This window comes from Mus musculus, chromosome 12, assembly GCF_000001635.26.
Source record: "Mus musculus strain C57BL/6J chromosome 12, GRCm38.p6 C57BL/6J".
NCBI classification, from domain to species: domain Eukaryota; kingdom Metazoa; phylum Chordata; class Mammalia; order Rodentia; family Muridae; genus Mus; species Mus musculus.
The window spans coordinates 9,311,027-9,442,500 of record NC_000078.6 but is presented as its reverse complement, the minus strand read 5'-3'; the positions used below and the strand labels follow the sequence as shown (position 1 = coordinate 9,442,500).

At 40.9% G+C, this 131,474-nt stretch overlaps 1 long non-coding RNA gene and 1 pseudogene across 2 annotated transcripts; both read right to left on the bottom strand.

Moving 5' to 3' along the window:
* Nucleotides 1–12,229: 12,229 nt before the first annotated feature.
* Gm7099 lies at nt 12,230–12,981 on the bottom strand (annotated as a pseudogene). The gene has a single exon (XR_381242.3). The product of XR_381242.3 is annotated as a predicted gene 7099 (transcript).
* A 14,406-nt stretch (nt 12,982–27,387) lies between these two features.
* Nucleotides 27,388–71,075, bottom strand: Gm46323. Its single transcript, XR_001780521.1, has 3 exons — nt 70,916–71,075; nt 63,554–63,624; nt 27,388–27,544 (listed from the first exon to the last, which is right to left on the bottom strand). It is a non-coding gene; the product is annotated as a predicted gene, 46323 (long non-coding RNA).
* Nucleotides 71,076–131,474: the final 60,399 nt, after the last annotated feature.

Below are 131,474 nucleotides of genomic sequence, written 5' to 3'. Positions count from 1 at the left end.
GCCTACTAATTAGATTTCCAACAACCTTTTCCCCTTCACTCTTTACAGGACCTAATTCATGTGGGCTAAATGATGGCTGTGTTTGTTTCTTCCAATTGCATTGGCACAAGAAAGACAGTGATAGTGTGTCCTGTTCGAGGTCTTCCCTCTAACCTCCCCAGCTCCTGAAAAGCACACCTCCAGACTTTACAGCTTTGAAAACATGCAAATACTTTAGTGAGTCAGTTAGCATTAACTTAATATTTATTATGGAAGACAGCAAGAATGATCACTTCTTCTCCATTAACTCAACAACCACAAAATACTTCCTATGTACTGATAACTGTCATGCAAGGACAGAGTTTACACAGACCTGCAAGACACACATGCTTATTTCCTACCTAGGCCATTACATTTGGGAATGATTCATGACTTCTATGAGTTTTTAATCCATTGATAATACATAGATAGTATGGTGACAACCACTGTCTGGGAACCAGTAGCAATCTGTATTTTCTCTATAAAATCACTTTACCGACAACATTGAAGTTGTAGACACCTTCCTGTCTTATAATGACTTACTATACTGTGTTCTCTCTCTCTCTCTCTCTCTCTCTCTCTCTCTCTCTCTCTCTCTCTCTCTCTCTCTCCTCCCTCCCTCCTTCCCTCCCTTCTCTCCTCTCCCTTTCATTGATCTGACACACATTCAGTACTATACCAAGATAAGTTTTTGTATGGGAACGTGCCATCTAGGAGAACAGATAAAACTATTAACTATAGTCGGGGGTGGTGGCTCATGCCTTTAATTCCAGCACTTGGGAGGCAGAGGCTGGTGAATTTCTGAGTTCAAGACCAGCCTGATCTACAGAGTGAGTTCCAGGACAGCCAGGGCTGCACAGAGAAACCCTGTCTCAGAAAAACAAAAAAAACAAAACAACAAAAAAAGACTATTAATTATAAAATAGAGCTGATATTAGTATCAGTTCCTGGATGCAATACAGAATCAGGAGATACAGATTTGCCTGAATGGCTAAGCAAGCTATTGGGAAGAAGTGAAATTCAACTGCACTTGGAAGGTGCTCACACAATGTGCCTCACCTCTTGTAAATTGGCCATTGCAATGATAACCAATCGTTAAGGACTGTGTAGATAAAGAACAATTCTTTAACAAGATTTAAAAATATATATATACTCCTCATCAATCAAAGACAATTATCACATAAATTCCCTAAATGGTAATCACATTGAGGAATGATGCAAGCCTCTATGTTGTGTTTCATATCCATGGTCTTTTTATTCAGTAAATAAATACATATGTTCTATAAATATGTCCAAGGGAAATTTTCTCCACTTGTACCTCACATTCCTCATGATAGAACCTAAAACCAAATTCACTTAAAAGTTTTATGGAGTTATATTCTTCTTTTAAAAATCATAATTCCCATTAAAACCAATAAAAATTGGAATAAAAATTAATAGCAGGATATAAGCTTATAGAATCTTATCAATATATCTTTACAATCTGCTGGTCTCTTTGAGATGTGCCAAACACAACCACAATTTATTGATGGATATGACATTTTGGGGTATAAATTTTTATATGTGTTTTTCTTTACTCAATTAGTAAATCTTATTTAAGTTAATATTGTCATGAGATTTTACTTAGCAGTGGCCCTATATCCTAGCCAAAGTAGATACTTTCATTTAAATTGTTTGCCTAAATAGTCTAATTCTCCATTTTACTTCAAAATAGAAAATAGAAAAACTGAGAGGAAGTGAAAAACTTCGGCTTGAAAAAAAAAGCTTTACTGCGTAATAGTTGTGTAAAATATTCCATATACGGTATGTGAGAATGGAGGAAAGACTGTGAATGACAAAAAACAAATCTCTGATGATATCCCATACAAATTCAAGTAAGAGACCTTACCTCCAAAAATAAAGTGGTGGGTGATGGAAGAAAACACCCAGCATCAAGCTCAGGTCCCCCCATGTTCACAAAGTCCAGCTTGTGCTAGGCATCCCCTGCCTCCTCCTGAGCACTGAGGTTCGAGGTAGAAAGCTGCACCTGCTAAGTGTCTCCCTGGGTGCTGGGAATACAGATTAAAGTCCTCGTATAGTATGTGCTTTATCCTCTACAGCCCTGATGTACCCAAAGCCTCGTGGTGTCACATATCACACAGAACATATTGGATTTCATTTGGTAAAGCCCTGGACCACCACTGACAGTCTTTTGGTCTTTGTTTCCATGTTTAGCAGGTCAGTGGCCCATCATTAATATGCTTTTTTTTCATCAGTCACTATATCACAACTACTTGCTCCCCACTCCTGCTCAATTCTATCTGACACTCTTGCTGAGCATGTTCTTCCTAGGATCTTATGCCAGGGTCTCCCTTTGGAGACCACCAGGCTCCTTGTTCTCCTGCCTTTCCACAAGTCCTTACACATTGTGGAGACCTGCTTGTACTATCTCCTAGTTAAAACTCTATCATCAGGCCCCTCTCTCCTGTAGAACAAGAAATGCTACATATATATCTTCCCACTAACTCCCTCAAGCATACATCCCCTGGAGCCTCTATACTTTGACTAAGAATTCCTCACTGTTTTGTTAAATGCCCCATTTTCTCACACTGCATACTTTAATGTCCATCTTTGGCAAGTTCAGCTCCAATTGCACTCTTCCTCTAAAAAACCTTTGCAGATAAGCTCCAGCCTTGTTTCTCTAATTTTATCCATAACAACAGAGCCTTGAACCCCCACTTACCTCGTTTCTCTGTGTCTGCTTGTACTACTGCCTCCCTCTTGTAGCAGACAGCACCATTTCCTAGTGCTCTCTGTATCCCTAATACAACTCTCAATAGAAATGGGATGGTTGGGGTAGCTACTTTGTTTATTTTCCTAACAACAAGCTTTGGAAGATGCCTAAAAATATCAAGAGTAAGGAAGCTTAGAGAGAGAGAGAGAGAGAGAGAGAGAGGAAATGTACATGGTAATGGATTAGATGAGTGTCTATAGGTTGGGAAGGAGGAGGGAAAGGTGATGGACTCTGCTTTGAACACAGAAAATGTGCCCTTGGCATCCACTGCAATCAGGATGTGATTTTAAAGCTGCAAGAGCTCTTGATTAGAATGGAATAAAAAATGAAATTGTCCTTCCTTTGCAGATCCCAGGCCTAACACACCCACCCATCTCTTGAAAACTTCCTCCGAGATGACGCTGACTTTCTTTAGACCTGTCTCTTATCCAAATAATTCCTAGGACAATAATTCACATTGGTCACATCTTCAGCTCCTTTATCTCTCTGCATGTGTGTGAGCTAGGAGAGAAGGAAACAGAAAGTGATTTGCAACCTGGCACAGGAAGGAGAGGACTGTCAAGGAGACCAGATATTGTTTTTGTTATTACTGCCTCGCTTTTAAGCGGGATCTGTTTATTGTTATTGTCCTGCCCTCTTCACTGATGCTCCATCCATTTCCTCATTGCAAGTGTGAAAGGAAACCTGGCAAAAGTCACCCTCCCTAGAGCTCCGAATCAGTCATGGAATCATCCCGAGGTTCAGCAAGACATCTGTTAGGCATTTGGAGCTCCTGTCCGCCCTGCCTTCAGGGATGTCAAAGCAAGCAGGCTCCTTTCTCCTGGAAGGCTGTAAAACACACAGAGATAAGAAACTGGAGCAAAGTGCTAGTGACGCCCTGCTTAAAAGAGCAAGTGCTAGACCCTGGAGGATGCAAGTCTCAGAAGGGGAAACTGGCAGACAGGCAGCTTACATAGACAGACCTTACACTTACACTGAACTCAGACAAAAGACAGCCAACGAGTAAATAACATGTCAGCTGCGGAAACTAGTTACGTGATACAACTGACTACTTCTCTACACAGGAAACTGGTAGATGCTCCTGTGAAGAGTTTTGGATTGTGTGTGTGAGTTTTTAAAAAGCCATGCTACACTGAAGAGCCTTCTTGGACACACTGACTATTTCTAGTGATAGGTGTCGAGTAGGGATTCCAACAGATTGGCAGAAATGTTTTGTTTTCTCCCTACAATTCAAAAGTTTACCAAGGAGAAAAATCGACACCAGAGAGGAAGGAGAAATGAAAAGAAAGAAGAGACAGAAGCTACTAAATAAAGGTTGTGGTATGAAATATCTATAGACACAAGTTTCAAAGAGAAACAAGAAAACTGGGCCAAAGAAAGAGAAAATTTTAAATAATAAGTTTTAACTGACTCCATGATAAAAGAAATCCTTGAAGCAAAGCCACAACTGTTGCATCAAAATGGTTGCAACTCCCAGTTCTCACTGGGAAGTTCAAAAGCAAAGTAAATGAGCAAACCTTGACTGGGAACAAGATTTGAATCATCAGAACAAAATGCAAAGCTGTGGGGTCTGAGAAAAGACGGCATAAGTAGAGGACAGGAGAGAGAGAGAGAGAGGGAGAGAGAGAGAGAGAGAGAGAGAGAGAGAGAGAGAGAGAGAGAGAGAGAACAGGAGGGGGAGCAAAGGAAAGCCAGACCAAGAGTTGGATGCCTGCTTCATAAAGTATTAATAACTTGCAAAGGGTTATTTGTCATTGCTGACTTTAAAAATTTATTACTCTATATTAACAAGAGACCAGAATGTCCAAAGTCATTGGCTTGGAGTGTTTTTAAAATGTGTCTTCATGTAGGGGACAGTGACCCAAGTTGACAGGCAGTCTCGTTGTGAAATGGGAGAGCAGGGACTCTAAATCTGCCTGTTCCCACACTGGCTGTTGTGATAATGGCCAGAGAGCACCTCTGGGGCTCAGGGAGACTTTGAAGTCCAGGAAAGTTTTGGATAGCAAAGTAGGAGTGGCTGTGGACGAGAGGATGAGAATTTATTGTGGGGACCTTTGGGGAGGTTTGTATAGAAGCCTTAAATTAACTTTTAATGCATAGGAAATTCTGAGCTGTCACCCACTGTCTTAACTTGATTGCTTTCGTGTTTGCTGAGTGCTTTTCATATCACCACAGACCAACTTCTGATTTGCAATTTTATTAAAACAACACGGGGGGAATTGAATGCCTCCAGCTTTAGTATAAGGGGTCAGGAGGCAGGAACATGGGTACCATTAGATCACTACTCCATATATGGCTAAGGGAAAGATGCATGGGGAGTCTCGGGAATGTTATAGATCTCCTAGAATGTGTGCCCTTAAGGAGGGGATGTTTTCAGAGTTGCCACCTTCCCATCGGCCCTCTTCTCTTCCACTCTGAGGCTACTATAAACTTATGGTCCTATGATTTCTACCTGTATTTACACTATGCTACCAGCTACATTCCATATGCCCCATCCACTGGCCTTCCCTTCCACTGAACTGAACCTCTCTCCACTTGGCATCATTCTAGTTCTTCAGAACCCTGGATCTTTCCTGACCCCTCTCCCAGATGCTATCAGGTGCCTCCTACCTGGATCCCCGTCATCCCCTCCAAGGTCCTTCTCTTAGCTCAGTCATCTTCTCAAATCATCTGCTCTCTCTTCCAGCAGAGTACCAATTTCTTGAAGTTGACTTTCCAGCTTCACAACACCTGGCACTCATAATCCTTGTTGAATTAACAAATCCATTCACACCGGACACACAAATTACTACATTTGACACAGGGACACAATCATAAGAATAAGAAGAAAGAAGGCTCTAGCCGTCTGGAAGCATCTCTTGCAGCATCTGACAATCATTAAACTAATAATTACACAGATATGATGACAAATGTCACTGCCCCTCTGAATAAGGCAGGCTTGAGTTGAACTTTGGAAATTTTTCTAGAATGTCTAGAAATTAGTGATGCATACTGAGAGGAGGAAACATGCACAGTAGTCCTGAGACAGGAGTAGGGTGTGTGTAAAAAACAACTAAATCCCAAGACTGGAGTAAAGTGGCAGAAGATAGTATATGAGTCTAGGGAGATGGGAGGAGAAATATATGCTTTCATATCCCTCCTCATTACCTTCTAATCCCCACAGTTAAAATTCCTTCTTGTATATTTTTAAGAAATCCGACAATGCACAAAATTTCCACATTATTTTCAACAGGAGCATAGTGGGCTACATCATGAGAATTTATTCATTCATTCATTCATTCATTCATTCATTCATGGCAGGCTGAATGTTACTTTTATTGGCTTGGTTTTAGTTTTGCTACCACACAAAGTACAATAATGGTTTTCCTGAACCACAATGTTATGGTCTTGCAAAGATGTCAGCAATTAACTAGAGAACAGCAAATTCACTTGGGTAGAAACAGCATTAGACATGCATGAGGAATAAGCTGATGTGCATTTTTAAATGATTTATTTATTTTATGTGTCTAAGTATCTGGTCTGCATGTATGTAAATGCACCACATGTACATGCCTGGTGTCTGCAAAAGTCAAAAGAGAACATCAGATCCTTGGTACTGGAGTCATGAGCTATGTAGCACCTATGTAGGTGCTGTGATTTGAACCTGTACCATCTATGAAAGCATCAAATCCCATTAAGCACTGAGCTATGCTTTTATCCCTTAGTTAATGTGATGCTTTTTGGAGGGACAAATTAGTAACATTTAAGGTTTAAGAATAAGGAGAGATTCAATTCAATCCCCATCAAAATTCCAACTCAATTCTTCAACGAATTAGAAAGGACAATCGGCAAATTCATCTGGAATAACAAAAAACCTAGGATAGCAAAAACTCTTCTCAAGGATAAAAGAACCTCTGGTGGAATCACCATGCTTGACCTAAATTGTACCAGAGCAATTGTGATAAAAACTGCATGGTACTGCATGCGACAGACAAGTAGACCAATGGAACAGAATTGAAGACCTAGAAATGAACCCACACACCTATGGTCACTTGATCTTTGACGAGGGAGCAAAAACCATCCACTGGAAAAAAAGACAGCATTTTCAACAAATGGTACTGGCACAACTGGTGGTTAGCATGTAGAAGAATGCAAATTGATCCATTCCTATCTCCTTGTACTAAGGTCAAATCTAAGTGGATTAAGGAACTCCACATAAAACCAGAGACACTGAAACTTATAGAGGAGAAAGTGTGGAAAAGACTCGAAGATACGGGTACAGGAGAAAAGTTCCTGAATAGAACAACAATGGCTTGGGCAGTAAGATCGAGAATCGATAAATGGGACCTCATAAAGTTGCAAAGCTTCTGCAAGGCAAAAAACACCGTCAACAAGACAAAAAGACCACCAACAGATTGGAAAAGGACCTTTACCAATCCTAAATCAGATAGGGGACTAATATCCAATATATATAAAGAACTCAAGAAGGTGGGCTCCAGAAAATCAAATAACCCTATTAAAAATGGGGCTCAGAGCTGAACAAAGAATTCTCACCTGAGGAATACCGAATGGCAGAGAAGCACCTGAAAAAATGTTCAACATCCTTAATTATCAGGGAAATGCAAATCAAGACAACCCTGAGATTCCACCTCACACCAGTCAGAATGGCTAAGATCAAAAACTCAGGTGACAGCAGATGCTGGTGAGGATGTGGGGAAAGAGGAACACTCCTCCATTGTTGGTGGGATTGCAAGCTTGTACAACCACTCTGGAAATCAGTCTGGCGGTTCCTTAGAAAATTGGATATAGTAATACCAGAGGATCCCGCAATACCTCTCCTGGGCATATATACAGAAGATGTCCCAACCGGTAAGAAGGACACATGCTCCACTATGTTCATAGCAGCCTTATTTATAATAGCCAGAAGCTGGAAAGAACCCAGATGCCCCTCAACAGAGGAATGGATACAGAAAATGTGGTACATTTACACAATGGCGTACTACTCAGCTATTAAAACGAATGAATTTATGAAATTCCTAGGCAAATGGATGGACCTGGAGGGCATCATCCTGAGTGAGGTAACCCAATCACAAAGGAACTCACACAATATGTGCTCACTTATAAGTGGATATTAGCCCAGAAACTTAGGATACCCAAGATATAAGATACAATTTGCTAAATGCATGAAACTCAAGAAGAACGAAGACCAAAGTGTGGACACTTTGCCCCTTAGAATTGGGAAGGAAACACCCATGGAAGGAGTTACAGAGACAAAGTTTGGAGCTGTGATGAAAGGATGGACCATCTAGAGACTGCCATATCTGGGGATCCATCCCATAATCAGCTTCCAAACGCTGACACCATTGCACACACTAGCAAGATTTTGCTGAAAGGACCCAGATAGAGATGTCTCTTGTGAGACTATGCCGGAACCTAGCAAACACAGAAGTGGATGCTCACAGTCAGCTATTGGATGGATCACAAGGCCCCCAATGGAGGAGCTAGAGAAAGTACCCAAGGAGCTAAAGGGATCTGCAACCCTATAGGTGGAACAACATTATGAGTTAACCAGTACCCCTGAGCTCTCGACTCTAGCTGCATATGTATCAAAAGATGGCCTAGTCGGCCATCACTGGAAAGAGAGGCCCATTGGACTTGCAAACTTTATATGCCCCAATACAGGGGAATGCCAGGGCCAAAAAGTGGGAGTGGGTGGGTAGGGGAGTGGGGGGGAAGGGTATGGGGGACTTTTGGGATAGCATTGGAAATGTAAATGAGGAAAATACCTAATAAAAATATAAAAAATAAAAAAAAAGAATAAAGTGAATCTATACTACACATGGGTGTTTATTTGTTACTTATTGAATCATATTTCCTGGCTCAACTGGAGAGGTCCTGGGCATCTGTGGCCCTGCATATCATCCTCAGCCAGGACAGAGGAGCATTTGCTCATTGTCTAAGATTCAAGATTGGTCAACACTGGAGATATCTGATTTCTGGCTTGTCACTTACTACTTGTGTGCTAGAGAATCTTTAGCCACCACATCTACCAGAAAGAAGAGATAAAATTATCTACCATACATAACTGTCATACTGAGATGATATAAGCAAATTTGTAATGCCTCCTGACATGGGAAGGTTGCCATAAATATTAGCTGTTAGCTGTGGTAAACATAAATAGAAAGCCAGTGTGGACCTGGGGAAATGGCTCAATGGCAACTTAGTTACTTTTTTTGTTGCTGTAATAAAATATCCTATTTTTTAAAAAATAAACTTTAGGAAGGAAGGCTGTATTTTGGGTCATAGTTTGATGGTACCATCCATCTTGATGGATAAGTTATGGCAGCAGGAACTTGACATAGATGATCACATTGAATCTAGTCAGGAGGTAGAGTTAGATGAATGCTTAGTCTCAGCATGCTTTCTCCTTTTTATTCAATCTAGTATCCCAGCCTAGGGAATGGTGACGCCCACAGTAGGCAATTCCCTAATTCAGTTAACTTAAACAAGATAATATTCTACAGGTGATTCCAATTCTCTTTAAAGTTGATTATCAGTATTAACCATTATTTCACACAGGCAAGAAGACCTGATTCAGTTCCTAGAATTAAAAAGTGAGTATTTGGGAGTAAAAGAAACATCTTAAGGACATTAAGGAGAGTAAAACAAAAGTTTTATGAGGGTAAAAGGAGAATATTGATGATGGAGGATGATAAGGTAGGGCAGAGGAGGAGATAATGAGGGGATAAGCAACACTAATGGTGCTTGCTGAAAAGATCTTATGCAAACCTGTATTTCATAGGCCATCTTTTTGCAGTAGACAGTGTGTAATTCAGAGACTCAAAACTAGTCAAAGTGCAGAAAATTAGTGACTGTGGAGTCCTAAATGGGACATCTATATCTCAACTCCCATATCCCAAGGCTCAAGGAACATCATAGAAGAGAGAACATAAAGAATGTGAGAAGCAGAGCTTGGTGGGGGGGAGATGAAAATCAGTGTCTTGTGTATGTAACAGGATCACTGATCACATGAAGTCATAACAGCCGTGGATGCCTGCACAAGACCACCCTGTCAACATTCCAGCATGGCTGTGGGAGGAGACCATGGGGCTCCATCCTCAACTTAGGCACCATTGGCAGTTAATGGCAACTAGGAGAGGGTTTGTCAGTTTTCATCAGGAGGTTATGCATGCCCGAGAAGATAGATGCATGTCAATGTGCTTATGGGCAGCACTAATTGGATTCTGTTTTATTTTCAAAAAAGCCAAAAAGAATTTGGGAGAACGATATGGGGGATTTCAGGAGGAGTTGGGGATGAATATAGTCAAAATACATTATATATACACTCTGAAAAGAAATTAAAAATAGTATATTAAAAATGAATATCCACTTAGAATATCAAAGCTGGCTCTTGGACAGGAAGTATGTCTCATATCATGCTGTCCTATAAGTTAAATAAATGTTATCCCAAAGCATGTGGATTTGATTTTTCTTTAAATTTAGAAAAGGCTGGAATAAAGAAAAAGTCATTCATATATATATATATATATATGTATATATATATATATATAACAACCCACTGAGTTTTCTTTTTCCAAATCTCTCCACAAAAGCTTTAAAAATTTAGCAACAATTGGCAGAATCAATTCTGTTCCCCTGACCCCACTGTGCTTGTTCATGTCACAGAGATGGGGGAGGGGGATCTTTCATCTTTACTACTCTTGGGGTCTGCACTGTAAGCAATGGATTCCATTTGTTTGTCAATGAAGTAGCAGCTACAGAATAAATCTCTCCATTTCAAACTCTGATAAGGAGTGCATTTTCTCCTTTCATTTTATATTACTGCAAGTTCCTTCAAACACACCCAATGTATAAGGACTCCTTGTGTCTGAGGCTCACCCAGTGGGGCTGCACTGGAGGCAGTGGAAGGTGCTGATAGAAAAGTGAGGAGTGCTTACTGTCATAAAGGACAAAGAAGTAGAGTTGCAAGCATTGGCTGTCTACCCTCCTTTCCACCTGCTGCATGGCTTCAGTCACATCCATTATACCCGGTATGGGTTTGCATAATGACTCTGACTATGGCAGTAAAGATCACCCCCTCATGGCTGAGGATGGAGCCCAGTGGTAAAGCACTTGACTCCTGTGTACAAAGCCTCAAATTCAATGTTCAACAATGCCAATAATCCAGAACACAAAATTAAGCATTTTGAAGTATTGGAACTTATAGAAACTGTGATCTTACTGGAAATTTCTATTCTATCATTTCCTCTACCATTCCCTTGGTGTCACCCTCTCCATCTTCTGAACTATAATGCACATATTGTTGTCCTTCAGTCAGAAGTCCTCTCTGGTTTGCATTCTCCTGTGAAGTACGTTGCTCAGACATAGCTAGCCAATAGCCACCATCTACTAGTTGGACACGAGAAATGCAAGGCTCCAGAATCTGGACCTGTGTCTAAGGAATTGCCTTTGTTAGATATTTTTCTTTTATTTCTTTGTCCCAGTTCACCAACGGCTTTTTGAACACACACTCTTTCATGCACAGGCCTCAGGGACTACAAAATTAAGAGATAATAAAAACTCAGCTTCTACCCTGAAGGAATTCACAGCCAATTATAGCAGGCAAGAAAAAAAAAACTGTCATGACATGGTATAGCCATCAGATGCATAAGGCATGCCATCAGGAATGCGAGCAGGTTTACAAGGATGGGTTGGTCTCATCCCAGGACCTAGGAAGAAAAACTTAAGCTAACTTCTCTTCCTTTGCATTCAACAGGGTCTCTAACATGTATTAACATTAGACCTACGCCCCTCTTGCTTCCAGAGGAAGTTTATTATCACCACCCACAGAGCACCAGCCATGTCCTCCAGGCATTTCCCACAAATCCTGGTGACCAAATCACTATGCACCTTTGACCACACACCCAGGTGCTATGTATATATGCCTTGTAATCGAAGCTAATGAATTACTCCCTTTGGCTGCATAAAGAGCAAAGCCAAAGTTGCCTCTGGCATCCACCTTCAGTTACAGCAGCTACAAGTTAAAATTCTAGCTGCTTCAGCCCAGGTTACTTTGTATATTAGTAACAATAACCCCTTACATCTACAGGACACCTTACTTATACAAAGCACCTCTCCATCAACATTTCTATTTGACTCAAGCAACCATTCATTGTAATGGGAAGTATACAGATAATTTTCTGTATTTTTTTTCACAGTTTATAGCGGGTTTCTTATTGCCAATCTGCCAGTCACATGGGACATGTCATTACACCACTTGTGCAGGACACCGATTGTTGGGGGAAAGGAAGCAAGCGCTATCTCCTCAGTGGTGAGTTCATTACAACTTCGGAGGGATTCCACCAGACAGCCTAGACAGTAGTTTCAGTAAACATGTTAAGGGAAGCAGACAACTCTCTCGAGGCCCAGACACACTTTCTTGCTGTATTATGTTCTTCACCACCTATAGTGGGCAGTCAGGAGCGTCTTCTTCAGGACAGCATGGTCGCAGAACTGGGACAATCCCAAGGGGCTGACAGGGAGTATGAGGATGGGGAGGAGGACTACCTCGAGCTGTTTCACATTAGAGACAACTGTGACAAAGTCCTCAGACCTGTGATCTCTCCTCTTATCATCTGGCATAGCGTTTGATGTATTCATCCACTTTGTCCCGAAAATCCTCCTTGTCCCGCAAATGATGTTCTGCAGTTTCAATATTCAGTGGATCATCAAAATTCAAGAGATCGGTAAATAAAGAGTTTAATCCCCAAACAACATCCTTTAATGTTCTAGTGGGAGCCCAGCCAGTGCCATCAATCGAATGTTCTCTTAGTAAACTTAGAGATATTTCCCTCGTTTCCGTGATGTTGGGGTGCCAGATTTTAGTCAAGCATTTCACCTTGGGAGGCACCATGTTGTAGGCATCGGGAACTTCAGTTTCAAACTGAAATTTTCCACCCTGGTAGTAACCTTCATCTGGGCTTACAGTCAGCTGAAAGCAATGAAGCTTGTTTGGATCAGGAAAATATACTTTACATGTACAAGGTAAATTAGCTTCAAGTTCTGCAACCTCTTTAACAAGCAACTTGTCTCTCACAGAAACCCTCAGGAGTCAGATGTGGAGGCTGATGTCCGGGATCCTTTGAGACCATCATCCTGCTTCAACTTGCTTGCCAGCGTTAGCATTCCTGCCACCTTTCTTCTGAGCACCGCGAATCAGGCGAGGTGAGCCGGCACCCAAAACCATGCCCGGCCAATTTTCCGTATTTTATAAGTAAAAAAATATCTGAGACTTGATAGTTCACACTAAACCCCACATTTCTAGTGCTCTGAAATGGCACCACACAGTAGGTCAATCAAAGTGCAAAAGAAGGGACAGCACACAGCCCTCACATGACCTCATACTTTCCTAAGTCAGTGTATATCAGCCAGGGTCAGCTTCAACTGGCTTACCATCCAAGCATAGACCTGAGAGCTGGAAGAGGGAAAACATGCAATCAACGCAGTGGAGGCTTCCAAAACACCTGGCTGGGGTAAGAGGGGAAGCAAAGGAGCCATCGGCTGCATGACAGGCCAAAATGACACACATGTCACACAAGTACCTGGTTTGGGAGCTGTGGTAGTTGGAATAAGAAGTGTTCCCTGTAGGCTCGTGCCTTTGAACACTTGATCTTCAGTTGGTGATGCTATTAGGGGGAGTTAGGGAACCTTTAAGAAATGGAAACTTTCTGAAGGAAATATTTCAGTGGGAGAGGTTTTAAGAGTTTATAACTGCTCTCTGTCTCTGTCTCTGTCTCTCTGTCTGTCTGTCTGTCTCTGTCTCTCTCTCTGTCTCTGTCTGCCTGTCTCTCTCTCTCTCTCTCTCTCTCTCTCTCTCTCTTTCTGTTTTTTCTGTGTGTGGATGAAATGTACTCTCTCAGCTTTCTGTTCCTTCTGCCACGTCATGCTTTCCCCACCATTGTGGACTGCATCATTATGGAACACTAAAGCCAGAATAAACTCTTTTTCCTCAAGTTAACTGTTTGTCGTGGTGTTTTATCACAACAGGAAAAAAAAAATAAATAACTGATATAGGAGCCCAGCCCTCCTGTGATTTGGTGCTATGCCTAATGTCTAAGACCTGACCCAACATGAATGACTTTCAACCCTCTACTTGAAAAATACTGAATAAACAAAGCCAACAAGGAAAAGTACTTTCTCCGTTGCCACACAACTAGATAATGGCAAAATTGAGAGCTAACCTATTCACTGTTCAAAAGAGCATTGCCAAAGATACATGCCTAGGTATCCGGTCAAATTTCTCATCTAGAGTGGACAAAACTATCAAAACAAAAACTTTTTATTAAATAAATGTATTCTTGAAAAAGAGCTCTGTTTGGGGCTGGTTTTATGTCTCATTGGCTAAGAGCACTTGTTGCTCTTACAGAGGACCCAGATTTGGTTCCCAGCACCCACATGACAGCTCACAACTATCTGTAATCCTAATTGCACAGAACCTGATGCCCTCTTCTGACCTCCACAGGCCCCAGGCAAGCACATGGTACACACACAAACATGCAGGGAAAGATATTCAAACACATAAATCAACCTAATAAAACGTCTCAAACACTATGGTATAGAGTCTTTTATGTATACACCCAGGGAAGGTACTGCTGGACCATATGACAGTTCTATTTCTAGAGTGCTCTTTTTTTTTTTTTTTTTTTTTTTTGATTTGTTGGTTTCATTTTGTTTCTTACTCTACTTGCAAGAGCTGGGAAATAAAATCAACCTGGGTATGTACCAACAGATGAATGATGAATAATAAAAACATTTTTATATATATACATACATATATACATATGTATACACATACATAGATATGTATGTATGTATATACATATATACATATATGTGTGTATATATAAATAACATATGTATACATTTTATTCAGCTCTTTAAAAAAGTGAAATTATAAATTTTTTTTCCAGAAAAGAGATAGAACTGGAAAACACTAAGTGAGATAACCCAGGCTCAGCAAGGTAAGGAATGCCTGTTCTCTCTTATTTCCAGCTCCTAGCCTCTAAATTTTATATATCTATCTTTATGTGTGTGTGTGTGGGTAGAAGCCAGGAAAGTAGAAAGTGGCCCATGAAACATGAACAGAGGTTTAGTAGAGGGGTGTGAAAAGGTAATGGGATACATGTGATATGAACCCAGAATGCAGAATACTGAGGGTGGAGGGGTACAAGTGGGTATGGAGGTGAAGGAGCTGGAGCAGGCATAGATAGAGCTTTGTCAACTTAAGCTAAATATATGTGAAAATTCCTTAGTTAAGCCAATTGTTTTTTATCCTGATTTAAAATTAAATTAAAAATAAGAGTACTATGGAAGGCTAGGAATGTAACTCAGTTCAGCACTCTGCTAGCTCAGTTCAGCACTCTGCTAGCTCAGTTCAGCACTCTGCTAGCTCAGTTCAGCACTCTCCTAGTCTGTTCAGCACTCTGCTAGTCTGTTCAGCACTCTGCTAGTCTGTTCAGCACTCTGCTAGTGTGTTCAGCACTCTCCTAGTCTGTTCAGCACTCTCCTAGTCTGTTCAGCACTCTCCTAGTCTGTTCAGCACTCTCCTAGTGTGTTCAGCACTCTCCTAGTGTGTTCAGCACTCTCCTAGTCTGTTCAGCACTCTCCTAGTCTGTTCAGCACTCTCCTAGTCTGTTCAGCACTCTCCTAGTCTGTTCAGCACTCTGTTAGCTCAGTTCAGCACTCTGCTAGTCTGTTCAGCACTCTGCTAGTCTGTTCAGCACTCTGCTAGTCTGTTCAGCACTCTGCTAGTCTGTTCAGCACTCTGCTAGTCTGTTCAGCACTCTGCTAGTCTGTTCAGCACTCTGCTAGTGTGTTCAGCACTCTCCTAGTCTGTTCAGCACTCTCCTAGTCTGTTCAGCACTCTCCTAGTCTGTTCAGCACTCTGCTAGCTCAGTTCAGCACTCTCCTAGTCTGTTCAGCACTCTGCTAGCTCAGTTCAGCACTCTGCTAGCTCAGTTCAGCACTCTGCTAGTCTGTTCAGCACTCTCCTAGTCTGTTCAGCACTCTCCTAGTGTGTTCAGCACTCTCCTAGTGTGTTCAGCACTCTCCTAGTGTGTTCAGCACTCTCCTAGTCTGTTCAGCACTCTCCTAGTCTGTTCAGCACTCTCCTAGTCTGTTCAGCACTCTCCTAGTCTGTTCAGCACTCTCCTAGTGTGTTCAGCACTCTGCTAGTCTGTTCAGCACTCTGCTAGTCTGTTCAGCACTCTCCTAGTCTGTTCAGCACTCTCCTAGTGTGTTCAGCACTCTCCTAGTGTGTTCAGCACTCTCCTAGTGTGTTCAGCACTCTGCTAGTCTGATCAGCACTCTCCTAGTCTGTTCAGCACTCTCCTAGTCTGTTCAGCACTCTGCTAGCTCAGTTCAGCACTCTGCTAGTCTGTTCAGCACTCTCCTAGTCTGTTCAGCACTCTGCTAGCTCAGTTCAGCACTCTCCTAGTCTGTTCAGCACTCTCCTAGTGTGTTCAGCACTCTCCTAGTGTGTTCAGCACTCTCCTAGTGTGTTCAGCACTCTCCTAGTGTGTTCAGCACTCTGCTAGTCTGTTCAGCACTCTCCTAGTCTGTTCAGCACTCTGCTAGTCTGTTCAGCACTCTCCTAGTGTGTTCAGCACTCTCCTAGTGTGTTCAGCACTCTCCTAGTGTGTTCAGCACTCGCCTAGTCTGTTCAGCACTCTCCTAGTCTGTTCAGCACTCTCCTAGTGTGTTCAGCACTCTCCTAGTGTGTTCAGCACTCTCCTAGTCTGTTCAGCACTCTCCTAGTCTGTTCAGCACTCTGCTAGTCTGTTCAGCACTCTGCTAGTGTGTTCAGCACTCTGCTAGCTCAGTTCAGCGCTCTGCTAGTCTGTTCAGCACTCTCCTAGTGTGTTCAGCACTCTCCTAGTCTGTTCAGCACTCTCCTAGTCTGTTCAGCACTCTCCTAGTCTGTTCAGCACTCTCCTAGTGTGTTCAGCACTCTGCTAGCTCAGTTCAGCACTCTGCTAGTCTGTTCAGCACTCTCCTAGTGTGTTCAGCACTCTCCTAGTCTGTTCAGCACTCTCCTAGTCTGTTCAGCACTCTCCTAGTGTGTTCAGCACTCTCCTAGTCTGTTCAGCACTCTCCTAGTCTGTTCAGCACTCTCCTAGTCTGTTCAGCACTCTCCTAGTGTGTTCAGCACTCTCCTAGTCTGTTCAGCACTCTCCTAGTGTGTTCAGCACTCTCCTAGTCTGTTCAGCACTCTCCTAGTGTGTTCAGCACTCTCCTAGTCTGTTCAGCACTCTCCTAGTGTGTTCAGCACTCTGCTAGTCTGTTCAGCACTCTGCTAGTCTGTTCAGCACTCTGCTAGCTCAGTTCAGCACTCTGCTAGTCTGTTCAGCACTCTGCTAGTCTGTTCAGCACTCTCCTAGTCTGTTCAGCACTCTCCTAGTCTGTTCAGCACTCTCCTAGTGTGTTCAGCACTCTCCTAGTCTGTTCAGCACTCTCCTAGTCTGTTCAGCACTCTGCTAGCTCAGTTCAGCACTCTGCTAGCTTAGTTCAGCACTCTGCTGGCTCAGTTCAGCACTCTGCTAGCTCAGTTCAGCACTCTCCTAGTTTGTTCAAGGATCTTGAGGATCTGTAAAAGATTCTACATGTGTATTAAAATATCCCTATTCTAATTAGCATAATCGCCTTTTGATTCATCTCTGCCCTTGTATGTATCAGTGGATTATTTCTTCTTATTAATAGAATATATATTAATAACATATCAATTATATATATATACATATATATATATATAAATCAGCTGTGTATCCAAGTTATCTGTTGACTTGCTTTGTTTCTAGTTTGAATATTTGTAAGTATTCAACTCTATTTTCATTGTTAATCTATTAGCTATAAATTTTCATTATAGTGATTGCTTTGTTTATGTTTAAAGCATACTTATTAACTCATCAGGGAGATCACAACACATCATGCCCAGCATTAGAGATTTGTAATAGTGCATTTTCATGTCTGTCTTCTCCTTCCTGACCTTTGTATGGTTGCCACACATCATAGATTCACGCTTGCTATAAACACTACACCATATTGTTATTGTAGAGGTAAAGTGCCATCTCAGGAGAGTTAAGCACTACGAGAAAGTATGCATACATTCTGAGCAGTTTCTCATTTCCACTCACTACCATTTTCCTTAGGTCTGAGGGACTGTACCAAGAACTTCATATTTCAGGTCTTCTAGTGACTACATGCTTAGTTTTATTGTTTAAAGATGTCTTTCCTAATTCTGGACTTATTGGTTAGCAGGCACTCCCTGTCCTCTGGTGCTTACAATACCATGGTACCACTGTTTACCCATTTGGATATTTCTGAGACAAAATCAGCTATCTCTTAACACCAGTTTCTGTGTGTCTTCTTCACACTCCATTATTTTAAACTTACAAAAAAATTAATAATGTAAGTGCTTGTAGAGAACAGAAGAGGGTGTTAAATCCCCTAGAGCTAGAGGTATAAGCCTTTGTGAGTTATCTGATATGGTGCTGAAAGCCAAACTCGGGTCCTCTGCAAGAACAGTGGACACTCAACGCCTGAGCCACACCTCTAGCCCCTCTCAGTGTTTTGAAAAGTTTTAGCATTGCTTCTGACTAATAGCACAATGATAGGTCTTTTGCAGAGTTAGCCCCCCCCCCAATATTTTATATGTGTAGGGTTTATTAAACTTCTTAGATCTGTTTCAGTGTTTCGATCAAGCTTGGGAAATACTTGCTCATCACTTCTTCAACTGTGTTTGCACTTTCGTTTTACTTTGGAGCTATAATTGCATATTTATTGACTTGTATGATGTCATACTGATGCTCCACACTTTTTTCATAGTCTTTTAAAATATCTGTTTGATTCAGTTTCAATCACTTCTGTTTCAATCTCATGTAATTTATTCTTCTGTAACATTCAATCTTATATTCATTCAATACAATCTATCTTCTATCATAGACTCTATCATTTAACCTCTAACTGGTCAACATGTTTGACTTAGCTTTAGTTAGCTAAGTCTAGATTTTTGAGCATAAGAAATACTATTTGAGGGAGGAGGAAATGGTTCAATTGATAAAATGCCTACTATATAAATATAAGAACCTGAATTCTGATCACCAACACTCATGTAAAAAGCTTGCTAGAACCAGGCAGTACTAGCGCACGCCTTGGGAGAGGCAGGAGGATCTCTGTGTTCGAGGCCAGCCTGGTCTGTGTGTTTATGTGTGTGTGTATGTATGTGTGTGTGTGTCTGTGCGTGTGTGTGTCTGTGTGTCTGTGTTTTATACACATGTGTAGGGTTACATGTCTTTACACATCCTAAAGAAGAACACTGGGTGTCCTGCTCTATCATACCCTGCCTTGTCCCCTTGAGATAGGGTCTTCCACTCAACTAGGATCTAGAAATTTGTTTAGCAAGACCTAGAAATCCCTTCATATTTGACACCTACATCGCTGGAGTTATGGGGGTACACTGCTAAGAAAAGATTCTTTTTCTGGGTTTTGAGGTCTAAAGTCAGATCTTCATGCTTGTAAATCAAGCATTCTTAACTATTGAGCTATCTACCCAACCCTGTTAGACATCTGAATCTATGTCTTTTCATTGTTTTGGACAATTCACTATTGAAATTTGTAGTTTATACATAAAAATGTCATTGTGAGTTTTCATCATGAATATACCTTTTATATCTAGCAACAGAACTTCTTTTGTTCTCCTAATCCAATATGATGATAAACACCATCATAAAAACTATATTTGGTATATGTGACAAGCTCAAACAGAGTGATTTATTATTTTAGTAGGTTACATTTCAAACAATTATTAGGGTTTACTTAGAAAACTTTCTCATTTAATGCTTCAATTTCTCTTCTTGAAAGTAATTATGAGAAATTTGAGACATTGAAATGATATGTAAAAATATCTCTAAATTTATTTTACTCAAACTGGCTTCATTGGTAGTATTCTTTTCAAAATAAAACAGCCATGTTTGGAAAACACAGACGTGGTAGTAGCTATTTTTGAATCTTACTGCTATAAAAACACCTTCTGAAACCTTGTGGAAGCACTTAATTTATTGAACTATAGCATTAGTCTTGCCTGTAGTTTTTTATTATAGTTGCTAAGAATGCTGAACACATCAGTCACATATGTCACATATCCAGTTGTTATTACCCATACACCACATCCAGAAATATATTTCCAAGTCAAATTGCTTTCTATGACTTTCTCATTACTCCCTTTTCCAAAAAAAAAAAAACCTAAAAACAAAAAAACCTAGGGATTCTAGAATGATTCCTTAAACACAAATGGATAGCTAAACTTTCTGATCAAAATACTTCACAAGTAAAGTTATCTAATTGCATTCTTTTAATGGGTTAAAGTTATTGAACATATTAAAAATATGCTCATGATAACCAGCAGAATTTTGACAATATCATTTTAAAATTATGTTTAACATTTTGAAATAGTATTATTGATAATTTTAGTTGGTCCTATGCACTCTGAACATTTACACTATGATCTGTAACTATTTTTTTTTTTAGGTATTTTCCTCATTTACATTTTCAATGCTATCCCAAAGGTCCCCCATACCCACCCACCCCCCAATCCCCTACCCACCAACTCCCCCTTTTTGGCCCTGGCGTTCCCCTGTACTGGGGCATATAAAGTTTGCAAGTCCAATGGGCCTCTCTTTGCAGTGATGGCCGACTAGGCCATCTTTTGATACATATGCAGCTAAAGACAAGAGCTCCCAGGTACTGGTTAGTTCATATAGCTCCTTGGGTAATTTCTCTAGCTCCTCCATTAGGGGCCGTGTGACCCATCCAATAGCTGACTGTGATCATCCACTTATGTGTTTGCTAGGCCCCGGCATAGTCTCACAAGAGAGAGCTATAACTGGGTTCTTTCAGTGAAATCTTGCTAGTGTATGCAATGGTGTCAGCATTTGGAAGCTGATTATGGGATGGATCCCTGCATATGGCAGTCACTAGATGGTCCATCCTTTCGTCACAGCTCCAAATTTTGTCTCTGTAACTCCTTCTATGGGTGTTTTGTTCCCATTTCTAAGAAAGGGTAAAGTGTCCACACTTTGGTCTTCATTCTTCTTGAATTTCATGCGTTTGGCAAGTTGTATCTTATATCTTGGGTATCCTAAGTTTCTGGGCTATTATCCACTTATCAGTGAGTACATATTGTGCAAGTTCCTTTGTGATTGGGTTACTTCACTCAGGATGATACCCTCCAGGTCCATCCATTTGAATTTCATAAATTCATTTTTTTAATAGCTGAGTAGTATTCCATTGTGTAAATGTACCACATTTTCTGTATCCATTCCTCTGTTGAGGGGCATCTGGGTTCTTTCCAGCTTCTGGCTATTATAAACAAGGCTGCTATGAACATAGTGGAGCATGTGTTCTTCTTACCGGTTGGGACATCTTCTGGATATATGCCCAGGAGAGGTATTGCGGGATCCTCTGGTAGTACTATGTCCAATTTTCTGAGGAACCGCCAGACTGATTTCCAGAGTGGTTGTACAAGTTTGCAATCCCACCAACAATGGAGAAGTGTTCCCCTTTCTCCACATCCTCGCCAACATCTGCTGTCACCTGAGTTTTTGATCTTAGCCATTCTGACTGGAGTGAAGTGGAATCTCAGTGTTGTTTTGATTTGCATTTCCCTGATGATTAAGGATGTTGAACATTTTTTCAGGTGTTTCTCTGCCATTCGGTATTCCTCAGGTGAGAATTCTTTGGTTACTTATTTATAAGGACATTGCTTAATTTGGAATCATTTGAGAATTCTATACTACTCGCTAATAGCATTCTGTTAATAATTCTAGTTTAAATTCTTTCTACACCAAAGCAGCATATGGTATGTGAATTCAGTTCTTTGCAATCCGTTGAGCTTTGTTCAATGGTCCCAAAGCAAGTTCATGTCAGTGAAGTCTCTGCTCAGGTTTGAGAAGTCCTGTGCTCTATGATGGTAGGTAAAGGCTCTATAGAGTCAAGTCACTGATGTTGGTTGCTTAGATGCCATGCTGTTTGCCATGCCGTTCTAGGTGACTCTGGCCTTGCTAAATTTCTGTCTATGTTCTTTTGGTTACTGAGTGAGAAGTGATGAGAGATGGAATTGTAAGTTTGTTTCTCTGTTCAGTCCATTTTTTCATATATTTTAAAATCTTACTGTTAATATGAGCTTTCCTAAGTACATTAAATTCCTAAAATAAATTACTTTGTCTCTAAAAGAAAGCCATATTCTACTGCCAAATGACAAAATTTACCACCAGTCAAAATCTGACATATGAATTTCAAAAATGTTTTGCAAAATGTATGTCATGTTTCCTCAAATTCTGTTTCTATTAAAATGACTATCAACAGACATAGTTTTTAGGAATCTCTCTCTCTCTCTCCCTCTCTCTCTCTCTCTCTCTTCTCTCCCTCCCTCCTTCCCCCCTCCCCCTCCTTATAAAACAAACAAGGTTTTATATTAAACAGTAAACTCATAAGTATTAGCATAAAACTAAGGTGAAGGTGATTGGATACAATACAAAGAATTAAGACACAAATTATTGCTGGATGTTATGGCTCATGCCTTTAGTTCCAGCTTTCAGGGAACAAAATAAAGCTCTGTGAGTTTGAGCCTAACCTGGTCTAGATGGCATGTTCCAGGCAGCCAGATCTGCATGGTGACACCCTGACTCAGAACAAAGACACAGTTCCCACCAGGCCTGTGGATTTGGGAATAGCTTAAGTTAAATTTAAAATAGTTTACACTCAATTTGTACAACTGACTTTCCTCAAAGGTAAAATGGCTGTGGAGGGTGGAAGCAGAGGAACCAAATCTAAGTCTAAAATGAAACCCTAAGCTACTTTACTTAGATATGGAATTGAAACAAAAGAAGTTAGGAAAAATGAAGAAAGATACTGAGAGGACCCAAGAGAAAAGAGGAGAAAGGATGAATAAGGTCTAGGGTAGGATCCAAGAAAACAAGTGCGGTTCTAGTGAAATATTCTGCAGCTTTCATATGTTATCTACAGCCTTATATTTCATACGCTTTCTGGCTCTACTGAAGTCCCCATCTACAGGGTGGGACTGATAAATACACTAGGTATCAGGGGTTATGTAAACAATCTTTAGTGTGCTCTGTGGCCTAATTTACTGTCATAAACATTGTGGGAAGCAGAACTCTCTATGGCAGCTTGGTGTGGATATTCTCACTGTCAGCAGGGAAAATTCATTGCCCCCTTGTAATGCTGAGACTCCATCCGTATTTACCAAGACAGATGACTTGGTGACAGACACTCCTGGCTGAAAGTTAATATTTAGCCCAGTCAGATGAAACAGGAGAACATAGGAATTGTGCCCCAGGGCCAGTCCCCTGGTCCTTCAATCCACAAGACTGTCTCTAAGGATGATTCAAAGAATGAGTCCTGGAGGGCAAGGATGTAAGTCATGGAGGGCCAGGATGTAACATTCAACATTATCATCAGGGGTCAGGGAAGTGTCTCATCATCCTGGCCTCCCTTAGCAAGCCCTATTATCCCTGTCATCCATAAATAGATTAAAAGCTCTTTGCAATATACTTAAGCTTTGGTCAGGACCATTTCTTGGGCTAATGAATTCCAGAAGTGTATTTCACACTGTTGAATTTTTATCTACCTTTTATTTATTCTAGATGGAGCATCCCTGAATATCTAGTATTTGTGTTTGTTAAACAATCCTCATCTTATCCCTTTCTCTTCCATCATGACCTGATAAAACTTGGTTCTGTCCAAACACAGCCTGGGCTCTCCAAATGAAGGGTCTTTTGTTTGAGACTCATCTCTCACCACCTCCCCAGTCTATTCATTGTCTTTGTGGGTAAAAACCCAAAGCAAATCTTAATGACAGAAGCTGATAGGCTCTTCTTAGCCACAACTAGCACACTCTTTCTTATTCCTCTGCAGAGATTGGGCTACATTCACAGAATGTGTCTGATGACAACTATGTGTGGACTATGAGAAGCACAAATCAGAATTTCCTCCTGAACTCAGAACTTTGTCTTTAACCTGTGATAAAATTTCACATTTAACCTTTCCTTCTGTGTAAATGATTGATTGCTTTAAAAATGCTGTTAAAAATGGTATCAGTGGGGGATACTCAAGTAACAAAAACAGCAAATCCAAGAATGTTATCTTTTAATTTAACCCCTTCTGAATCAGGTGACAATCTTTTGCCAACGGTCATGTCACAGACCAGAACATATCTGCAATTATACTTTTGCAAAGTCTTTTGGAATCATTGTTTAGGTGCAGCTGGGAAAAAACACTACTACTACATAATCATGATGCACTAGTTGTCCCCCCCACCACACACACACCAAATAAATTTTATAAAATAAACACAAATTATAAGTTAGTATTTTAGTGTGCTTGTTAACCTTCTTGAGTTCTGTGGAGTGTATCCTAGGTTCTGTACTTTTTGGCAAATATCCACTCATTAATGAGTATATACCATGCATGTCCTTTTGAGTCTGAGTTGCCTCACTCAGGATGGTATTTTCTAGTTCCATCCATTTGCCTGCAAAAATCATGATGTCTTCGTTCATAATAGCTGAATAGCATTCCATTGTATAAATGAACCACACTTTCTGTACCCATTCTTTGATTGTGGAACATCTGGGTTGTTTCCAACTTCTGGCTATTACAAATAGGGCTACTATGAACATAGCCGAGCATGTGTCCTTGTGGTACAGTGGAACATCTTTTGGGTATATGCCCAAGAGTGGTAGAACTGGGTCTTCAGGTAAATCTATTTCCAATTTTCCTGAGGAACCTTCAGATTGATTTCCAGAGTGGTTGTACCAGTTTGCAATCCCACCAGCAATGGAGGAGTGTTCCTCTTTTCTCTACATCCTCACCAACATGTGTGTTTGATCTTAGCCATTCTGACTGATGTAAGGTGATATCTCAGAGTAATCTTGATTAGCATTTCCCTGATGACTAAGGACTTTGAACATTTCTTTAAGTGCTTCTTAGCCATTCGAGATTCCTCTGTTGTGAATTCTCAGTTTAGCTCTATATCTCATTTTTGACTGGGTTGTTTGTTTTTTTGGAGGTTAGCTTCTTGAGATCTTTATATATTTTGGATATTAGCCCTCTATCAGATGTGGAGTTAGTGAAGATTGTTTTCCCCAATCTGTAGGTTGCTAATTTGTCCTATTGACTATGTCCTTTGCCTTACAGAAGCTTTTCAGTTTCATGAGGTCCCATTTATCAATTCTTGATCTTAGAGCCTGAGCCATTGGCATTCTGTTTAGGAAATCTCCTCCTGTCCTGGGTGCCAATGAGTTTGAGGCTCTTTTCCATTTTCTCTTCTTTAGACTCAGTGTATCTGGTTTTATGCTGAGGTTCTTGATCTTGATCTTCTTGGGCTTGAACTTTGTGCAAGGTGACAAATATGGATCCATTTTCATTTTTCCACATACAGACTGGCAGATAGCATCATTTATTGAAGATGTTTTCTTTTTTCCATTGTATAGTTTTGGCTTCTTTGTGAAAGATCAAGTGACCATAAGTGTGTGAGTTTATTTCTGGGTCTTCAGTTCTGTTCCATTGATCGACCTGTCTGTCTCTGTACCAATACCATACAGTTTTTAATCACTATTGCTCTGTAGTACAGCTTGAGGTCAGGGATGGTGATTCTCCCAGAAGTTCTTTTATTGTTAAGAATTGCTTTCACCATCCTAGGGTTTTTGTTTTTCCATGTGAAATTGAGAATTGTTCTTTGCATGTCTGTGAAGAGCTGTGTTGGAATTTTGATAGGGATGGTGTTGAATCTGTAGAACACTTTTGTTAGGATAGCTATGTTTTTATTATATTATGCTTCAATCCCACTTGGGGGTGAGAAGAATATTATCACAGGAGGCAGAAGGAGAGAGAGAGAGACTTAGGTGGAAGAGGGGAAGGGGGTAGAAAAGGGGGAACATGATCAGGTATGGGGGGACGCAGCCCTAAGGGCCAGCAGAATGGATGGAAATATACAACCTCAGGGGGTGAGAGGTCAGGGACCCTCTAGAAAGTACCGGAGACCTGAAATGTGAGAGACTTTCAGTACTCAATGTTAGGGACCTTACATGAAATGCCCAGCAGTGAGGAGAGGGAAAGACAGGGTATCAAGTGAAGGGATAGGGTTGCCATCCCACAGTAAAAAATTCTGACCCAGAATTTTTCCTGTCTAAAACACCTGCAGGGTCAAAAATGGAGAAGAGACTGAGGGCCAGTGACCAGCTTGACTTGGGATCCATCTCAGGGGTAGCCTCCAAGGCCTGACACTATTATTGATGCTATGGTATGCTTACAGACAGGAGCCTAGCATGGCAGTCCTCTGAGAGAATCAACAAGCAGCTGACTGAGAATGATGCAGATACACCCAACCATTGGACTGAAGTTGGGGGCCCATGGTTGAATTAGGGAAAGGCTGGAAGAAGCTGAGGAGGAAGGCAACCCCATAGGAAGACCAGCAGACTCAACCAGCATGGACCCCTGAGATCTCTCAGACACTGAGCCACCAACCAGGCAGCATGCATGAGCTAGTCTGAGGCCTCCAACACACATATAGCATAGGACTGCCAGGTTTGGTCTCATTGGAAGAAGACATGACTAACTCTTGAGATACTTGAGGCCCCAGGGAGTGAGGAGGCTTGGTGGGTAGGGGCATCCTCTTGGAAACAAGAGAGAAGGAGAAATGGGACGAGGAACTGTGGGAAGGGGACCAGGAGCAACAGCTGGACTGTAAAAAAATAAAAATAATAAAAAATATTTCAGTGTGGTTTCCAAATAAATTAGCTGTTTTGTAAAAGTCTACCTTCAAGTAAGTTACTATTGAAGGTAAGTTCTTTTTAGTCTATTCTACACGACCAACCCCACCAGAACCATTCCTGGGGACTAAACACAGGCTTTATGTTGTGAATGATATAGTGACTCCTTAAGGTGTGGGCTCTAGCCTTAAAGACATCACTATATGAATGGAAACTGACACAACAACTGTTAGATAAGGAACAAGATTTATAAGGCCAAGTCTGAGCTAAAGCAGCCTGAGAAGCAACAATAGAGTCAGAGGGATTTGTGCTCATCTTGAAAGTGTTGGCAAAGCTGGAAGTGTAAGGACACCATTCACAGTGCAGCTGTTCATACAAAGGACCAGGAGCTGTTGGTTCAAACGATGGTAGTTCTGATTTATCCATATACTGCGTTAAACAAACCATTTAACCACTTTAATCCTATAGCCTCATCTTACCTTTGATTCTGGCTCAAATGGCCAGTCTGTGTCCTTACATGTGAAGACTTGCATCCTTCAGCCAATTCACCAAAATACAGAAAGCAGTGATATGTAACATGTTTGCCACCCAGCAGATCATCTTTTAATATTTCCTTTATCTTTCAAAACTTAACTTTCAAAAACATTCCTTCCTTTGTTCCATACTTTGAAATAGAGACTTAATCAAGAAACAGAAGAATGGAATACCACTTAAAATAGTATCACCATTTAATATAACACCTCAAGGATTAACTTAAAGTTGTACTTGACACTGAGTTCATGGTTTTTTCTGTGCATCACTCTAGTAAATACAAATGCAAAGCAAGAACAGTGCAGAACAAGGTAACTTGAGTGCTGTTTGTCTGTCTTCACAGATCATCGTGATGTCATCATTGAGCACAAAACCATTCTCTTCAGTGCAGGGATCCATCGTTCTGTGGGAATTAAGGTAGGAGTGGGTTCAAAGTGAGCATGATCCCAGCTCCACACAGTTGTACCCTAGAAATGCACATACAATGCTGAGTCCACATGTGTAGGGGTGAACTACAGCGCCAACAGAAGGCCAAATTAACTGCCCCATAGAATCTAGTATTTGTGAAATCGTTTTTAAAAATGCTTTTAAAAAACAAAAGGCTTATCTAAAATGCACACAAATTCCATTTCAGGTTGATAGTAACCAAAGGGTTTCCTTGGAAATAAGATGATTTAGTAAGAATTTGGTGCTGAGAATCATGCTACACACACCCTAATCCCAGCAATCGGGAAGCAAAAGCAGGCAGACTCTGTGAGTTCACGATCTAACCTGGTTTACATAGTGAGTTCCAAGATAGACAGGACTATATAGAGAAACCCTATCTCAAAACAAAACAACAACAAAAAAGTAATTTTATTGGGAAGGAACGAACACTTCATCGATGACTTTGGTAGTCTAAAATAGGTCATGAGTATGTACATTTAGAATGAGACTTTCCAGTAACCTCATCTTTTTCAAACGATTTCTTGATAATTTCATGCATATATGCAATGTTTTTAGATAGTATCCACTCCCACTACCCACTTCAAGTCTTTCGTGACCCCCTTCCCAATTTCTTATCTCTTCCTTTGTAAATCATTAATTCTTTTATAATCCATTACATATAATTAGTGTTGCCCATATCCACATGGGTGTGTAACCATCCAGGCAAACATGGTCAAACTACTAGGGGCCATACAATCAAAAGCAAAAAAAAAAAAAAAAATATTCCTCCATCCCCACAAGCTATTTATCACCAACTGTTCCTCAGCTTAAGATGGGGGTCTCATGAACCTCCCTTATCCATGCTTCCTTAGTTAACTTATCTGCCAATTTGACACAGCCTAGAGTAATTCTGAATAGACTATTTCAACTAAAAAATTGCCTTGATCAGATTGGTCTGGGGTCATGTCTGTGGGGGACTGTCTTGATCACTAATTGATATAGGAAGGCAAGCCCACTGTGGGTGACACCATTCCCTGAGCAGGTAGCCCTGGAAGGTACAATAAAGCTAACCAAGCACAAGGCTGTAAATGAGGCAGAAAGTAGCTTTTTCCCAGGGTTTCCACTTCAAGTTTCTGACTTCCCTCATTAAGAATTGTAATGGGGGGGGGGGGAAGCACCTGGGGGAGCCATCTTGGTTCCTGGATCCCTCCGAGACTAGTCTGCACAGGTGAGAGTGTGGACTTCAGAAGCTAACAGCTTCTGGGACAGGTAGAAGCCACACAGCTTCTGGGGCAGACCCCGTTTCGGGCTCCAGACACCCTGGCACCTTCCTGCCAGAAGAGAGGTGGCTGCCCCACCTGGGAGGGCTTTGCTGGAGCACCTGGGGGAGCCATATTGGTTCCCAGACCCCTCAGAGACTAGTCTGTGCAGGTGAGAGTGTGGACTAAAGAAGCTAACAGCTTCTGGGATAGGCAGAAGCCACACAGCTTCTGGGGCAGACCCCATTTTGGGCCTTCATCTTCTGCCAGGAGGCAGGTCCGAATACCAGATACCTGTGCACCTTCCCTGCAAGAGGAGAGCTTGCCTGCAGAGAGTACTCTGACCACTGAAACTAAGGAGAGAGCTAGTCTCCCAGGTCTGCTGATAGAGGCGAACAGAATCACAGGAGGAACAGAGACAACTACAACAACTAACTCCAGAGATTACCAGATGGTTAAACGCAAACATAAGAATCTTACTAACAGAAACCAAGACCACTCACTATCATCAGAACCCAGCACTCCCACCTCAGCCAGTCCTGGATACCCCAACACACCCGAAAAGCTAGACCCAGATTTAAAAGCATATCTCATGATGATGGTAGAGGACATCAAGAAGGACTTTAATAACTCACTTAAAGAAATACAGGAGAACACTGCTAAAGAGGTACAAATCCTTAAAGAAAAACAGGAAAACACAAACAAAGAGGTAGAAGCCCTTAAAGAGTTACAGGAAAACACAACCAAACAGGTGAAGGAATTGAACAAAACCATACAAGACCTAAAAAGAAGTAGACACAATAAAGAAAATACAAAGTGAGGCAACGCTGAAGATAGAAACCCTAAAAAAGAAATCTGGAACCATAGATGCGAGCATCAGCAACAGGATACGAGAGATAGAAGAGAGAATCTCAGGTGCAGAAGATTGCATAGAGAACATGGACACAACAAATAAAGAAAATGCAAAATACAAAAAGATCCTAACTCAAAACATCCAGGAAATCCAGGACACAATGAGAAGACCAAACTTACAGATAATAGGAGTAGATGAGAATGAAGATTTTCAACTTAAAAGGGCCAGCAAATATCTTCAACAAAATTATAGAAGAAAACTTCCCAAACCTAAAGAAAGAGATACCCATGAACATACAAGAAGCCTACAGAACTCCAAATAGAGTGGACCAGAAAAGAAATTCCTCCCGACATAATAATCAGAACAACAAATGCACTAAATAAAGATAGAATACTAAAAGCAGTAAAGAAAAAAGGTCAAGTAACATATAAAAGCAGTCCTATTAGAATTACACCAGACTTTTCACCAGAGACTATGAAAGCCAGAAGATCCTGGACAGATGTTATGCAGACACTAAGAGAACACAAATGCCAGCCCAGGCTACTATACCCAGCCAAACTCTCAATTACCATAGATGGAGAAACCAAAGTAATCCATGACAAAACCAAATTCACACAATATCTTTCCAAGAATTCAGCCCTTCAAAGGATAATAACAGAAAGAAAAAAAAATACAAGGACGGAAACTACACCTTAGAAAAAGCAAGAAAGTAATCCTTCAACAAATCTAAAAGAAGACAGCCACAAGAACAGAATGCCAACTATAACAACAAAAAGAATAGGAAGCAACAATTACTTTTACTTTATATCTCTTAATATCAATGGACTAAATCCCCCAATAAAAAGACATAGACTAACAGACTGGCTTACACAAACAGGACCCAACGTTTTGCTGCTTACAGGAAACCCATCTCAGTGAAAAAGAGAGACACTACCTCACAGTGAAAAGCTGGAAAACAATTTTCCAAGCAAATGGTCTGAAGAAACAAGCTGGAGTAGCCTTTCTAATATCAAATAAAATCGACTTCTAACCCAAAGTTATCAAAAAAGACAAGGAGGGGCACTTCATACTCATCAAAGGTAAAATCTTCCAAGAGGAACTCTCAATTCTGAATATCTACGCTCCAAATGCAAGGGCAGCCACATTCATTAAAGAAACTTTAGTAAAGCTCAAAGCACACATTGCACCTCGCACAATAATAGTGGGAGACTTAAACACACCACTTTCATCAATGGACAGATCTTGGAAACAGAAATTAAACAGGGACACAGTGAAACCAACAGAAGTTATGAAACAATTTTGACAGATATCTACAGAACATTTTATCCTAAAACAAAAGAATAAACTTTCTTCTCAGCACCACATGGTACCTTCTCCAAAATTGACCATATGATTGGTCACAAAATAGGCCTCAACAGATATAAAATATTGAAATTGTCCCATGCATCATATCAGACCACCATGGACTAAGGCTGATCTTCAATAACAACATAAATAATAGAAAGCCAACATTCACGTGGAAACTGAACAACACTCTACTCAATGATACTTTGGTCAAGGAAGAAATAAAGAAAGAAATTAAGGACTTTTTAGAGTTTAATGAAAATGAAGCCACAACATACCCAAACTAATGGGACACAATGAAAACATTTCTAAGAGGAAAACTCATAGCTCTGAGTGCCTCCAAAAAGAAACTAGAGACAGCACACACTAGCAGCTTGACAACATACCTAAAAGCTCTAGAACAAAAGGAAGCATTTTCACCCAAGAGGAGTAGACGGCAGGAAATAATCAAACTCAGGGGTGAAATCAACCAAGTGGAAACAAGAAGAACTATTCAAAGAATCAACCAAAGGAGGAGCTGGTTCTTTGAGAAAATCAACAAGATAGATAAACCCTTAACCAGACTCACTAGAAGGCACAAGGACAGCATCCTAATTAACAAAATCAGAAATGAAAAGGGAGACATAACAACAGATCCTGAAGAAATCCAAAACACCATCAGATCCTTCTACAAAAGGCTATACTCAACAAAACTGGAGAACCTGGATGAAATGAACAAATTACTAGAGAGATACCAGGTACCAAAGTTAAATCAGGATCTGATTATTGATCTAAAGAGTCCTATATCCCCTAAAGTGATAGAAGCAGTCATTAATAGTCTCCCAATCAAAAAAAAAAAAAAAAAAAAAAGCCCAGGACCAGATGGGTTTAGTGCAGAGTTCCATCAGACCTTCAAAGAAGATCTAATTCCAGTTCTTCACAAACTATTCCACAAAATAGAAGCAGAAGGTACTCTACCCATTCATTCTATGAAGCCACAATTACTCTGATACCTAAACCACAGAAAGACCCAACAAAGATAGAGAACCTCAGACCAATTTCCCTTATGAATATTGATGCAAAAATACTAAATAAAATTCTTGCTAACCAAATCCAAGAACACATCAAAAAAAAATCATCCATCCTGATCAAGGAGGTTTCATTCCAGGGATGCAGGGATGGTTTAATATACGGAAATCCATCAACGTAATCCACTTTATAAACAAACTCAAAGACAAAAACCACATGATCATCTCATTAGATGCAGGGAAAGCATTTGACAAAACCCAACACCCATTCGTGATAAAAGGCTTGGAAAGATCAGGAATTCGAGGCCCATACCTAAATATGATGAAAGCAATCTACAGCAACTCAGTGGCCAACATCAAAGTTAATGGTGAGAAACTGGAAGCAATCCCACTAAAATCAGGGACTAGACAATGCTGCCCACTTTCTCCCTACCTATTCAATATAGTACTTGAAGTCCTAGCCAGAGCAATTTGACAACAAAAGGAGATCAAGGGGATACAAATTGGAAAGGAAGAAGTCAAAATATCACTTTTTGTGGATGATATGATAGTATATATAAGTGACCCTAAAAATTCCACCAGGGAACTCCTAAACCTGATAAACAGTTTCAGTGAAATACTGGATATAAAATTAACTCAAACAAGTCAAAGTCCTTTCTCTACACAAACGATAAACAGGCTGAGAAAGAAATTAGGAAAACAACACCCTTCACAATAGTCACAAATAATATAAATACCTTGGCGTGACCCTAACTAAGGAAATGAAAGATCTGTATGATAAGAACTTCAAATCTCTGAAGAAAGAAATTAAAGAAGATCATAGAAGATGGAAAGATCTCCCATGCCCATGGATTGGCAGGATCAATATAGTAAAAATGGCTATCTTGCCAAAAGCAATCTACAGATTCAATGCAATCCCCATCAAAAATCCAACTCTATTCTTCAATGAATTAGAAAGGTCAATTTGCAAATTCATCTGGAATAACAAAATACCTAGGACAGCAAAACTCTTCTCAATGATAAAAGAACCTCTGGTGAAATCACCATGCCTGACCTAAAGCTGTACTACAGAGCAATTGTGATCAAAACTGCATGGTAATGGTATAGTGACAGACAAGTAGACCAATGGAATATAATTGAAGACCAAGAAATGAACCCACACACCTATGGTCACTTGATCTTTGACAAGGGAGCTAAAACCATCCAGTGGAAAAAAGACAGCATTTTTAACAAATGGTGCTGGCACGACTGGCGGTTATCATGTAGAAGAATGCGAATTGATTCATTCCTATCTCCTTGTACTAAGGTCAAATCTAAGTGGATCAAGGAACTCCACATAAAACCAGAGTCAGTGAAACTTATAGAGGAGAAAGTGGAGCAAAGCCTCGAAGATATGAGCACAGGGGAAAAATTCCTTAATAGAACAGCAATGGCTTGTGCTGTAAGATCGAGAATTGACAAATGGGACCTCATAAAATTGCAAAGCTTCTAAAAGGCAAAGGTCACCGTCAATAAGTCAATAAGGCCACCAACAGATTGGGAAAGGATCTTTACCTACCCTAAATCAGATAGGAGACTAATATTGAATATTTATAAAGAACTCAAGAAGGTGGACTCCAGAAAATCAAATAACCCCATTAAAAAATGGGGCTCAGGGCTAAACAAAGAATTCTCACCTGAGGAATACCGAATGGCTGAGAAGCACGTGAAAAAATGTTCAGCATCCTTAATCATCAGAGAAATGCAAATCAAAACAACCCTGAGATTCCACCTCACACCAGTCAGAATGGCTAAGATCAAAATTTCAGGTGACAGCAGATGCTGGCGAGAATGTGGAGAAAGAGGAACACTCCTCCATTTTTGGTGGGATTTCAAGCTTTTACAACCACTCTGGAAATCAGTCTAGCGGTTCCTTAGAAAATTGGACATAGTACTACCAGAGGATCTTGTAATACCTCTCCTGGGTATATATCCAGAAGATGTTCCACCTGGTAAGAAGGACATATGCTCATATGTTCATAGCAGCCTTATTTATAACAGCCAGAAGCTGGTAAGAATCCAGATGTCCCTCAACAGAGGAATGGATACAGACAATGTGGTACATTTACACAATGGAGTACTACTCAGCTATTAAAAAGAATGAATTTATGAAATTCTAGGCAAATGGATGAACCTGGAGGGCATCATCCTGAGTGAGGTAACCCAATCACAAGAGAACTCACATGATATGTACTCAATGATAAGTGGATATTAGCCCAGAAACTTAGAATACCCAAGATACAAGATACAATTTGCAAAACACATGAAACTCAAGAACGAAGAACAAAGTGTGGACACTTTGCCCCTTCTTAGAATTGGGAACAAAACACCCATGGAAGGAGTTACAGAAACAAATTTTCGAGCTGAGACAAAAGGATGGACCACCTAGAGACTGCCATATCAAGGGACCATCCCATAAACAGCCTCCAAACGCTGACACCATTGCATATACTAGCAAGATTTTGCTGAAAGGACCCTGATATAGCTGTCTCTTGTGAGACTATGCCGGGGCCTAGCAAACACAGAAGTGGATGCTCACAGTCAGCTATTGGATGGATCACAGGGCCCCTAATGGAGGAGCTAGAGAAAGTACCCAAGGAGCTAAAGGGGTCTGCAACCCTATAGGTGGAACAACACGATGAACTAACCAGTACCTGGAGCTCTTGACTCTAGCTGCATATGCATCAAAAGATGGCCTAGTCGGCCATCACTGGAAAGAGAGGCCCATTGGACATGCAAACTTTATATGTCCCAGTACAGGGGAATGCCAGGGCCAAAAAGTAAGAGTGGGTGGGTAGGGGAGTTTGGGGGAGGGTATGAGGGACTTTTGGGATAGCATTGGAAATGCAAATGAGGAAAATACTTAATAAAAAATTTTAAAAAACAAAACAACAACAAAAAAACCCATGGATACAGAGACAATGTTGTAGCTGAAACGAAAGGATGGACCATCTAGAGACTGCCATACCCAGGGATCCATCCCATAATCAGCCTCCAAACGCTGACACCATTGCATACATCAGAAGATTTTGCTGTAAGGACCCTGAAATAGCTGTCTCTTGTAAGGCTATGCTGGGGCCTGGCAAACACAGAAGTGGATGCTCATAGTCAGCTATTGGATAAAACACAGGGCCCCCAATGGAGGAGCTAGAGAAAGTACTCAAGGAGCTAAAGGGGTCTGCAACCCTATAGGTGGAACAACAATATGAACTAACTAGTACCCCCAGAGCTTGTGTCTTTAGCTGCATATGTAGCAGAAGATGGCCTAGTTGGCCATCATTGGGAAGAGAGGCTCCTTGGTCTTGCAAACTTTATATGCCTCAGTAAGTGGGAATGCCAGGGTCAAGAAGTGGGAGTGAGTGGGTAGGGATGTGGGGGGGGTGAGGGTCTTGGGGCTTTGGGGATAGCATTTGAAATGTAAATGAAGAAAATACCTAATTAAAAAAATAAATTAAAAAAAAAAGAATTGTAACCTGTAAGCTGAAATAAATCCTTTCCTCCTGGAAGCTGCTTTAGCTCATAGCATCAGTTCCAGCAACAGAATGAAGCAAGAACACATACAACAGCCTCCTCTTCAGTATACTACTACAGTGTGGTGCACAATAGAGAGAATTATAGCCACCAAACAAATAAATCCTGAATAACAAGAGCAAGGTATAGAAAATGCACAGGAAGAAAGCTACCTCACAAGGAAACTTCCATATTAGGACTTTCCCAAATAAATAGGGCACAGCCAGTGTGATCCACGGCAGAGGTTGAGTTGTGAGTGAGGACTTGACTATGGGATTCGGCTGGTGTGGCTGATCCCTCTCATCTCATCGGGCAGAAAGATCGTCCCTGAGTGTAGACATAAACAGAGTTCCACAAGGAATGAAGAATCTGCTTGAGGAAGATGTTTCCTGGGAGACCACCAATCACAAAGCAGGTTCTCCTCTTCACAGCCCAGCAGAGGTAAAGCCCAGTGAAATGAAGCCTGGCAATCAACAAACCTCTCCTTGGAATTTCTGTCTCCTGAAAGAAGGGTACCCGAGAAAACAGAAAACCAGGGGATCCGACTTTCTCAGCTAATCTTGCCTTTCACCTGTATTCACTAATTTAAATCAAGATGTCCCGGGAAACATTTAGAAAATTAGCTATTCAGAACAAAAAAAGAGGACTAGGCTAGGAAAAGAACTGAGAAAAACTAGTAATGCAATGTATAACCTCAAAACCAAGACGGACCTCAGAAGAATGTTAATTAATACGTCGGCGGGTCTCAAGCTTCCTAACACTGTGACCCTTTAATCCAGTTTCTGTGTTGTGGTGACCACAACCATAAAATTATTTTGGTTGCTATTTCATAACTCTAATTTTGCTACTAATTTTGCAACAAAAAGATCCATGGAAATAAAAGAGTCTAACACACACAAAAAAAAAAGTTCAGGGAAATTCGCAGAGTATAAATCACGCTAAGAGATGCAAAAGAGAGAGAGAGACAGAGAGAGAGAGAGAGAGAGAGAGAGAGGGAGATCATTATAGCACTGTGTACTTCATTTCTCTCAAAATATCTCATTTGACTGGATAATTAATAACATCACTATTGATAAATGATTTATAAGGAGTGAGACACAGTGGCATATATCTGTAATTCTAATACTTGCAAATCTGAGATAGGAGACTTGCTGTGCCTATAAACTCAGCCTGTGTGATTTAGTGAGTACCCAGCCTGGCAGGACGATATAGCAAAAAAGACATAGAAAGTAAGAAATAAAACTCTGTAATTTAATTCTCTGGGTGTCTCTACCTTGTCACATAATCACAGGGCATGAGTGGTCCAAACTGGAAATGATGCACATCAGCAGTTTTCAAAGTGTTTCACTGGGGACCAACATGAGATGGAATGTTCTGCGGGGAAGCCGTGCCAAAAGGCTGCAGTTCAGCATCTAATTTAACCAGACGATTGTTTCCTTTGATGTTTGTGTACTGGGCTCTGTGTAAGTCTCCCTCGTCAAGGAGATAGGCGCTAACAATGAGGCCGAAGCATGCAGAGCTAATATGTATGTGCTACATTGTATCTGCATTTGGACTGTCATTTAAACTATGTGCTCATCGTGTATGTTAAAAAGGGCAGAAAAACAAGGCTGGTTGTGCAAAACTTCAGCCTCCTCTCGATTGTCCCAGGCATCTTGGATGGAACCCAAACTTGCAGTTGAGCAGAACAAAAGCTCGGTAGTAAAGCAGATTCCCTTGCCTTCCTTCCGAGGGTTTATTCTCCATCTGGTGTTCCTTAAGCTTGCTCCTTGGGAATCTCACCCAGCTTCCCAAACCGCTTACTCTGGGACCCACATATGGTATCCTTCCTGAAGGGGCCTCTCGGAGACTCAGTTTTCTCCATCTTATTATATTTCCATTGCTAGTTTAACACCTCATCTAGATGGATATCCTGGGCAGCTACTCGGCTGGCCAGCCCCATCATCTGGCTCAGAGTGGTTCATGTAAACGTGTGATAACCACCACTGGCTGAAATCAAGCCTCTCATCATTTGTAACTGAGGAAACCATGATCTAGCCGGCAGATGACTTAGCCAAGGCTAGATACTCTCCTATGTCTTCAACACTCCTACCATGGAGATAGTGCTACTTGAGTATGTTTCTCTTCTCAAATAGATGTCAGCTACCTAGGTTAAAGGACCAGTCATTGTTTAATTTCTTTTTCTAACTCCCACAAGTGCTATCTTAAGAATAAAAGAGGCGTTTAGTAAGTGCTTGCTGGAAAAGCCTCTTAAAATTGCTTGTGGAAAGAAAATAGGTGTACAAATTTCAAGTAGTGTGTGAGCATGTGTAGGTGAACATATGCATATAGTATATTAATGTGTATTGTGAACATGTGTATATAGTGTGTTCATGTGTATGTGTGAACATGTGTATATAGTGTGTTCATGTGTGTGTGGCATATGTGTGGCATGTGTGTGCTTATATATATGCCTGTGTGTATGGTGTGTGTGTAGCATGTGCATTTGTAGTATATGTGTGTATGTAGTGTGCATGTATGTTAGTGTGATGTATATGCATGCATACACGTGTGTATGTGATGTGTGTGTATGTTTGTGTGTGTGTGTGTGAGAGAGACAGAGAGAGAGCCCTAAAAGTCTCCTAAAACAATTATGGAAAGAAACAGAAAAATTATTTTAAACTATGTATCTACTAAACTACTTAGAAACAAAAGCCAGTCAATCATTTTTTTCTTTCTGGGTTGAGAAATGTTGACCGTTTTCTACTTCAGTGATCCTCATCAGCCACAGGTGCCCATCAGTGCTCTGGTGCTTTACCAAGGAAAAAAAACCCTAAATGTCCAAGGGTGGAATGGAGTCAAGCCCCAAATTTACAACCACCTCTCCACAGGGGATATTGCTGAGGTTTGAGGAAGTACAAGTGGCTGGTTATAGGAATAAAAGTGTTTTCCTGTTAGCAGGGATTAAAGGCGGGGACTGACTGGAGAGGGGTGTGAGGGAACTGTGGATGGTGAAGAATGCAGACTGTAACTTGTGTTGAGTGGTGGCTGGACAGATGTGTCTAATTGCCAAAAGTCATGCAGCTGATCCCTGGAAATCTGTGCACTCCACTGAATGTAAACGGTGTGTCCAGCAAATGCAAAGTAATAGGAGGGATGTGGCAATGGAAACAACAAATGCCATGATGTCTCTAGACTTCTGGACAAAGAGAAATGAATAGAAATCCCTGGAGTTCCTTAGTTAGTAAGCTACTGTACATTCACCATATAGCATTTTGTACTGAGTTACACTTCTCTGTGTACAAATCTTATCACTCTAAATTTACAATGAGTTCCTTAAATAAGAGAAAACCCATGAGTTTAAAGAAGAGAAGTGAGAATGTGAGTGTCTGAGATTCTTGTTGTCGGTAGATTTTAAACCAGGATGACAGGACAGTCACCTTGGAAAACATTTGGCTGTATTGCCTAGCCATCCTGCAATTCAGAAATCCCATTTGAGTTATGTGCCAAAGGCAGACAACTATTAACATCAAAAGCCATTCAGTAAAGTCCCCAAGGAGAGTTCATTTGTAATAACTCCCAAAGTAGACATAATCAGTGTTCCACAAGAGTAGCATAAAAAAAGTGCATGCTCTTATTTTCACTTGACTTATGGGAAGGCAGCAACATAAAGAACAAAGAATACACAGAACATGGATGAATATAAAGCAAGCAGGTATCACTTTATGTGGCCAAATAAATGTGAACTCCAGCATGAAAGCATGAGGTGTCATGAGACATCAGCATGTATGCCGGGACACAGGACTTTAAAGCATTGTCTATACTTGTAGAATTCTTATCTCAGTCACTCTTTGCCCTGTTCTAATCTGATCTTTCCTCAATTGTTCCATCGATAGTGGTTATGTGAAATTATGGCTAACCCAAAACATTCCTAACTCCAAGTTTTCAGTCCTGAATTCACAATTTTGAATAACTAACACTGATTCCTTACCACTGGGGTTCAGCAGACTATGCTAGGAACAAGCCAGAAAGATCCATTTGATCACAGAATCTACGTACTAATGATGTATACCATGGTAGTAGGAAGACCCATGGCTGGGTCTTCCCATGAGTTACACTTAGGTTATCATTGTACCTTAGTTTCTTTTGCTGATAACGAGACCATAGTGCCATCCCGCCTGGTTAGTTATTGCTAATGTGGCACGACATCCATTTCAGGCCTTAGAGCTCTGCTTCTCAGAATTCCCTTACTCAGGAAGTTCCATGCTACAATACCCCATTGAGAGAAAGTCTGTGACCTTGAAAGACAGAATTGTCAGAAGTTCATGACAGGCACATCAGACTTCCAGATTTCTCCCAACACTCTCACCTTGTAGTCAAGACTTTCCCCGGAATACTTACAATCCATGGATTTCCCACCCCAACCCCGCACATGTCCACCACCACCTCCAGATCTTCACTGTTGTAGGTTCCCATGTAAAATTCCTGTGTCCATTCTCCTCATACTATTTGTAATAGCTTTATGTTCCAAAAAGAACCCAATGGACCCAGGTACTTACCTACAACATCACTGTGGCAACTAAGTGAAATACATAAAAAATATTTGCAATGGTGCTTGGCAAAGGTGCACACCATCTTATTAAGATAAACAATGTGAAGGACATAAAATAAAAGCTCGGGTGGCTAACAGACTAGTGGGCATGGAGTAGCCAGGGAAGATTAGTCTGAGCATATGGGACTTGAGTAGAAGCATGGAAGATAAAAACAAACCATGACAACATTTGCAGAAAAGTCTACTGCAATAGAACAGAGTGTAGGATTGCGGAGGCCAAAACTGGAAAAGCAAGGAGGTGAGCTGGAGAAATTGGCAGCAAGCCATAATATAATTTGAAAGCTCGCTCCTTCTCCTTTTCCTTCCTCTCTTTAAGAGAGGTAAAGTTGATAAGCAGACAAGAGGCATGATTTTGTTTGCACTATTTACATTGCCTGTTTTAAATTATAATTTTACTTTTAATGTTTTTTATCTGAAATAAATTACATCACTGCCCCCTCCCTTTCTTATCTCAGTGCCCCCACCCCAACTATCCCACCTTGAACCTTCCAAAGTCCCCACTGCTCTCCAGTTGACAGCCTCTTTTTCTTTATTGTTACATACATGCATAAGAATATATGGATAGATGGATGTGTATACACAGACACACATGTTCACTTTGGTGGTTTGTGTGTATACGGTTTCAACGCTAGCCACTCTGCATTGCACAGCCAATAAGGGGGCTCATCCCTGAGAGAGGGTAACTCTTTCTCCCAGCAGTCATGAGTTGTCCATAGTTCTTTGGTCAGGGGTGGGAACCCCACAAAATTTTCCCCTTTGCACATTAACACATCCATTATATTGCTATTGTTCTTGTCTTGTGTTTTCAGCCTTTTTAGGAGAGACTGTTTCCCAGCAGACTTCTTGGTATTTAGTCACTCCGCCCTCTTTCCCATGATGTTCCCTGAGATACAGATGCAGGAGCTGTTATGTGGATGTCCCCTTTGGAGCTGTGCTCCAGCATCTGATGAACTCTGCCTTGTGTCCAGTTGAAGTTTTCTGTGATGTTCTCTATTTACTGTAAAGAGAAGCATCTTTGATGAAAGTTGGTACCTGCATTTAACTATGGGTATAAGGTGAAGATTTAGAATGTAGTAAGGAGTGATTCTGGCCTAGCAAAGTGGTGGCAGTAGGTTCTTTTATAAATTCCATGCCCTCAGTAGCCCCAGGAAACTGGCTGGGTTTCCTGTACCAGCCATGATTTTCCTCCTGTTGAATAAATCCCAAGTCCAATTAGAAAACTGTTGCCACCACCAACATCTAAATGCCTCTTGTTGCATCTTTATGCATATCTTGCCACAATAGTAATTGTCTTGGTCCATACCTGTTCCACTTGGGTAAGATTGTTTAATTGCTTCCCCCTCTCCCCCACCCTGGGCAACTTGCATAGCATTTTCATGAACTATGGAAGCTAGATCACAAAAACAAGGGTTTCAGGTTAGATCCAGCTTGAGTCATAGGAGTCCTGTGTCTTAAGTAAGGGATCCTCAGCAATAAGGACCCACCATTAAACCACAAGAGGCAATCAAGGTCTACATCAATAAGGCCCTTGGTCCTGTGGAGGTTCAATGTCCCAGCGTAGGGGAATGCTGAGGCAGTGAGGCAGAAGTGGGTGGGTGGGAGAGCACCCTCATAGGAGCAGGAAGGAGGGGGAATGCAATAGAGGATTTTCCAATGGGAAACCGGAAAGGGGGATAACATTTGAAGTGTAATAAAGAAAATAACCAATAAAAAAGAAATACTAAAGAAAATGATACTAACTGGTAACAGAAATACATAATAAAAGATAAATATTCCAGAAAAAATAATCTATAAGACAATGCTCCCCACAAGAAACAAAGACAACCAAAACTGTCAATACCAGGTAGGAATAAGCTTTCAAATGGCTGGTCAGGGTAGTTCAAGTGACTTCCAAAATAATATATATATATATATATATATATATATATATATATATATATTTCATTTTAAAGTTGTTTATTATTTGAGAATTTTATACATTTGTATGTTTTGGTAAAATTAGATTAAATATTTTGACCTAATTCAAAAACAATAGAAGAGAACCCACAATTAAGTGACTGTCATCACAAGGGTAATGGCTCTGAGTCTTGGGAGGTGGCGATAGGAATGAAGAACAAGGAGGAGGTAAACTTCAAGAGGACCATCTACACGACCTGCTAATCGTCAAACATGTAGAGTCCTTATCCACACTAGCAGGGCCCAATTCCCTATAAGTCTAACATACTGCCTCCAGAGTTTTCTTTCTAGTTAACAAAATTTGCCTCTTATTTTTATTCTTGTATTACTTTCTAAGTACATTCCCCCACTCCTCTTTTTTACACCTTTATTTTTATTTTTCCTTTGTATTCTCCATTGCTCCACACTGTTTCTTTCCCTCTCTGTATATTCTTCCCTGAGATTTTGAAACAGTTCATACTACTTCCACTACATTACTCGTGAAATTTCTTTATCTCCATGCCACTTTCTTAATAACGGTATTAAGTATAATTAGACCTCATTGTGCTTGTCTGGCTCTGCCATGCATCACTCTCAACACATGCTAAAGAGATCTAAGTCTTCTCTTCCTTTTCCTTCACATTCCCTTTACTGTAATAGCCCTGTCATTCATGAGGCAGAATCTGAATCCTTTCTTTCCTCATCACCCAATATTTACTAAACCACACTGTCCAAACTTTAGGACCTTAATATGTTCACATATTTTCCAAGCATCCATCATCATTGTCAATTTCTTCATTCAGATACTATTCCCTCATGCACAGATTGTTTTAAATACACACACACACACCTTTAAATCCAGGTTCTAACTTGCCTCTTGAGTACAATACTAGAACACTATTATTTTAGATCTGGAATATCCCCAAAAGGCCCACCTGCTGAGAGTTTGGTTCCCTGACCCATGGCATCATTAGAACGTTTAATAGAATTGCCTAATGGGAAGAAGAAAGGTCATCAAGGATGCCCAGGTATAAGTTATTAGAACAAAACCCACTTCTTGCTCGATCTTTGCTTCTTGGCTGCCATGAGAGGAAAGGATTTCACTATGAGCTGTTTTTGATATACTCAAAAGCAATGGGACCATGAGATGAGCCTTCAAAACTTTGAGGCAAAATATATCCTTTTTTCAAGAATGTATTGCCTCTAGGATTTTGTTGTAGTAATGAAATGATGTTTAGCACAATGCATCTAGGAATCAATTAGTTCTTATTCTTTCTCTGCTTAAAAATTTCAAGCAGCTCCTTTCCCAAGACAACGCACACATTTCACATTTGCCATCAAGACCATTTGCAGTATTCGCTGTATCTTCAAATGTATTATTCAAGTTCTTCAAGCTCCCCATGTTGCTCGACGTCAATGAAAGTCACTCCTCTTCTGAGAGGTCTTCTCTCATTCTCTCAGATGGAGCCAATTCCCACCCTACCTCTAAACTTCACTTTCCTTCTGTCTTCCTCACTCCACCAAGTTTCATAGCGTATAATATAGTTAATTGTCAGTTCCTTTGTTTTGGTTTTATTGTTGTCGCTTTGTCAAATCTGCAGAGATTCCTTACTTTTTCAAGTCCCCTTATATAACACTCTGATATGTTTGGATATGTTGACAAAGTATGGTGCTGTTCTTTTGGGTCAGTGTGTCTTTTTCTTTTTTTTTTTAAAGATTTATTTATTATATGTATTCACCATAGCTCTCTTCAGACACACCAGAAGAGGACATTGGATCCCATTACAGATGGTTGTGAGCCACCATGTGGTTGTTGGGAATTGAACTCAGGTCCTCTGGAAAGGCAATCAGTTCTCTTAACCACTGAGCCATCTCTCCTGCCCCAGTGTGTCTTAATTTATGTAAATAATACTGTGTTATGTCTCTCAGTATGTAAAAGTTAATAATAGGTCTTTCTGTTTTAAATATTTTAATTAGGTATTTTCTTCATTTACATTTCAAATGCTATCCCAAAGGTCCCCCATACCCTCCCCCACCCACCCACTCCCACTTCTTGGCCCTGGTGTTCCCCTGTACTGAGGCATATAAAGTTTGCAAGACCATCTTCTGCTACATATGCAGCTAGAGACACGAGCTCTGGGGGTACTGGTTAGTTCATATTATTGTTCCATCTATAGGGTTGCAGACCCCTTTAGCTCCTTGAGTACTTTCTCTAGCTCCTCCATTGGGGTCCCTGTGTTCCATCCAATAGCTGACTGTGAGCATCCACTCCTGTGTTTGCCAGGCAATAATAGGCCTTTCTAATGTATCCATCACACTACTTTCTGTATAGCATGTTTTTTCTAGCATTACTACTTAAAATCATCTGAGTTGAACATAGTCACCACATACTCTCTGTATACACAGCCAAAACATCTTTATCTTGATGACACCATGACTAAGGTAACACCTCCCATGCTCACCGATGTCTTTAATCTGTAATTAACTGTAGTTTATTAGGCTAAGAGTGTATGCACATATGTATGTATGTATGTATGTATGTATGTATGTATGTATAATAAATGTTGATCAAAAATTGAGTCTCATTTTTCAAATCATATCTGCCATATTCACCCTGTGCTAATTAATAAACTCAAGTTTTTGCACCTGCAGAGCAGTGACCCCCATAAGGCATCTGTTCTCTGTTTGACATCTCCTTAATTTTATTAGTGGCTTATGGACAAAATCACTTGACTTAAACTTTTTCAAGTTTAAGTTATTTGGATTCACAAGAGGGGTTTTTTTTTCTCCCTGTTATAAATCATTGAAGCCAGTTAAGATTAACTGCCTGCACGTGAGCTTCAAAAGAGCCTCTAAACCAGACAGAGTTGAAAGAAACACATAATTCCATAACACCGAGTACAAGCTGATCAAAGTTATCGGATCTGATTACTCAGTGCTGTACTTCCTCATTGTCATACAATCTGATTTCAAGTAGCTTGTATCTAAAACACATATTAGTAAACCTCAAACAGTTCTTTGCTGGGGGTAGAAATCATTCATATGCCCTTACTGGTCTAAATATGTGTTTAGACACTTATAAGCAACCCTCGGAGCTAAAGATCTCTTCACCTAATTTATAAAAATCCCATATGTTTAGAAATTAAAACAGAAAGAAAAGAAACATAGCTAATGAGCCGTTTCAAACAAGAACATTTCCTATACACTTTTATCATGGCATTCCAGAAGCAAATAAATAAATAAATAAATAAATAAATAAATAAATAAAATAAAGAATGAGTCATAAATCCTTAGATACTATATACTGAGGTTGGAAGTTGTTCATTTACTTAAAATGCTAATGAGCTATCAAATCACATTCATGGAAGAGCTAGTGAGACTGGGAAAATACAGTTCAGCTATAGTAACACCCTTACAGCTGATACATACATATTTTGAATATATAATATTCACATATACATATATATCATATATACATTTTCTCATAAATGTTTTTATATTAGAACTCATTTGAAAGAATCTCTACTTCTTGGTAAGTTGAAACACTATTATCTATTTCACTCTTTTACACAGTTGAGGCCCCTCAATGACATCCTAGGTAAGTAATATACCAGTATCTACAAAGATGCTATTGTCAGTGTGAGCACACCATCTTTCAGTAGGTCCTCTCTACATTGGGTACCTCAGTTCTTATGTAGTACCTCCTTTCAAGAGTGCCAAGTTTTACCTTCTTGTGTCGTCTTGACCCAAGTCACATAACATCTCTGTTACCTCCCTCTTTCCTGAGTTCTTTCTGGATTTGAAGTAAGTTATGCATGTTAGTCTTAAGTGGACTAACCAGATGCAGGCTTCTAAAGAACATATAGCATTCACAATAATTTATTTATTCTCCTTAGGCTAATCACTTCCATATCTTTGTCATTACATTACCTTAGAATTGACTATGTTCTCTCTGTTTCTTCTGCATCCATGTCTTGAAGGCATGGATAATGTCTGTCTCATCTTGGTATTCCAGGACATGAGCCCAGCATATGGTAGGCACTCACCTGATATTGTCTAATAAATTAATTCAAAGCAAATTCTATCTTGTCTATCTACAAGATGGGGAAAAAAGATAAAAGGCAGAAAAATATTTGATCTGAATTATTTGCCTTGGACACGTCTATCAGTCCCAAACACAAATCTTTCTGAATTCACAATCTGGTTCTACAAAATTCTGCATCTTCCCTAAGACATATAGAAAAGTTAGAAAAGTACCCTTGGGAAGATGATATAGGAAGCACTTTAAAGACATGTTCTTCCTATACAAACTGAACCAAAGATGTAAACACAAATGCAAGCCTAACCATACATCTTCAATGCAAAGAGCTAGACCTCTGACTGTGCCCTCCCTCTAAACAGGAGGCTTGGACATCTGTGGGTAAAATGTGCCAGCACCATATATTGCTGGAACTAGCAGACTTATTTTGGGAATGGGAGCCATGTAGCAATACAGAAATTGTGAGGACATAATGACTTATAGTTCCTTTTTATTAATGTATTTATTCACTTTACAATATCTGTCCCCTTTCCTCCCATAGTTTCTCCCTTCTTCCCCTCTCCCTATCTTCTGAAAAGGAGGAAGACCTTTTCACCCCACTCGGTACATCAAAACTCGGTAGAACTAGGTGCAACCTCTCCTACAGAGGCCAGACAAAGAAGTTCCAAGTAATAGCAAATCAGGGAGAGAGAGAGAGAGAGAGAGAGAGAGAGAGAGAGAGAGAGAGAGCGAGCGCTTTGTAAAAAACAAAGTTAAGGAAACAAATTCTACCCAGAAAAAGCTACTTCACTCCCGCCATCATAAAAATCTTGGCAGTCTGATTTCCAGAGTGGTTGTACAAGCTTGCAATCCCACCAACAATGGAGGAGTGTTCCTCTTTCTCCACATCCTCCCCACCATCTGCTGTCACCTGAATTTTTCATCTTAGCCATTCTGACTGGTGTCAGGTGGAATATCAGGGTTGTTTTGATTTGCATTTCCCTGATGATTAAGGATGCTGAACATTTTTTCAGGTGCTTCTCAGCCATTCAGTATTCCTCAGGTGAGAATTCTTTGTTTAGCTCTGAGCCCCATTTTTTAATTGGGTTATTTGATTTTCTGGAGTCCACCTTTTTGTGTTCTTTATATATATTGGATATTAGTCCCCTATCTGATTTAGGATAGGTAAAGATCCTTTCCCAATCTGTTGGTGGCCTTTTTGTCTTATTGACGGTGTCTTTTGTCTTGCAGAAGCTTTGCAATTTTATGAGGTCCTATTTGTTGATTCTCGATCTTACAGCACAAGCCTATAGGTGGAACAACAATATGAACTAACCAGTACCTCCCGGAGCTCGTGTCTCTAGCTGCATATGTATCAGAAGATGCCCTAGTCGGACATCAGTGGAAAGAGAGGCCCATTGGTCTTGCAAACTTTATATGCCTCAGTACAGGGGAACGCCAGGGCCAAGAAGTGGGAGTGGGTGGGGGAGCGTGTGGGGGGACTTTTGGGATAGCATTGGAAATGTAAATGAAATAAATACCCAATAAAAAATAAATATAAAAAAAATCTTGGCAGTCAAAAGTGTCAGAAAATAAAATCTCAACTCAGTCCATGGCAAAAATTGAAATCCTGGATCTCTGAGACATGAAGTCACATACCCATGGTCACTCTTGTATGGATACATGTCCCCATTCTATTTGACAAAAGAAATTGGCTTCTGGGGCTACATGAAAATATCAACATCAGCAGCAATCAGTGTGAGGTTGCTGGAAGTACATGGCCTGTTGGCAGAAGCAATCTATCAGCAGGACTGGCCCCGCCTCTTTCCTCCTTTCATTAAGGCCCATCACCTCCTTGCCATCTGTGGATGGCTATCAAGTGTGCAGCCCAGTTCTAAGCCGACTGCTGAGTTTTAGCGCCAGGGATCCAGCTGCCCACCCCACTCTGTGTCTCTACATAAATCCAGAAAGTGCTCAGACTGTCTGTGCAAGGTGAGCTTTGTCTTCTCCTCCATCCTCACCTTTCTGAGCTCCTCAACAAGTGTGTGAGCAGATGTCTAAGAGCTGTTGGGAATGCATGACGCCATCACACTAGTTTCTCACTGGTACAAAGTTTTATTAGTTCTCACGTGGTCTGTCAACCCTCAAGCAGTCAGTCATTCTGTCTGCTTCATTTTCCTGTCACTGCCTTCCTGGTCCTTAGCAGCCACCACTCTACCTCAACTGTTGAACTAATGTTTAATCTAAAGGCCTTCCTTCACCTGGTCACAACAAGCCATCCTTCAAATTGAGCTTCTTTCTTTTCTAGTTCTTTCCCATGGTTTACTGAGTGTACTGGCTAGTTTTGTGTCAACTTGACACAGCTGGAGTTATCACAGAGAAAGAAGCTTCAGTTGAGGAAATGCCTCCGTGAGATCCAGCTGTAAGGCATTTTCTCAATTAGTGATCAAGGGGGAAAGGCCCCTTGTGGGTGGGACCATCTCTGGGCTGGTAGTCTTGGTTCAATAAGAGAGCAAGCTGAGCAAGCCAGGGGAAGCAAGCCAGTAAGGAACATCCCTCCATGGCTTCTGCATCAGCTCCTGCTTCCTGACCTGCTTGAGTTCCAGTCCTGACATCCTTTGGTGATGAACAGCAGCATGGAAGTGTAAGCCAAATAAATCATTTCCTCCCCAACTTGCTTCTTGTTCATGATGTTTGCACAGGAATAGAAACCCTGACTAAGACATTGAGTAAAGAACAGAATTGGTTTCCTGTTTCAGAGACACCCTAGGTGCAACCCTTACAACTTTTCTTACCTCAGAAGTTATCACCCCACTTCTTGTTCCAACCTGATGTGCTTTCAGGTGCTAAGAGTCTCTTGCATTCTCCTTTCAAGCTTTACATGAGACATTGTGTCTGTTTAGAATTCTCTACTGAGTTGACATAGCCTTTCTCCTCTTACTCCCCCTCTGACATCTTTTTCTTAGGGAATCTTTTATCCCTCAGGGTAGAGGGACTCACCATGTTCATGTCACCATCACAGTACCTACTCAGACATCAGTTCACAGACCTCTGGCAGTGGTCCTCTTATATTTGAATATGGATCCCTTAGTTCAATTCTCTCTAGACTTCTGCACTACAACCTTCATGTTCGAGTGACCCTGATGCATCTTGTCACCATTTTTACCCCAAGATGTACTGATGCCCAACCTGTAGATATTTAATTAACCTCTTTGTTACTATTTGAATAAATGAATGAAAATTGAATTCCAAAATCCCAATGTGTAAGAAAACTAGTAGGTTACTAACCATTCATCAATTCATATAGTATTAGTGTTCAAACTTAATACTGGTGGAAGACTTCATAATTTGTAGGCAGAGTCATCTCTCATTCACTTAGCAGTACTTTGTTCTATGTATACTAACTTCACACACAGTTCTATGAGGCCATGTGGCATCTAGCTTGGTTAATCACATGCTGTCCTTTGAATTCATTTGATTAGACACAATCGAGTCAATGTGAGTTAGTACAGAGTATGACATAACTTATCTGACTGCCTACCTATGCTAGCTCAGGGGCAGTGGTTGACTTGGTCTGAAAGAAAGGGAAGAATATCAGGATGTCTTCCTGGATTGGTATGACACCTGCTTCACCAGCCAGGCTACTCACAGTTCAACCTCACACTGGTCAGTGTGACTGGCCAGGAAGACACAGAGCTGCTTAGGGGCCTAAAGGCCAGTCTTAAGTTGGCATAGGCTCCTGTCTAGTCGAGACTTAAAATGTCTTCCTTACAGATACCTATGTGATGAGTCCTCTACTCAATGAAGGACTACAAACAAACAAGCAAACAAACAAACAAACAAACAAGCAAATAAACAAACAAACAAAACCCTTTGGCCCCATCTTTTTGCTACAAATGAGTTTGACCGGTACATACTCAACAACTTCTCAAGTAAATTGAATATAAATAGGGTTGCCTGATGATTATGTCATATCCATGAGAACTGAAAGACTCAACTGTCTGGGCTGAGCTAAGATAAGAACTCATAAAATGCATTGAATGATCCAAGTGACTCGTGTCTACAAATATATCCCAAAGTATTTCTTATGCTCTTTTGGTATGTCTCGTTCTGATTGAACCAGGAAATCCAGATGTTAGAAAGGGGAAACATGCCACCAAACAATTTGTCTGACAATTTTACAAAAACAAGAGAGAAATTAGATCATTCATTTCTCTAAATTCCTGAGTGCCTACTCTGGTCTAAGTGGGTCTGCTTATCTGAAATTATACAACAATTGTGCTCCATGCCAAGTCCCCTTTCTATGAGATAGGACTGTGTTTCCACTCTCTGGCAATATTAACTAATATGGTGAAGCACTTTTGAATTTTTAAGTCATTGCTGCATGCTTTGTATCACTGGAGTTCTTCAAAAGCAGCCCAGCCATGAGGGCATGTTTTATTACTATATTTATTACTATATTTATACAGTAATTGAGGAAGCCGAGACTGGAGACATTTACTTTACCCAGTGTATTATTTTTATACTGAAGCCTTCAAAAACAAATCTAGCTCTCTTCATATTACGGCACCCAACTTTTCTGCCACTATGTTTTTCTTTTATTTTCAAACTGTGCCATTTAAAAAAATGAAATTTCTTTTCCAGTTCTCTATATACATGTATGTGTGCACATGTGCATGTATACACCCATACACACATGCAAGCATTACTCAAGGAGATATTTGCATTGTCCTATTCATTTCAGCATTATCATAGTAGCCACATAGGGAAGCATCCTCAGTATCTATGGACAGATGAGTGGGTACAGGACATTTGATGCATGTCATCAATGGAATATTATTGGACTTTTAAGAAGAAACAAACAATGCCAGCTGGCATAATGTGGATAAATAGGAAAAATGCTGTGCTAAGTGAAATGACCCAAGCTGAGAAAGGAAAATGATGCATGGGTCCACATATTTGTAGAAGCTTTAAAAGATAAAGTCAAGCTCTTACTCCTGCTTCTCTCCCTTGCCTTTTGCCCCCTTGCTCCCCCTCTCTCTCCATTCCTTTCCCCACTCTCTCCACGTGGCCATGGTCAGCCTCTACCTCTCTATTCTCTCCATCTCTCTGCTACTCTCTTAACTCCCCTCCCCATACCCCAAATAAACTCTGTTCTATACTTAAACAACAACGACAACAACAACAAAAAGATAAAATCAAAATCATGATAGTAATGTGTGCTGTTAGAACCCAGGGACTGGAGCAAAGGAAAGAGACATATCTAAGACTGCAAGCCTTACTCAGATAAATATGTTCTACAAATCTAAGATGCAACATGGTGACCATAGTCAACAATCAGGTAATGTGTCCAGAAATTTCCAAAGAGAATAACCTCAGATATTCTTCACACACACACACACACACACACACACACACACACACACACACACACACATATTCAAAACTTAAGTCCACATAAAGAAAAGCTACCATTTCTTGAGGGTAAAAAGGACCTATGAGATGAAAGTACTGTATTGTGAAGATAAACGGAAACTTCTTCACTTTTTAAAATCTACATTTGTTAATTAGCCTGATGGTCGTGACTACATGAATATCACAGTAAAAGTAACTACCCATGCTACAGAAATGTGAACTATTTAAATGAAATATGACATAATAGTTTGGGCCAGTGAAATTACATTTTGTACCCTTGAGAAGTTTGTGTCAGTATGTCTTTTTCAGCTGAGTATCTGCAGTTGATCCTTTAAACTAGTGAGCAATGAGTAAAGCAATATTTACTCACAGCTCCACACTCAAAGCAGACACACACACAGGCTCTGAGATACAACCCAGCACCCTTAGCTTCAGAAATAGCTCTGGCTTTGGAAGTTGGTTGCCTGAGAACCCACAGCCAGTCACAGGCTGGTAGGATGTGGCACTGGGTATTTCAGGTGTGAAAAACGACTACAGGGAAGAGATGACAAGTGGACCCGGATGACACAGCCTGAGCTGACTGACAGGAGAGTGTGGAAGGGGACTGAGTGGTGACACTGAACCCTCAGGCACTTGCTGGTCTGACCAAAGCATGTCAGAACCCTCACAGCCCTGAACATGACCCAGGTCTTGATTCACCTCATCTGCTTTATTGAGGCTTTGATCTCCAGAAAGAAGGAATGGCTCTTGGACATGATTCTTTCTTACCAGCTAATTATAAAACATTTTCTTCCATTTAACCTATATTTCCAAAACACAGATACACATCATAATCATTTTTCCTGGCATGTGCAGAAAGGAACAAGGTTAAGTGCTCCCTCCCTAAAGATGACAAAATAGCTTCCTGTGGGGGTTTCATCTACACAGTCTTTCTTGAAGAACAGACCCTCTATGTTCTTTCTATTCTGTGTCTGCATCCATTGTCAGGAACGGAGGGTGGGAAGGGGTCCAGACGACGGTGTGCTTGTGTGTGAGCACAATTTTCTCATGATAGTGTTCTCTGTGTGTCTCTCTTTCCTTATATATCCTTTTTTGAAAGCTTATGTATTACCCTTCTCCACACTCATCCACAAGATTCCCCAAGCTCCGCCTATTGTTTGTCTGTGGGTCTCTCTAACTGTTTCCATCAGCTGCTAGATGAAGCCTCAAATGACAGTTATGCTAGGCCCTGTCTGAGCAGAGCAGAATATCAATAGTGTCATGGGTTGGGTCTCAAGGTGGGCCAATCTTTGGTTGACCATTTCTTCAATCTCTGCTCCACCTTTATCCCTGCACATCTTGAAGGCAGGGTAGAAGGTTTTGTGGGTGGATTGGTATCCCCCTCCCTCCACTGGAAGTTCTGCCTCCCTACAGAAGGTAGATACTTGTGGGGTACTTAGAGTGGGGAAATAAAGGGGTGGACCCCTACAGAACTGCCCGGAATTAGCGTCGGACCTCACAGGCCACCCAACCAGGCTCCAGGGAGTGGGGAAAGCGAAGTCTCAGCTCCGACTCTTTGGCACCACAGACTCTTGGGCACCACAGACCGCTGGATACCTCAGGAAAGCTGGTTTTGGGGTCCCTGGGCCTCACAGTGGTCCGGGAGGACTGGTTCTCGCTCTCAGACATCCCAGACCACTGTATGTTGCAGGAGAGCTGAGAACAGGCCATCGGACGGACTCTGGCCCAGGGGCCCAAAGGGGGAGATAGGGCGAGAGCTCTTGCAGGTTACTGCAGGGATGAAAGAGTCTGGCTAGCTCAGGCTGCTAGCTTGGCGGGCTATTTGGATTGGCTGGCAGCTGGAGCTGGAGCACAAATGTCTCCCAGTGGGTTAGTTAAAGGAAAGCCTGTTCCATTGCTCCAGCACAGCAGATCTAGATGAGTAGAGAAGGTGCATGGTTTGAAGGCATTTATTGTAGAAAGGCAGAGAAAGAGAAGGGAAAAGAAGTAGAGGGCAGCCATGGCCACGGGGAGGTGGGGGGTGCGGGGGGGAGGGAAGGGGAGGAGAGCAAGAGGTAAGACACAAGGAGAAAGCAAGAACTTAAGAGAGAGGAGGGGCCGAGTAACCCCCTCCCCTTTTATAGTGGGCTGTGTTACCTTTCTGTTGCCAGGTAATGAGGAGGAGGGGCTTACCTGGCTGTAGCAAGAATACCAAGGAGCTTGGGGCATTGTCTACATGACTGATAGTCACAGGATGATGGAGTTGAGGAGTTGATAAGGTCAGGCGCTTGTGTCTGGGAGCGTAGCTTACTGTTTGGTCCCTTGTAGATTTTTCTACTGGGTCTCCTGAGTAAGCCTCGCTCAGCCAGACACAGATTGCCTTTCACGGTCCAACAGTTACTTCAGGCTCTATATTACCTGCTGCTAGAAGTCACAACTAGGGTCACCCCATAGACTCCTGAGAGCCTTCCCTGTCCCAGGTCTCCAGCTGGTCCCAAAGATGCCCAGCCATGATTTCCATTCTCTTTCCCAGCCCTCTTTCCAATCCCTGATGTCCCCACAACCTAGCTCCACTCCTGGTCCCCTCTCCACTCCTTTTGCCTCCAGTTCTCTCCATCCATCCACCACTTATTTCTATTTTAGTTCCCCCTCTGAGTGAGAGCAAGAATCCTCCCTTAGGCCCTCCTTGTTAATTAGCTTCTTTAGGACTGTGGAGTGTAGCATGGTTTTCCTATACTTTATATCTAATATCCACTTATAAATGAGCTCATACCATTTGTGCTTCTGGGTCTGGGTTACCTCACTCAGGATGACATTTTCTAGTCCCATCCATTTGCCTGCAAATTTCATGATTCCCTTGTTTTTAATAGCTGAGTAATATTCCATTGTGTAAATTTACCACATTTTCTTTATCCATTATTAAGTTGAGGGATATCTAGGTTGTTTCCAGTTTTGGGCTATTATGAATAAAGCTGTTATGAACATAGTTGAACAAGTGTCCTTGCAGTATGGTGGAGCATCCAGGAGTGGTATATTTCCAGAAATGGTGTATAGCTCTGTCTTGAGGTAGAACTATTCCCAATTCCAAACTCATGCAACACAATGAAAGCAGTGCTAAGAGGAAAGTTTGTAGCACTACGTGCCTTCATAAGGAAATTGGAGAGTTTTCGTAGTAGCAACTTAAAAGCACACCCAAAAGCTCTAGAACAAAAAGAAACAAACACTCCCAAGAGGAGTAGGTGGCAGGAACTAATCACAATATGGCTGAAATCAATTAGTTAGAAACAAAGAGAACAACACAAAGAATCGGCAAAACCAAGAGGTGGTTCTTTGAGACAAATCAACAAGATAGACAAACCCTCAGCTAAACTAACTAAAAGACAGAGAGGTGGTATCCCAATAAAGTCAGAAATGAAAAAAGGGGCATAACAATAGACAACCGGGAAAGTAAAAGAATCATTAGATCCTTCTTCAAAAGCCTGCACTCCACAAAATTAGAAAATATTAATGAAATGGGTGATTTGCTAGACAGATACCACTTACCAAAGTTAAATCAAAATCAGGCACTACTTAAACTGCCCCTTAACTCCTAAAGAAATAGAAGCAGTTCTTAAAAGTCTCCAAAACAAAAATAAACCCAGGGCCAGATAGTTGTAGTCTAGAATTCTACTAGACTTTCAAAGAAGAGCTAGTATCAATACTCCTCAGACCATACCACAAAATAGAAGCAGAAGGAACATTACCAAACTCATTCTATGAGGGCACAGTCACCCTGATACCTAAACCACATAAAGACTCAACAAAGAATGAGAATTTCAGACCAATTTCTCTTATGAATCAAGTATTCTTGTGTTTTGCAAACTGTATCTTGGGTGTTCTATGTTTCTGGGCTAATATCAGTGAGTGCATATCTAATGACTTCTTTTGTGACTGGGTTACCTCACAAAGGATGATATCCTCCAGATACATTTTCTGTATCCATTCTTCTGTTGAAGGACATTCGGGTTCTTTCCAGCTTCTGGCTATTATTATAAATAAAGCTGCTATTATTATAAATAAGGCTGAACATAGTGGAGCATGTGTTCTTATTACCAGTTGGAACTTCTAGGTATATGCCCAGGAGAGGTATTGCTGGATCTTCTGGTAGTATTATGTCCAATTTTCTGAGGAACCTCCAGACTGACTTCCAGAGTAGTTGTACAAGCTTGCAATCCCACCAGCAGTGGAGGAGTGCCTGGAACACTCTTGACTACAGAGTTCCTACAGAGGAGGATTCTGCTAGGACTCCCAACTACAAGAGTTGCTCAGCCTGGCTGGAACCCCACAGTGTTTCAAGAAAGAGAGAAGGCATCAGGTGACAGTGCCCAAGGCAATACTAGAGAACAGAACTTCATACAGGCATGCAGGAGCCATGTGATGCCAAGCAAGTGAGGTTGACTGAGCCTCACCTCCTTTGGTTCTATAAGAGAGCAGGCTGAGCAAGCCAGGGGAAGCAAGCCAGTAACTAACATCCCTCCATGGCCTCTGCACCAGCTCCTGCTTCCTGACCTGCTTGAGTTCCAGTCCTGACTTCCTTGGTGATGAACAGCAGTATGGAAGTGTAAGCCGAATAAACCCTTTCCTCCCCAATTTGCTTCTTGGTCATGATGTTTGTGCAGGAATAGAAACCCTGACTAAGACAGTGATGTAACCCAATCACAAAAGAAGTCATTAGATATGCACTCACTGATAAGTGAATATTAGCCCAGAAACATAGAACACCCAAGATACAATTTGCAAAACATAAGAAAATCAAGAAGAGGGAAGATCAATGGATGAATACTTCATTCCTCCTTAGAACAGGGAACAAAATACACATGAAAGGAATTGCAGAGACAAAGTTTGAAGCTAAGACAAAAGGATGGATTATCCAGAGACTACCCCACCTGGGGCTCTATCCCATAATCAGCCACCAAACCAAGACACTATTGCATATGCCAGAAAGATTTTGCTGAAGGGACCCTGTTATAGCTATCTGGTATGAGGCTATGCCAGTGCCTGGCAAATACAGAAGTGGATGCTCACAGTAATCTATAAGATGGAATGCAGGGCTCCCAATGGAGAAGCTAGAGAAAGCACCCAAGGAGCTGAAGAAGTCTGCAACCCTATAGGTGGAACAACAATATGAACTAGCCAGTACCCCCAGAGCTCGTATCTCTAGGTGCATATGTAGCAGAAGATGGCCTAGTTGGCCATCACTGGGAAGAGAGGCCCATTGGTATTGCAAACTTTATATGCCCCAGTACAGGGGAACACCAGGGCCAAGAAGCGGGAGTGGGTGGGTAGGGGAGCAGGGGTGGTGGTGGGAACTTTCAGGATATCATTTCAAATGTATATAAAGAAAATATCTAATATAATTAATTTTTTTTAAAGAGTGTTCCAGGTTGTGATGCAATCAAAGCTATGGAAAGTGTAGAATAGAAGGCCGGCTTCTGAGTGTGGAAACTAGAGATAGAACTGCCTAAAGAGTACATAAAGAACATTGACTCTGGCCAGTTGAGAGGAATATGAACACAATTATTCTTGTGGTCACTTTAACTTAAGCAAATTTAGAGAGAAAGGAAAACTCAATGTTTTTTTGTGAACATCATGTTCCCACCTTTATCTGCAGATATCCCTCCTGTCTCCCTTTGGCAACTTATGGAACCCTCAAAGGAATAGCTCAGTGTTCCTGTCCCAAGAACTGAGGGAGCAATCCCTCTGTGAGGTTTTATTTTTCTCCCTAATAAAAGTTGGCTATCCATCTTTATTTTCTCTTCGTTCCCTTTGTCTCTGCCACTCAGTAGATGAACTAAGAACGTGGAGGTTGCAGACATACCTGCCTCTCAAAGAAATCTTACAAGCCTTCTCTGCTAAAATCAAACAATTTCAATAACTGAGATCTCTTCATCTTTGGGTGATTTATTGGACCCAGACTAAAACACTACCCCCTCTTTGCTAAGAACCACGATGTGTGCTAAGGAAATCACCACCGGAGTCTAGAATTCTTATCCACACCTAAAAGAGACATCAATGGCATGTTTCTGCACTCTACTGCTGGAGCACATGTGTAAATAACCTGTTAGCTTTTCTGCCCATATGGCATACAGGCAAACACACAGTTTAAATGTAGTATGCATAATGAGTTTTGTGTGCTCAGGGGTTTCTCTAACTATAGCTTTATTATAGGTAACAGAATTTCTTTGATGTGTGTGTGTGTGTGTGTGTGTGTGTGTGTGTGTGTGTGTGTGTGTGTGTGCTAGTATTTTTGTGCATGTGAAGTCAAAACCCCTTTATTACTGCTACTTGATACTTCATTGTTCACTCTCTGCTGCCCTCTGGACTCAGATTTCTACTCTACCACTACAACTGACCATATGAATTAAGCAATAATTTCTGAGTACCAGTCACATGTCTGAATCTCTACCCATGCTATTTATCTTTCTCCTTACCCCAAACTCACCTGCCTCACACACTCTTGACTACCCAAATGCCCTCAACTGGGAAGGATCCCGTCTTTGATATCTGAGATCAAACATTGACCTGCCCTAGCACTGAGCCCTGGAGAAGCATTTACAATGCTCTGTCGAGACAGCATTTCTACTCACTTGTAGAAACTATGAGAACTATTGCCTGCCATTGCTGAATCCTCAAATGCTCTTTGCAGTGTCTACCGAGCATGTGGCAGCTCTTTGGATTTATTCTGTGGGAGAATGAGGGAACCAATTAGTCAGCAGGCTTAGGCTAAGCACCTAGGCAGAAATCTCACCTTTTTCTTCTACTACCTTCCTATATGGACTCTGCAAAGAGAATTTGGAACAGCAGTAGTCATCTACGCCATGAGGGCTTCCTTCAGAGCCACGAGTTTCTGTTACTTCTATTTTGACTCTCCCAGTTGACTAAGTCTAATGCCCTGTTTGAATTGCCACACCTCTATGTGCTCATTTAATTTTCATGTCAACACTTTAGGGTTTGAATGAGACTCCATTTAACAGAAAGAACTAAAGCATGGTAGCATCATAGGTTGTTCAAGATCCTTGGTCAGTATATTGCTACATTTAAAAAAAAGTCCAAGTTGAGTGACATAAACCAAAACTCCTTATTTATTATGTTCATGCGGGCCAACCTCCATGCAGATGGTGTCTTTCTGCCTCATGGCATCTGAGGCTCAGCAAAGAAGACTGTACTGACCAGAACTGACTGGCATGCTGGATGGTGGGACCATCTGGAGTCTCTTTCACTCAAAAGCCTCGCACTTGGGGTTGTGTGTGGTCAAATTTGATTTCACCTAAGACTGAAGCACCTATGGTCTTCTTGTATGACATGGGCTTTTCAGATCATGACTGTAGAATTCTTACAAGATTTATTCCAGTGGAAACACCCAGATAGCAGAAGACAGAATGTGAAGCCTTCTTACTTACACTTTGAGGTCATGCAGTGCTGCTGACACAGTGTTTGGTTGTATGTTAGTCAGTGGCATCAGTCCAGATTCAAGAAGAAAATAAACTCTACCTCTCCGTAGAGAAGTGAGGAGGTCATACTGCAGAAGGGTAGGTGAGAGGAGAGAATTCGCCCTGGCCATTTTTGAAAGGTTAAAATGACAGAAAAAGACTGCTGAAGAATTGATTTTTTTTTCCTAGATAAAATACAAGCCTTTCAAGACTGAAGTCATAGTTTGAGTTTCCCACATTACATAATAAAAATAATGAGGCAAAATAATTTTATTACTTAAAATAAACCAGGGAGAAGTGAAGTTCTGGGGTATGAGCTGTTTTTTAGGTGATGGTAATGTTCCAAACTTGACTGGTGAGAACTGTACATATACACAGACACAGTGAAAGTCGCTGCTTTACATAGGTAAATGGTATACTATGTGAATCCTATCTTAATAAAATGATTTTATACTAAAGTATAAATCAAGACACCTTAGTTATTTTTCTGCTGCTGTGATGAAACATCATAGCAAGGCAACTTACAGTCATATCAGGGAGCATGACTTTAGGCAAGCAGGCATGGAGCTGGAGTAGCAGCTGAGAGCTCACATTCCAGTCCACATCTAGGAAGCAGAGAGAGCAAATTGGAGATTGTGTGAGGCTCTTGAAACTTTAAGCCTTCCCCAACTAACATACTTCCTCCAGCAAGGCCTCAGCTCCCAATCCTTCCCAAACAATTCCACCAACTGGTACCCAAGTTTTCAGATGACTGAGACTTAAGAGGAACATTTCATTCATCCTCCACACAAAATAAACAAAATTGAACATTTAACATTCTTACACTTTTTCAAAAAGGAATGCTAAGGGAAGCTATCAAACCTACAATGAAAAGCTATAAGTGATAACTTAAATATCAGTGGATATATGAAAGACATGCATAAAGTAAAAATAGGCTTTTGGTTTGGAACTCTAATTTTTTTCCACTATGATTTGAAACACAGCTGCATGAAACAATATGGATGGATGAATTCAAGCTGATGGAAACATAGATTTAAAGATGTTGCAATGAAGAACCAAGTTCCATAGAAACAAAAGTTTATACACCACTGAAACAGTGTTGGTAATAACATTAACTAAATAGTTATGAATTAGGATGTTAACTGAAATCCCCAGGCCAGCCACTAAAAAGTGAAAGAAAATAAAATGCACAATGAAAGAAACAAAAAAAGGAAATCCAAATAGTAGACTATTAACTATCAATTTAATACAAAAGAAGAAAGAAAGAGAAAATAAGGAACAATAAGGTTATATCACATATAAAAAAGCAGAAATAAAGCTTCTTTTGTAATGATTACTTTAAAATAAAATGTTTCAGATGTCCTAACTTAAGAGCAGCAGTGGGAAGAATTTGTGTTTCTATTAAACCGTACAGTATCTATAAGTCAATCGCGTCAAATACAAAACACAAATATTTGAAAATAAAAGGGCAAAATCCAAACAAAAACAAAACTGAAGTTTCAGAATCTACAGATATGAGATAAAATATACTTAAGGGCTAAATCAATAGCTCAGTGGGTTATAGTACTTACATGCAAGCTTGAGGAAGGACCCAAGTTCAAATTCGGGGGTCAGTGTTAAAAACACAAGGGTGGCCATGTGCCTGCAACCCCAGTGAGGGTGAGTAGGCAGGAACAGCAGGATCCTTGGAGCTCACTGTCCACAAGATAAGCAGCAAGTTCACTAAATAACCCTGTCTCAACAAAATAAGGCAGAAAGCAATAGAACAGGATACCAGATGTCCTCTGGCAGGGTTCATTCTCTCCATAAGACATCCACAGACACCTACAGAGCACATCATGAAACAGGAGACTGCATGGTCTCTATAAGACACCTATAGAGCATGTGACTCAACAGCAAAATGTATGCTCTCCATAAGACACCTCCAGATATCTGCAGAGCATGTGGCTCAACAGCAAAATAAAACCTGCTTTCCCTAACCCCCCAAGGAGCACTCCTAAGGGTCATTACAGAGAAGTTCACAAAACAATTTTCAAGTCTAAAATTAAAGAAACCACACAAAGTGTCTTCTATAACCAAGCTGTAATAAATGAAGAAATCAACAATGGACCATATGGATTGTACAGCATTTGCTTAGGATGTGGGAAACCTGGGTTTGGATACTTGACGCTGGAGATGCGGGGAGGATCACCTACAGATTAATAATGGGCTGACAGAATGGCTCAGTGGATAAAGGCACCATGCCTGATTATGTGAGTTTGATCCCTGGGACTCGCATCGTTGAGGAAGAGACCAACTCCTACAAGGTGTCCTCTTATCTCCACACACAGCAGGAGCTATGTGGCACAGACAAAGCAAATACACAAATACCAAATAAAATAAGTAAGTTTAGGTTTTAAGACAGAAAAGTATCAATAACAGAAGGAAAACTCTATTGTGCAAATGCATGTAAATAAACCACCAACCAAAGAGTACACATGGAGCTACCCATGGCTCCAGCCACGTATGTAGCAGAGGATGGCCTTGTCAGACATCAGTGGGAGGGGAGGCCCATAGTCCTGTGAAGGCTTGATGCCCCAGTGTAGGAGAATGGCAAGGTGAGGAGGCAGGAGTGGGTCAGGGGGAGCACCCTCATAGAAGAAGCAGGGGGAAAGAAGGAAGAGGGGTCCAGAGGGGAAACCGGGAAAGTAGATAACATTTGAAATGTAAATACATAAAATATCCAAAACGGCAGGTGACCAAAGAATAAATCTGGAGGGAAATAAGAAAGCAGTTTCAGCCACACTTAAGTGGATAACCAAACATCAGAACAGTGTGATGCAGTGAAGGGTGTGATCCAGACAGATGGTTCATACACTCTCAGAGAGCAAAGCCGGAATCTCAGAGCTAAGAGTTGTAGTTAATGATAAAAGACTAAGGAAATGCTTTCTTGATCAGAAGTAAGAAAATTTTGCCCACATTGGTAAGTGCTTCACCTGGTGTTGGGAGTTCCAGTATGAGCATTTAGGGAAGAATAGTCCTCTAACTTAGAAAAACCAAAAATCACAACACATAGTATGATTATACACATTAATTCCTTAAAAAAAAAAAAAAGACAAAACCTGGAATCTAACACATTAAGCAAAGCGTTAAGATTCAAGAACATTCAAAGAATCTGCTTTGTTTCTATAAGCTTGAAGACTGCCTGAGTGACCAAGGATTGCTGACCCAGACAATGCCCACCAATCAGGAACTGCTTAGAAGGGATGCTTTCTTGGGACCAATAGGGCCTGGGTAGAGGGTATTAAAGAGCTTGCAGCAGCATTCAGACAAGCATCCTGCATTTCTCCCCTGCTCCTGGAGTCTGAGTCGTGGACCACCTCATCTTCCACCCCCAAGGGCAGGTAGGGTCCCTGAAGAGTAGTCCAGGGCCCAGGCAACATCTACTGAGAGTTTGTACTTCAAAACTGAGAAGCCAATCCTATTAACCTCAAAAGAAAAAATGTTTACAAATTAATTTAACCAACAAGACACATGTGCTAAGCTGAAAATAACAGCAGTGCTGAGAAACTTTAAAGAAAGACCAAAGCATGGAAAGCATTGGTCCTTCATGGTTTGTAAAAAAGGTACATGCTCCAAATTTATATAGAGATTCAACATCTCCATGAATGCTCTCATAACTCCTCTAGTTAAATTCAGCAAGCTAGTCCCAAATTTTACATAAAATTTAAAGAGAGTCTAAAGAGCCAAAATGATCTTGAAAGAGAATAAGAAAGTTGGGGAACTCATATTTGCAATGCCACACTTCGTACTCTAAGTGTGTTACTCAAATGACATGGCAATGACTTGGAGACATGCAGGCCCATATAATAGAAGTAGAAACTTCAAAGTACTCACCTATCTATAATCAAATGAGTTTTAACAAGGTGAAAAAGACACTCATTATGTAAGGACAATCTTTTTAAACATGTGGTTTTGTAACAACCGAGTATCCACACAACAAAGAGTAATCACTGTATATAAAATATAATCAAAGTGAATGAAAGAATGAAAGGCCCAAATTCAACAGATAAAGAGATTACAGCTTCAAATAGAAGCACAGGTGACCTTCATGCTATTGAATTGCATGCTAATTTCTTTTTTTTTTGAAATTTTGACTTATGTATTATAACTCAGAACACAGACATTCCAACATATAAGACAACTGCAATAATACTACTAACCTTATCAAAATTAGTCTATAACAAACAAAATGACTGGTTGTATGTATCTGATACTATTTAACCATTTGTCTAAAATGGCCTTACTTTGTAGAATATAGTCAATAAAAGTCACACACACACACACACACACACACACGCATGCACACATATACACACACGTGTATAATCACTAAAGGGAAATTAGATTTTTCTAAAATACTTGTGATCATCAAAAGTTAAATTCATGAAAAGGACTTTATGTAAATTATGTGAATCTTCTTTTAGGTTTCACAGAAGACAAAGTTCTAACTTGTATGTATCACCATTCTGATTCTCACAGGATGGTTCATTTCTTTTCTTTTTTTAAAATTTTCAGGTTATAGTACCTTTTTGTTACTTGGGAGAGATGCCATAACAGTAAAAGCAGGGATCAAGAGGGTGACAGTTCTGGTTTCACCTGTAGAGAAGAGATGAACTTACAGATCATTTTCTTTTGATTTTTTTTTTACATTTCCTTAATCAATTTATTTTTCCTTTCATTGAAAATAGTTTTGTTCACATAATGTATGATAACTATGGTTCCCCCTCTCTCTACTCCTCTGAAGTCTGCCACACCTCCCCTACCATCTGGATCCACTCCTTTTCTGTCTCTCATTAGAAAACAGGCTTCTAAGGATTTATAATAAAGGAAATATAAGATACAACAAAAATTAACACTTCAGAATTAGACAAGACAAACAAACTTTAAAAAGGAGTCCAAGAGAAAACACAAAAAGACAAAGACTCACTCATTTGCACACTCAGTAATCCCATAAAAACACTGGACTGGAAGCCATAACGTCTAAGAAAAGAACGTGTGCAGACCCATGAGGCCCTGTGGATGCTGCTTCAGTCTCCTCTGTTCATCTGAGCATTGTTTATTTAGAGGGACTTGTTTGCTTGGTGTCCTCTTTACCCTCAGTGTCTTAAACTCTTTTTGCCTCTTCTTTCACAAGGTTCACTGAGCCCCAGTGAAGACATTTGATAAATACATCCCATTTAGGACTGAATGTTCCAAGACCATTCTCTGTCTGTGGGTCTCTGTATTGGTTCCCATCTGCTACAAAAGAAAACTTCTCTGATGATGGCTGAGGAAGGCACTGGTCTATTAATATAACAGAATGCACTGGGAGTCAATTGTCTCTTTTTTTTTTTTTTTTTTTTTTTTTTTTTTTTTTTTTTTTTTGTACAGTAGTATTTGGTTTTATCCTTGGTTTCTGGGATATCTAAGCTCAGGTTCTTGGTCACCCAAGCAATGTTGGATATGGGTTTTATGTCATGGAATGGACCTTAAAACAAATTACATATTCATGGGTTACTCATACAAGCTTTATGGCACTTCTGCACTAGCATAATGTGCAGGCAGGACATCATTACAGATCAAAACGTTTGTGGTTGGCTCAGGGTTTACATTTCCCCTTTGGTAGCATGCAAAGTACTTCCTGTGCCAAAGATGCTAATATGTAGCTGATGAAGGCTCTATGTAAGACCCCTTTGGCCTACAAATCAATTAGATGTAACCCAAAATCTGATACTAAATGCTCCATTTGGTGACTAGAGATGGCCACATAGGCTCTATCCCTCCTCCCCCAATTTTTGGTGACATTATTTAGACTACTTTCATGTTTATATGTGTCTCTGTGCATACAAAGATATATATATATATATATATATATATATATATATATACATATATATATATATATACATATACACACAGATACACACAGATATATACATATACATCAGATATGTATACATCAGATACATATACAGAAGCATCTTCTTTATTGGGTTTCCATACTCCTTAATTTTAGATGTCTTTCCTTGCATCCCTCCTTTATCTCCTTTCCTCTCCCCTAACAATTGATTCTTCTGCTGCAGCCTCCCTACACTTCATCCATATCTATTCTATTTCCATTCCCTGATGAGATCTATGTGTCCCCCCTAGTCTTCTACTCTATACCTAACCTCTGTGGTTCTATAGATTGTAGTTGGTTTATAATTTACCACACAGCTAATATCCACATAGAAGCAAACACATATCATATTTGTTTATCTGGGTCTGGGTTACTTCAGTCAGGATGATGCTCTCTCTACATCCATTCATTTACCTGCAAATTTCATTATTTTATTTTTTAAATGGCTGGGTAATACTCCATTGTGTGAATGCACCACATGCTTGGCTACTATGAAGAAGGCAGCAGTGAACATGGTTGAGAACGTGTCTCTGTGGTAGGATAGGGTATCCTTTGGATATATACCCATGAATAGCACAGCAAGATCTTGAGGTAGGTCAATTCCCAGATCCTGAGGATGGTCACACTGATTTTCATAATGGCTATACAATTCTGAACACCAACCAGCAATGGACGAGTGCGTTCCCCTTACTCTACATCCTTGCCAGCCTGAGCTGTCCTTATTTTAACAACCTTAGCCATTCAGGTAGATATAAAACGAAATCCCAAACAAACTTCATTTGCATTTCTCTAACAGCTAAGGATATTTAACATTTCTTCAAGTATTTCTCAGCTATTTAAGGTTCCTTTCAAGAATTCTCTGTTCAGACCTGTACCCCATTTTTAACTGAGTTGTTTTCCTGGTATCTGGTTTTTGGAGTTCTTTATGTATTTTGCATATTAGCACTCTATCAGTTGTGGGGTTGATAAAAATCTTTTCCCAATTTGTAGGCTGCCACTTTGTCCAAATGATGATGTACTTTGCTATGCAGAAACTTTGCAGTTTCATAAAGCTGCATCTATTAATTATTGACTTTAATGCCTGTGCTAACAATGGTCTACTCAGGAAGACTTTTCCTGTGTCAGTGGGTTCAAGGCCATTCTCTATTTTCTCTTCTACTGATAGCATAGATCTTGCTATGCTATTCAGTGTATCTTGTTATATGTTGAGGTTTGTGGTCCCTTTGGAGTTGAGTTTTATTCAGGGTGATAAGCATGGATCCATTTGAATTCTTCTATGTACACCCATCCAGTTTAACCAGCATCATTTGTTGAACATCCTGTACTTTTTAAAATGTGTATTTCTAGCTTCTTTATTAAAAAATCATGTGCCCATAAGTATTTAGATTTATATCTGGGTCTTTTATTTTATTCCAGTGACCAATGTGTCTGTGTTTGTGTCAATACCACTCTGGTTTTATTACTATAGCTCTATAGGTTAACTTGAAATCAGGAATGGAAAAAATCACCCACAGTTTTTATTATTCAGAATTATTTTAGCTATCCTGGGGTTTTTTGGTTTGTGTGTGTGTGTGTGTGTGTGTGTATGTGTGTGTGTGTGTGTGTGTGTGTGTGTGTGTGAAGCTGAATATTGTCTTTTTAAGGTCTTGTATTGGAATTTTGATGGGGGTTGCATTGAACCTATAGGTTTCTTTTGGTAGGGTGATCATTTTTACTATATTACTTTGTTACTACTACCAACTCACAAGCATGGAGCAATTCCATCTTCTGGTATCTTCTTCAATTTCTTTCTTCGGTGTCTGAAGTTTTTAAGCACACAGTCTTTCATTTGCTTTGTTAGAGCTAGCCCGAAATGTTTTATATTTTTAAGATTATTATGAAAGGTATTGCTTCCATTTCACCAAACTCATTCTTGATCCATTTGCCATTTGCATATAGCAGACTACTCATTTGGGGGAATTAATTTTATATCCAGCTATTTTGCTGAAAAGGGTTATCAGCTGTGGGAGATTTCTGGTGGAATTTTGGGAATTACTCATATACATTATCATATCATCTGCAAATAAAGATACTTTGTCCTCTCCCTTTCCAATTTGTATTCCCTTGATCTTCTTCAGTTGCCTTATTCATCTAGCTAAAGCTCCCAGTACTATATTGAATAGATATGTAGAGCATGGACAGACTTTCCTTGTTCCTGATTTTAGAAGAATTGTTTTTTTTTTTTGAGTTTCTCTCCATTTAAATTGGTGTTGGCTATGAACTTGCTGTAAATTGCTTTTATTATGTTGAGGTATGTCTCTTTTGTCCCTAACCTCTCCAGGACTTCTATCATGAAGGGGTGTTGGATTTTGTCATAGGCCTTTTCTGTATCTAATGAGATGATCATGTGCTTGACTTTCATAAATCGAAGCATTCCTGCATTCCTGGGATGGGATTGTGTTGGATGATCATTTTATGTGTTCTTGTTTTCAGTGTGCAAGTATTTTTGAGTATTTTTGCATATATTTTCATAATGGAAACTGGTCTCTAATTCTCTTCCTTTGTTGGGCCTTATGTGGTAAGGATGTCAAGGTAACTGTAGCCTAGTAAAAAGAGTGTTTCTATTTTGTGGAATAATTTGAGGAGTATTGGTGTTAACTCTCCTTTAAAAGTCTTGTAAAATTCTAGAGTAAAATCATCTGCTTTATGTTATTTTGGTTAGGAGACTTTGAATGACTTCTTTTCTTTCAACAGACATTATAGGTCTGCTTCAGTTGCTTAGCTGATCTCGATTTAACTTTGGTAAATGGTACCTTATCAAGAAAATTATGCATTTATTTGAGATTTTCCAACTTGGTACAATACAGGTTTAAAAACTTAAAAGATATATCCTTATGATTCCTTGGGTTTTCTTGATATCTGTTGTTAATCCCCCTTTTCATTTCCAATTTTGCTAATTGGATATTAGCTCTCCATATTTTAACTAATTTGGATAAGAGTTTGTCAATTTTATTCATTTCCTCAAAGAACCAACTCTCTGTTTTGTTTTTGTTTGTTTTCATTATATTGATTTCAGCCCTGAGTTTGGTTATTTCATGCCATCTGCTCCTTCTTGGTGTGATTTCTTCCTTTTGTTCTAGCGCTTTCAGGTGTACTGTTAAATTACTAGTATAAGATCTCACTAATTTCTTTTATGTAGGCACTTAGTGGCCTCTTAGAACCACCTTCCTTGTGTCCCATATGTTTGGGTATGCTGCATATTCAATTCCATCCAATTTTAGGTGATTTCCTATAGAGCTGGAGGTAAAACGAAAGGACCGATTTTGGAGGAACTGGGGGACAGGTGAAGCTCCACAGTTAGCCTACCTGCTTCCCTGGCTGGAGCTGCCAACTTATCCAAGCAAGGAAAGCTTGCTATAGCTGGGGGCTAGGTTAAAGCAATTTGTGCTGAGAGATGTTAGGAGTGGATGATCTGTATAATTCACTGCAGACGGGGTGGGGGGGCAAAAACAGGAAATCTGTTGCAGAATTGGGGATGAGACTTGGTAGCTGGATTCCAAGGGGCCAAGGAAGCAGAAAAGGTCTGCAGTTAGCCTATCTGCTTCTCTCGATGGAGTCTAGAGGACAGTTCCTTAACTATGTCACACAAATCATAAAGAAATTAATAAGTTTACTGTGATAAAAATTAATTGTTTTTGTATAAAGAATACTATTAAAAATGAAAACATAAGCCACAGAAGGAAAAGACATTTGTAAATTGTTTGCCTCTAAAGGGTCTCATAGCTAGAACATATAGAGAATTTTTTTGTCAATAACCAAAACTGATCAACTCTAGGGAAAAGCAGGCAAGTGGCTTAAATGGACACTTCTCTAGAAAAGGTGTATTTATGGCTAATAAGGATGGAGTCGGAAGGTCAGTGAGACACTTTCATTACAGCATTAGTAACAACAGCCACGGTTTAGACTCTACCTACGAGTCTATAGTCAGGTGAAAGGATGAAACAAATGTGCCACGCATACACACTGGGATACCTGTCATTCACAACGGAATGAATGAACCTGAGCCGTATTCCAGTAATTGGAATAAGCAAGGCATAGAAAGATAAATACTATATGAGTTTGTCTATTCGAGGTGTTTAAGTTAAACTTATAACAGCTTAGAAAATTGTAGTTGGCAATTGTTTTATATAGCTTTCTTTCACTATGCAAAAAGATATGAGAAAATAAGCTTAAAAGGAGAGAATATAATTCATATATAATATACATTTATTTATGTATATTTTATATATATATTCCAGGTTTCAAAGGTTTCATTAGCTCTGTTGTTCTGGGAACTGTAGAAGGGCAGAACATCTTGGAAGGAGCATATAGTTAAGCTTGGATTCCATGGTAACTAGAAGAAGAAGATAGAAAAGAACTGAATCCCAGCATCTGCCACTGGGCACACCCAGTTCCCTATCTTCCTTCCACTGCCCTCCTTATTTGAAAGGTTCCTCTGCTTCTCAGTAAAGACAAACAAGCTTTTAGTGTTAAACCTGAGATTTGTAAGAGAAAGACTAGTTTCACATTTTTTGAGCCAAATTTGAAGCAAGATTTAATTAAATACTCACAAGGTTGATGGACTCTGGCCAAGTTCAATTCCCAGGTTCCCAGAAATGGCCGCAAGTCACAAAAGCTTAAAAAGGCAAGCCCCTAAGGCCACCGTAGGTCCTATTGGGTCCAATCAGGGGCAAGTGTATGTTCTGATGTATTTTCTGCCCTTGTACCTCCTGCTTATATGTGATCAAGCAGATATGGTACAGTTGAGTCAAACAAATTTGTTTAGGGGAGTGAAAACATGTGGTTATTCCCCATAAACAATAGCTTCCAGCATTCCAGGAAGTTAACTGTCCTTGGGCAAGTGGCACTTACAGGTTAACATTGACCCTTACATTAGCACATAGGAATCTGGGAAGCATTTAAGAACCAAACCATAGTAGAGATGTGGGGAAGGGAATTCAGGCACATACTCATCAAAGGAGATGGAACTTCAGTGGGATAGAAGGTCTGCTCAAGTTCTCTGTTGCTCAACACAGTGGCTATCCTTTGTATTAGGGTTTGGATATCCCTGAATGAACTAGGTTTTAAGTTGTCTCGCAATAATTAATTATGTTAGGTAAGGCACATGCTATTTAGTCAGATTAAGCTCCACCAAGTCCATGTATTTCAAAATATTATGATAAGTATAATTAATTATATCCAATTAAAAATAGATTTATTTAAATACATTTAAATAGACAGTGAATGAAAACTATGCATCACTTTGAGACCTTAAGTAATGCAAAATAGCACAAAGGACTGGCAGACCTTACTCAGAACAACTCTCATCAACCCAAACACAAAGTTACCAAATGTAGGTGTGTACACACACACACAAGCACTTACACGTGGAGAAGCACACACACACATTCCACATTCATATACATACAGAAAGAGAGAGAGAGAGACGACAGACAGACAGAGACACAGAGACACAAAACACACACACACACACACAGAGACATAAAGAGAGAGAAACAGAGAGACAGAAAGACTGAGACCCACAAAGAGACAGACAGAGACAGACAGGTCTAACAGAAAAGTGTCTTTACATAATGATGTTTCCCCCTGCTTGCTTAGTTCTCATGGAACTCAGCATAGGGAGGGAAAACTGTGCTGTGCCTATCAGTACTGTCTGTGTTGAACTGGAAGAAAAAGAACAAGAAAGAAAAGAGATTGGGAAAAGCAGGAGCAACTTCAGAACTACCCGCATCTCTTGCTTTAGAGCCTTATGATGTTAGATAGATTTTTTTCATTCTCGCCCCGCCCCGACCCTGGGAGTGTGTAGGTGGGTTTGTCCAGTCTCGTAGAATGGCACAGGGCATTCAAATACCTGATGCTCAGGTTAAACCTGGAATGGTGTTGGTGTGGATACCAGAGGGCTGAATCCATTTTGTGCCTGTCCCAAGAGATAGGTTAATGGTAAAGATGGAGGACAGAGGAAATACTCACAATTTCTCTTAAGATTTCCCATGAATTATCCTCGTCTGTGGGCAAATTCTCAAGAACGCTGTTTTGAAAAGGGTGACAATATTTAGTTAAAATGTCCTCAGAGGAGGGGGAGGTAAAGACTGAGAAAAGCTTGCCCAAACCACAGAGCCTGCGAGTGAAGTCCACATCACCAGCAACAGCCTTAATGAGCTCTGGGCTGGACTCTCCCAATTGAATTACATAATACATTTCCGTTTCATTTCATGAATCACGACTTGGGATACAATGTTCCTGGGTTGCAGTTGATATATTTCAGAGATTACCAAAGATTTCAAACAGGAAAAAAAATCTGTTTTATTAAACTCATATGTAAAATGTCTGTATGTCAGCCAACTTATTTATTTTCAAATTTAGGATTTTTGTAAATGTCATCGTTAGACAATGTCAGGAGAGTTCCCGATAAACCCATTAATGCATGGTAAGACTGAAACTGCCCCTGGATATTTCATTTCTCTTGACAGTTCCATTTCTGCTTGACGATGGTGGGTTTTATTATAGCTGCTCCTGTTGGGCAAATGGGAGAAAAATGTTGCAAACCTCAAAGCATGGAGCAGGGGAAGTCAGACTCAACTGGACTGTCCACCATAAGTTTGGTTCACTCAAAGACCATGCGCTCCCTATGGAAGTGTTTCTGCTTAGTGGATGTCAGTAGTCTGGATACTCATCAAGACTTTGGAGAAACTAGAGAACTGATTCTAGAATGAGAAGAAATCAGCACAAGCGCTAGCACAGCCGCTGTTAGAAATAGATTTGGGAAGGTTAATTCATCTCTCTGAGATCAAGGCATTAGGTTGGAATATGTGGAGAATAATGGGTTTTATGTCGCTGGGTTGTGAACATAAGGCAGGCTGAAAGATGAGCATAGTGTCCAGTACATCATAAATGGCCCATAGCTATCAGTCAGGAAGCAATAGCGTTAAGTTGGTTAAGTTTGGGCTCATCAGTCAGCATCCCCTAGTTTTCCCTTGTTTATACAGCATGATCAAGGTCACCTCTATGGAAGTAACTTGAAGATTTAACCTGGCTCCACATCATTGATCCATTGATTTAGTGACCATTTCTCCATGCAGTCATCTGCTCAATATTAACAACTATCTTTTCTAGGTACTTCGGTGGATGCTTCCATCCGAAGTTTGCCTGGCAACTGGTGCTTCTTTTTTTCTCCTATGATGTTGACACTATCGCTGGGAGAGAAACAGGAGGAATACTTCCACCTCCATTGCACAGAGAGCTTAGAGGACATGACATTTAACATAAAGGGGACATAACTGAGGAAAATAAAAACTCCTTCAAGGTTCTAGCTGGAGATGGGGAGTTATATATTCTGAATTTCATAGAAGGTGTTTCAGCAAGAGTTGAATATAACGAAGATACTGCAGGAACAGAGAAAAAGCCCATGAAGCCACTATGGAATGCTGGACAGATGTAGTTCCTTCCCATTGGGTTGTTTTCTAAGGAAAAAGAGAGCCTGAAAGCTGGAGAAAGACCAGGAGAGAGCTATGTGTGGGAGACAATCTACTTGTGGAGATTCTAGAGAATTGTTATACAATAGACACGGGTAGACAAAACCCATCTCTAAATATCTATTATAGGCCCAGACATTTTACCTTTTCCACTTTGATAAATTTCACAGACTAAGCAGACGTCCAGAGAGATTTTGCAGCTCGTCTCTGGTCACATAGGTACCTGACTTAGCACAGGATCAAGCCACGCTCTTAGGGTATGCAACACTCTGCAGAAATGCCTAAGCTGTTCACATTGGTTAGAAAATCCACACAGGCTTGTTTGGTCTTAGGGACTAATAAACACTGCACTGGCCCCCACTGAAAAGTATCATTCAATCATAATTTTTTCCAGAGCAATAGCCAACAGGTGATATATCACATGAATGGCACCTCCCGCTCATGGCTTGCCTTCTCATACTCTGGGTCAGGTTTTATTGTTTTGTGTTGTTTTGTTTTGTTTTGTTTTGCTTTGCTTTGCTTTGCTTTGCTTTGCTTTGCTTTGCTTTGTTTCTCAAAAGGATGCTGACAATGTGCCTTTCCAACTCTTACTAGTTATGATGAAAAACAGTTGGAGGTTTCTAGAGTTAACCTTTCATAACTAAATCCCTAGACTTCTCTAAAGAGAATCATACCTGTTCTTCATGCAAATAAGCTATTGCTAACAACCACGATTTTTAATCTTGCTAAAGAGACACTTTGTTCCTCTCAGTCCTGTCTCCATGGATGCTTCCATCCAAAGTTTGCCTGCCATCTGATACTTCCTTTTTCTCCTATGATATTGACACTATCGCTGGGAGAGAAACAGGAGGAATACTTCCACCTCCATTGCACAGAGAGCTTAGGGGACATATGTGGTGTGACAAGGGTCAGCTCTGATCCCTAGCTGCCTGCCTTCCAATCCAGTTTAACTCTACCCTGTACTGTCTCTTAATATCTGTCCATTTTGTACCTGTGAGGGTTAACAGGGAACACAGGAGTTCTGTTAAATATCACAGTAGTTAGTACATTTTAATCCTGATCCCTTAGCCTACTGTAGCTGCTGTAAAATATATGGCAATAATTTCCTGAGGCAGGGTAATGTATAAGGAATGTCAGACCAGCCTCTGGGCATATTTGCCTTAGCTCGGTTTTATTAAAGTGAAACTTTTATTAAGGCATGTGGTGAATTGAGCAATCGGCATGATTCATGCCGTTATAAACCCATTGCTACACTCGCAATAAATCAAGGAGCCATTGTCGTACATTTGCTGTGGAGTTGGTAGAAACAAGGAAAAAATCAATATGGGGATATTATTCAGACCATATGAAAGTATTAAAGTATATTCTGTGTGTATTAAACCTGGCCAAGCCATATTTCACTTGTACTTTTTCCCCCCTGTAAACATCTCTGCTAGCGCCCTCTACTCTGGGCTATTTGTTAATCCATATGCTATTGTGAAATAATTATAGGAAATATTTAAAATTCCACTTATGTCTCTGGAATTTTAACATTCAGTTCATAATGATAGATTTGTACAATAAAGTCATCTTGAAGCAAATGCACAAACAGTAAATTAGGAATAACAAACCTCTTCTCTAACAAAACCAGTAAACTTAAGCTTTATATAATTCAAAAGGTAAAACACTTCTCTTCTGGAAAGGGAAAAAAAGTCAACCAACAGGAGGAAGCTATTTGAGCCAAAGAAAGGGACTTTTCATTATCCGCCAGCCTGATGGGGACAATCATTGAGCCAGCAGCTTTCTCTAGCTCTCTGGAAACAATTAGCATATCTCCATTTACCTGGACTTCCTTGAATGTTGAAACATGTGTCCATGGCAGCCATTGCCCTGTTGCAGTAGTATGATCACTGCATTTCTGCCTTAGGAACTTCCGGGTTCCTTTGGGGGGTGGGGGGGTAGCATGCATAGTTCAGAGGGGAAAGGTAGAGTCACAGCTGGCTTCCAGCTCCAGACACACTGCCACTGGGATCCTTCTCCACTGCAGATAGTGAGGAGCCATGTGCCCTGTTGGCATCCTAACCTCTCAAAGGGATGTGTGTGGTCCTGGGATGCCCTTTGAAACAAATATGAGGTTTCACAAAATGCCTATTCGATACCATACTAAGAGAATGAGTAGAGGTGGTCTTAGAGCCAGTGATCTGAGTTCAGAACACTTCTGAAAATGTGGAAGGATAAAAAGTGTTTCAATCAGAGGCTCCAGAATTCTTACAGGGTGTTTTGAAAGGTGGCTTCATTTCAGCAGGCACAATTCCTAAACCAAAAACATTTGTCCAGACTAGTCAACTGCTCATAGTTCCCCAATAGATAGCTTTTGAAAAAAAATCAGAAATTCCATGCAGTCATAGTCTTTGGAAGTCAATTTGTAATCTTCTGCGTGACATAATCATATTCTTGAGAATAGAAAAAGACTCTAATGTGTAGTGTACCCTGACCATCAAGGACAGTGATGGGTTTTAGTAATGATTCTGTTAAGTTTGAAACCTTTTTATATTCCAATGGGTCATGCTGTTCCCCAGATAGATACTGTCGTGCTCTACTTTTTTTAAATATATTTTTATTACATATTTTTCTCAATTACATTTCCAATGCTATCCCAAAAGTCCCCCATACCCTCCCCCCCCCACTTCCCTACACACCCATTCAATTTTTTTTTTTTTTTGGCCCTGGCGTTCCCCTGTACTGAGGTATATAAAGTTTGCGTGTCCAATGGGCCTCTCTTTCCAGTGATGGCCAACTAGGCCATCTTTTGATACATATGCAGCTAGAGTCAAGAGCTCCGGGGTACTGGTTAGTTCATAATGTTGTTCCACCTATAAGGTTGCAGATCCCTTTAGCTCCTTGGGTACTTTCTCTAGCTCCTCCATTGGGAGCCCTGTGATCCATCCACTAGCTGACTGTGAGCATCCACTTCTGTGTTTGCTAGGCCCCGGCATAGTCTCACAAGAGACAGCTCTATCTGGGTCCTTTCAGCAAATTCTTGCTAGTGTATGCAATGGTGTCAGCATTTGGAAGCTGATTATGGGGTGGATCCCTGGATATGGCAGTCTCTAGATGGTCCATCCTTTCGTCACAGCTCCAAACTTTGTCTCTGTAACTCCTTCCATGGGTGTTTTGTTCCCAATTCTAAGGAGGGGCATGGTATCCACACTTCATTCTTCATTCTTCTTGAGTTTCATGTGTTTAGCAAATTGTATCTTATATCTTGGGTATCCTACTTTTTTGTATCTTGCATGTGTAAGACTTTTAATTAAAATGATGTGCTTTGTTTAACTGGTCACTCTAGTTAAAATAAAGAAATTCAGTATCTGCCTGATTGCAAAAGAAATGGGGGCTGGTGCATAAAACTAAACAGGAAGGGCTGAGCAAGAACAGCACACAGAGAGGGGGTCCGCCTGCCAACTCATGCCTGGCCATTACTGACTAGTGAGGTAACCCCATGCTCCTAGTATAGAGAGCTTCAAGTGCTGGCTTTTTCCTGCCTCTGTGCTTTCATTTGGAGCCCAAACTACTGGCGGACAGTAGTTTCAATGGAGAGACCAGAGCACATGTGACATAATCTTTGGCTTACCTATGGTATGTACGTCTTTCAGGGCATATGGTCTGAGATGATCCATCATGTTCTATGATGTCAGATTATCCACTGAGACTTGGGGACTCTGCAGAAACGCAGTTCTGTTCAGATAATGGTATTTCCAGTTGTTGTGATGTACAAGACTGATGCTGGGAAGGACAGACTGGTGAGACACTTGATGATATATGTACAAGCAGGCAAAAGCACAAGGCATCATGAGCTGAGTCTCACAGTGCTTCCCTTCCCTGCATTTCTCAGCAGTCAACATTGGTACCCATCCAAAACCCCATAGTCAGCCACTCCATAAGACACACAGCCATGAGTGTGGTGAGTTCCTGCCCACTGCAGTAATTACTCAAGCTGCCACTTGGTCTTCTAACTACACATCCTCCTCCTGCTACTCTCTCCTCGCTTCATAAACCAGAAGGGCCATTTACAGGGCCACTTGCAATCCTTTCCTCTCTGTGTTTAACAGCCCCAGTCATTCACTCTTACTCTACATCTTTGTTTGTTTTGCTTTTCCTGTCTTGAATTCATTCTCTTTAAATTTTTTTTCCTGGACTAGTCCTCTCAATCACTTACATTCTGCTATGAATGCTTTGATTTCCAATACTGGATTAAGAACAAATAAGAGAGACGAGGGAGGACTTGGGGCAGGGAAAAGAATATGATCAAAATAGACTATATAAAAATATTAAAAACTGTAAATAAAAAAAGAGCAAATCAGAACCTAACCCTAATGGAACTCTATTAAAAGTATATCAAATGTGAACATTATATAAATCCACTGTCTGCATACTGGATATACAAAGAAGCAAACTGGTATCATGGGAATATAGTCTTTAAAACCAAAATGATTTAGGTTCAAATGGCTGATTTACTGTTTAGTGAGTGGTTGAGCCTCTGTCCTGTCATAACTTAACCCCTAAGCAGCATGGTTCCTTCGTCTGTCCCAGGTGTGAGTTGTGAAGCTTAGCAATGTATTGGTATACAGACCACCAATGTGGGGCCCATCTAGCCCACCATCTCTGTGATTAATCAAGTCCCTCACATATCTATTTCTTAGACTGCAGATCGTTTTATGAATACCTAATCCATATTGTCAAACCATGTTAAAATTTGTTTAAATAATTGAATTGGAAGAGTTTTTTTTCAGAGTCTATAGACATAGTGAACAGATAGAATCAATGTCAATTAAAAATCCAGGAGTGTCTCCCCTTGCTTGGTCCTCATTTCTCAGAAACCACCTCCACCTGATCACGTTTTCATTCCAATTTCAAACCTTTATTTTCTGTCTTGGGATAAAAGTAGAGAGATAGAAGTTGAGATGTTGGTCTGAAAACCTCAGTAAATGGTTAAATTTTCTTTTCTTCCTAAATGTATATTTTACAATTTAACAGAGGACATTGTTTAGAAAAAAAAAAGCAAGGAAGGAAGGAAGGAAGGGAGGGAGGGAGGGAGGGAGGGAGGGAGGGAGGGAGGGAGGGAGGAAGAAGAGAAGAGAAGAGAAGAGAAGAGAAGAGAAGAGAAGAGAAGAGAAGAGAAGAGAAGAGAAGAGACGAGACGAGAAGAGAAGAGAAGAGAAGAGAAGAGAAAAGAAAAGAAAAGAAAAGAAAAGAAAAGAAAAGAAAAGGTCCCGCTCTTCTGACTCTTAGCAATGGCAACTTCTTGGCAAATATGTATGTTGCGTTTTACCCTGGATAGCAACGCAGAATCTCTAAGGAAGAACACAAGGAATCGAGTTGTAACTAGGGCACCATCACTGGGTGAATTGGAAAGCCTCAGCATCCTGCCTTTGAGAAGTTTGCGTGCAATAAATAGGATTGTAAAGCAGGGTATAAACCCACAGAAAATTGACATTCTCTTTGCAAATTCTGTACAACACATATGTGCATGTGTAATATGCATATTTATGTAATAGACCGAATGCACACACTCAGCTTTACTGTCCAGGGTTTCTGTTATACATGGTCAAATATAGATAGAATGGATTAATGGAAATGTCTAGAATAAACACCTCATGTGTCTTCAGTACCTTTCATGAGACTATAATTACAATTATTCTTCCTTAACATCAGTTATTACTGCTAATCTCTTATTGTGCATAATTTGTAAATTAAAGTTTAGTGTCTCTATATAAAACAAACCTCATACCTAGAGGCTAGAGGGCATGGTATCATTTACAGTTTCAAGCTTAGATATCTACTTAGAAGATATCTATGAAGTTGCATAGGTAAGAAGAAATATACATATGGGGTTACACATATGTATACAGACATACATACACTTTAAAAAAGATAAGCCAAAAACTAAAAATAAAAAAAATAAAAAAGATAAGCCATCATATAAATTCATTGCTGAAAGTAAGAGAGCTTAATGCATAGGGAAAATAATCCCCCAAATGTGGAATATAGCTGCTTCTTGGAGGAAGTTTGTGCAGGCATTTTCAGCTCCACTTATGGATATATTCAAATAGCCACATGAGTCAAATAAATTGTATAGCAAACCTACCCACACAATCTTGTCACTGATTTTGAGTATTTGGGGGAAATATTTTGTGCATCTTCTTCCCTCCCCACTGCTTGTCATGCAAGCCTTTTACTACAGACCACAGAAGCCCTGTCCAGGTCACAGGCTTATTATGCATCTGGGACAGAATCACAGGAATAACTTACTTCATTTCTACACCTGCCCTGTGGAAGGAGTGCAGACCACAAACCACAGTTCAAGTAGCACTGAGTCAAAGCTCATGCCAAAGTGCAGGGCTGTAGCTCCGTAATAGAGCGCTGAGTAGCATGTATGAGGACCTGCATTGGATACCTGCAAAGGTGAGTAAGTAAATAAATGTATAGGACTCAGCAGGGGGAGAGGTATAAGAAGATTCTGAGCAAGAGGCAAGTGACAAAAGAATGAAAGGGCTCCTTTGGGACGATCTAGCTTACTAAAGGAATGAACTACGCCAGGCACATTATGTGTTCACTTGCTTTTTAATGACGACACCAGCTGTCAAGATGACACCATCACTCCTCACCTTATAGATGAAAGGACAGAGGTTCTAAGAGGAGAGCAACCTACCCAGAGTCTTCTAACTACAACAGTCAGCCTACCTCCCGGGAACCCTTCAGAAATTTATGGTAAGTCTGTATTTATGAAGAGACCACAAAGAACATGGAGAAGTCAAGCTGGTATCCGAAAGCTTCATCCTTAGTGACTTCACAGTGTCGGAAAGGGCAGTGGATACTACTGTAAAAGGAAATCAGTATCAATTTCATCTGGCTATGAACCTGGAGAGCTACAATGATGACGAGCCTGGCAAAGACGTGTCTGCTCATACAGTACTTCCATCCCGGAAGTAAACAATCACTTCCTGGTTGGATTTAAGGCTCATTCCACAAGATAAAACACAAACATAGCATCATTATAGGGTAAAGAACCTGTGGCTATCCGTGTTATAGACCCTAGAAGGACCTGCTAATATTATTCTGCTAATAGAATGTAGTATTAAACCAACTCTCAACCCTCATCAGAGAACCTTCTTTTCCCAGTAGAAAGCAATTAACACAGATAGCCCCACTATACAACTGGTTGAGGAGTAAAGAATAAGGGATTTCAGAATGCTCAGCCCTAAATGGCCATCTATATCATATTTCCTCCTCCCAAGCCTCTGGAATCATTTCAGAAGTGGAGCAGAAAGATTGTGTGTGCGAGAGAAAGTTGGTAGAGGACTACGATGAAACCACGTTTACCTGGCACAGCTTGGGAGTTACCACTACAAACACACAGCATTGTGACAGCATAGGCAAGACCTATGTAAGCCAAGCTAGACAAAGTTTCAGCATAGAGAAGGGTTGTAGTCATGAAGTCTTACTCTTAGCTGAAGAACTGTTGTTAATTGATAGTTTCTGGGAGAAGGAGTTTTGTTTAAGGTTATGGCCCTTGGTAGGTATACCATACTCAAATGGAAGGTTACATATCCAAAAACATGTAAGAAGCCAAATTGGACTTAATGGGTTAAAAAAATTACAAGAAGTTGAGTGGGTAGGGAAGAGGGTATATCTTGGAGGAGTTAGAGCAGTAGGTGAATATGATCAAAATACATTTGTATGATCTCAAATAACTAAAATAAATGAAAAAACGTATTCTTGACATTTTCTTGCATTTGTGCAAGATAATTTTACCATATCCACCCACACCTTCCTCCTTCTAACTCCCTGTAATTCTCCTAACCCTATCCCCCATCTTCATACAGTATATAATTTCTATATATTTCTATAGTTTTACTCCTAAAACTATAGCATTCATCTGACTTCCTATGGTGTTACAATTTCCTCCAAATGGAAATATCTACATCCCAAGGAAGGGTGGAAGCTAGTTAATATTCAGAAAGCAGAGTAAACTCACAGAGCTCAGGAAGTAAACAAAACAGACAAGTCTCAGGAAGCTGTTGAAATTCCATAAAACAGGGCACCAGTGCCACTCCAGAAGTAACAATTGCTGATGAGAAGAGGCTCTGTGTGGCCAAGTTGCTTACAGGTTGTGTCAGGAACTCCCAGGATACAGCTTTCATGTGAACTCCTCAATGCTGGGGTGGACTTTTCATACCTCTTAGGCATTACTACTCAGAAAGTAGCCCCTCACCCATGCTGTTATAAGCAACCCAAGTAAACACTTCTTTATTAGATATTTTCTTTATTTACATTTCAAATGTTATCCCCTTTCCTAGTTTTCCCTCCAAAAGCCCCCTTCCCTTTGCCCTCCCCCCTTCCCCTGCTCACCAACCCACCCACTCCTGCTTCCTCGACCTGGCATTCCCCTATACTGGGGCATAGAACCTTCACAGAACCAAGGGCTTCTCCTCCCATTGATGACCGACTAGGCCATCCTCTGCTGCCAACTCCTTGATTATGGGTGTATCTGACTCATCATCACCTCACAAAGAGCCATACTGCCTTTTGCTCACAGTTGGAGACACACAATAAGAAAAACTCTACTGTCCAAATTCTAGGCTCATAGCTCAGTGCATGTAGGCCAAATGTAGAGAAAGATAAGATACAGGGAAGTGAGCCATAGGATATGAACACTGTCCTTATTTAAAGTAACCCCTGGCCTTTACAAATATGATCTCATGTACTCTTCAAACAGCCCAAATTAGGTGAGATATTGTCTATTTCACTAGGAGGTAACTGGGGCACAAAAGTGAAGGGCCATAGTCACACAGCCAGCAGGAAGTGGCAGAACCTGAGTTCAAACTTGGCAGTCTGGTTTCCAAGGCTAGACTTCATCCTTCAGTATCATGCTGTGCATGAGCAGAAGGAAGAAGCTGGCAGAGATGGTAGAGCCTGCAGCAGCGCTGGTCATTCTCAATTCTTCCTACAATGGTACCTAATCAAGGTGTCCACTCTGACTTATTAATTTAATCTTCAATTCTATACAACCCAAGTGATTTTAAATGCAGGATGCTGAGTGAGAAGTACCTATGGTGTTATGAGATAACAAGGATTAAAAAAAGGCGTGTCCTTCTTTCCTACCTAATAACTTACAGTTGGCAACAGAAAGAAGATGCAAAAACCCCTAGGAATATCACACTGTGAGATGAGGGAGCAGGGAACACAGGGGCAGAGAGAGTGGGGAATGAGAAAGAAGAGGGGGTCTCACCTTGCCTTGAAGCTGCCACAAGAAGTAGGGTGGTCAGGAAGTGTCCTCCCCACATCCGGCACAATGAGCAGTGTTTTGTAGGCAGAATGCAAAGGAAGTGGAGCTGGCAAATGCCCCCGGGTGGAAGCAGTGTGTGCACAGAACAGTCAGTGTGGCCCAGAAGTAGCAGCCATCCATGACAGTCATGAAGCATAAAGATGGTAAAGTGATTATAGCTCTGGAGAGCCAGGGAGCATGTAGTGTTTTCTAGATATGGCAGGGAAGGTGCACACATAATCTCAACAAGATAGTTCCCTACACAGGACCTGTATAGTGACAATTCCAGTTGACACGACGACATGGGTGGCATGGGTGGAAGAAATTTAACAAGATCCTCCACCTAGATGAAGAATGCATCCTCTCCAGGGCAAAGCTCTCTGACAAATTATTCAATCCCCAGTGCTCAGTCCTAAAAGCACAGACATGAACAATACTACATAGATTTGGTGCGTTTTATAAAGGGGTGTTTGTGTATGATGTTACATATATATGTATACATGTACGTTATTGTCACATATATGTTTGTTATTGTTACATATACACATGTGCTATTGTTTATATATGTGCGTGCTTAGTGTTACATGTGTGTTATTATTACATATGTGTGTGACAATGAAAATTAAAGAAGAGGTCAGAGATTTAAGGTGGAATGGACATAGGGGGAATTGGAAGGAGAAAGTGTGTGCAGGAATGATGTAAATATAGTACTCATGTATGAAAATTTCAAAAACATTAAAAACTTAAGTTTAAAAAAGCAGAAAAGTCCCAATTTCCAATGGTTTAAGAGAATAAATAACTAAGTACTTCTCCATCGCAAAGTCAAACAACAACATTATTTTTCAACACAAAATGCTTTAGTCCACGTGACATTTGTAGAGTCCACATCAGTGGCCCCTGTGCTTAGGAGGAAACCAAAACAAGAACGAGGTGCTAGAGAAGGTGCACCCCTTAGAGGCTGGCCCTGCTAACACCTGCCCACCTTGAAAATCTAGATACAGCTCATGTGAAGTGCGAAGTGTAGATCATAGTGGGGTAGCCCCTCTCAGGGCACACCTCTGCATTTGGAGGGCAGAGGCACAAGCTTAAGCTGCCTCAGTTGCCTTCGAATCAGATCCTGAAACGATGGTCTTAAAGCAAGGAGAAGATAATCAGGGCATCCTAAGGTGAGCAAGCTGGGCTCACATTTTGAGTAAGGGAACCATGTTACCAGGCCTACTCATCTTAGAAGGACACACCAGGAATAGGATGCTTCTGAAGGACAGAAACAAAAAAGGAAGGGGGGAAAGCAAGAGGTAAGTGTGGGGGTGACAAGCTGGCAGACAGAGATCACAGGCAAGTTCAAATGTCGAAATGATTGGACCAGAGGTAAGAGGCTAGGAAGACAGGAGGGTCTCAGAATGACATCATGCCCTTCATACAAAAATGTGCTGGGTGTAATGACCACACCTATGTGAGGTTTCTTATACCCAGAGAGCCTTTCTCCTGCCTCAAGATTGCAGAGGCATGAGGCTAAACCCATAAGAAAGGGACAGAAGACATTTGGCTCCGTTTGGTTTGGATGGAGTCAAAAAGAACAACATGGAATCTCAGACTTTCCAGGGAGATCTTTCCTGGACACATCCCAAAGACAGTGTCTGTCCCGGCTCCATTCACATCTGGAGCAGCTGGGCCTCAAGAGTCTGCGCGGTACCTTGCACGCCCCGCTGTTGCCAGCGGTGGCCAGAGTTGCCACCACAGCTGTTTTCACAGGTTTTGTTTGGGAACTCAGTGTGGGGCTGGGGAACAGCTGGGAGTTTCTGAGTAATTGCATACCCTGGGGGTGGAGGGAGGCCAAGGACAACAGCCTGTCCCAAGGACCCAAGAGAGGGCAGTGCAGGAAATCAGGTGAGGCGGCTCCTGAGAGTGGAGCTCCAGCCAGAGGGCAGAGCTTGAAGGTCAGCCCAGAGGCAGAGACAGCAGTTCCTAAGACACAAAAGGAGGCACCCCAGAACTTTACTGTACTGAAGGGTCACCTGTTAATTCAAGGAAACATGGGCACTTTAAGTCCATACTAGTATCTCTCTTTGCTATACTAGAACTACACAACCTGAAAGTTAAGTAGAAAAATGGATGATCGGTTTTTGTTTTTTCAGCACAATGTGTTTTGCTTTAAGATTCAGATCAAATATCAGCTTTGAAGCTTTCTTTAGCTTTCTTTGACCTTGTTCTTCTCTGCACTCCAGGAAGATTGATTGTCCCTTCTCCACATCCATACCATATCCACGCTACTACCAGCATATAATGTAACCATCTTCACTCAACTGGTCCATGCTAATTCAATACTCACTAAGTGTAGGGGGATGGAGAGGCTGTGGGTACTGAGAAGAATCTGCTCCAGTCTTCCCTGTGGATGTGAGAAACCTCTGGCAGGGATAAGACATCTCACTCAGGTTGATGGGATCAAATTGAATCTACCCAAGTATTTTGCATGCACAGCAGAAATTTCCAAGAGATAGATCAAAATAGCAATCTCCTAGCACATTTGAAAACCAACCCTTTTATTTGCTTTCCCAGGAGAAGGGCCTTGGAATACTTGACTTTGTTCCACGCCATTTGAAGTTGTCAGTAAACCACTTCACTGAATGACATGAGGTGTTCCTCCCCTATCATTTAATTATGAGCGTGCTCACTGCCAAGCACTGTGAGACCTCAGGACTACAGCATGTTCCCAGGAATATATCTTTGTTATCAAGGAATACTTTATTCTCAAATACAATAAAGAAGGCACTGGTGCCAAAAGGAGCCGCGTTCTAGTAGAACCGTGTTCATAGAAGCCTGTTGCCCTGGGGCATGTTAGCATGCTCTAGATTTGGGGTTTCCCACTTCTGCATCAATAAAATGCAAATTCTCCTTTCATCACAACTCTCAAATGTACCCAGATTCCAAGATCTTATCCAGGGCCTAACTTTTAAAATCTGCTTTAGCACAAGTTATTCCATGGCTCAGACCCTCTGTGATCCTCTTATTTTTAAATCAAGAATTTAAAAAAAAAAAAAAAAAAAGACAGCTTTTTTGTGACGAGACAGCCAAGAATCCCAGGTGGGATTCTCTCCAAGAAGAGCACATGTGTCTGTCGAGATTCTGAAAAATGGATCCTCTTCAGTTCCTGGGTTTTTTTTTTTTCCTTTAAGAGAAAATATATAGAAACCACAAACATATTTGTAACGTTCCCATCCCATGCCTTCATCCTTGGAGGAAGTGTTGGATTTTCTTGTTCTTTGGCTCAAAAAGCAAGGAGTGACATCAGCGAGCTGAAACTACAAGTTCTACCTCCCTTTCCGTGTTAAACTACGATGTTTACTTCTTAGAGGGTTGGCCAAGAAAGTCCATTTGGGCTGGAACGCCGCATATTTAGTCTCAGAATTAAGGTAATTTCTTTGGAAAAGTTTCAACTAAATCAATTTATTTCAGAGATGTTGGTGTTGGGTCCCTTTTAAAAAATTCCACAGCCCCAGGCTTGTTCATAGTACCTGCTCTGCTAACGCAATTCCAAGCTGGCTGTCATGCTCAGATCTGCACACTAAAGAGTATATGGGATTCTGCAATTTGGGTTTTGGGTGCCCAAGAAAAATCGCTGTGGTTTTATAGGGTGAATATAGCTGCATGAGCTCACTGGAGACTGAAATCTATGGACTGAGGGGTTTGGGCAAGAGCTACTCTCCCTATCTGTAATATTCTTTCCACATAAAACGCATTCACACAGATTCCTTTGCTTGTTCCCTAAGAGAATTTTTTGAGGCAGGCAGGGTAGATAACATTATACCTACTTTCATAAAGAAAGATGTGGTTCAGGTGATGTAACTCCCCGGGCAAGGCTTCATAGCTAAGAATGGTAGACCTGCAATGTGACTGCCTCAAGGGCCAGCTCCTTTCTCAGCATTGTCTATCCCAACCAATCAGGAAGAAGTAGAAGTGAACTGGTGCTGTACAGTGGCTGCTCTAAACAACAGCTCCATAGGAACCCAGTGGACAGATGGCTAGTCAGCCTTTAAGACTACCCAGAAAGCTCTTGCCCCAAACTGTTTCCTCGACTCCATCACTGCTGTTGCCTGAGATTCCACCACTAATCACTTGCTTCTTTTGATTAGAAACAAACAAGCAAGCAAGCAAAAAACTGGAACTCTCATCGTCGTCGTCGTCCTTGTTGTTTGAAAATGTCACATATGGTATAATGTTTTTGGATCAAGTTTGTCCCCATTCCCTCCCCTCAACCCCATGCCCCCCCCACATTATTCTCTCTCCAATTTCATGTTTGTTTGTTTGTTTGTTTTTAAAACATATTGAGTCTATTTATGCTTCAGTATATAATGGTTTAGGGCCATTTTATAGGCTGTATCCATGACAAAGACTGACTCTTCCTCTCTCAGCAGTCATCAGCTCTCCAGGTAGGATGAGCTGTTCATGACCTGTCTTTCTTCCTCCTTTGTGATGGGATTTCACCTGGCTTGGTCTTCTACTGATCTTGGGAATGTTATCATAAACACTTTGACATTTATACTAATTAGAGCAGCAATATTCAGAGCTGCTCTAATTCAATGTTGTATTCAAAGCCCAAGAGATATTAAAAGCCAATGCCATTTTTAGTACTTCTAAGCAATAGTTAATTATGAGGGAACATTCTTTTCTTGATCCTGATAAGCATATTTTTTCATGTCAAAAGAATAACTATTAGCCCTATTTTATTAACCTTGCCAACATAAATCATCCTTAGCTAGAGTGTCCTATTTGATGTCCCTTAAATGTCTTGTCACCACCTTGCATGCCTCCAGGTCTGGGCTCACTCTGCCTACTGCAATCGGATACTGTCTTTCTAAATTTTAGGTAGAGACCCCAGCTTAAGGTGTGCTCAGAGATTACTAATTCTCAGTCTTTGTTTTTAAAAGGGGAACAGAAAGACTAGAAGAGTCGCCAATAGGACACACACACTTCCTTCTGAAAGCTGAAACCTAAGACTCAAGAGTATCTTCCCAAGGGGTGTTTCCTCAAGGCCGCCTCCATGCGCTACATTCTAAGCACCTGACTCAGCATTTCCTTACAGCTCCTCAGCCATCTTCATCCTATCAAAAGCTCCACCACCGCCTCTTCATTTTAAAGTAGCTGGAGGGCTTTCTGTAGTGAAGACCTGTCTAGCTTTGGATAGACAGATTACCCAAAATGAGAGTGAATGACAGAGGCCAAACTTGGTCATGTAAAGGACAGTTGATTGCCCTTTCAATTCCAACTCTGTCATTAATTGTATAGCATGGCAACCCCCCTCCCCCCCCACCACACACACACACACTTCTGGGAATCAGATTTGTTTTGTTTTTCCACCAACAAATAAATAACATCAGCAGAGTCTTTTTTTATTTAATTTTATTTTTAATTTAGTTTTTGACACTCCGCATTCCATTCCTTGCCCTCCCATCCACCCTCCAACTGCTCCTCATCCCATACCTCCTCCCCACCCTGCCCTGTCTCCCTGTGGATACTCCCACCCCACCTGACTTCTAAATGCTCTGGGGTCTCCAGTCTGGAGGGTTATGTGCATCATCTCTGAATGAACACAGACCCAGAAAGTCCTCTGCTGTATGTGTGTTAGGGGCCTCTTATCAGCTGGTGCATGTTGTCTGTTAGGTGGTCCAGTGTTTGAGAGATCTTGGGGGTCCAGATTAATTGAGACTGCTAGTCCTCCTACAGGATCGCCTTTCTCCTCAGCTTCTTTCCACCTTCCCTAATTCAACAACAGGGGTCAGCTGCTTCTGTCCATTGGTTGGATGCAAATATCTGCATCTGACTCTTTCAGCTGCTTGTTGGGTCTTCAGAGGGCAGTCATGCTAGGTACCTTTTCATGAGCACTCCATAGCCTCAGTAATAGTGTCAGGCCTTGGGACCTCCCCTTGAGCTGGATTCCACTTTGGGCCTGTCTCTGGACCTTCTTTTTCTCAGGCTCTTCTCCATTTCCATCCCTGTAATTCTTTCAGACAGGAACAATTATAAGTCAGAGATAGGACTGTGGAATGGGAACTCCACCCCTCACTTGATGTCCTGTCTTCCTCACCAGCAGAGTTTTTACTGATCATTGCCCTTTTAAAAACTGTACTACACAAAAATCACAGACTCGAAACAGATACAAAGTACAAAAGACATTAAATGTGAGCTAAGGGCCCTTGGGAAAATTCTTATGTTTGCTGGTAACTAGACTCTCCCCATGCCCAAACCATTGCTTTTCTTGAGAAAAACAAGGCTTATCCACTGACATTCACTCTGAAGTGCCAGTGATTCACAGATGACTCCTTTCTGAAAGCCAGGTATGGACAGAACAGTTTATGACAACCAATGAACCTCAGTACCTGTTGGTAAGAGCTCAGGTCTCAGAAGAGGAGGTAGAAGACCCTATGGATGGTCTCTGCTGTGGGGCAGCCTTAGTAGGTTAGAGGGCAAAGGCAAGCCGAAGTTTAAACTTTCAAAGCTTAAAATGAAACACCGAGGAGTCATCTTGTCTCCCTCCTGGTGCCAAATGGCCTCCCCTGTGTAAGGCAGTAGTGCCTGAGAGCCGCCAGTTTCAGAGGTCATGGGGTTAATGTCCCAGCCTGACTCAAGTCACCTCTCAACCTCCCTCTCTGAAACTTCAGCTCCACAATTTTAAGATGCATATAATAAAACTTGACCATGGTGCACCCCATTAAAGGACAAAAGCAGTAATCCAGGAAGTACAATGCTGCAGATGCATAGGGCCTCTCCAGAGCCTCTGTGCTGAAACAGAATGCGGAGGGATAATTTGGATATTGTCTTTCTTCATGTATTAAACCTTCTGTGGAGAGTGTGGAAACTGGGAAAGAACCTCATTTGTCCTGGGAAAGATATATAATGATACCTATTAAACTCAAGATAAAAGGGGGCTTCATTTCCACCTAAGTCACCTATTCTTATTTGAAATACAAAGGTAAGATGGAGCCCTGTTCAACTTGATAATTTGTTCTGTTTTGAATGCTCATTGAGTAAGATCATAGAGTACTTGAAGTAAAGTGTAGTCTCTCACTATTCATCTTTCAGGGCACCAAAATGCCCAGCAATTTCCAGAGTACAAAATATGGTAAATATTTACTATACTTGATTAATAATGATTTTCACCTTTATTAATGATGAAATGTATTGATGACAAGTAGTATGTATTAATGTTCCAGGACCACTGGAACAGTGTGTTATAGTTAGCATGGACCCAGAATAAGGCAGTTCAGATAGCTGAGTTCTTATTGTAAGCTCACTGTTAGCCTGTTGGAATGCTGTATAAGAAAGCTGGCCCAATCTATTTGAAGATGAAAGGGTATATGGAAAAGGACAAGGCCCCCCAACCAAGAGCCAACATGGACTTCTGAAGCTGTGAGTGAGGCCGTTCTGGGTCTTTCCAGCCTGTTGCCCCTCCAGCTGAAAGAAGTGACGTGATCAAGGCCAAGGAAAGCAAAAGAGATATTGTTGAGCCAACCCACAGAATTTTGAAAAATAACATTATTTTTAAGCAAAGGCTAACTGAGCCAGGAAAGCAGACAAGATTGCTTCTTAGATGCTGTCTACTTATGATTCCAAAACCTCCATGTAATGCTATTGTAAATGATGTTACTGTGGTTATAGTAAAGTAGAACAAGACCCACAGGAGCATCTGTGTTCTATACCATTGATTTTACGAAGGAAGAAACTGACATACAGAGGAGAGGTGAGCCACTCAAGTTTGCCATGCAATGTTATGCTGAGAAGTTGAGTATGTATTTAAGTTGATAGAATGGCTTGCCTAGCATTCACAAATCTATGGGTTCAATCCCTGGCGCTGCATAAAACTGAGCGTAATGGTTTGATGGTGCATGTTTATAATCCAGGTAGTCAGAGGTGAAGTCAGGGGGACTGAGAGTTCAAAGTCATCCTCACCTACATGACAATGTTAGTTTGAGTGTAACTTGGGCTATACAAGGTCTTGCCACCATCAGATTTAAAACACTAGATTATATAGCATAGAATCTGGCAGGAAGAAATGTAAAATCTGGTCCATGATCTATACCTTCTTAATATGTCCTCCACACATTTAAAAGATGGAGTTTGTACCGTTTCAGGAGTAGAGATGCACTCCTTAGTAAAGTCAGCCAGGTCTCTGTGGAGAAAGGCTCCAAGAAACAGCCCGTGCCAGTGGACTGCCCCACCTATTGAATGACACAGACTCTTTCATGCTTGTTTGGGACTGAGTTCAAATGTGCGAACTTCAGCAGAAATCTAGAATGACTGAGACTGTCTACCACACTTCAAAATTTATTTTGTATTCTAACAATAAATTTCTCATCTCTCCTCCACATCTTTTCCACCTGTTTGCAGAAATAATTACTACTACCTAATCATGAGCTCTCTGCCACTTTTCTCTCTGCATCTCTGAAACCACTCAGGAAAATTTCTCCCCTGAAGTATAAGCCATTACTAACATAGCATAGAGTCTGGCATTGATTTAGAGCCAAACTGGGAACTTCTAGGTTGGTCTTGGATTGAGCTGAGCGGAGTTAAATGTTTGGGGCAGGAGTGGAGTGGCATTCCAACAAAATGGCAAAAGTAAACTTCAAGTTGAGTGTCAGAAGAAAGAATTAGAAGAGACAATTAAATAAACACCTGGATGGAAATTCCAGGTATAATGCCATTGGTAGAGCATGCAACCTCCATTTTAGACACATTCTGAAGACAATTTCAATAAGGCATCTGAGAAGGTGAACCAAATAAATTCCAAATCTTCAGAACAGAGTGCTTGCTATGTGGCTTCTTACAAGTGGACCATTAAATCAACTTCAAGGGGAAAGAAAAAAAAACTAGCAGTTTCTCCTGTCGTCACCCAGTGAAAAGAAGGGAGGAATAGAATCCGTTAGCCAAAGGAATGACATTCAGATGTTGAAAGGGTGAAACCTGAGCAACACTTCGAAGCCTTTGCTAAAAAACAAGAAGCTGGTGTTGAAAGTGAAAACGCAAAGGCGAGAGAGCTCCAAGGCTTAGCACATGCGCTGTGCCCACACTCTCTGATTGGCACAGATGATTTGCCTAAGAAAACATAGTGGCTGGATTGCTAGCACCTTCTAGCCTCCATTTCTAACTGTAAGTGACAGGGGTACATTGAAAGGGAGACAGCAGCTGAAACCTTCTCGCACATCTGCTGCCTGGCACTTCTAGATCCAGTGGTTCCCTCAGCCTCTCTCTCACCTTGCACCAACCTGTCTCGACCAACCTCCAAAGCTAGTTGCATCTGCAGAACTGCAGAAGAGTTGCTAGCCTAGGGGTCAGCATACATCGAAGACAGCATAAGTGCTGAGAACAAACACCAGCATCAACCATGAACCCAATGTTTAGTTTGGAAAAGATGAGGTCCAGATGATGGAGAGAGCAATGAAGCTAAAAATGAAAAGATTTGATGACTCTAACGCTCTAATAACTGCTTGAAGAAAAAAACCCGAGTATCACTTAACCTCTGGGAGCTCCCTTTCCTGATCCTGAAATCAACTGCACGGTGCCTCCCTCTGAAGCCTCCTACAGCTCTGCTGGAGAGAGGATGAGCATCCCTTCCGACTCCAGATCGCCTTCGCTTTCTACATCAGTTCTGGGATCCTAACCTACCTAATCCCCACCACTGTGTTCCTCGTCCAAACCACAATAGAGTTATAAACAAAGTGCATTGTAGTCTGTCTGACTTTAGGACATAGTGGGCATGTGTTGGTATTTACTATATGTTAACAAAAATAAATACATTGAAACTTGTTCAAGAGGTCAGATGTGAGGACATGGTGATTCTGTGGTATCGCACATGCACTTAATTTATTAATAATAAATTTTAATTATTAAAATTAAGTTATAATTTTAAGTATCTCCCTTAGTTTCTAGGCTTCTTCAGAGTGTGCTTTGTCCCTTTCTCCAAAGTATTATCATACTTTTGGGAAACTTTTAAAAATCATATTGCCCTTTAATCTTTACAGAAGGGTAACAAAATAATTAGTATACATTTTAAAGTTTATTTCATCGTAGAATAATTAAGTGTTAGTATTTTTTTTACAGAAACTGGTGCTATCCATTGACACATGATTTGATTTTTACTAACTGAGATACATAGGTGCATACATGAAGGGTATTAAAGCACACAGGCCATCACCCTGCCAACCTTTGTATCCCTGACAAAGAAGGGAGCTGAACTCATTTAGTAATCTCTAGTACAGTGAAGTAATGTTGTTTAGAAGCTATAGCACTTCTTCCGTTTCTTTTTATCTTGCTAAATTCAAATAAAATTAAAATTTGTTCATGAGGGATCAGTTTTTAAACTTTCATAGCACCATTGTTTATACTAGTGTCCAAGTTTCCTAGCATAAAATTTTATTTCTTCCACAATAATAAGAATTAGCACTTAAAATTTTTGCATTTATTGATTGTTTTGTGTGTGTGTGTGTGTGTGTGTGTGTGTGTACCCACCAGTGTGTGGAGGTCAGAGAACAACTTGCAAGCATTCACACCTTCCTTCCATGTGTGGACTCTACAGATTGAGCTCCGGTTGTCAGGCTTGGAAGCAAGTCTTTTTATCTGGTGCTCCAACTCACTATCCCCCTTAAGTAAATTTTTTCTACATTGGTGCAGAAATCAGGCAAATCCACACAACATTTGCTCCATCATTCAAGCTAAGGGCATCTCCTCTGGAACTAAGAAAGCTGTCAAGTGAGTGCTCCCTCTCTGACATTGTTTTCTCACAAGATATAAGAGAAAAGCACACAGATGAAAGAAAAATCAGATAGAGTCAATGCTGTACAAGAGTCTCAAAATAAATAAACTGAGGACAACAGAGATGCTCGGGCACGGAAACCTCAGTGTAGCAGTATCAGCTCTGCCTGTGTTCACTAATTTTACAACAGGAACTAAGAGTTAGGTACCTGCCAGGGTACTGTACAGGGTATTGCTACAATGAGGACTAAGATGCCCTCAGTGCACCCATCAAAGTAGGCTAGCAGGAGATCAAAGACATAAAAAGACAGGGACACACACCTTTAATCTCAGGACTCAGGAGGCAGAGAGAGGTGGATCTCCGAGTTCAGGCCAGCCTGGTTGACAGCCAGGGCTACACAGAGAAACACTATCTTGAAAAACTAACAAGAAAGAATCAATTGGATTTAATAGTGTTCTTTCCTATATCTCCTCATGAATCCATACATTCAATGAAAATGGTGTGTGTGTGTGAGAAAGAGAGAGAGACAGAGACAGAGACAGAGAGAGAAAGAAAGAGACAGACAGACACAGTCACAGACACAGACACAGACACAGACACAGACACAGACACAGACACAGACACAGACACAGACACAGACACAGACACAGACACAGACAGAGCGAGATAGGGAGAGAAACAGAGAGACAGAGATAGACAAAGACAGAGATTTAGGGACAGAGAGATGGAGGAAGATGAAGAGAGAGAGATAAATGAATCTCTGGATCACCCCCACATTAGAACCTCTAGTAGTGTGGCAGGGTGGATTTCACAGGAAATGGAATCTGGAGCTGTTTTGCTCGAAGTTGTATAGCTCCTAGACTCTGGAGTCTGGTGCCCTCATCTTCTTGGGTTTTCACCTCTAGAGTTCTAGGTTTCAACCTGCCAGTCTCATTTTAGCAGATGTGAGTCTTCTTTCATAAGGGGATGAGATCGAAAACTTGAGCTTGCTAGATGCAACCAAAGGCTGTGCACAGCTCATTCATCTGCCAGCCACTCACCTATCTGAGATCACTGGTCCCATCTGGCTGCCAGGGCTGTGACCTGGCTGGAATGGCCTGCAAAGACTTCCACCTGTCAGAGATGTTTATGTTCTCACATCAGCAGCTTTGGCAGCCTCCCTGGTGGGGAGGAAGTTGTCAGCCACCGGAGTGTGGAAAACGAATGTGATTCGTTTATACAGTGAGATGCTAGATGTTGTGAACCAAGGCCCACAGAATTAACTTCACCACATTCTTCGGGCTTCAACTGTGGGTTTTGGTGATGAAAGGTTAAAACCTTCCCTGCTGTGAAAGCAAACGTAGACTACCACCCGCTTTTGTGAAGGCCACCACACAGAGGTGGCCTTGGCTTCCTCCTATGAACCTACTTTAGTTTGGTTACTGAAAAAGATAAAAATAGGAGGTCCTTGTGGTCACTGTACCCCATCTTTTCTGAAGCTGACCCTGGAATAGAAACTTCCAGAAGATGCCCCACCCAAGTCCTCTGAGAAATAGGACCACCACTGCCAGGAAGATGGCATCCTGTGGTCTTGTGCTGGATACCAAATCTTTTTTGCAATTGGTTTTTCATGTTTCAACCCTCCCCCCCAAAAAAAATCAGGTATAAACAGCAGGGTGGTTGGTGATCTAACAAGACTCACCAGTGAAACAGATGGAACACAGGACCCCCAATGAAGGAGCTAGAGAAAGTACCCAAGAAGCTAAAGGGGTCTGCAACCCTATAGGAGGAAAAACAATATGAACTAACCAGTACCCCCCAAAATTTGTGTCTCTAGCTGCATATGTAGCAGAGGATGGCCTAGTCGGCCATCAATGGAAAGAGAGGCCCTTGGTCTTGTGAAGATTTTATGCCCCAGTACAGGGGAATGCCAGGGCCAGGGTGGGTTGGGGAGCAGGGCAGGGGGGTAGTGTATAGGGGACTTTCTGAGAGAAAACTAGGAAAGGAGATAGCATTTGAAATGTAAATGAAAAAAAATATCTAATAACAATTAAAAAAAAAAAGTCAAAATTTATGGCAAACAGTTTAGTTGCCCATAGCGAGGTCTAGAAGCCTCTAAGTGACTTCTTCATATGTATGTCGCCCAGAGGCTTTTTTTTTTTTAAGCTGCCTTTTGGAAGCCATGACAAGTAGGTTCACGCTTCCACATCCATCTCAGTCATCAAACCTTAGAAGGTGGATAATGTAACTGTCCCCATTTTAGAGTTGAGAAAACTGGAGGGCTCAGAATTAGCAAGTCAAGATAGTTAAATAATAGGACTGTGTTCCAGAGCCTTGGAAGACCAGGGCCTGAACTTAGCCCTCTACTATAAGATTAGATCTAAGTCATATGTCTCATCCTCCTCGTGAAGCCGTATATTTGTCTTGTTTCTGACTTTCTTGGGAATTCTTCTGCCAAGAGAAATTGTTAAATGTTGATAGTACATGACTTTTCTAAAATAGTTTTGTAAAGGACTCTTTAGATTACTTTCAAGATAACTTTCTTTGATTTCATGCTTTATGATCTAAATGCTTTCATAAACAGTTCAAATTTTTCAAAAATATCCAAAGTATCTGTAACTGGAAGCTATTACTATTTTTTTCTCCATTCACCTCCAACTTGTTTCAAACTCATGAATTAGAAAAAAAAGCACACAAGGAGAATCTCAAAATAATCCCTTGGTAATATTGAATGCAACTGATGGCTTTGAAGAACAAGTAGGGTTGGCTACAGGAAAAAGATCACAATATCAGAGATACCTGAGGGTAAGGTGAGATGACCACTGAGACCAAAACTGGATTCCTGGGATTTCCCTGGTTTGAGAATCAACAACAAATGCCTCTGATAGTGGCTCCATGAACAACTGGAGTCAACAAGATATGCCCAGTCTGGAAAGAGGGCAGCTGCTATGTCAAAGGGTAGTTGAACCCTCCAATCAAAATTAGCTCACTGCAGCTTTCTCTTTGGGCAGTAGTATGCAAATTATATTTTTGACAAATTAGAATTAAGTGGGTGGGTTTTTTTTTTTTCCATTTCCTCTCACTTAAGAGAACTATAAGAATTCCAGGAAAACATCCCAGCCTGCTGTGCTAGAAATCAGTTTTAGAGAGTTAAGGATATTTGGGGTTCTGTTGGCATAAAAAGTGAGAAATGTGGTATGTATCCAAGAAGTTCAAGGTCGTGTGATCATTTATTCATTTATTCCAAGACATTTTCTGAATGACTGGTTTATGTCTCATCATGGTAAAATATAGAAGAGGATTAAAGATCGCCTCTGGTAAGGTAGGTTGAGATTTTTATAGAAGATTCTTATAGAACAAAGACTAAAAGAGCTAGCAGTACCCTAAGTGGAGAGGACGTTCTGTGACTACCTCCAGATCTGGGCTTTGAAGAAAAGAGAAAAATAAAGGCCAGTCCTGACAGAGAACCCAGACTAAGGGACAGACTAAAGGCAAATCAACACACTGAGTTTGTTTGGTCAAACTGGATCCACACAGAGGTTTCCCAAAGTCACACTGAATCTCCTTTCACTATTCCAGATGTTGCTGGGTAATGGCTTTCAAACTTTCACTTTAGGATCATGGGGTTGGGGTGGGGAGCTGTGAAGCACACATGTCATTCAGTCTGTTCCACATGGCTCCTGATTCCAATAAGTGAAAGAGGGAGACTGGTTTCCCATGTTGGGAGCTACGGAGTGAGATCGTGCACAACACTTCTGCTGATTGGTTCTATTCTGACCGGCACTACTCAGTGCCTTCAGCAAGTACACGAATCCCTGAGGTTGGATTTCCTCTTGCTAAGTGTGAGGTTCCTACAGTAAACACACACAACGATTATTAAGATGGATTTTAGCTTCTTTTTAGTCACAGCCACAGATCTCATTGAGAATATCATAATAGCTGTGGATGTTCTGGTCAACAGACCTCACTGGGGCTGGAGAGATGGCTCAGTGGTTAAGACCACTGGCTGCTCTTCCAGAGATTGTGAGTTCAGTTCCCAACATCCACATGGAGGCTCGCAACCATCTAGAACGGGATCTGATGCCCTGGCATGCAGGTATACATGCTGATATAGCACTCATATACATACATACATACATACATACATACATGCATACATACATACATACATCTTAAAAAAAAAGACTTCACCTAACACACACAGAATTCTGAATTTCCTTTGTCTGGCCATTAGACTCCACACAAGTTGTCCATGGGTAAAGGTTAATATACCTCCTTCAGATGGGATGTTAGGCCTTGAAGCTTACCCAAACTCTTCTCAACCTCTCTTCTGATTTCCTTTGGATGTTACTTTACTTGGAGAGGGGTGCAAAGCCAGCTAGGAGCTCAGGGTTTCCAACAGACATAATATATACATAAACAGAGCAAGGTGAAAGTGGAGACCGATGCATCAAGAGGGGAATGAGAACCAGATGCCTCTTTCAGGGAGGAGGAGAGAGAGACAGCTGCTGAGGGGCTCACTCTGTGGGTTTAGCTCTAATCAAGGCTCTCAGAAGTAGAGGAAGGGGGGACAAAGAATAGAGGCCTTGGAAAAGACTGGGATTGGGAAGGTGGAGGTGAAGGAGTGCTAAAGTCAGAAAAAGAAGGAAAACAGCCTCCTCAGAAGCTTAAAAAAGGCCTCAGGGAACAAAAGGGAGCATGTCTGTCAATAGGTACCACTGACCTCCAAGCTGAACATTAGGCACTGAGTATCAACTAAGTAGGAAAGGGCCTCCCTGAGGAGTCGTTTTATAAATTCCTGCTATGTGTCCAGAGACAGAGAGCACTCATTCAAAAATTTTTATTTTATAAACTTCCCAGTGGTGCTAATTAGCAAAGCAATCATTGGTTCTCCCGCATCACGGGCTTCACTGGATCCTAGGCTAGCCACAATGCCTCAGGGTCCTCAACTACCTCATGTCCTTGCTGCCCAATCTAAGACTCATTCACTTCCTCAGAATGTCTGCAGTTGGGCAATCCTTTCCCATTCTTTCCCACTCTGTGATCCCCAAAGATCATCCAATTCCTTTCCTGGAAGTCTCCTCAGAATCTTCCTACCTACTCCTGAGGGCAAAAGTGTTTCTCATGCTCTGAACTGTTATGACATCAGTATACCATATTAATCAGATTCTCTTACTAACAGAACGCAAGAGAGGAGACACGTTATTCATTTCACCTGATTTCCTTAAAAGAAAAACTATATGAAGTCTCTTTGGGTCTGTAGGTTAGGGGATATGGAAAGATAGAGTTCTATACTAGAAAGTTCGCTTAGAGTTCATCTGGGATAGTGGGACATCCCAGAACATCCAAGGCTTATCTCAAGGCAAAGTTCCAATTTATCCTTTAAGCCCTTACATTGAAGAGCTGGACACCCAGTTCTCAGTATCCTTTTGAGCTCTTGGAATGACCCAATTCATGATACCTTAGCTTGGTGACCTGTTGATAAGAGTTCAGGCTCCTGTCAAAATTCTATTGCTTATTTGCTGAATTATACATTTTTACCTCTAGTACATCCCAAATCTTGTAGCTCACTGTGGAGTTACCATGATAACAAGCCTAGTAACACAAAAGTTAAACTCTAAAGCACATAGCTTCATACCATGCTTTAGCTTTTGTTTTCACACAGCAAAGAGATGAAGTCAGGCTTGGTGGTTCACTATAATTTCAAAGGATGAAGAAGCACTTCATGCTGAAATAGATGCTCATGTGAACAACTGGAGGTGTACAACACTGCTGTGAAGTAGGACAGAGAGAGAGAGAGAGAGAGAGAGAGAGAGAGAGAGAGAGAGAAGAAAGAGAGATATGAGTATTCCATGTGAAGGTAAAAATAAAACTACAACTAAATAAGAATGACCCAATCCCCAAATTTCCAACTTTGACTTATCCTGGAAGTAGTAGTGACATAATAAAGGCTTTAGATTCGGGAAATGTCTACATGGTACAGGTTTAAGAATGATAACTCTGACCTCCTCCATGGAAGCAAGGTAGGTCTGAGAAGATGGAATCATAGAGAAAACGTTAATAAAGAAATTCTCTCTCTCTCTCTCTCTCTCTCTCTCTCTCTCTCTCTCTCTCTCTCTCTGTGTGTGTGTGTGTGTGTGTATGTGTGTGTGTGTGTGTGTGTGTGTGTGTGTGTGTGTGTGTGTGTGTTTGTATTTACATGTGTTTATGTGTTTTTATGTCTTTGGACAAAGGAAAAGACAGAGACAGAAATAAAGATCAAATCAAGCTTGGGGCATTATTAACATAAAAGTACCTGTATCCAAAGTGAGGAGAATAGGGTAGAATTAAATTGTTATTGGATTGGATCCTTTGATGACTCTGTTGATACCTCAGGAGAGAACCAGAATAATAATAATAATAATAATAATAATAATAATAATAATAATAATAAATAGTAATAATAATAATAGAACAAGAAACACATACATACACACATGTACACACAAACACATATACACATCTATAGAACCCAAAATTTGGAAACCATAATATACAAGCAAAATACCAGCAAACGCAAAAACTACCAAACAACATGTAGCCCACTGGTGATTCTAAGACTCCACGATACAGAAGCAACAAACTTGTTTAAGACATGGTTTCACTCTGTAACCCCAGTGGGTTGGAATTCACTGTATAGTGAAGTCTGGCCCCGGAATAACAGCAGTTCTCCTGCCTCATATTTCCAAGTACTAAGATTACAGGCATGAGCCACCATTCATAAGTTGTTTTTTTAAAAAAAAATCAAATAGTGCACACAATTATGGCACTAATTTTTATAAACAATAACTCTGAGAAGCTGGAATGACTCATCTTACTGATGAGGAGACTCCTATATAAGAGGGGAAGCTGGTGTTGGCCGTGAATCCAACCCTGGAAGCTGTCTCCATCTTGGTGCTGTGCTCTTCCCTTCTATTTTTAGTTGCCCCAGCAGCTTCCAGTAACCACCCTCTGAGCTTTCTCTGGAATAAGTCCGTGAGGACTAAGAAAGTCATCAACATATAGAAGTACTTCCTTGATACTTCCTGAAGAAGCAAGACTCATTCATCATGATCTTCCAGCAGTGTAGCAAAACTTTTAAAGAGCCAAGGACTACCAGAACTCTAACCCTTCACAAGCAGTCCTGGCGGGAGAGGGAAAATCAAAACTGCCTGGATGGAGGCATAAGATGATGATAACCACTTCAACTATGGTAACAAACTGTCATGGTTTGTCCAAGACTGGAAGTTGTTCCAGCACCCAGGAAACTGGTACAGTTTAGCATGGTGGAGTCAGCAGTGGAAATAAGGCCCTAGGTCTGATAGGAGATCTGCTCTACAACTTGGATGGATGCCTTGTCAGTGGGTACAGACCCATGGAGACGTGCCCAGGGCATCATTAGTGTACACTAGGACCTCTTCATTGACAGCATCTTCAATTCTGATCTTACCAAGGTAAATCCAGAACACTGCAGAAACTTCTTGAGGAAAATACCTGGAGCAAACACCTACTTATCTCATAGGTGAAGAACTGGATATGGATAGTAACTGGCTGCATCCAAATTGGCCACTCAGGGTACTATTTGCCTTGTGTAGGCAGTCAAGCCTAGAGCAACAGGTCCATTTCTGCTCAGCATCTGCGTCCTCTGCAGTATGGAAAGTTAAGACAGATCATCCCAGGAGGCTTTTGTGTCTTTGCAAAGTGTGGCAGGCATAGCACACCTCAGGCCTGCCCCTGGAGCACAGCAAGCATTAGGTATAGGCTGAGATGAAGTTCAGAGACTAAGATGCTCTCCCACTACACTCTCAACCCTTGCTTTTCCTCAACTCTTCATCAAACACCAACCTCACACCATCAGGCTATCCCTGAACAAACTATACTCCTCTGGTAAGACCTCTCCACTTACTCCCAAGACTCCCACACTCCTTCCCCTCAGTCACCAAGATGCATTGCCAGCACTGAAGCTCAACTTACCATACAGCCACTGCTCACCTGGTCTTTGCTGCAACACTGTCCTTCCACTGTGCCCTTCCCCATAAGTACTCATACTATAAAATCTGTTTAGTTCTATGTGATGCTCAACAAATATTTTGAGACTCTCAGAGGAGGTTTCCAATGTATTTGGTTTGTTAAGGAGATGGAGCCTGACTTTCCATCACCCTAAGATATAAGCAGCTCATGGCTAGAAAACTCCCAGGTCGTGTTTGCTAGGGGGATTTTACCCTTCCATAGTAGCCCACTGAGATTTCTCCTTCCCCTCCTTTTCTTTCTTATTCCTTTCCATTGCCCTGTCCTGAGAGACCAGGATTTCTAGTTTCTTTTCTGAATTTCTATAAGCTCTAATGACTCTCAGGTGCCCTAAGAAATATATGAAGCTGCTATCTAGAGAGTAGAATGATAGATGCAGGTCACAGAGCTATGATTTGTATCTTACCCCTTCCTGGACATCTAGCCCATAGAGGAGGACTCAGCAGCCTGGAAGTAGATTCTTCTAAGCCCTGCCTACTCATCCCCTGCTACTCCATCCCTTGCTCTACACATACCCTGTAGCTGAGACAAGTAAGGGAATTATTTCATATAAATTGGGAATGGAAAGTCCAGAGTTCTCTCCCACATGTAAGCTGCATCCAAGCCTCATTCTCCCAGTGTTTAGTCTCCTTTCTGACTAGAGTTTTGGGGAAAAAAGCATCAATTTTAAAATACCAATTAAAAATACCTTCTTGGTGCATATTTCGTTACAGTAGTCTACATCAGATTCCCCTCCTTCCAGATGTATAATTGTCCTGAAAGTAGAGTTGTCCAGAAGCAAATATTAAACAACTCATACCTAAAGTGTCCCAGAGGTAAAGCAAGGAGAGCCAGTGCACATAAGCAACAGGCTATTGTAGAACCAGGAAACAAATGCATGCACACACACACACATAACACTCACACACTCTCTCTCTCTCTCCCTCTCTCTCTCTCTCTCTCTCTCTCACACACACACACACACACACACACACACACACACACATCAGTGCACTTTTGTGACTGCTAAAACCATAACATCTGGAATGCCATTCTGGAAAAGTTCCAGATGTTTTCCATGAGGAACACTTTGTAAAAATTGTTAGCCTTCTAGGCATTTGTGAATTCTGTAAGGAGAGTATACTCCCAGGCCCACATAGGAGCAAATAGAGGATTATAAAGTGCTAAATGCTTTTCACAACTGTATAAGCAATAATGCACTTTGGGTAAATATTTAGGGAAAATTATTTTTACAGACTGAGCGGATGGATAGGTTCCAATCTGCAATTAGATTTGAATTTCAGAGAAATCAAGGAAGGCAGGACAGCTCTTCGTAAGGCTGCTTGCTGGGAGCCTCAGCTCCTAACCTGAGAAACGCCACACAGCCTGGTCATTCGTTAATGTCCCTGTCTGTAGTCTTTCCAATGTTGGAAAAGGCTGACATGGTCTCATGGATTGTTATATTTATCTTTCTTGCCTAGAAGTTTTTTTATTGCATTTTATAAATCCTGCTTCAATTTATGTGTAAGTTTCGAACTCATTAGCATTACTGACAAGAAAGGGAAAGCAAGCAAGCAAGAGAGGAGAACAAGGGGAAAAAAAAAACTCTAACAATCCTGGGGAAACTCTTGGAAGAGCTGTTAGTTTTGAAACACATAATATATAAACAACTTAAAGGAATACACAGGCTTTCTTTTGAAATCAGAAATTATGTGAAGCAAGGAGAGCATCATAAAAGCTTATTGATTTCCCAAACCCACTGCATACAAGTATTTTTAAACCATGATTCACATAAGGGATACATTTGACACATCAAGAGAAACTGGAAACCAGGCTCTGTGCAGCCACATCAGATACTGCTCTGAGCCCGGTTTGTTTACCATTACAAAGTGAAAAGAAATTTGCTTCTGCCTCCCTGAGCCTTCTCCCTCAAGCAGGGCGATTTTTATTGATTTTGTCCTCTAGAAATAAAGTGCCAACAGCCACCATAAATCCATCTTTGCCTTTCTATTCTGTGCATCACTCAACCATCGTGCAGGGCATTGACCCAAATGCAGTGAGCATCCTGCACCACTTCTGAAGTGATTTTGTTCTGAAGTAAGCTTAGGTTTAGGCCTTCGGTCTCCTTAATAGATCCTTCAACTGCAAGATACTCCCGTAGAACAAGTGGAGTTGCAGAGAACTGGACAGCCAGCCCCTTGGTGGATAGGGATCCCCTCTTTGGAGGCTGATACTGGGCTGCAGAGAAGACAGGCCTAAGAGCTGAGAGAGGAAGCTCAGCCATACGATAATCTCTTGGCATCTGTACCTTCTTTGTCTCCACCATCCTCACTCCTCATCGCCAGCATCAGACTGGGACTCACTAACACACATGGAGGTGAACTCTCAGAAGAGAAATATACATACTGCATGTCTCATTCGGCCACGGCAACTGCCACCCCAACAAATAAACATACATCAAGTGGTTGGCTTAGCATAGCTCGCTCGAAGCTCCTGGTTGTTAATACCTAAAACAAAGCAGAAAGCTAGCAATATCCCAGTTGAACCCTAAGACTGCTCCAACGACAAAGGGAAAGAATGAGAAGCGGGGTAAAGCCCAAAGAATCAGACAGTAGTGAATGCGGTTCCAGGGGGTCTCATGGAAACCTCGCGCTCACGTTTAATTTGCCCATCCTGAAGTATTTTTTCCTAGTAATGCCAAATGCCATAATGCTCTCTGTCAGTGACTTGAAATTATTCTATGAGCTACATATCGGGTACACTATTGTTAATGAAATGCACACAAGATGATGAACAACTTCCTTTTCCTGCTGGAGCTCCAGCTGCAACCAGTGCCTGGATCCTTCGTGCTGTAAATCAGCCCTTTGTACTCCAGGAGGATTCAATGAGCTGCAGGTGTGGGCTTGGGGAAGGCCGCCTGGGATTAAGTAGCAGCATTTGATATGAGATCCCAAACAGCACTGGCAATCTACACACCACATGCGGCCACGGGCTTTGGAGAAAGCGAAGGAAGAACGCTGATGAAATGTGGCACGGGACCATGGAATGCAATGTCAAGCTTTCACATCTGCAGGAAAAGAAAGAGAGTTCCTAATTTTACAGTGATGATGTCATTGAGAATTCATGACAGTGGAAATGATGGGCCAAGGTTTGCAAACTCAACCACCTCAGAGGGTGCTAACCCAAGGCTGTGAGCTTTTGAAATGGTAGTGTGGGTGGATTTGAAATGCCAATTTGCCTTCTTGGCTGGAGGCATCACTGAGTGGTGTGTGTGTGTGTGTGTGTGTGTGTGTGTAAGATAAGAGAGAGACAGGGAGAAGGAGAGTCTGTGCACCTATGAATGTGTGCATGTGTGCTTTGTTTGCAGGCTCAGGAGAGAGAAAGAAGTTGTATGTGAACGGATATGCTTTGTACATACATGAAAAGCCAGTCCCTCGGATGCCGAATATGTCCTTAGCAATATAACGTGTGTAATTCAGCATAAAACACTGCTAACTGTCCTTAACAACAATATATTTTTAAAAGATTGATTTCAGACTCTAGAAAAATTCACTAGCCAAGAAAAACCATCACAGTTGTCCACCTCCTCCCACAGGGGAACCACCAAAAAAGACTTCTTTTTTAAACAAGTTCTTTTTTCTATTCAGGACTGAAGAGACACCAAAACCAGGGTAGTTTTATGATTAGCATATGAATAAAATACATTGAAGAAAACACATCTTTAATTTTTAAGGGTCTGTTTTTCATTAGCTTATCTTGATAGTTTAAGTTAATCATTATTTTCAACCATATATGATTTAGATATTATGTCATTAATTCATGTACAGTCCATCTGAGTAATGACTGTGGTTTTCTACTTTACAAATTCATCTACTTCACCAAGAAACCAGAAGAGTCGAATTCCAAGCAACATCTGGTTTCCATTGAATGTAATTGCCATTTGCAGAGTTATAATCATGTGTTATTGTAAGGACCACAGTGTCAATCACTCCCCTAATGGGGAAAATTCAATGCCTAAATACCTGAGAGAACAAGAAGCTGACTTAAACAGGTGCATTCAGACACTGGGTTTTAAGTAGAATTCTAGCCTACCCATTTAAATAAATCATTTTAAGGAGAAACAATATTCCTTCCATCCCCTGTAGCAAGGGAAAGCATAAAACCCAGGGCCTCAATCTTCCGTGCTCACTTCCAGTACTGTATCATGTTTAATCTTTAAAAAAAAAAACTGTACAAATATGCCCATATTGTACCGAATCCTTATGTTCCATATACTAGTGGGAACTCCCAAAGGGCAGTGTGAATTTTGAAGACTTCCTGGGGAAGGAGCCATCGTCTGGTCCTTCCTGTCTTCCATGAACACAGTCATCCTTCCCATAATGAAAATAGGCTAGATGTCATGTAAAGAAGATAGGAAACTGTTCCAGGCTGAGGTCATGAGAGTCCCTTCTAGCCCGTGGGGGTTTTATGGGGATAATCATGTAAGAGTTTTCAAGGATTATGGAGCCTGTGTTGTAGTCTGCAATGTGTAAGCTCTTTATGGCAAAAGTGAATCTCATTTTCCTAAATTCTCATTGTGTTTATAAGCCAAGCCTTGTTTGAGCTGATAGCTGTTTGTCTATTCATTCAGAAATATTTCCTAATGCAAAAAAATAACACACTGGGAATTATGGTAGACATTGAAAATGCAAAGATGAGTAAGACACATCTAGAAGACAAGAGACCATGTGGGCAGAGGATAGTAGCCTGGTGTATGTGGTAGATACAAGCCCATCTGTTTTTAGCAGAAGAGATAAACATCCAAACTAGCTTAGGATGAATAGTGAGTCCAAGGTGGCTTCCTGGAAAAAGGGACAGCTTCTCTGACTTTCCAGCAGGATGGAAGTGCCGAGCTCTCTGTAGTACCTGTGAAAACATAAAGGGCCTTCTTTTTTGCCTCTATTAATAAAATGCTTTCTTAAACAAGTATCTTATATTGATAGAAATGTGGCAAAAGGTGATGTGTAGCTGCTTCAGTTTGCTCTTCTTCATATGTACTGTTTACATTTATAGTCATTGTGCTTTTGTCTTGCCACCTAGGAGAGACTGAGGATGAAGGAGCAATGGAGCAATCAACTCTTCAGAAGTGATTTGTTTTATCATCATTAACAACCATGTTACCATGACAACACTCATATTTAAGGAATACTCTGCAATCCATGAGGAGTTTCCAGATTGGCTTTCCTCTCTTGACACAACAAAATAAGAAACTTTCCAGATATCAGATTAGCTATTTCCTAACTCAGACCTTAAAAGGTGGCACTAAAGAAAAACCTAGAATTCAAGTCTTTACTTTCCTAAGACTTCAGCCTCTCTTTCACCTAAGTGACGGGAAAACTAGAACTCAGCACCTGGCCTACAGCTGAAACACCATAGCTGAAGGAATGAATGAATCTCCAAGTCTCACTTTGAAATACATACGGAGTGATGAACTGTATGGTAATACTATTTTTATTTCTTTCAAGAATCTCCGGTAAGAAGGACACATGCTCCACTGTGTTCATAGCAGCCTTATTTATAATAGCCAGAAGCTGGAAAGAACCCAGATGCCCCTCAACAGAGGAATGGATACAGAAAATGTGGTACATTTACACAATGGAGTACTACTCAGCTATTAAAAAGAATGAATTTATGAAATCCCTAGGCAAATAAATGGACCTGGAGGGCATCATCCTGAGTGAGGTAACCCAATCACAAAAGAACTCGCATGATATGTACTCACTGATAAGTGGATATTAGCCTAGAAACTTAGAATACCCAAGATATAAGATACAATTTGCGAAACACATGAAACTCAAGAAGAACGAAGACCAAAGTGTGGACACTTTGCCCCTCCTTAGAATTGGAAACAATCACCCATGGAACGAGTTACAGAGACAAAGTTTGGAGCTGAGACGAAAGGATGGACCATCTAGGGACTGCCATATCCGGGGATCCATCCCATAATCAGCCTCCAAACGCTGACACCATTGCATACACTAGCAAGAGTTTGCTGAAAGGACCCTGATATAGCTGTCTCTTGTGAGACTATGCAGGGGCCTAGCAAACACAGAAGTGGATGCTCACAGTCAGCTATTGGATGGATCACAGGGCTCCCAATGGAGGTAAAGGGGTCTGCAACCCTATAGGTGGAACAACAATATGAACTAACCAGTACCCCCAGGAGCTCGTGTCTCTAGCTACATATGTATCAGAAGATGGCCTAGTCGGCTATCAGTGGAAAGAGAGGCCCATTGGACTTGCAAACTTTATATGCCTCAGTACAGGGGAATGGCAGGGCCAAGAAATGGGAGTCGGTGGGTAGGGGAGTGGGGTGGGGGGTATGGGGGACTTTTGGGATAGCATTGGAAATGTAAATGAAGAAAATACCTAATTTTAAAAAAAAAGAATCTCTGTAGTGGTTTCCTTAGTGAACTTATGTTCCCACCAGCAACAAACAAAAGGTTGTTGTTTCCACAATTCTGGCCTAAATGATTCAGATTTGCAGTTATGGAATCAGCATCAGAGTCCACATAGGTGACTGTCTACAGCAAGTATGTTGTGCATGCATCCATAGTGGAGTAATTTACACCATAAAGTAGATTTTTTAAAAATCATGTCATTCACAGGAAAAATGGACAGATTTGGAGATCATCATGTTTAGTGAAATAAGCCAGACTCAGAAACATAAATACCACATTTTCTCTCCTACAGGAATCTATTTTTAAAAGCATTAAATGGGGAAGGGGATGAGTTATGGGGAAAGGAAGGGTAACGGAATGAGAACATAATCAAAGCACATCGTCTACATGTATGAGAGTGTTATGTTGAAACATGTTATTTCATATAATTAATACAGAGAAATGCGTATGGAGAAGACTTTTGTCCAGGTTTAAACTAAGAGCTTCTATCCAGCACAGCTCCAGCAGTTTACCACTAGTCTATAATCAGGCTCACAAGAGATTTACTCTCCCAGCTTCCTGTCTTTTTAAGCAACTCATTGAGGGTTCCCATATTCCCTAAGCCTTCCAGATTTCCTGCTGGAAAGAGAACCCAGAAACGCTTAAACTCAGCTGGCCAGGGGGGCTTTGATGAACACAGGGTGATGAATAAGCACAATGGTGATTTGTAGGTGACCCTGCCAAAGTGTCTAAGCTCTCCTACAGAATGGTGAAGTTGGGATGTCTGTTGGTGGAGAGTGCCCACGCTGGACCCAGAGTCCTATCTCTTAGCACTGGCTAATGAGTTGTCTTTTTAGTTTCAGAAAGCCCCTGGCTTTATCATGTAGAAATCATAGATTGTCCTCCACCCTAGCCACATACTTAGTGAGACTCAAGAGAAACATATCATACAAAGCTATGTACGTTGTAAAGCAGTGACAGAATACAGAGAAGTTATTATGATCCCTGACAAATTGAGAGGTACTTTCCCTCCAACCTGGGGTTGCCAGAGATCACTGTAGAATAATAACATCTGTCAGACTAAGGCCCTGGGGCAGATCATGCACAGGGAGAAAGGAAAGCTCCCAGGTCCTCTGCAGTCCTGATAACGCCAATTCAGTAAACTCCTGTTATGTTGGGTTTTTTTTTTCTGCTTTGTTTTTTAAAAGAGATAATAACTGAATACTAAAGGGAGTTTAAGGCTCTTCCCGAGAAAATCTATAGTTTCCAGAATAGCCAAATGTTGGCTGTTCTGCAATCATGCACAGTGTTTGTGGCAGATATAGGAAACATCTGACAGATGTTCTAAGGCCCTGAGGTAGACTGCCAGCTAAATTTCTCTGCCATGGAGACTTTACACTCCCTAGAACTGGAGTCTGGCCATCACTTTTTAAAACTAGTTCAAGGAATTAGTGCATAACCACTGGAAGAATCTATGTCCTGCCTCCCAACCACACTCATTCATACCACAACAGGTTTTGACAATGGATAAGGAGATAACAACACGGATGACGGAAGGCCCCTTGAATGTACTTTGTCCCAGGAAATTCCTCCTTCCCTCTGTTTTTAAATGGGCCAATGGGACAGTAATACTGGCTGCACCTGCAAAGAAGAATTTCCTCCAGGATTAGTTGTCAGGGTACCAGGGATCAACTCCGGGTTGTTCCAAATATCAGCATGGGAGAGGGGCAGGCTTAGGGAAGCCTTCATGACTTTTCTTGGCCTGAGCTTATACATCTATACCTAGAGGTGTGAAATTTATGGCTGCAATACTCCTTGTGGTTGTGTATTAATGAAATAAATCATTAGACAAAATAGAACAATTAACAGATATGTATCTACTTCTTTATAAGTAACAATCGGCAAGTCCATCTTGGACTAGACTGTCCAGGAGCTGACACATATCTCACACTTGCCACGTGCCTATATTATTCAGGGATCCTCCTTTGCTTCAGCTCATGCACTTCTCAGTCAGCCAGTGTAGACACCAGTGTGCTCTGATATTATCCAGGCTCAGAATGCTATGGTGAGGATTTGAATGCAGAAAATCCTGAGCCACTATGATGCCTTCATCTCCTAGATGTGGGACTATGAACAGCCCGTTTATTCTGAAACAATTGAGTCACTCCGATTTATTGAAAAGTTGCAAAACTAATATAAAGAATTCCTATGTGTTTTTCACGTAGACTCCTCCCCCAAGTTAGCACTTTATCACATCTGGTTGATCGTTCTTTGCTAAGTCCTTTCTGAACCCTTTGAGAGTAGCTTGGAGACATGAAGCACTACTGAGTCTAAGCATTTTTGCACACATCCTACAACAAGGGCATTGTCCTATAGCCTACAGTGTAGTCACTGGAATCATGAATTAACCTTAGTAAAGCACTATTATCTATAAGCTTCTATCCTCCAAGTTGCCATCATCTCATTATGTCCAGTCGAGCAAATGTCTCTTAGTTTTGTTCATTTTCTTCTCCTGGTCGCCATTCAGGATCCAATATTATGTGAGCATGACATCTTTAAGAGGACCGATTAGATTGCTGTACACTCTGGGCCTACAAAAGTGATGGTGGGTCCTCTGTGTACCTGATCAGGAAGTATGTGAGATCTTTTTGGTGAGCTATAAGCCATGCAAAACCACACATTTTCAACTACGTGGCTTGTTTATAGTACAATGTGTCTCTCCGGCACCTCAGGAAGCACTCCCCTCTGTGAGGGCACAATGGCACTGAAATGTTTACATTCCCCACACCTGCCACAACATAGCACCCTGGATCTGTCCTAGGTAAACCCTCCTTACATTTCTCTGCTTCCAACCTGCATCTCCCGGTGAATCTTTCATGGACACTCCCATAGTGGTAGAGGCAAATTAAAGACAAAGGCTGTCTACTCTTCCCTTCACTCATTCTTCACCCAAAAGTGCCATGTGATGTGCAGAACACCTTCCACAGAAGTTTCAAGATCAGGACCTGAGAGAAACAGGGAAGGAAAACAAAGCATGCTCTTGTCCTCCAGGAGGTGGCAGTGCCTATGACATCAGGGAGCAGACGGTTATCCTTTCTCCCTTACCCAGGACCCAATCTGAATACAGTAACCTGTGTGTGTCAAGTATCAAGGTTTTCTTGTAGGGTAATGTGCTTCCTTCCTGATGATACATTTGCTTGTTATTAGCAGTTTCCAAAAAATTAGCCACAACTTAAATTGTTTTCATGGTGTGAAGCCCAGGACAGGTGTAAGGACTCAGGACAGAACACAATCCAGAAACTCCTCATCTCTGTCTCTCTCTCTGTCTCTGTCTCTCTCTCTGTCTCTGTCTCTCTCTCTCTCTGTCTCTCTCTCTGTCTCTGTCTCTCTGTCTCTCTCACACACATACATACACACACACACACACACACACACACACACACACACACCAGAGTAGATGGCCCATGCTCTAAGCTCTGTGACCAAAAATTCTATTTTTTAAAAAAGTGAGCCACAATCTCTCCAGTAGGATGCAGACATCCCAGAGAGACTTCATGTCTGCACAGTTCACAGTTCAGCAGTTTACTAAGGAAAACATGTAATTAATTAACACCATCATTTTGTCACACACATACACACGCACACACACACACACACACACACTTTGATTTGTTCCTTTGGCTTAAATGGAAAAAATGCAGAAGCAGATCATCTCTTTATTTATTAAAATTCCAGCTCTAGGAGGTACCAAGTCTAGGTGACTCAGAGACGTCAAAGAAAAAAGTGGCTCCTGCCCTCCTTGACTTTATAATCCTCCGTGCATACTGCCGCTCCATCCTCTGCTCCAAGACCAGCAAGTATAATGAGCTTTTGGTAACCCTTTCAACATGTCCTCACGGGCTTATGTGTCCTAAATGCCTTTGACAAGTGCACGTTACTATCCAATCACAGCCAGTTGATTGAAGGAAACACCAACAAAAACTACCACCTTCAAAGGCAGCAGGGAAGGGGCAGATGCTGGGTCCTGGGACGATGGCTGCAAAGGCAGATGAGAGGCAGGAGGAGCAGGGCTTAAGACCCTTAGTGGCTGAGGATCAGCATCAGCCTCAGTGTTTACACGCTGCAGGACTAGATCGATCTCACCTGCAGCATTTGTACATCAGTAGAACCTAGTTCATAATACTACTGAGAGAGCTGAATGAAATACTTCTATGTAATTTGAATAACATACTGCCAGACAAAAAATCTTTAAGAATTCTTTAAATGACATTATTTAAATGTGTCTACCCTCCAAAACCCAAGGGCTAAAAACAGTGTCTCTCTAGCTGTAGGGCATTTTCTCAATTAATCATCAATAGGGGAGGGCCCAGCCCATTATGGGTGGTGCCATCCATGGTCTGATGGTCCAGGGTTCTATAAAAAAGCAGGCTGAGCAAGCCAGCAAGTATCACCTCTCCATGGCCTCTGCATCAGCTCCTGCCTTTGTTTGAATTTCTGTCCTGATTTTTGTCAGTGATAGCATCACTATGGAAGTATAAGCCTCCCTCTTTTTTTTCCTCCCTGAAAAACAAGAAAGTATCTCCCAGTTGAACTTTCTGTACAGAAGAGCTTCACACAGGATCCTCTATAAAACCTATCCTGACACTTGGATTTTCTAGAACATAAGAAAACATGAAACTTCAGTATCAAAAACGGAAGTTGTAGACAACGCTTGTCGCTCAAGTGAGGCTTCTTTATGAACCCCCTTTGTGCTCAGCATGGTGGAACATGCCTCTAAACCCAGCACTGGAGACGGAGAGACAGGAAGAACAGAAGTTCAAGGTCATTTTCAACTACATGAGACCCTGTCTCAGCCACTTCCCATTCATCCCCCCAAATCCTCTTTGCAAGATACCACAACCACCCACAAAATAAATACCCTGGACTCTGTCTATAAGCTTGAATTTTGGCTGTCAACTTGATGTGGATTAAAAGCCATCTGGGTTAATAACAAGATCTACACAACGATAACACTAGCTCACGTGCCAGTGTGGGTGGGAAAATTTAACCTCACAAAGTCTCAGCCCTAGAGCTACAGGTAATTAATGGCTTCTAAGAGAAGGAGGATGAGTTTTCTCCAAAGGCAACCCTGCTGAGACGTTTTCTAATCCCAAGTGGTCAAAATACAAATACATTTGTGCTACACTAAATAGACTTATCAAAATATAAATATAAATGTAGATACAGACACAGATATAGATATGTAAATATATACACCCACACAAACAAGCACAAACCACACACACACACACACACACACACATTTTGATTTGTCCCCTTGATCTAAATAGAAAATAGAGGATCATTATTACCTTTTGGCTTATCAAAAGCCTGGTTTTTGAAGTTGCAAAGCTCAAGCTGACCCCGAGAGAAATAAAAACCAAATGGATGCCCACACTCCTGGGTTTTACCATTCTCCTTACCTCACCCTCTGTCCTGTCCCAGCAGGTGCACAGAGCACTGGATAAATTTGTCATTTCTTAACTTTTGCTGATCAAAACATCTTTCACCTAAGAACCTTTACGGGATGCTAAATGTGCAGGTCAGACCAAACAAGTGTGCATCGATAACAAATCATGAATTTATTTTAGTTAGTGAAAATATTATATTAAAATTTATTTTAGAATAATTGTGTAGAATATATAATTTTGCCATTTATTAAAAAAGAAAGTGATTTGCATACTAATGAAATACATGTGCTTTTTAGCTTTACTTAAAAATTGGATCTTGGCGGATATTTGATACCACTGGACAGAACACCATCAATTGTTCTTCAGAGTTTAGTGATCTTTTGATATTATAACCACCAATGCTGAGGCCATCACATTGCATAAAGCATGCAGTACAAAAATGGCACTCGTATGTTTAGGACATTTCAAAAAGTAGTTGATATTTGGTCCTCACCCCAAGCTAAACTTTTAATAATATTTAATAAAACTGAAGTCAGTACCTCAAGTGCCAAGATGTACAAATTTGATACGTGGTGTTTCTGGGAGAGCAGAACAGTTTGTTTGTTTGTTTGTTTCAATTTATACTTTCTTTGCTTTTTTGCACATTTTTATTAGATATTTTCTTTATTTACATTCCAAATTTCAAATGCTATCCCAAAAGTTCCCTACACCCTCCCCCCCACCCACCCAGCTCCCCTACCCACCCACTCCCACTTCTTGGCCCTGGCATTACCCTGTACTGGGGCATATAAAGTTTGCAATACCAAGGGGCCTCTCTTCCCAGTGATGGCCCACTAGGCCATCTTCTGCTACATATGAAGCTAGAGATATGAGCTCTGGGGGTACTGGTTAGTTCATATTGTTGTTCCACCTATAGGGTTGCAGACCCCTTCAGCTCCTTGGGTGCTTTCTCTAGCTTCTCCATTGGGGGCCCTGTATTCCGTCTTATAGATGACTGTGAGCATCCACTTCTGTATTTGCCAGGCACTGACATAGCCTCATATGAGACAGCTATAACAGGGTCCCTGCATCAAAATCTTGCTGGCATATGCAATAGTGTCTGGGTTTGGTGGCTGATTACGGGATGGAGCCCCGGGTGGGATAGTCTCTGGATAGTCCATCCTTTTGTCTTAGCTCCAAACTTTGTCTCTGTAACTCCTTTCATTGGTATTTTGTTCCCTATTCTAAGGAGGAATGAAGTATCCACCCACTGATCTTCCCTCTTCTTGATTTTCTTTTGTTTTGCAAATTGTATCTTGGGTGTTCTATGTTTCTGGGCTAATATCAGTGAGTGCATATCTAATGACTTCTTTTGTGACTGGGTTACCTCACAAAGGATGATATCCTCCAGATACATCCATTTGTCCAAGAATTTCATAAATTCATTGTTTTTAATAGCTGAGTAGTACTCCATTGTGTAAATGTACCACATTTTCTGTATCCATTCTTCTGTTGAGGGACATTTGGGTTCTTTCTGGCTTCTGGCTATTATAAATAAGGCTGAAATGAACATAGTGGAGCATGTGTTCTTACTGCCAGGACTAATATCCAATATATACAAAGAGCTCAAGAAGCTGGACTCCAGAAATTCAAATAACCCCATTAAAAAATGGGACTCCGAGCTAAACAAAGAATTCTCAACTGAGGAATACCGAATGGCAGAGAAGCACCTGAAAAAATGTTCAACAACCTTATTCACCAGGGAAATGCAAATCAAAACAACCTTGAGATTCCACCTCACACCAGTCAGAATGGCTAAGATCAAAAATTCAGGTGACAGCAGATGCTGGTGAGGATGTGGAGAAAGAGGAACACTCCCCCATTGTTGGTGGGATTGCAAGCTTGTACAACCACTCTGGAAGTCAGTCTGGAGGTTCCTCAGAAAATTGGACATAATACTACCGGAAAATCCAGCAATGCCTCTCCTGGGCATATACCCAGAAAAAGTTGCAACTGGCAATAAGAGCAGAACATTTTTGAATGTGTCTTAAAAAAACAAAAAACACTGTATGTCATGGCAGACAGTAGTCTCAAACCTAAGCCATGAATGCCTTAGATTCATTATACATTGGAGTTTGAATTTGAGCTGTGAATTCAGAAAACTTTTACTGTCAAGGTTTCTGAGCTCCCGTGCTCAATTTCAAATCCCCCTTTGTGCTAGTAGTGACTCTTTCTTGTCTAAGCCAAATACTCATTGTCTCTTTTCAGAGAAAATCATGTCCTAGCCTAGGCTTATTCATAGACAACTACCAAAAGTCAGGTAAGCCAGGAGATAACTAGGCTATTGATACAGGTGTACACTAGTCTAAAAGACAATCATATTTGCTTTCAGAATGTAAACTAGAATTTACCCCCGTCTCCAATCTTGATTCCAATCTAGAGTAAAACTGGGAAGGGCCCAATAACTCATGTTATTGTCACCATGTTTATCATCCATCACAGATGCCAAATAAAGTAGACTGAGCATTTCAATGGCTGTGTCTCATCCAATCCTCATTTATAAACAACAAGAACTATACTTCCCTGATCAATAATGCACCCAGAAACCATCCATAAATGGAAGACCCAGAGCTAGAATACAAGCTTCTTCCTGCAACTCTCCCTACTACATTAGAGAATGCCATGATAATACCCACAGCAGGGTCTGCCAACCCCTTAGGAAGACTAGCTGTCTAAACAGCACCACTTCAAGACCCACAGCCCATTTACAGTTTGGGTACTGAAATGATTTTTCATTTTTAGAGAGAGCAGTAGACACACCGATTTAAACCTACCTTTCCACAGAGTAGACTAGACAAGGGCAGAGGTAAGTGAGCACACGGTGGTTGAACACCTGCATGGCATGGAGACATCATGGCAAGAAGACGAAATCCTGAACAACAGATGCCCAACAATGCATTTTGAATTCACCCAAAAATGTTCTGCCCCCATCTGAATCTGTCTTTTGGGCATCATGGTGATCCACCAAGTAGCCACAGCTTGCATGTTTTAGCATCACAAAATTGCTACAGAGGATCTAATTTTCTAAACACTGTCTTTAAACAATATATCTGTGTCCAGTATCTGGGACAAAATTTAGCCTCAAGGCCCCAGACCCGAACATGTATAACATTGATTGAAACGTTTTGTGGAACAAACAAATTAACTTCCTGAATGAAAAATACAACTTCACCCATTGCAGGAGAGGAAATCCCAAATGAAAAATTTATCTCTAATAGTCTACTAGGAAAACCCCTGAACTCAATACCCCTTTGCCTATTGAATAACACTAATCCTGGGCAATCACTCTTCGAGAACTTTGCTTGTGTCTAGTTTGACTGGAGCTTGTTAAAACGAACCCATTTTTCTTCTGTGAAAGATGTAATCAGTAGTAAGGAAACTAGAGCATTCGTGATCCTGCTAATCAATCTCTGTTCTGAAATGAAAACAGTCCCCGATTGGTAATTAGTTTCCAATGATGAAGTAATTAAATATTTCACCCTGAAGTCCCTCTGCTTTGCGTCTGGGGCTTCGTAAAAGTTCCATTTTCCAAACCCCTGTGTGCAATCTTACTTTATTTATGGCCCAGTCTTTACAAGCATTCTGGAACCCTGTCTAAACAGCACAAAGGCAACACAGGAAATTTGACAATTAAGTGTTGAACTTGATTATTGCCATCAGCAGGGCCAGGTAAAGCAAAGACACCTGATCCATACTTGGCTCTGACTTCTCAAGAAAACACAATTGCACAGTTCAGGATAGATTTAGGAGTCTGAGACATAAAAGGAGAAGCCAAATTTTTCTTCTTTAACCTTGATGAGGTGCTTTGGGGAAATGAGAGATGAGCCTGAGTCTTCCAAACAGATGTCTGCCTCAGTTTGACCCCATAACAATAGACTCTCTCCTGGAGATCTTCCTAATACTGACATGCACTGCTCAGATTCAATAGAGGAATGAAAAATGCCAATGCTATAATTGTTTTAAAATGCACGTTTAGTTGCCTGAGCAAGATGGAGTAAGACATGTTACCAAACCCTATTTCTTACCGTTTATTCACATAATTGGCCGTTGTAAATATATATGCCAGAAGTTCAGGCCAAAAGTTTTTGTTAAAGAAATCTTTAATCTTTCCCTTCATATGCATGGTCAATCATCAACTGGTTATTAAAAGAGGCATAAAAGGTTCCAGAGTGAGCAATCCCCCAGCCTTGAAGGCCAGAGACACTGATTCTATGACATTCCTGGTATTATCTCAAAGTCACCCCGCACCCACCCACTCCCCTCTGGAAAATTGCCATTGGCAGCAAGTAACCACGCTCATGTTTGAAGTCCGCACCATGCTTCAAACTCTTCAGGTTTATGAATTTTAAAAGGCAGCCACAGTTTCCTGCCCCTAAAAACATCTCAGCCCAACATGGAGGCAGGACAGAAGGGAAGAACATGCCCAATCCTTGTGCTTTCTTGGGAGGTTCAGAGAGCATGTATGCAGCAGGCTTTATTCCTGGGGAAATCTTAACTAACTCGTCAGGTTAGAAGAGAAGGTGAACAGAGAGGAAATAAGAGACCAGTATCCATGAAGAGCCAGATGGTCCTTCCTTCGGGTGGCAGAATTTCATGGAAGTACCAAAAGCTAGTGATCACAAGGCCTGGATGTTCATCTTGCTCTAGCACCTTAACAACTCCAAGAGCTTCTTGAGAGAATGGCTCCTTTTTCCCACAGAGTCATCAGCTTCCTGTTCTTTCAAATTTTGTTACTGTTATGAGTTGTAATGTAATATATATGTTTTTCCATGATCATTCAACACCCCCCAAAGGGGTTGTAACGCATTGGTTGAGAAACCCTGGCTTGAAAAGATGTCTTAGTACTGGGTAGCCTGATATGGTCTGTGTTGGGGTTCTCTGCAAAGGCAGAAAAAAAATCAGATGTGAAATAAATTTACTAAAAGAAGGAGAATCATGAGGTTATTGAAGCTGAGACTGTTCCTGGTCCTAGAGACCTGGGATAGCCAGCATCACAATTCACTGTAAAGCTGAAACCATGAACACTGGAGAAGCCAATGGGTAAACCCTAACCCAGTCACAAGAATTAACCTGAGATGGCTCAGCTTGAGCATGGAGGATAAAAGGGAGCAAATTCCTTCTTGTTCTTTTCAGGCCCTAAACAAATGGGCTAATGCCAGTGTACATTGGCAAAAGGTGACCTGCTAAGCTGACCCCCCCCCCATTCATCACTCATCTCATCTGTTCTACCAGATGTGTTGCTATTTCCTGATCCAGTCAACTTAATGAATGGAATCAGCTACCACAGGTTCCCTGATACATGTAACTCATCTCTCTTTTTTTTTTCAGGATTTTAAAAATTATTATTACACATGAGTTGGATGTATTTTCATCATATCTCTTGTCCCTTCCCCATGTAACTCCTCCCTTATTTCCTTGAGGTAACCTTTATATCAATGAGATAAGGTACATACCAGACCTTCACAAACAGTGAAAATTTATACAAGTATGGGACATGGGTTTTTTTCTCCATGTTATCAGATACAGTTGTCAGATATGTTTTGTCCAGTCTGCTAACTGCCTGTCCAAATAAAAGCGCCTAGAGCTGCTAATAGACTGAATAAACCCAAAGACAGATTTGGGATGATCTTCTGTGTTGTTGTTCAGTTTCCAGATGATTCTGAGAAAACAAAATCATGATGTTTTCACTTGTGGGAATATTCATTTAACTTTTAGTAATGAGCACACAGTCCCTCTGGATTAAAGAATAAAACAAGAGGAGAAGGAGAGAGAGAGAGAGAGAGAGAGAGAGAGAGAGAGAGAGAGAGAGAGAAATTTTAAAAAAGAATTTTCCAAACTATTCATAATAAGGAAACTCTATGACATGATTTTCAAGTCCTCTGAGTACTTGAAGGTCTTGAATTACAGCAAATGTTCTGAAGCTGTTTTGCTTTACCAAAAAGGCAGCAAAAGCCTTACTGCCATCCATCAACAGACATGGCCACCTCTTTCTTAGAAGATTTGTGAGATCTTTCTGAAGGAAGGTGTCACACACCCCCAAGAGAGGAAAAAGAGGCATTGCCCACTGACCTTCACTTGTTTCTAGCATCCTTCACAAACAGTCGCATTCAAGCCTCACGGCCCAGACAGGCAGCTTTACAGATGAGGCGTCATGATCCTAAGTTAGCTAACCAGAGCTATCAAGTCCCAGCATTCGAATTTGAACTCACATCAGTCACACTCCACCTATCTGTCTTCACGCAAGAAATGCCACTAAAGCTTACCCCAAACCCTGGAGCTGAGCTATTATTAGCAGGCTTTCCACTGAAGTCTCTGCAGGTCATAAGACTAATCATTACATGTGGGGAATTTAGATTTCTTTTAAAACAAGATTTTTGTTTGTTTTTGAGATTGTATTTTAAATGCAGCATTCCTCCCTTCACTTTCCTCCCTCCAGACCCTCTCATACATCTCTCCCCATGCTCCCTCAAATTCATGGCCTCTTTTTTTCACCCTGTCCAGGTATCTATCTATCTTATAGACATATGTATTCCTACATATAACCTGTCAAGTCTATACAATGTTACTTGTATAAATCTTTACACTGGCCTTTCCAGTTGGCGCCAGCACCCGGTCACCTAGGGCACGGAGTCGGCAGACATGCCCACAATCCCTAGAGGACTCTCTACTCGATCTTAGAATCACTGGTAAGTGGAATACAACATCTGTTCCAATCCAATCGAGGGTGACCTGAGACAGCAGAAGGGAAACAGAAAACCGGCTTGACCAGGGGCACAGGTCCCTTCCAGTTGGCACCACCACCAGGTCACCTTGGGTAGGGAATCTTCAGACACCCCCACAGTCCCCAGAGGACTCTCCATGCAATCTTAGGATCACTGACCAGACAGCTTTACAGTCCTCAGAGGAGACATCACTTCTAGGCACTGTAACATGCCCAGGATCTTAGGACAACAGGATCTCAGGATAACAGGGGCTGGGTCACACCAGTATTTCAGGATCTCAGAGGAAGGTTAACTGCTAAAAACTCTGACACACCCAGAATCTCAGATTCACAAGATCCCACAATCAAAGGATCACAGAAAATCTGGACTCTGAGGAGTCCTGAATCAACTGGGATTATAGGAAGGACAGGCTCCAATCAGATATATTGAGGGCAGCAAGCACTTGAGATAATCAGATGTCAGAAGGCAAGCATAAGAACAGAAGCAACAGAAACCAAGTTTACTTGGCATCATCAGAACCAAACTCTCCCACCTTAGCAAATCCTGGATACACCTTCACACCAGAAAAACAAGACATGGATCTAAAGTCACTTCTCATGATGGTGATGGAGGACTTTATGAGGGAAATAAAAGAAAACACAGGTAAACAGCTAGAAGCCTTTAAAGAGGAAACACAAAAATCCCTTGGAGAGTTACAGGAAAATATTACCAAACAGGTGATGGAATTAAACAAAACCATTGAGGATCTAAAACTGGAAGTAGAAACAATAAAGAAAACCCAAAGGGAGACAACACTGGAGACAGAAACCCTAGGAAAAAAATCAGGAACCATAGATGCGAGCATCAGCAAAGAATACAAGAGATGGAAGAGAGAATCTCAGGTTCAGAAGATTTCATAGAGAACATGGACACAACAATCAAAGAAAATGCAAAATGCAAAAATATCCTAAGTCAAAACATCCAGGAAATCCAGGACACAATGAGAAGACCAAACCTACGGATAATAGGAGTAGATGAGAATGGAGATTTTTCAACTTAAAGGGCCAGCAAATATCTTCAACAAAATTATAGAAGAAAACTTCCCAAACCTAAAGAAAGAGATGCCCATGAACATACAAGAAGCCTACAGAACTCCAAATAGACTGGACCAGAAAAGAAATTCCTCCTGAAACATAATAATCAGAACAACAAATGCACTAAATAAAGATAGAATATTAAAAGCAATAAGGGAAAAAGGTCAAGTAACATATAAAGGCAGGCCTATTAGAATTACTCCAGACTTCTCAGCAGAGACTGTGAAAGCCAGAATATCCTGGACAGTTGTTATGCAGACACTAAGAGAACACAATTGCAAGCCCAGGCTATTATACACAGCGAAACTCTCAATTACCATAGATGGAGCAACCAAAGTATTCCACGACAAAACCAAATTCACACAATATCTTTCCACAAATCCAGCCCTTTGAAGGATAATAATGGGAAAACACCAGTACAAGGACAGAAACTATGCCCTAAAAAAAGCAAGAAAGTACTCCTTCAACAAACCTAAAAGAAGACAGCCACAAGAACAGAATACTAAATCTAACAACAAATAAGACAGGAAGCAACAATTACTTTTTCTTAATATCACTTAATATCAATGGACTCAATTCCCCAATAAAAAGACATAGACTAACAGACTGGCTACACAAACAGGACCCAACATTTTGCTGCTTCCAGGAAACCCATCTCAGTGAAAAAGACAGACACTACCTCACAGTGAAAGGCTGGAAAACAATTTTCCAAGGAAACAGTCTGAGGAAACAAGCTGAAGTAGCCATCCTAATATCAAATAAAATCAACTTCCAACCCAAAGTTACCAAAAAAGACAAGGAGGGGCACTTCATACTCATCAAAGGTAAAATCTTCCAAGAGGAACTCTAAATTCTGAATATCTATGCTCCAAATGCAAGGGCAGCCACATGCATTAAAGAAACATTAGTAAAGCTCAAAGCACACATTGTGCCTCACACAATAATAGTAAGAGACTTCAACACATCACTTTCACCAATAGACATATCCTGTAAACAGAAACTAAACAGAGACACAATGAAACTAACAGAAGTTATTAAACAAATGGATTTCACAGATATCTACAGGGCATTTTATCCTAAAACAAAAGGATATATCTTTTTCTCAGCACCTCATGGTACCTTTTCCAAAATTGACCATATAATTGATCACAAAACAGACCTTAACAAATACAAAAATATTGAAATTGCCCCATGCATCTATCAGATTACCATGGACTACGGCTGATCTTCAATAACAACATAAATAACAGAAAGCCAACATTCACGTGGAAACAGAACAATACCCTTCTCAATGATACCTTGGTCGAGGAAGGAATAAAAAAAGAAATTAAAGACTTTTTAGAGTTTAATGAAAATGAAGCCACAACATACCCAAACTTATGGGACACAAGGAAGGCATTTCTAAGAGGAAAACTCATAGCTCTGACCGCCTCCAAAGAGAAACTAGAGAGAGCACACACTAGCAGCATGACAACACACCTAAAAGCTCTATAACAAAAGGAAGCAAATTCACCCAAGAAAACTCATAGCTCTGACCGCCTCCAAAGAGAAACTAGAGAGAGCACACACTAGCAGCATGACAACACACCTAAAAGCTCTATAACAAAAGGAAGCAAATTCACCCAAGAGAAGTAGACTGCAGGAAATAATCAAACTCAGGGGTGAAATCAACCAAGTGGAAACAAGAAGAACTATTCAAAGAATCAATCAATCAAGGAGCTGGTTCTTTGAGAAAATCAACAAGATAGATAAACCCTTACCCAGACTCACTAGAGGGCACAGGGACAGCATCCTAATTAACAAAATCAGGAATGAAAAGGGAGACATAACAACAGATCCTGAGGAAATCCAAAACACCATCAGATCCTACTATAAATGGCTATACTCAACAAAACTGGAAGACCTGGATGAAATGAACAACTTTCTAGACAGATACCAAGTACCAAAGTTAAATCAGGATCAGATTAATGACTTAAACAGTCCTATATCCCCTAAAGAAATAGAAGCAGTCATTAATAGTCTCCCAACCAAACAAAGCCCAGGACCAGATGGGTTTAATGCAGAATTCTATCAGACCTTCAAAGAAGACCTAATTCCAACTCTCCTCAAACTATTCCACAAAATAGAAAGAGAAGGTACTCTACACAATTCATTCTATGAAGCCACGATTACTCTGATACTTAAACCACAGAAAGACCCAACAAAGATAGAGTACTTCAGACCAATTTCCCTTATAAATATTGGTGCAAAAATACTCAATAAAATCCTCGAAAACTGAATCCAAAACCATATCAAAATGGTCATCCATCATGACCAAGTAGCCTTCATCCCAGGGATGTGGGGATGATTTAATATACAGAAATCCATCAATGAAATCCACTATAAAAACGAACTCAAAGACAAAAACCACATGATCATCTCGTTCGATGCACAGAAAGCATTTGACAAAATCCAACACCCATTCATGATAAAAGCCTTGGAAAGTTCAGGAATTCAAGGCCCATACCTAAACATAATAAAAGCAATCTACAGCAAACCAGTAGCCAACATCAAACTAAATGGTGAGAAGCTGGAAGCAATCCCACTAAAATCAGGGACTAGACAAGGCTGCCTGTTTTTTCACTACCTATTCAACATAGTACTTGAAGTCATAGCCAGAGCAATTCGACAACAAAAAGAGGTCAAGGGGATACAAATTGGAAAGGAAAAAGTCAAAATATCACTATTTGCAGATGATATGATAGTATATATAAGTGACCCTAAAAATTCCACTGGAGAACTCCTAAACCTGAAAAAAAGCTTCAGTGCAGTAGCTGTATATAAAATTAACTCAAACAAATCAGTGGCCTTTCTCTACACAAAGAATAAACTGGCTGAGAAAGAAATTAGGGAAACAATACCTTTCACAATAGTCACAAATAATACAAAATACCTTGGTGTGATTCTAACTAAGGAAGCAAAAGATCTGTATGATGAGAACTTCAAGTCTCTGAAGAAAGAAATTGAAGAAGATCTCAGAAGATGGAAAGATCTCCCATGCTCATGGATTGGCAGGATCAATATAATAAAAATGGCTATCTTGCCGAAAGCAATCTACAGATTCAATGCAATCCCCATCAAAATTCCAACTCAATTCTTCAATGAATTAGAAAGAGATTCCACCTCACACCAGTCAGAATTGCTAAGATCAAAAATTCAGGTGACAGCAGATGCTGGTGAGGATGTGGAGAAAAAGGAACACTCCTCCATTGCTGGTGGGATTGTAAGCTGGTACAACCACTCTGGAAATCAGATAATTGGTCATAGTAATACCAGAGGATCCAGCAATATCTCTCCTGGGCATATATCCAGAAGATGTTCCATCTGGTAATAAGAACACATGCTCCACTGTGTTCATAGTAGCCTTATTTATAATAGCCAGAAGCTGGAACGAACCCAGATGTCCCTCAACAGAAGAATGGATACAGAAAATGTGGTACATTTACACAGTGGAGTACTATTCAGCTATTAAAAACAATGAATTTATGAAATTCCTAAGCAAATGGATGGATATGGAGGGTATCATCCTTAGTGAGGTAACCTAATCACAAAAGAACTCACATGATATGCACTCACTGACCAGTGGATTTTAGCCTAGAAACTTAGAAAACCCAAGATACAACTTGCAAAACACATGAAACTCAAGAAGAAGGAAGAGCAAAGTGTGGACAATTGGTCCCTTCTTAGAATTGGGAATAAAACACCCATGGAAGGAGTTACAGAGACAAAGTTTGGAGCTGAGACGAAAGATGGATCATCCAAACTCTGCCCCACCTGGGGGTCCATCCCATAATCAACCACGAAAGGCAGACTCTATTGCATACGCCAGCAAGATTTTACTGAAGGGACCCTGATATAGCTGTCTCTCGTGAGGCTAAGCCAGTGCCTGGCAAACACAGAAGTGGATGCTCACAGTCAACTATTGGATGGAACACAGGCCCCCAATGGAGAAGTCAGAGAAAGTACCCAAGGATCTGAAGGGGTCTGCAACCCTATAGGTGGAACAACAATACGAGCTAACCAGTACCCCCCTGAGCTCGTGTCTCTAGTTGCTCATGTCTCTAGAGTCCCCTTGGTCTTGCAATGCCGCAGTACAGGGGAAACACTAGGGCCAAGAAGTGGGGGTGGGTGGATAGGGAAACAGGGGGTAGAGGGTATAGGGGACTTTCAGGATACCATTTGAAATGTAAATGAAGTACATACCTAATAAAAAATTGGAGGAAAAGAATCTTTACACTGACTATTTTGTACATAATTTAGTTGAACCAGCTCATTAAGTAACATTATATAATTTCACACTTTTACTTCAACTTTCAGGACACTTTTAGGTTTGTGCAAGAATAATATAGGAGATTTTCCTTATTTTAGAATGTTGGTATTTGGGCAGTGGTGGCTCACAAGTGGAGGCCCAGAACTCAGGCCCTGAGGCAAGCAGATCTCAGTGAGTTCAAGTCCAGCCTGGACTACAGAATAAGTTCCAGAACAACTAAGAGCAGATAATACATGTACAGCCTCAAAAGGTGGCTCAGCAGTTAAGAGAATTGCTGGTCTTCCTAAGGACCTGCATTTAGTGTCCAGTACCAATGTCAGACAGCTCACAACCACTTGGTTCTCCAGTTCTAATGAAACTCAAATGCATGTTCTGGCCTCTAGTGGCTCTCTTGCTCTCTCTCTTCCCCCCACCCCCGTGTATGTGTGTGTGTGTGTACAGACACATATACTCACACACAATACAAAAATAAACAAATAAATGTAACAAAAATATTTTGCATAGATGATATGCATGCAGGCATGTATAATACATATGTGTGCCTGTGTGTGCCTCTGAGTGGGCTTGTATGTGTCTGTGGGTGTGCTTGTGGGTGTGCCTGTGTGTATGTGTGTGTGGCATGGGTGTGTCTGTGTGTGTATGTGCCTATAGGTATATGTGTATATACCTGTGTGTGTGTGTGAGAGAGAGAGAGAGAGAGAGACTGTATAGAGGACAGAAGTTGAAGCACCGTCTTTTACTGAAGTCAGAGTTCAGGGAATCACCTAGTTTACCCAGTTAGTGTCCTCAGCTAAGTGCTGGAATTACAGGAGAAAGTTCCATGGATGTGAGCACTGGGGGTGCAAACTCAGGTCCTCACAGAGGCATAGCAAGCGTTTTACCTGCTGAACCATGTCTCTAGTCCCAACATTTTTTAATGTTTAAAGAATCCATTTTCTTACCACCAAGAGTTACTCTTACTATGTTAACAACATAGCTCACAATACATTTGTCTATCTGCCAAATTCTTCTCTTCCTTGGATTAAATGCCTTCTTTTTTTCTAAAATAATAATAATAAGAAGAAGAAGAAGAAGAAGAAGAAGAAGGAGAAGGAGAAGGAGAAGGAGAAGGAGAAGGAGAAGGAGAAGGAGAAGGAGAAGGAGAAGGAGAAGGAGAAGGAGAAGGAGAAGGAGAAGAAGAAGAAGAAGAAGAAGAAGAAGAAGAAGAAGAAGAAGAAGAAGAAGAAGAAGAAGAAGAAGAAGAAGAAGAAGAAGAAGAAGAAGAAATGGAGCAATAATGCCAGCACAACAGTGTGCCAGGCATCACTGTAGATACCTTTCTTATGAATGTAAACATTAAAGATGTATATGTGCCTATACACTTGAAATAAGATCAAAGTTATTTTAATTTCAATTCGTAAGTAAAATCAAATTAAAGTTCTTTCATTAATTTGATCATCACAACATCTCAATTCAACTTAAGAATTTAGTCACAAGATCAGTTAATGTCCAGAAACAAGATATTTCACACAAAGGCAGAATGAACTATTTTGCAAGACAACAATTTTTATCAGTTTTAGGTTTGCTGGCAAAAGAAACAAAAAGGATTCTGAATTTGAATGATACTATTAGAAAGTAACAAGTCAAGTGACAGAGACAGTAATCCGAGAGCTTAAAATTTTTTGAAATGTTTTGACTTGAATCTATAACTAGAAAAGCGCACTCAGTAAACAACACAAGTTGTTGTCACTATGGAAGAAACATTTCTTTGTCCTGCGGAAGTACTAATATAGACTATTTAAAGGGAACTGAGCGTCAGAATTATCTTAATACTTTGCATATGTCCCATGATGATATTAAGCAAACACAATGTCAGTCTGCAACATTAAAAGATGTTTGTCTACTTAGAATACCCAAGTTATAAGTTACAATTTGCAGAACACATGAAACTCAAGAAGAACGAAGACCAAAGTGTGGATACTTTGCCCCTTCTTAGAATTGGGAACAAAACACCCATGGAAGGAGTTACAGAGACAAAGTTTGGAGCTGGGACAAAAGGATGGACCATCTAGAGACTGTCATATCCAGGGATCCATCCAGCCTCCAAACGCTGACACCATTGCATACACTAGCAAGATTGTGCTGAAAGGACCCTGATATAGCTGTCTCTTGTGAGACTATGCCGGGGCCTAGCAAACACAGAAGTGGATGCTCACAGTCAGCTATTGGATAGATCACAGGGCCCCCAATGGAGGAGCTAGAGAAATTACCCAAGGAGCTAAAGGGATCTGCAACCCTATAGGTGGAACAACAATATGAACTAACCAGTACCCCAGAGCTCTTGACTCTAGCTACATATGTATCAAAATATGGCCTAGTCGGCCATCACTGGAAAGAGAGGCCCATTGGACTTGCAAACTTTATATGCCCCAGTACAGGGGAATGCCAGGGCCAAAAAGCAGGAGTGGGTGGGTAGGGGAGTGGGGGAGAGGGTATGGGGGACTTTTGGGATAGCATTGGAAATGTAAATGAGGAAAATACCTAATTAAAAAAATGTACTCTGGTACCAGCAATAAAAATGCAAAAAAAAAAAAAAAAAGATGTTTGCCTAATTATGAAACTATGGATCAAAACTCACCAAAGCAGGTTTCAGATCCCAGCTCTATTTCATGAAAATCTTCTTCACAAATGACAGAATTCTACATTAAATCATATTATCAATCCTAATAAAGACCATCCCCTCTAGCTGATATGAAGAGGGATCTTAAACCAGTATACACATGTCCAAAGAGGATATTAAGTTGATGTCCCTTCCAGTGTTTGTCACAATGAGCAAGATCTATAGCCCTGTAGGTGTGGCACTGTGGTACACTGATGAATGGATTTAATGCTAACACTGACAAAACTTGAATAAGCAGCTAAGGACCACTGTCTTCAGAAAGCCAAACCCGTGGGATCAAATCAGCCACAAGTTAGGTACGTGAACTTGAATGAATTTTTAAACTGTTTACATTTCCTTCCTGTAGAAGGCAACTGAGAACTGTCCCACCTCACATTATTTTGGACATTGGCTAAACGAGATTGGTGTCATGTAAGTTCTTGTCAGTTTTCAGAACCACTGCAACAGTCTCTTTCTCTGGGCTAACCCCTCTAACTTTCACTTATTGGATCAGGAACTAACAAAAGGCAAAGATCCCAAAGGCCTACTTGCAGGAACTAGTCTTCTAATAGCCGTTTCCTGAGGCCACAGAGCTGGATTCTGTATAACAAAGCAGGCATGGAAAGACTCAGGACTCCAGCCAGTCAGGCCTTAAGGCTAGAAACACTGAGAAACATAGCGGCCTTCTGGTTCTTTATGACTGCTGGTACCATAAGATTTAAGATCTTGGGAAAGGGGTAACCTTGGATTTAGGGATGGATTTAGGGATGTGCCCCAAAATACTACCCAGGAATTATGGTAGAGAAGAAAACAATGCCACACAGGGTTGGGCCTAGACAGAATAGCTCTCTTTATTCTCTACACAATGAATTTCTAATATGATAGACAGATTAATATTATTAACTTTGGCAAATCCACAGCCCTCTAAGCCCTTGAGGGTAGTGAAGGGGCTTGTTGATTTGGAGAATCTCCAAAAACAATTTCACGCAAGAAATAATTCTCTTGGATGGTCCCTACAGAGGAAGTAAGCTAAATTAGAAGCTGTAACCTGGAGGGATAGTGAAGTGGTATGGATGCTCTTGTTGGTTAAAAGGTCACCATGCCATGTCCCCAAATGCTGACTTGTTCAGGAGGCCAGAGAGAGGAATAGTGAAGTTTCTAAATTTTGCCTGGGGAGAGACTACAGCTTGAGGACATGGATCAAAACAGCAGCTACAGTAGACAACAGTGCCATGAATGCAAAGCAAGGATTCAACTTCCTTCAGGAATTGCAAAGAATTTCATCTCCTGCTTGTCTTTAAAAGGATAAGTTGCAAAAGAAATGAGAAAGAGTCCTGGGTTCCACAAGATAAAAATCTCACCATAATTCTACAAACCACACAAGAAGATCAGAAGTCAAAGTCAGACCTACTGGCTGAGGAAATACTGACCTTCAGGTCTTCAGCATAGCCGACCAAAGTTGGAATAACACTATCCACCCTACCCAGAAGCAGCTGCTCATCTTGAACAACCTCGGAAGAGACTCTGTACTCAGGAAACCTTAGAAGTATGAGATGGAAAACATCCAGGAGATGTCCTTATTTATCCTCTGAACAATTGGACCATAGAGCCAGTCCTCCTTCCAGCACTTGATCTACCTTCTGGCCCAGATTCTCCAAGGAAGAACCGATGTCCTCCTGGGGGCTTATGCTGTCAGAAGCCATGCTATGATTTCCAGCCTATTTTCTTCCCTGACTTTCAATACTACAGAGTCAGTTTAGTGGGTTAGGGAGGTTTGGGAAAGACAGTCAGAGCAAACAAAGAGCTGTGCACATTTTCAACAGGTACAAGTCATACTGAGTCTGCTTGGGTTGTGGTAAGATTGCAAGCCATGGAGATGGACATTCATCCTGGAGAAGTGCATAGTAGGTCTTCAGGAAGTGATTGTCTGGTTAAGTGGAAGTGAATCATGAGCAGCCTGGCTTCTTCTACAGCAACTTGTGTTGTGGATGGCAAGCAGTCAAAATGAATGGCTGAGGCTTTTCAAAGAAACCTTTGTGAACTTTTTATTTCAATCCCCCCATGGCCCAATCAAAGGTGTCCTTGTTTGTAATTTGAAATGAGAAACTTGTGTGCTGCTGTCTTGTGGGATGTGGATGCTACACAAACCAAAAATAAAGCCATTCAGTTCATCATCTTTAAGGCAGGGCAGTTTCAGCCCAGGAGATAAGCTGTTCCACTGCTTCCTAGATACATAACTAAGTATAAGTTACTAGCTTGAGGCTTAGGTTCTTCTCATACAAAACAGAAACTGTTGGTCTTCATGTACATTCATAATATTAGGTAATTAGTATTCACTGTATTAACTCTATGACTTCCATGTTTACCTACCTCAAAACCTACCTACATTCAAGGATCCCCTACTCTGGGAAGCAGAGTACCTTGTCCAACAGGTACCACCTAAAAAATACAACATCAGCTTCTTCTCTTTTTGCTTATGCTGTTACCAGCCCCCAATCTCGGTTCAATGAGGCTCTGATTGTCTACGTCTACCTTAGTAATATTTCTGGCCATCCATTCTTTGCTGCCTCTGTCAATTTAAGTCTCAAGGCTCTCTTATTGAACTATGTAAAAATGTTCTCTAAGCTCCTGATCCATCTTTATTCAATGCATCTTCCCTAATACTTCTAGAGTAATATAGTTTAACAAAAGATATAACCAACAGTCTCCACTTGATTCTCAAAACAGTTTCCATCCACCATAGCTCTTATTTTTCCTGAAAAACACAGTGACACTTAGTTAGTGAAACATCTAGAGATGGATGAATGAAGAAAATGTAGTACATGCAAATACATGCTAGATTAAAATACCAGGAAGTCTTACCATGACTGGACTGATGAAGTTGTAAGACATCATATTAGGCAACTAAGCCAGTTATAGAAAGGTAAATTCTTGATGATCTCACTTATATCAAAACCCTAAATGGTTGTATTCAAAGGCAGATAATATAGAATTGTGGCTACTGGGGGTTAAAGGAATCTGAAGTGGTAGTGAGGAATCTGAAGATGATAGTGAAATGGTACAAGCTTATAAGATGGATATGTTATGGAATCCTAACGTGGTTCTACTCACCGATAACTGTGATGGCTAATTATTGTCAACTGGACAAGATAAGGAATTACCTAAGAGTCACACTTATGGGTATCATCCCATAGATCTGGGTCCTGGTCTGAATAAAAAGGAAAACAGAAGAAAATGAGCTGAACACCAGCATTCATCACTCTCGTCTTCCCAACTCCAGAAGCAATGTGGCCAACCCTTTCCTGTTTCTACTGCCAAAGCCTTCCCCATTATAACAGGCTGTACTTGTCAAACTGTGAACTAAAATAAGCCCTCCCCTAAGTTGGTTCTGCTGGGTACTTTATCACAGCAATAAAAATAGAAACTAGAACAGAAAATGGTACTGCTAATAGAACTGTCTCTGTGACAAAATAGACTAAAAGGTCTAGAGGCCTTTGGTAGTGTTTTGAGTGTAGAAGGTAGGAACGCTTGGCATGGCTTGGAGATGATCCTACAGTGCTGGAAACAGTGCAATGTGCAATGCTACTTGGAATTTGGAAGACCAAAATGCTAAGAGAAATATAGACAATGGAAACCTAGATCATGACTTTTGGGAGAGAAATGAGGAATTTATCAGGATTTGGGATAGAGGTCATTCATTTTTACATCATGTCAACACACACGTGCACACTCATATGTGTACACATATACAGATATACATAAGGATATATGGCTGCTTTCTGGCCATGTCTTGGAAACGTGAGTGAGTCAAACATAGAGAACTAAGTTATTGGGACGTATTAAGATGGGACGGCATGCAAGCTGTGACATAGCTGTTGCTCACTACTTTTGCTCAGATTTATAATTACAGAGAGCATGCAAATGTGAAAAATATAGGTTTCGGCGACTAAAGGAACATAAACCAGTTTAAAGTTGCAGAAAAAGTGGGTTCAAAGAAAGCAACTGTCTTGGTAAAGAGATTGGCACCCTCAAATAGAAAGCTGACACTCTGCTCTGAGACAATAGCACAGGGACCTTGAGGGCAGTATCTCAACCCTTTTGAAGTAGCAATGAAAATTATTTTGTGGTTGAGGGTCACCACAACTTGAATAACTGTACTAAAGGGTTGAAGCATTAGGAAGCTTGAGAAACTCTAGGCTGTAACTGTAAGTTCTTGAAAGTAAAAACCTGACCTGAGAGTGTCACCACAGGATTTCCCAGCTCTGAGATGGACTCCTAGGAAAGTAGTTCTTTGTTCTTGTTTCCTTCCTAGTATCAGCCTTGAAGGCACGCAGGTACCATTGCATCCTTTCAAG